Below are 144,179 nucleotides of genomic sequence, written 5' to 3'. Positions count from 1 at the left end.
ACACTGCTTCCTCTGGTCCTCGCTGCAACCCCAAAACATGTTATTACAAACTTCTTCTGAAATCTCTTTGGAGAGGTGGCTGTTATTTTTAAAATTCACACGCAGTTATAGTTTTAAGAGCTTCTATTTTGTTTCCCTCTCTGTTCAAAGCCTAAGGATAGCATCTGCTAAATAACACAGTATATACAAAGACTTGGAGACAAGTGATTTAATGAAAACTTCCAAAGGAAAATTTCTTTAGTGAAAGAGCTGATTTTCAACTACGTTGGGAGTTTCTCCACATTCAGAATCTCAGATCCATGCATGGATCCTCCATCTGAGAGTCCCGACCTGCAGCCCTAGTGATCACGAGCACAGACGTCTGACAGACCCTGCTACAGCCTACCAATATTTCTGGGGAAATTTAGTCTTGAATGTGAGGACGGCCATGAAAGAGTAAAAATGTGAAAATAAAAGTAAAATAGAAGTTACGTCCTAGGAGATAAGATTGCACTATGGTTTAATGATACGTACACATTCATTTTTCCCAAAGCACGCTCTCTGAAGTGGTGGTATGCATGTGTTGGGGGTGGTAAAATTATTTGGCTATGTGTGTGGAGGATAATGCAGCCTCTTCTGGGTGGTCACAGGCACATTTACACATCCTAATACGGAGCATTCTCAGGGCAGCAAGGAAGCCCTTTAATCTTGGTTGACACTCTACCATGGAACCCTTTTTTAAGTAACAGGTACTTAACATCTCGGGTGAGTGTCGTAAAAATCATCCTTTGGGATCCACGGTCGTAGAGAGAGCTTCCGGATTGGTCCTTAATTCATTTACACAGAAATTAAACGTTTTGGAAGCAGCTATGTACCGATAGCTGTTGCATCCATTTTCAGAACAGGGCACCTTTCCCCTTCTGTCTCCTTCCGGGGATAAATGATCATGTTAAATAAAAACAGAGACTGTTAAAAAAATCTCAGTTGAAACTCTGTGCCTTCAAGCAAAGCTGGAATTATTTCACACACTTGCAGTGCAGAGGATTCAAGTTCATTATTTGGCCTCTCTCACCTTAAATAAAACTCCTGGAAAAAGAGGGGAAAAGCGTTTTGTTTAAGAATTTCTCACTGACTAAAGAGAAAGAACAATGGGAAATACACCTAGGTTTCATATTTTAACCTTTAAGTGCCAAAAATGTTGGTGATGTTTTTACCTGGTTAATATTTTCCTCAATTTATGTTGAAAGATCATATTACTGTGTTGATTAAATGCACTTTATATAAAAAAAGAAAGGATTGTGTAGGTGGCATCTGGCGTCTAGTCCTCAAGAAGAATACGAAAGGTAGTGATGGTCTGTGGAGTCATAAGCCTCCCAGCATTTCTCGTATTTGAGTTCCTTTTGGTTTTCCCATATTTGACTTACCAAGTCGGCTGTGAACACAAGTCATGTCAGGTGAGCCTCAAACTTCCACGGCTCCAGCATTGAAGCCTCATTTCCTGGCTCATAGTTTTAATCCTCTCTTCAGGATTCTCTTCTTTAATCTTCCAGACAAACTGAAGAAAATGAAGAGGTCCAGAGCATGAATTTCACTATGACTAAAAATCAAGCAAGCTTTATTGAAAGAGGGCAATATTTCAGAAATCTCACACTCAGAACTTTGTCTTTCCAGTTATTGAAGTGATGGTTCCTTTTTACCATTGAGCAAAACCTACTCCCGGCCTTTCGTTGAATGCTCTACCCTAAGAGTAATAATGTACATAAAATCACAGTGTTTATGGAGAGTTGAAAACAAATGTTTTAGAAAGGGAAAATATTCAAGTGTAAAAGGTCACGAGAGAAACGAAATAACCAGGTGAATTGCCAAAACCTTCATGATGTCAAAACATTTTGCCAAGGCTTCATTTTTCTCTCCAAGCAGCATCTAGTCATCCCCAACATTGGGGGTGATCCAAGCAAACAGCCCCACCAGGAGTGACAGGTGGCAGGGCCCAACTGGCCTTTCTGCAGCGTGTGTATTCACATCCCAGCCCCTGCCAAACACGCCCGCACTTTGTTTGATTGTCCCATGCCAGCCCTGATTCCAGCATGCACAGCTATAGGACAACAAATAATTATGATGGGGATTTGTGGGGAGAAGAGATGGGCACACGTTGGCTGGCCTTACCAAGGATGCTTCCTTAAAGAGGACCAGAACTAACACAGAAAACCCAGCTCCAAACGTTAATTTCATTTTATTTTTCTGCTACATCTTCATACATTTATATATAAATGCATAGGAGGAAAGAACATCTCCTAGGTGAGTAAGCGAGAAAATCCCAGAGCAGTCTCCCGCCACTGCCAGGTTACCGCTGGGTCCCAGTCAGTCAGCATTTCTTCAGGTCATCACATGACGCTGTTTCCTTATTTTCTTTCACCTGATAATAAGATTGGAATGAATGGTCAACTTATCATTTTAATCACCCAGACAACAAGTTTAATTCAACAAGTGTCATTCACTAAACTATACAACAGAGGATGAAGAAATAATTTCTCATGCCCATGAAAAAAAACCCTAAATTAACCATGTTTAGCCAAACTGACTCTTAAATTACAGCCTACTAACTATAAGCTCATCAATCCTAGAAATCCTAGAAATCAAAAGATAGATAGACGTTAGATATAAAAGATATATATATATATATATATATATACACACACATGTTACATAAAATAACCATATAGATATAAGGGTGTATGTGTGTGTATCTCATTGGTAGCTTTTTTTTAAACAACTTTATCAGAGTATAATTGCTTTACAATAATGTGTTAGTTCCTGCTGTATAACAAAGTGAATCAGCTATATGTATACATATATCCCCATATCTCCTCCCTCTTGTGTCTCCCTCCTACCCTCCCTATCCCACCCCTCTAGGTGGACACAAAGCACCGAGCTGATCTTCCTGTGCTATGCAGCTGCTTCGCACTAGCTATCTATTTTACATTTGGTAGTGTATATATGTCATTGGTAGCTTTTTATCCTAGAGGGAACTCAAAATAGTCCGTGAAGGAGAAGAAAATATTTCCTGTCTAGCACCATTAACAACTGCATTAGCATAAAAATGCCTGGGGTGACACATTTTATAGATGCATAAGAAGTGGGAAACGATGGTGTTTAGAAGGTCAAGAGACAGAGAAATGTTACGGGTTCTGAAAATGAAATAACTAGGGATCGCGTGCATCCCCTCGGGGCACTCTTAGATGCCTCATGAACTGAAACAGTCTGGAGGGACCAGGAGAGACAAGCTAGTGTGGCCACGCCACCATGTACAGGACAACCACACGAGCATCACTCCTTCCTGCCACTCTCTGGACAGAGGGACAGACAGCCCTGTCCCTCTCTGTGACTAATAATTGCAAATCTGTTGCATACCCATTCCAACGTTCCATTCTCTGACAAAAGGAAGGTTTTATCCCCATCAAAAGCTCTTTAGCTCTAATTAAATCCCACTTCTCTGGGCTCATTTTCCTTTGGAAACACCCTCGAAGTCTGTCTCCTCCTCAGAGCATCCCAGTGCTGTCAAATGCAGCACAGGCCCAAAGGACCAGTTCCTCCTTGGCTCTCCTTGTCCAGCCCCTGGAGAGACAGTGACACACAGGACACAACTGCTGACCACAGGGACATCACCATCCACAAGGAGGTGGCAAATTTCTCCCTTGTCCAGAATTCCCTGGTTTCTTGAACAACTAGAGGGTGGCTTCTAAACGTTTAAGGGAAAACCTGCCTCAATAAAATAAAAAGAGTATTTATAAGAATTCATGTCTTCTCTATTCCTACCCCTCCCTTTGTTTTTCTCCAGCAAACCCAATTAAAGGAGAATTATTTGGACTGGTATAACTCTATTAAACTATAAAATAGCTGAGAGAGTTTATTTTTCTCCAAATTATTTTTTTCAAGTGGAGTCCCTATCACTTGATAGGATAGAAATACAGAAGTTGAGGGCACGGTTCTGATTTTGGCAGGCCAAATGGGTTTGGGGTGACACAAATGTCCCAGGCCCATCTCCCTCAATTTTTGAGGGGCCATTTAAATGTGTGAACCACACACTGCACTTATGCTTTATCCAGATCATTAAATCCTCTGAAAATATTTTTCATGAATTAAGAATCTAATTAGCAAAGATTCAGCTACAGAGTTCTTCAAGTAGCTGAGTAAATATTACCCAGTGTCATTGTGATAATTCCCTATTATGCCTTTTCATACATGGTTAGTGCTATGGAGTTACTTCACAGACCAGAGCACATTCTGTTCAAAACAAAGAGCATCTTTTCTTTAAATACTGTTTCTGGATGCTAGGCTGTTGGGAGGTGTGTCCGCCTCTTCCTACACAAATCTCCACTTGAACTGTTCCTATTATTACATACACTTGTTGAAAATCTAAGATTCTAAGTCACTATGCATCTTTTTGAAGGTGTATGTCCTTCCAAACAGGATTGGTGGTCAAATGTCCATTGCTTTCCTATATCCCAGTAAATCCACTCTTCGTTAAATGCCTTGGAGAAATTCATATAAGAATGTTTGCCATGGCATTAATAATAATAGTGAAAAAATATGGAAACCCAAATGTCCATGGAACAGAGAATGGATAATAAATTGAGGTAAATTCATACAATGTAATAGTATACAGCAGTGAAAATAAACCACAGAGAGATGCATCAGTGTGGGTGAATTTGAGAAACACCACTTTGTGTTAAAGAATCACTTATAGAAGAATATATATGCATGGGTCCATTTAGATAAAGTTAAAAACAGCACAGAAGTAAGCAATAGATGAGCTGCATTTCCTGTACGCTCCGCATGGAGCAGGTGGGGACGGTGGCAGATCAGGGTCTCTAAAGCATGGTTGATATTCTGTTTCCTTTCCTGTGTGCTAGATGCATAGGACTCAGTTTTATTATTACACTTTCCATTATACATATCCATCACATTCATTCTTTTATATATATGGCATCTTTGGAAACAAACCAAAAAGGATAAAAGGAAGCCCTTCTATTTTCCTGCTGGATTAGATCCAAAGAGGAGCCTAGCTGATAACATCTTACTATCTTAGCCAGGCTGGAAGGGGACAGACACGGAGGAGAGACAGCTAGGAAGGACAGAAGGATTGGGGACATGGGGGAGGAGGGCCCCCAGTGTTCTGGTGACTTTATTTCTGTTTCTGAATCAAGTCCTTCCCAGAGCCAGATCCACCTTCATGGCCATTTCACCTGAGCTATTAGCCAAAATTTGAGGAGAAAGTTGCTTACACACACACACACACACACGCACGCACACGCCTAATTGATCCAGAACCTCATTTTTCCTGCTAAACTAGCTGCTATTAACCTTGGTGATACCAAAAATGATTTGGGAAGATTTAAAAATCCCGGTGTTCGGGCCAGGAACCAGACCAATAAAATCAGAAGCTCCAGCGTGGGGCTAAGCAAGAGCAAGTTCAAAGTTGAGCCGTTGGTACCAGGACGCAGCCAAGGTGAACAAGCAGGGTCCAGGCACTGCTGTATCACAGTGACCTGCGGGAAGCACACAGTCTGTGAGATGGAAATCCCTGAGGGATCTGTTCACAACGCCCGCACAGGCTGCCGTGACCCACTGGCACCACGACCGCTACTGTCCACAGTGCCGTTTGCCCTTCCTCCACAGTGGTGGAACTGTGACAGTTCTTTTTTTTTTTTTTAATGCCAGCTACTTTATTCTTTTTTTTTTAAGATTTTTTTGAATATTTTTTTATGTGGACAATTTTTTAATTCTTTATTGAATTTGTTACAATACTGCTTCTGTTTTACGTTTTGGTTTTTTGGCCACAAGGCATGTGGGATCTTAGCTTCCCGACCAGGGATTGAACCCACACCCCCTGCATTGGAAGGTGAAGTCTTAACCACTGGACCGCCAGGGAAGTCCTTTTTTTTTTTCCTAGCGAAGCAAACTTTATTGTGGGTCTGAGGTCGGGGCTCTTCCCTCCAGGTCCTGCTGCAACCAAGAGTTGGGGTGAGGGGCTCTTGTGTTGCCCCTAACATGTCCATTGCATTGAGACTTAGCACGGTGGTCTCACGGGCCCTCCCTCGGTCACTGCAGCCAGGCCACTCCTGGCTCCCCATTTCCTGAATCACAGCAGCTACAGGTGGCCACGTGACTCAGTGCCCGAGCGAAGGGGATGGGGGAGTGATGAGCATGGCGCTGGGTCTGAGCCTCAGGCTGCACCCTCTGCACTCCACTTCCCCACTGTTGAAAGCTGACCAGAGCAGTTGTGGAGCTTTGACCGTGCAGCTGTCAACAATGACCTTGGGATGACACAGGAACAAGACAGAGAGAACCCGGGCCCTACCACATAGGCTAATCCCATAAGGACAGTTATATGAAAGAGAAATGCACTTCTGGTCAGCTCTTACGGTTCACTAAGCTACCCTAACAAATACAGCAAGGGGACCCTGCAGGGAGCTGCCCAGTCCAAGGGCATGGTCATTCCCAGGGAGACCCAGTGACTGATGGTCATAGGGGTACAAAGGCGCAGCCATCTTGATCCTGACCACCTTGAAGGGCCACTCTGGCCCCTCGGTCTTCCTGGGGTTGGCCGAGCCTGCATCGACCTCAGCACCTCCCTCTGCCTGCCCCAGCCTCCTCCTTCCATAGGTGGTCCATCCTGAGGCTTCTCCTTCATAAGCATCATATATGATAAACTCTGTCTTGGATCTGTTTCCTGAGAAAACCAATCTACGACCCATAGCAGGTTCTCAAAAAATACCCGTCCAGTGAAAAAACATATAAATAAGTACATGAGGCAGGCCTGGCATTTACACTGTGCCAAAGAGAAAGCTGAATATACAGGAGTGAAAATGCTGATTACTTATTTCTAACAACAGGAACTACCCTAAGGAAATGTTAGGGCTTTAGATCTCTTTACAGTTTGGTGTATGCCAAATGAAATTCCAACTTATTAATGCTCCAAATTAAGTCTTAAATATCCCACTCTGGGAAAGCTAAATTAATGCTAATACACATCAAAGACTATTTGTATGTTCCTTTTATTTTGGCAAAACGATTTCCAAGAACTTTTTTTTTTCTTGCCATTCTGAGGGGACAAAGAGAAAGGGGAGCTCATCACTGTCCAAGTTCTCATACACCCGACTTGGCCCTCACGTCTCCAGCCTAGAGCTCCTGGCACTCTCTCCACTCCCTAGGGGGCCTCTCATGCTGTGAGTATTAAAATACTGAGACATGGAGCTGGAGCACCCACACCCCTGACTGTTCTGTTAGTGGAGAATAGAAAAATAAATGCAGACTGATTAGAATGAAGTCTTGGAATTTTCTAACAATTTCAATCAGTAATGATTTTTAAATCTGATTTTCTGGCAGGGACCAGATTGTCCTTCCTCCTTCTCCTGCATTCCTGCTGCCGAGAATGACAAAGGGGTGCCATCCTGGGTCTTGCAGACAGAGAAACTTGGGTCCTGGAAGACTTTACAAAGTTTCCACTCCAGCCCTGAACTGTCTGGATCCAGGTGGTGTTTTACATGAGAAACTCACGACATTGACATCTAGGCCACTCTTTTAGGAATCTTGGCTAGTCAGAGTTCATGGCAATTACTAACCTCAGAACACCAGGAAAACAATATTCTTTTTGTGAAAACGAATGACAACTTACTTGTTTTTGGGTGTGTGTTACTTAGAAAAGTAACACAAAAAGAAACAAAAGTAATGTACGCATCTCATGAAATGAAATCAACTTCTATTTTGGCATTTCATAATTTGTCATAAAACTGAATTCTTTTTCAACATGGCACTTGAATATTGTTCAGTTAATGCCAGTGTTTCTTGGAGCCCAGCATTAGAAATGTAATGCATATTCTATCCACATTATATGTGGGTAAACAGAGAAGTTCAAAGGGCTGTCAGAAATTTGACCATTTACTTCATGTTACAACATGTACATAAAATAGTTTTATTTTGGATAATACAGTTTTAGTTACACCAAGAAACACACACAGAGAAAGAATGAATGTAGTGGAAATTCATCAAAATGAAAATGGATGTCATCCTTGGGCTACATGATCATTGGAGACACATTTTTTTTCTTTTTGCCTGGTTCAATTGTCTAATTTGGGGGTAATCGTATTTCCTGTGTCATTTGAAAAGTGTCCCAACATATATTCCTTCCCCCAGAGCCCGGCCCTTTCCTGTTATCCCGTGAAAGATGCAGGGCTTTGAGGATTTGGGCCAAAGTCCATCGTCCACTCATGGGGCGGGTGGACAGGCCCTCAGAAAGCCGCCTCCTTTTCTTGGGTTAAACCGTCAAATTAACTTACTTGCCAGTTTGCTCCTTTTCATTTCTGTGCATCCTGTGCTTCCTGCTTTTAACTACGTGGGCAGCTTAGGCAGCTGGAACCCCAGAGAGGATATTTGTGACTTGTCAGACAGACAGAGACAGAATGTGCAGGGGAGAAATCTCCAAGTGTGTATGGAGACAGGTCTGCTACAACCCTAAGTAAACATGAGCCAATAAAAGCCGATGAATGAGAACGAGGCGGGGGGTGCAGCCCGGGGAGGGGGGCGGAGGGAACAGGCGGCTGTGTGTGCTCTGGGCCCGCAGCCCCAGAGGTGATTCTGGTGTGTGGTGAGGACGGGCCTGGCGGGGGCTTGACAGTGATTTAATACACAGCTCTACACACTAAGAGACTTCAATAAATGTTGTTGACTGACTTCCGAACTGGCTTTGACCTCGCCTGAAAGGGCGCAGGGTGCTAAATAAACTCAAGGTATTATCATAATAATACCTGCTGACCAAGAATGCTGTCAAGATGACTGAACACCTTTGGAAGGGCAGGATGGGCTTCTCTGAAGAGTGACACTGGGCAGATGCTAAACCCAACCTCCTTCAAGAGGACTTTCTGTTGCTTCAGCTCTGCCCCGATTACAACACCAGCTAGACGCCTCCTGGAAATGCAAACACTGCCTTGTTGAGAGGACCCACCAAAATGTCACTTATCTGGGCACCAGAAGTTTGCTCTGTCTTTGTGAGGTTGTAACCCTAGGATGGAGTGGATCTTGGAAGATGGAATGCTTTGTCATCCACTCAAGGCCAAGACTGCAACAAAATAATCATCTAGAGGCAAGTCCTCCTCTCTCGACGCCCTCCCCCGCCCCCAGGCTTGGCCCCAGGAAGAGAAATTCCCCAACTCTCCTGGGTAACCATCCCTAGTGTTTGTACCATATCCACCGTCAGGATGACCCTTTGCCATGAACCCTAATCCTTTGAGAAATGATTTGTCAGTTCCTTACTGTTTTGTCTTTAGTGGAAATAAAGAAAACCTGATATCCCGCTTCTGTTGAGATCCAGGAAGACTTACACACACACACACACACACACACACACACACACACACACACACACAGAGACACTCCTTAATTCAGCAATTAGGGACTTTAAAAGCTTGATTTTGTCATTAATTCAGGATCAACTCCAGCTCCTCCGTGTGCCTTTGTCTTTTTCCTCATCTCCCTTGTGCCCCGGCTACCTACTTACACATTTTCAACCCAAGCCAGAACTTGGCATATATTGCAAAAATCTAACACATAAAAAGTTACACATACCCAAGAACTAATGCCTTTGATGCAGCACTTGGGTCTCTTTCCATTTATGTTTGGGAGGCAGGGCAGCCCTGGGGGTGGCGGCCGAGAGGGTCACTCTCCTGCCCTGTGATAGGGTTATTTGCCCAGTGAGTAATGGCTCCATGTGTCACCTTTGGTGCAAAGCCCGTGACTTCATGGCTCAGCTCCAGGAAAACAGCTGAAAAGTGAAATTGATGTTTGTCCATGACTTGGTGTAACTGGGGAGCCTAATATTGGTCGCTGAATAAAAATGTGTTTTCTTTCAAAATCATTCAGCCTGAATGGACGTTGGTCATCCACCCAAACACCAGTGATTTTCTGTTGGTTTATCGAGGCTATACCTACCCAATCTGTCCTGTGTGTCACTGGTATGTTATATATGTGACAGAATTGACCAGCTGACACTATCTCTTTTTTTTTTAAGTTATTTATTTTTTATTTATTTTTATTTTGGGCTGCGTTGGATCTTCGTTGCTGCGCGCGGGCTTTCTCTAGTTGCGGCGAGCAAAGGCTACTCTTCTTTGCAGTGCACAGGCTTCTCATTGCGGTGGCTTCTCTTGTTTTGGAGCATGGGCTCTAGGCATGCGGGCTCAGTAGTTGTGGCGCACGGGCTTAGTTGCTCCGCGGCATGTGGGATCTTCCCAGACCAGGGCTCAAACCTGTGTCCCCTGCATTGGCAGGCAGATTCTTAACCACTGTGCCACCAGGGAAGCCCCGACACTATCTCTTTTAAGGCCTTAAAATCTAAGCTGGAAAGAATGATTGAACATCTGGTCCACAGACAAAGACTGTGATGATTTAAAGAGATTTAGATGAAACAGAGTGCGCCCCTCTATTTTGGGGGAGAGGGGACTGGCTTCCTGGAAAAAGCTTGCCTTGAGCAATGTGGGCAAGATTATGCTACATTACAGGAAGCTGATTCCATCTGTATGATGGATACATTTGGAATTATGTCAAGGAAAGAGACATTTTTTGAACATCCTGATTTATAGCTGCCAAACACTGACGTGTGTGGGTGACGGACAAGAGGGCCTTTTCTTCTCTCAGCCTCTGTGCCACCGAGCAGAGGTCCCCTGGGAAATTTTAATGACTAGGTTACAGGAGTAAAAACAAAAACATAGGAACAACTCAATGGCTTCCTTACTTGCGAGGGACTCCATGGAGAGTCAAAAGTAGTCATTTATGTGATATTTTCTATGTTGTGCTCTTAAGCCTTTCTGGAACTTTTCTATTAGTGTCCCCTGCTTTCTGTGCTTTTAATAGTCTTTACAGAGGAAGCAGTTGACATGTTTCTTTTACAGTCTAGCTGGTACATTCAGGTTCTTCACTGAAATGCATCTTCTCAAATGGGGATTGAGAGACGGCTGCCAATCTCAGCTCCTATAGCATCTCTCTGGAAACCAGCAATTCAGATCATTTGTGCTCCCCCAAATGCATTCTAAACTAAAAAAGAAAAAGAAGGATAAAATATGTCAGTAACTTTACTACATTCTCTGAAAATAATAAGCATTATTTTTTATCATATATTATATAAACTGTCTCTAGCAAACTATAACGGTAAAGACAGGGTAGATTACAATAGTTACTTAAAACATCCTCAGGTATTTTTTCACTTGGGGAAAGTATAACGATGTTAAATAATTTAGACTTAATTTGAAAAAATACTGAAATAGTTACATCTTGGAAGAAAGGTGGAGATGAAAATTGAGATATCATATTATTTTATTTAATCTATAGATACATACTAAGATGATCTGGATAGTGAGCACATGATTTCATTTAATTGATGTCTGTACTTTTTCTGTAAACTTGATAAACTGCAGTTATGAAACATTTTAAAAATAAAGAAGATAAAGTAACAAACCCAGTAAATTAAAAAAATTTTTAAATAATAAAAAAAGCAAAAAAGGGGAGGACAAAGAAAAGACCTACATGAACAATGAAAATGTGAGTTATTGCCACATAACCATAATGTGTGTTTTTTGGAGACAGTGCAGCCACCCTGGTCATGAGTGAAGTCTCGCAGAAGAGACTGCCTGGAGTCAAATCCCAGCCAACCAGCCACTAACTGTGTGGCCTTGGGTAAGTGATCCACCCTCTCTGAGTCTCATCTGTCAAATGAGGGTAATAATAGCAGTGAAGAGAATGAAATGAGTTACTGAATGCAGTGCCCCAAGAACAATGCCTGGACCAGCGAATGAGCCATCAGGGGTTCATGGCCTGTAGAGAATTTAAAAGCAACAGTACCTAAAATTATTGTATGCATTGGTAATTCTAAACATTATTTCGGATAAAATATTCCTCTCTGAAAAAATATTGCTGGTCTAAAAAAGTTTTTAACAACTGCTGTGGGGCTTCCCTGGTGGTGCAGTGGTTAAGAATCTACCTGCCAATGCAGGGGACATGGGTTCAATCCCTGGTCCTGGAAGATGCCACATGCCGTGCAGCAACTAAGCCCTTGCGCCACAACTACTGAGGCTGCGCTCTAGAGCCTGTGAGCCACAACTACTGAGCCCACTCACCACAACTACTGAAGCCTGCGCGAGCCTAGAGCCCATGGTCCACAACAAGAGAAGCCACCACAATGAGAAGCCTGTGCACCGAAACGAAGAGTAGCCCCACTCACCGCAGCTAGAGAAAGCTCACGCGCAGCAACGAAGGCGCAGTGCAGCCAAAAATAGATAAATAAAAATAAATAAATTTATTTTAAAAAATTGCTGTGGTTACTGTTGAGTTTTAACAGTATCATATGTATGTATTTTTTATTTTATTATTATTTTTTAATTAATTAATTTATTTATTTTTGGCTGTGTTGGGTCTTCGTTTCTGTGCGAGGGCTTTCTCTAGTTGCGGCAAGCGGGGGCCACTCTTCATCGCGGCGCACAGGCCTCTCACTATCGCGGCCTTTCTTGTTGCGGAGCACAGGCTCCAGACGTGCAGGCTCAGTAGTTGTGGCTCACGGGCCTAGTTGCTCCGCAGCATGTGGGATCCTCCCAGACCAGGGCTTGAACCCCTGTCCCCTGAATTGGCAGGCAGATTCTCAACAACTGCGCCACCAGGGAAGCCCACATCATATGTATGTAAGCTTCAATTTAGAACATTTTAATTATCCATTCTTTAGTAAACGTTTGATTTTACATGGCAGTTATATAGTCAGCCAGTTGTACAGCTGACCTTGTACATACATGGACTCAGCTACACACACAGGTTTCTGGAGTAGGATTGTTTGTGTTCAGAAATGTTTGAGGTCCCTTCGAGCAGAACTGGAATCTCCGCCCCTTGCATTTAAAGAGTGGATTGAGGGGAAGGGAACTGATAGGAAAGAGATTCTAAAGCTAAAAAAACAGAACTAGACTTACTTCAATTTATGCACAAATCATTCTGTGAAGTTTGCAGAATTTATTTTTTTTCTTTTTCCCCACAATACATTCATGTAACTAAAACTATTAATCCATTCCTTATTTCCTTTATTGCATTGTATTGTTGTTACTTTGGCTGGCATGATTATATATACAAAGTTCAATCAAAAGTTTTCAATGAGGGACTTCCCTGGTGGTGCAGTGGTTAAAAATCTGCCTGCCAATGCAGGGGTCACGGGTTCAAGCCCTGGTCCAGGAAGATCCCACATACGGCGGAGCAACTAAGCCCGTGAGCCACATATGGCTCTACTGAGCCCGTATTCCACAACTACTGAAGTCTGCATGCCTAGAGCCGAGCTCCAAAACAAGAGAAGCCACCACAATGAGAAGCCCGTGCACCACAACGAAGAGCAGCCCCCACTCGCCGCAACCAGAGAAAGCCCGCACACAGCAATGAAGACCCAACAAAGAAGACCCCATGCAGACAAAAAAATAAATAAATAAATTTATTAAAAATATATTAAAAAAAGTTTTCAATGAAATAATCTGAAAAAGAAAAAATATATGTATATATATATAGTTGAATCACTTTGCTGTATACCTGAAACTAACATAATATTGTAAATCAACTCTACTTCAATAAAAGAAAAGTTTTCAAGGTTCATGTTTATTTTATGACCACTAATATTCCTTGTTTTATTTCAAGATTATACTGAAAATAATTGCGTCAGAAGGTGGGTTGTTAAAAATGACCTGCCTGTGGTGTCAAATCCACCAGGCATCCCACTGTCTGGAGCAGAATAAGCTCTCAATAAATGCTGGTTATTACTGTGATTAATCTTGCTGGTGCTTGGCACTGCATGATATCCAGGAAAGACTGTGTTCGTAAGAGCCCAAGTTGGGTATCAGAAACGTGTCGCCATCCTCCTCCTTATCAACACCTCACCTCTGACTCAAACAAGATACCATTCAGCACGCCATGTTTGTCAAGTACTTTATCATCAGCTATGAGCTCCACCAAGAAGCAGCCCTGGGAAGGAAGGCCAACTCCTTGGTGCTTGCTGTAGAGATCAGGAAGCAGGACTCCGTGGGGAATAGGGGCAGCCACCCAACCAGGCATCAGCCCGGCAGCCCAGGAGCCAACTTCAGCTTCCTGGTACAAATTGTTTGTGCGCACTTAGCACCTGATACCTACAGAAGAGGTCATTCCCAAGTTCACCCCTAGGGAAACAGAGACACCAAAGGATTCATGAATTTAACCTAAAGCCAAAGGAACAGTGCAACAACGAAGAACCAGTCAACAATAGTAATTATTGGGCTGAAGTTTTCCTTAACCAGCTGTTACTTAGTGCAGACTTGGAGTAACTGCCTTTCAGCTATTATCTCGTTTTTGTCCTCACAACAAGCCTACAAGGTGAATCCTAAGAGGGCTGGGCCCATGGGACATGGGGAGGATAGCCTGCTGGGAAGCGAGGGAACTGGGGTTTACCCTGGTTTGTCCAGCTGCAGCCTGCTCCTTCAGTGCCATTTGCTAATGCCAGAGAGCCTTTGGCGTGTGAAGGCTGGCCTGTTGAACATGGATTCCCATGATGTTGATGGACCAGCACACTGTGCCTCTAAGCAAGGCTTTTCCACAAGACTTGGAGGAAATAAGCCAATTTTGATGCCCTCCCGCTGTTCCAGGGACTGTGTGCACCCCCTTCAGTTCTGGGTGTGTCTGTCTGTGGACTTCTTTTGTCTAATCCATCCTCCAGGTGAGTGCATGTGAGGAACCTCTGTCACCAGTATTCCATAAACTCCAAATGTTTATAATTACCGGTGTTTCAGTTCAAACTCGTTTTGCGTCTTCTTTTCTCCTTGGTGACATTCCCCTGCCTTCAGATCACCTGTTCAAATCCAGGACGATCAATTATGGAGCTTATAATATGCACAAAGCATCGTGATGGGCATGGGAATTACAAAAGATGAGCATGGCCCCTGCCCTAACAGTTCGCAAATGGGAAGATGGGTCATCAACACAGGTTCCACTCCAACCACATAACAGAGAAAATAATATGAAATGTCACAGAAATTGAGGGAGAGACAGAGAAAAAGAGATCCTTGTTTGAACTGGGTCTAAAAAGAAGGGAAGCTAAACAGAGAAAAGAATGAAGCAGGACAATAAGAAAGGCAATAAGGAGGCATTCTAGGTGGCGGACAGTGGGAACAATCACAGTTTCAAATCCTAGTGTTTTATTCCTGTTGGAACATGCAACACATAACAATGTTACTTATCACATCTCGAACTATGTAACTTGTTTTGTTTTTTTAAATCATCTATTCTTTTAAGTTTTTTTAGAAACAAAACACATGATCACTTTAAAAATTCTGAATTTTTAAAATTCAGAGCAGCACAAAGAAGGTAAGAGAAATCCACCAAACTCAAACAAGCAGGGCTATAGATTGGTAAACACTACCCAAAACATCCATCTCTGCATATAGACAGACAGACAGAAAGATTGACAGCAAGATCGATAGATAGACAAATAGGCAGATAGACAAATAGATAGGTAGACAGAAAAAAAGATAGATAGCCAGACAAAGAGAAACAGATGACTTTAGAAACACTGCCCCATAGTATTTATGACATTTTAATTGGATTAAAGTGTTTTCACTTTAACCAGAGAAAAAGAGGGTGAAGTAAAATTTGAGGAATTGCTAAAATTCACATAGTATTTTCCCACTGGAAGAACTGATCATTTCTATACGATTCTTCTAAAGGTAAAATAAAATGAATACAAAAATCTTTATGAGTTATGGGTATTATTTTTATAATCATATTTCAACTTTGTACAATATCTGACTCCTGCTTTAAAAGATGAGGAAATTAGCAAAGTCTTTATATGTAAATTTTGTCCTCTATATCTAAAATATTTCCACTAATTTTTAATTATAGTTTATTGTGATTATAGCCAACTTTTTTCTATTACCACTTAGATAGTTTAGAGTCCTGTCAGTTCCATTTTTTGTCATTCCTCTTTTGTTTATAAGTTACAAATAAGAGTATTTTATCAATTTATGTTCTTAGCTAAAACCAGCAAACACCCCTCCATCTCATACTATTCTTTTCATTTTCTTGGTTTTGAAAAGTTTTATTTTTCAATTTTCAGTTTGAAAAATTTTAGACTTACTGAAAAGTGACAAAAATAGTACAAAGAATTTCACTAGACCTCACACCCTGCTTCCCCAAATGTTAATGTCTTACATAATCACAGTACAATGATCAAAATCAGGAAATTAATATTAACACAATATTATTACCATTTTTTCTAACAAATACCCTTTATCTAGATTAGGAGCCAACCTAGGACTTAACACTGCATTTGGTTATTGCGTGTTTCTTTCTCTTTGTCGTAATTCATGTTCTGAATAAGTCCTTCTATAACATGAAGCATTCCCTTGTGGGGAATTTTCTTCTTTTAGAATTATGCCTTCTTCCAAACTGGATTCTTCATCTCCCTTTTTGGCATGTTATGCAGACGTGGTGGCTGCCCACCCGTTTGGGCAGTACCCTCTTTTTTCTTGGATTTCTTACAAAACCTCAACCTTATTCATCTCCTGAGCAGAGATTCTTAATCTTGGACATGATGTGACAAACCAGTGGGTTGGAGTGGTTTTATGAGACCGTCCCGACCAAAGAGACTTAGGGTAAAATCTGGACTGTGCTGGGGAAATTCTAGGAAGGAATGATTCTCTGTAACAGGAGGATGGTCATTGAGGAGAAGAGTCTGTCCTGCATTGCCCTGTGTCCCCTGACTGTACTGGGAGGTCAAGAAGCTTGAGCTCCTGTTGTTGTTTTTCTGTCACAAGGGAAAGGCTGAGAGAATCACGGAGCCCTGAAGTCAATGAGCCCAAAACCAAGCCAAGCAAACCCCCACCTCCTGACTTGTGACTTGAGGGAGGAATTCCCTATTTGTCTAAGGCATCACTAGCCAAACGTCCTGAGAGTTGCAGCTAGATATTCTCTAATAGACAGAACATGCTGTATCTCTTTATTTTTTCTTCTTTGTTCAAGTTCATTGAATAGTTGCTTTGCCACTGTTCATCTTGTTCGTTCAAGTGAGCTGTTCTGTCCAGAATTTCTACTTCCTCTGATGGCATGTGACTATATTGTCCTTGATGTCTTCCCCACTTTTATTTAAATCCTGACTGTCCTCCCCTTTGAGATATAATTTAGGGGCTGAGGACTGCAGTCTATCTCCATTTCTTCAGAGATTTTATTCTAAAGTCAATGAAGAGTTATTGGAGGGCTTCAAGGAGGGAAGATAGAGGATCAGATTTACACATTTAAAGAACTGCCCTGTTTGCTGCAGGTTGGGGGCAAGCACAGAAGGAGAAAGCCCACCTAGCAGGTCCTGAAGTGGTTCAGGGAAATCGTGGTGGTTTGGGTGATGAAGGCAACAGTGGAGATGATGGGAAGTGCTTGGAGGTTAGGCCAACAGGTCTTGCTTGTAGATCAGACACAGAGTGTGTGGGAAAGTGAGAGAGGTTGAGAGTCTGAGCATCTGCAAGAATGGAGGTGACATTTAGTAAAAAAGAAACTTGAGGAAGAAGGGAGATTGTATATATAAAACAGATAACTAATAAGGACCTACTGTATAGCGCAGGGAACTCTACTCAATACTCTGTAATGACCTAAACGGGAAAAGAATCTAAAAAAGAGTGGACATATGTATATGTATAACTGAGTCACTTTGCTGTACTGCAGAAACTAACACAACATTGTAAAGCAACTACACTCTGATAATTTTTTTAAAAATCGGAAGATTGGACATGGGATGGACAGAATAAGAAAGCAAGAGTCCTCTTAAGCCCAAATGAGAAGGAAGCATGACATCAAGGATTCACTTTGGGGAATTCTCTTCTCTTCCTTGGATGACGCTTTCTCCCAAGATGATCATCATCTTCCTTTTGTTCACATGTTGGGGAGGTGCTGGGGTTGCCTACACAATGGGCAACAGCCACAGCCCCTTCCCTCACCACCAGAACCCCACCTTTACTCGAGTCATAGGAAGGCGCACTGGTCTATGTTAGAAATCGGTGGCAGGACAGGAAGGACTACAACTTCACTGCTTACTTTGCGCCAATGAACGGTATTACATATGAATTTTTTCTTCAAACACTAAGCCTCCAAAAACCTCGAGAAGATGCCATCTCACTTTACTTTTAATTCATAGACAATGACACTGGCATTCAAAGAAGCTAAGAAAGCAGCCCTTCGTTACATGGCCCAGAAGGACAAGCCCATCTCATCTCACTCCAGCGTCCTGGCACATCACTCACTGCCTCTAAGACCCCACCAAGCCCTTGGGAACGCCTCAGTTAAGTCACCTAAGACAGAGCTTAATTACCACTCTACAGAATCATGGAGGATGTCCCTGTCCAGTGGCAAAAATTTCCCGGCTGTGTACTCTCTGTGCCTGTCGCCTGGCGCTTTGGGTCACGTCTCTTTGGGAATGGCGTTGGGCAGGGACATTCTCCCCTTCATTAGAAGGGCTTCTAAGCCTGCCCCCACCCCTAAACTTTCTCTGTTTTCACCTCCCTGCCTATAGTCCAGAGCAGGGACACACATACTGAAAGATAGCATTGGTTTTCAGAGATAGACTCTTGAGAGGAGGCCAAGGAAGAGATATAATAGAAAAACAGGCCTTAAAAGTGGATGTAGGACTTCCCTGGTGGTGCAGTGGTTAAGAATCTGCCTGCCAATGCAGGGCACATGGGTTTGAGCCCTGGTCCAGGAAGATCCCACGTGCCGCAGAGCAACTAAGCCCGTGTGCCACAACTACTGAGCCCACGTGCCATAACTACTGAGCCCACGTGCCACAACTACTGAAGCCCATGTGCCTAGAGCCTGTGCTCTGCAACAAGAGAAGCTACCACAATGAGAAGCCCATGCACTGCAACGAAGAGTAGCCCCCGCTCGCTGCAACTAGAGAAAGCCCACGCACAGCAACGAAGACCCAATGCAGCCAAATAAATACATAAATAAATGAAACCTTACTTTACAAAAAAAAAAAAAGTGAATGTAAAATGTCATTTCCTACCAATGGGAAAGAGGCTGCCCCTGACCAACAGCAGAAAGCACTGACCAACTCAAAGACAGCCTGTAGGTGTGGACCTTTAGTCAGCCCGAGCACTCTGAGATGCCTTTGTTTGAACGTGTCTTCCTGTTACAGTAATAAGAAAAGTGTAGCCTTAATGACTCATATAATGCAAATTTTAATGGTAAAATTAAACTTTGAATAAACACTATGAAAAGTCAAATATTAGAAATCCATTTCTTAAAAGCTTACTGTAGTGACTTGTCAATGTACTAGCTGAGCTTAAGTAAGATCAGTTCAGATTATGTATACAGTGCTGAACTATTTCAGTCTAATTATGGAAAAAGTGTGTTTCCATTAAGGCTCCTTCCTAATGCAAGAACGCCATTAAAATTATTTTCATTGACATTTTCCTAATAAGCTGGCTCAGAAACTGTACTTACATTGGATCAGGTAGTTGTCTTTAGAAGTGGGGATGGCTCAGAGGCAAGGAATCTCATTTCCCATTCTTGATGGGGCTGCTGTGAGGGTTGAAGGAGACACTACTACAGATAAAGCCCACGGCTGAGAGCCTGACACATCAAGCACTTTAAAGACAATAATAACTCTTTTTTTCCCATTTTTAAAAAAATTTATGGAGGTATAGTTGATTTACAATGTTGTGTTAATTTCTTCTGTATAGCAAGGTGACTTAGTTATACATACTTTTTTTTCTTTTTTCTTTACTTATTTTTAACATCTTTATTGGAGTATAATTGCTTTACAACGGTGTGTTAGTTTCTGCTTTATAACAAAGTGAATCAGCTATACATAGACATATATCCCCATATCCCCTCCCTCCTGTGCCTCCCTCCAACGCTCCCTATCCCACCACTCTAGGTGATCACAAAGCACCGAGCTGATCTCCCTGTGCTTTGCAGCTGCTTCGCACTAGCTCTCTATTTTACATTTGGTAGTATATATATATGTCCATGCCACTCTCTCACTTCGTCCCAGCTTACCCTTCCCCCTCCTCATGTCCTCAAGTCCATTCTCTACGTCTGCATCTTTATTCCTGTCCTGCCCCTAGGTTCTTCATAACCTTTTTTTTTTTTTTTAGATTCCATATATATGTGTTAGCATACAGTATTTGCTTTTCTCTTTCTGACTTACTTCACTCTGTATGACAGTCTCTAGGTCCATCCACCTCACTACAAATAACTCAATTTCATTTCTTTTTATGGCTGAGTAATATTCCATTGTATATATGTGCCACATTTTCTTTACCCATTCATCTGTAGATGGACACTTAGGTTGCTTTCATGTCCTGGCTATTGTAAATACTGTTGCATTGAGCATTGTGGTACATGACTCTTTTTGAATTATGGTTTTCTCATGGTGTATGCCCAGTAGTAGGATTGTTTTCATATTCTTTCCCATTATGGTTTGTCAGAGGATATTGAATATAGTTCCCTGTGCTATACAGTAGGACCTTGTTCTTTATCCATTCTATATATAATAGTTTGCCTCTGCTAATCCCAAACTCCCGTTCTTTCCCTCCCCTACCCCCCACCCCCCTTGGCAACCACAAGTCTGTTCTCTATAACTGTGAATCTGTTTTTGTTTTGTAGATATGTTGATTCGTATTATATTTTAGATTGCACATATAAGTGATATAATATGGTATTTGTCTTTCTCTTTCTGACTTACTTCGCTTAGTATGATCATTCTAGGTCCATCCATGTTGCTGCAAATGGCATTATTTCATTCTTTTTGATGGTTGAATAATATTCCATTGTAATAACTCATTATTATTGCCACTACCTTCTATAATTAGGTCATCTATGCCAACAAATATTCAGGTAAAGGGGGGCGGTTGTCAGGCTCCAAATGTTGCAGCTATTTCATTGCTATAGACTGTTTTGGGGCAGCCAATGACCAACACAGAGACTGGAAGCAACTTCTAGATGCCATGGGTTGAGTCACTGGAGCATGTTGTAATATGGGGAGACAGTGAAGGGTGGGGGATGCTTAGATGTCACCAAGGCCAAAGTCAGTAACACTGGGATGGGGAGGTTTAGGTTCACAGACATCAGACACCTAGGAAATCACTGTGAGAAATGACCATCAGAGCCAAGGCAGCAATGGTGCTTCCTCCACATAAAGGATTCACAGGGCACATTGGTTATGCACTGATGAATCCAATTATTATTTCCAAACATACCTGTTAAATGTTTAGCACATGCCAGGTCCCGGAGATACCACAGTGAACAAGACAAAACAAGACCCCTGCACCCCTGCTTCTTACCCTCTAGGAGGGAAGCAGATACTAGGCAAGGAAACAGACAATCAACCAGAGAGCTTCGGGTGGTGGTCTCTCTTATGAAGAAAACCAAGGAGAAACGTGACATAGAGTGAGCAGCACAGCAGGGGTGCAGCAGGCTCACCGTGACTGGGTGGCCGGAACCAGAGCCCAGAGGAGCCAGGATCACTCACAAGTTGCTACATATCCGGGTCCCCATAGATCCCAAGTCACTTTCCTCCAACCCTCGGGACTAGAGATGGGGACACAAATGAGGAAAGAGGGGAATTAATCTTTCAGTACAGTCTGACATCATTGGATAAAGCCAGACAAAAAGGAAATATGGGGATGAGCACGAGCACAGGAGGGGTGGAAAGTGGTCTAGAAAGACCCTGGGAAGTTGTAAGTAACTGGAAAGGTTAGGAGACTGTAAGGAAAAACTCATCTGTGGTTATAAGACATTTCTGATGGAGTGCCTTCTGGCTACCTGAATGTCACTCATACAAGTTCACAACGGGAGGGGACTTTAAGGTGGTCCCCAATGGCCCCACCTCCTGGTATTCATGCCCTTGCCTAATTGCTCTCCCCCTGAGTGTGGGCAGGACCTGTGACTTGCTTCTGACCAACAGATGAGCAGTGAGTCATCGTGGCCATGACTTCCTAACGAGAGTGGCATGGGAAACCTTATCTCCCTCACTGGCTTTAGTGAAGCAAGGGACCCAAGACAGCCTCCAGCCAACCACCAGCCAGAAACCGAGGCCCCCAGCCCAACAGGTGGCAAAGAACCAAGTCCTGTCAACAACCTCATGAGCTTAGAAGGGGAGTCTTCCCAGGTTGAGCCTTGAGATAAGATCACAGCCTCGGTCAACGCCTTGAACTCAGCCTTGTGGGAACTCAGCCAAAGTACGGGCTCAGCTGAGCTGTGCTGGAATCCTGACCACAGAAACAGTGAGATAATAAGTGGGCATCATGTTGGGCTACTATGTTTGTGGTAATTTACTATGAAAATGAATACCATGGCATTCATGGAGGTTGTCAGGACCTGGGTTGAGAGAACCCAGGGGAACATCACTTGGGAATAAAGAAGTCAGGGGCTCAACCAGCCCCTAGGCATTTCCCGGACCATTTACTGTACTCCTATATTCGGACAGGGAAGAGCTGAGCACAGACGTGGCCACAAAGAGGCTGGCAGAGAAACTGGGATGAGGGTGGGAGCATCAGTGGTGGTAAACAGAAAATGGTCTGGATTCATGCAGGAGATGTAGACTCATGGCCACAGCTGGATTTATGTGCTTATTTAAAAAAACTAAACAAGCTTAATTAAAACAATGCAGACATCATGATTTTTTAAAGTAATACGAAAGGATATAAAACAAAAGGTAAATTCTCCCTCTTCTCCTCTCAGGCCCCCAGTTCCATACCTAAGAGAATATCAGTCATTACAATTATTTTCTGTCCCTTCAGAAATTTTCTGCACATGTATAATGCACATGTACACTTTTCTTATTCAAAAGGGATTAAACTATACATACTGTTCTGCCCCTTGCTTTTATTCAAGCACTATGTCTTGGAGAGGTCTCAATGACTCCATGATCCAATTAACTTATACTTTTACACAGCTGCATAATATTCCTTGGTGTGACTACACCTTAGTTTATGTGATGGGTCCCCTGTTGATTAGCACAGAAGTTGTTGCTATCAAAACAAATGCAATCTGTAAACCTCTGCTCATTTCTATTGCTGGAGTATAAAGAACTAGAAGACAAATTGTGGGGTAGAAAGTGATGCCAATCCATCCTCAAAGGCTGCACCCATTTTACTCTCATACCCAATCTAAAAATACCCATCTTTAGCTACACCTTTGCCAGCGCTACACGTTAACAAATTAAAAACCTTTGCCAATTTAATAGTAAAAATGGTATCTAGGTTTTTTGTCTTTTGGGTTTTTTTTTTTTGTATTGCATAGATCTGAACATTTACAAACTCCTCACAGGTTGAATCTACTTAAATGATCCAGGATCCTGGATCCAGAATAGAGGTTAGACATTAGGAATGAAACCCTTAGGGAGGGAGGGAAAGAAGAGAGAAGTGTGGCCATTTAAGAAGATTGACTAAAGAGCAGCATACCGAACACCCACAAGGGGTCATGATCTTGGCATCCACCCCATCGAAGTTTAGAAATGTTTTTTTTTTTCCTCTAAATTGCCACATACTTTGTTTAGGGTAAGACTGGGATGTGATCAGAGAAGCACTGTGCATCAGGCACAATGAAAACTCATTTTGAGCCCTTGAAGAGTGTCAGACAACTATCCTTCTTCAGAAGTCTCAGAAAGGAGACTGACGTTTGTTGGGTAATCACTGTCCTCAGTGTGGTCATGTTTGAAGGTTAAAAGAGCCCAAACACTTTCTCTCTACTCCCTAGTTCTTTAAATCTAAAGAAAATCACTTAACAGGACCCTCCCTGTAAACCAAGAGACGTTATTAAGAGAATCAACCTCACAGGCTCAGTTAACATGTATTAATATTCTCTTTCAACTGTGTTCAACAGCTTTGAAGCGGCTCATGAGCTCACAAAGCTGCGGTCTCAAGGCAGCAGCAACAGCCAACACACAGGGGCTGTCAGGTCTCCCCGTCTTGGAAGAGACCTGACCAAAGACTGGATTATTTTGTAAATCTATTTTTGCAGCAAAAGGAAGCCACAAACATCTGAATACTGGCTCTCCTGCCTGACACCTAGTTTCTGCCAGGGCATGAAGAAGACCTTCTGGAAAGGCACCTTGGGAATCTGGGTGGGTTCAAGACAAGATTGGAGTGTGTGGGTGGCTTTTGTGTTTGTTTCCTACCCAGCTCTCCTTCATCCTGGGATTTCTATCCTCCAAAGGACACTATGTACTCACCACACTTACTCCCTGATCATCCATAAACACAGATCCAGATTCATTTTTTAAAGACTAATGACTGAGGACTTGTCCTGTATTTTTGTTTTCCCCCAGCTATAGTCTACCTGTGCCAACAAAAATGAGTGTATTCATTTATTTTTTTAAAAAACCTCCTACAAATTTTCAGTGACTCTTTGAGTATAAAATATTCATACATTGACTCCAAATTACAGTTGGGAGCATAACCACTCAACAAGTACTTTTAGTTCAGATTCATTTTAGATTCATGCAAGCAGAGGAAGCAGACATGGAAAACACAAGCATCCTTTGAAGAAAAGAAATCCTGAATGAAGAAATGGGTGGGAAAGTACTGCCATTTCAAACCAGCCCAGATCCAATGCCACAGGTTCGGAGTTATTTAGGGTGGAGGAGCCAACTTTGCCAACTACAGAAGGTGGCCGCAGGACAGGACAACTGAATTAAGGAGCTTCTGGGGAAAAACAAAAACAAAAACAAAAAAACTGATTGATTTAGAGAATTCAGTTAATTCAGTAGGACTGCATCCCAGCTGCATATACTTTTATCACAATTACTCAGCTGCATCTGATGTTAATCACAATTACTTAGCACTTGAAGGAGAGCTAACCTGATAATTTAGTCCCATTGAGTCTAGACAGCTAGAAAGTTGATTTTACTTTGGATTTGGATGCTGGGAAGAAAATGACCTAGATATTCAAAACCTAACTTCTTGATTTTCATGAAGTGCTACCTGGCTGGTCTGGCCGCAAATCATTTTGCAAATGCAAAAACCAATCCCCAAAGTTTCGGGACTTTTTCTTATTAGTAATCTTTACAATTGTTGTAATCCTGGTGTAGTTATAGGAGAAAAAAAATGCTTCTTTGCTGTAAGCCTCCCAGACTGTTAGAATAGAGACATTTTGCAAACTGGAAACAAACATTTTTATTTGACAATAGTTTGAGGGAAATTTACCAGCATTGGTGAGTCTGCTGGGCTACGAGGTCTTTGAATGGTGCAAACAGGGCAAAAAGCCATTCATTCTACCAGTAAGGTTCTACTTTGCTAGCAGTTTAGCAAACCTAACTAAGCCCTTACTGGGAAAGGCCACCTCCAAGCAGAACCCCTCTGGCTCACCCCGGAATGGGCTGCAGGGATCACATCCCTCGAGGTCCAGAGGGAGAAAAGCTTCCAGTTTGTGTGATTCAGGGGTACAGTAAGCACGAAAAGACCATGGGTTCGTTCTGCTTTTCTTGTCTTACACTGAGTGGGCAGTTGCATGCAGGGCTGCCAACAGCTCCCAGAAATTCTCACAACGACAATTCTTCCCTTGCATCCACGAGAGAGGGCGGGGATCGCTTCTCAGAAGAGCAAAGCATCGCTTTTTCCAGATGCTCTCAGCGCGTGTCTCCTGAGGTTCACATGGGGTGCAGAGCCCACCCCTGGACTGGTATCTGTGTCTGGGGGGTAAAGTGGAGCTGATTAGCTCGGGCCTGAACCCAAAGACACTCCCCAGAGCCTAAGGCAGGCATTAGCAGCCCCAAATGTAAGGACCACATGGAAAAGGTGTGGACATCCAACTACAGAGTTACCAAGAATTGACCAGGAAGTGGATGCTGTGGGCCCTGCTTACCTAGAAAGAATAGGCCTGAGGAGTCCCCGGTGGGTCCGGACTTCTAATACCCCACAAACCTCCCCAAACCGGGCAGGTCCCGGCCTCACCGGCTGACCTCTGGGGCTGCTGCGAAGGTTCAGAAGGAGGCCTCCCCAAAGTCTCCCACTCACCCCGTCCACCCTGGACCAACTCTAGAACTGTCCCAGCCACCCCACCTACAGCTTAGACCACAGCTGCCCCCAGGAACCACAGGCCCTTGGCACGTGGCCCTCTCCATAGGCGGGCTCAGAAATGGCAACTTACTTCCCCAAAGTAGCAAGGGAGAGCCTCTGCCCCCAGGATTAAGTGCTCCTCCAGGGACTTCCCTGGTGGCACACTGGTTAAGAATCCGCCTGCCAATGCAGGTGGCAAGGGTTCGAGCCCTGGTCCGGGAAGATCCCACATGCCGCAGAGCAACTAAGCCCATGCGCCACAACTACTGAAGACTGTGTGCCACAGCCACTGAAGCCCTCACGCCTAGAGCCCGTGCTCCGCAACAAGAGAAGCCACTGCAATGAGAAGCCCTGCGCACCACAACGAAGAGTAGCCCCCGCTCGCCGCAACTAGAGAAAGCCCGCGCGCAGCAACGAAGACCTAACACAGCCAAAAACAAACAAACAAATAAATAAAGAGCGAGCTCCCCTCTCGGTCTGACTGATCCCAGGTGAAAGATACTCTGCTTCTTTGGTGCCATTGCCCAGCGCTGGCCTTGCCTGGTTCTTGGGGGAACTGTGCTGGGGGGCCTGCACAGCACTCACCTGGTCCACACACAGCGGACTCTCACCTTTGGGAGTCTGCAGAGCCTCTGAGTCCCGGCCACGCTCACCTTCAGCATCAGCTTGACCTTCCCCACCAAACACTTTGCGGTCACCTGGCAGCCCGGCAGGCGCGATGGATCCGTCCCTGGGTGACTCTGGGCCCCCGCACCTCCACAGCCTGCAGGAGGGCCTGGCTCCCCTCCCCCGACAGAGGGAGGGGAGGAGGACTCAGTACACCGCGTCAGGCCTCTCCACCCCTAACCCACTTCCTTCTTTCCAGCTCTACTGCTGCCCTCCCAGGCTGGAAAAGGGTACACGATCCCACATGCCTTCAGAGTCTCAGAGAAACCCCTTCCAGCTGTTTCCATACCCCTCCCTCATCCAGGGACTGCCTCAGGAGGAACAGCTGGGCCCTGCCCAGCACTCCTCTCCCTCTGAGCCTCTTGGGGATGGGGCGGGCGGGCGAGGGGCTCGCTCTTTGCTGGGCAGAGGTTTTACACTGTATCCTGCAACTTCCCTTGGCCACGGCTCACGATAGAGCTTTAGGGTCTGAATCTGTCCAGCCTCACTCCTGACATGTAAAGGAAGATTCTAGGGTTTCAAATATCTTTTTGTCTTTCCCTCAGACTTGGTTTTCAAAATTATTTCCTTGCTATGGACTCAAGGAAGAGAACTTTGAGCCTTAGAGCAGGTCAATGACCATTTTATTCTCAATGACCAGTTCTGGGATGGTGGATTGGCTTTGCCTGGGAGCTTGTCAGAAGCACAGAACTTCAGGACCCCGGGGACCTTCTGAAGCAGAATCCGCCTCTCCCCCACCCCACCATGCTCACCCCGTAACTCGTGTGCACAGTAAAGTTTAAGCAGTAGGGGTCTACAAAACACTCCTAACCCTTCTCTCATGGGTTCACTTTCATAGCGGATGGAACAAAAGGAGCATGACTGGCAAGGGGCCAAAGAAGGCATTGGTTCCGTATTTTCAATAAGGAGGGTTTGTCCTGGACGTCATGAGTAGATGTGAACACTTGTAAAGAAGAAACAAGCCCTTAGGAGGAGCCAAACCCACTCCATGTGCCCCAAAACCAGTAACTGGTTTATGAGAGGAGTCCTCTGACCCTTTCAGCTCGCACCTCCCCGTATCCCTGGGCACCAGGTCATGGGGCAGAGCCTTCACCCCTCTCCCGCCCCCAACGATCTCGTGTCACCTTCATAGTCTCTGATCACATGCATGTTCTCACCCCGTTTTAAAGGTTAACCTCCTGGGGCTTAACCAGTTCACTCAGGGTCACCCAGCTTCCAAGAGACAGAGCTGTGGGCAAAGCTAGGTCATTTGAGTCTATGCCCACTGTCTTCCCCAAGCTGTTGGGAAGGACAGTGTTGGTAAACGTTTATTTCCCTGGTTTTAGAAATAACCAGGAAAAAAATTAGAAATTCTTGCCTTGGGTTAGACCAGTTCCGTCTTCTATGTCACCTTCTGTGGGAGAATAGGATGCCCTCCAAGATATCAACCTCAAACATGAGAATTTCCTCCTATAATGATGAAGAGGAGGAGGAGGAGGATGAAGAGGATCAGGGCATCATAACAACTGGTTGGGAGTTCAGTTTTCCTGCAGGAAGCATTAACCTTGTCTCTCTTTGCTCCACCTGGAACAGACACCTGGATGAACAGGTGGGCAGTGTGGGAGATGCAAGGCAGGGCTGCAGCTGCCCTGGGTAACATCACCTCCCAGAGCTCTCCAAAGGGAGGTCCTCAGGCACCATGCAGTGCTGGAAGTCAGACTTCCAAATTCAGTGAAAATCCATTTAGCTGTTCCCACAGCAAGCACTAGCTACCATGGAGAGGAGTAGTACTGTATTTTCCTAGGTCATGAATAATCCCTCCCTGTGAGTCACCATTGGGTGACAGGCATGGTCCCCACCATGCTGAGAGGAAGAAGCACCCATTACCTTCTTTCAGAGATGAAGAAACAGACTTACAGAGGTTCAGTATCCTCACCAAGGTTACCCAGCTCCCAGGGGGCTGAATCAGAGACTCAAGTCAAGGTCTTGATTCTAAAGGTCATGCTCTTATCAAATACTATCCTCCATTTCTGTCTCATCCCATGAAAACCTTTGGTCTAGACCACCTGTTAGCCTGGATGATAAGTCCCAGGGAAGGAGCAGCCCCTGGCAAAGCCCGGGGTGGGGGGGTAATGCGGACAGAGAGGAGGGATCTCCAGACTTCAAAGGTGGTGACTGACAGAAGGTCCTGCCCCCATGGTAACCCAGTTGCAGAGAAAAGGTGATGAGTAAGACTGAGCTAAAGCAAAACTGAGGTTTTTCCCGGCCACCATTCCGGCTCCTTCTCACACAACCCTTTCAGAAACAGTGGTTTCAATGTGCCCTGGTGGTGTGCCTTCGCCTTTTCTTGTAAAAATTTAAATAACCTCAACCATAGCTATTCCAGGTACTGAGGATCCACTGCAGTTTTGGCACAGACTGTGGAACATTTTAATGTCGAAGTTCCTAACAATCTGACAGCCAAAGGTACCTTCTCAGCCCATTTTCCAGCACATTCTCCCACCAGAAAAAGAGATGAACCGTGCAACTGCCTACATCAACTCAAGAAAGGATGCCTCTAGGTTTTCCAACCCTAGGAAAGAGGGGGCTCCCTGATCAAGAGATTGTTTAGGAGAAGGAACCAACCCCACACACATGCCTCGACTCCTGCGCGCACAAACCCTGCCCACGGTCGTGGACCCTCTGGCCATTGAACTCATCCCTCTCAGCCCTCCCAAGTCCAAGTCCTGCCGAGATGTAGGCCTCCCTCCGACGCCTTATGATGGGCTGCTGCTGGGCACTGGTGCCCAATCAGCGCGCGCAGAGGACACAGACCCCGCGGCAGACAAGGCAGACACTGAGGCGATGGGGCTGAATACCAATTCCTCCGCCAGGACCCGCGGAGAATTCATTATGTGGGTTGTTCTTCTGCACACTGCTTTAAACATGCAAATCCCTCCAGCAGTGGTGTACCCGTGGTTGAATAGAATATGAATCAAAGGCTCAGCCCTTTCTTTTTATGCTCAGATCATAAAGTCTGAAACATCTCAAGCTTGTCTATATGTGTCGATTTTTTTTTTTTTTAAATCAGAGGCAGTGAAGGCTCTATTCGGTTCTGCCTAAAACAAGATTAGGAAATGGGGAGTTGTCCCATTGCTATCTAGATTTAAAAATTAAAATGATTAATGTCTAGAACATAAAACTCAATTATAGGAAGGACCATTGGGACAGTGATAAAAACAAAGAGAGGTGGAATTTCCAGATAAATTTGGAAGGGTCTTGTCATTGATTTAAGGTCCCATTAACTTCATGGGGATCTAATCAAAGGCTTTCTGTTAAAAGTAAATCTGAGGCTCAGGGAGTGAGAGTTCTTACAAGGATGGGAGAAATTCCATCAGTACTCTGTAGAATTAACCCCCAAAATGGGATGTCCCTTCTCACACATGGTGGGAATCATCACCATCCTGGGTTTTTTGCACAGAAGTGCTTAGGGTCGAATCATAAGGGCTTTCCTTTGTGACCTCTGCTCTGTTTGGGCCCAGGGTATTGTACTTTCTGGTCTCTGGGGCTTAAGGAGCAGCTAGAGATCCAGCCTTTACGGTGAGGATTTTCCATGATGATATAATGTTATCATGAGTTCCCATTCACTGCAAGTGAATCATCTCACCAGGAGACTAGGAGCAAGGCAACAGTTTACCTTCTACTTAATAGGGAACAAAGTTCACCTTTACTCAATACTTTAGCTGACTCTTTCACCACTGAACATTGGAAAGGCACAGGTTCTGCTCAAACTGGGCATTTCTATCTGCCTTCCTTGTGGTGCAGCAAGCACTGCCGTGGACGCAGGAGGATCCTCAACCCCCTTCACCCCGTCCTCAGATGTTGGCCCTAAAAAGTGTGGAAATAGCATGCCTGGATTCTGAAACACTTTTCTGAGTGGCCCCTTTGATAGATCTAGAGGGAGTTGGCAGAGCATAACTTTCAGTGGGCGAATGTAGGGGGCTAACTGCACGTGACTCTGAAAATTCACATTTGGAAGGTGGATTCCATCTTGAACACCTTGGAGGGGACTTGTGGCCTCCCCACTCTTGGGAAGGCAGTGCTGGGCCCAGAACATGTGATGACAACTATTAATATCATTATATGTCCATCTCCCCGCCGTGTAATGTCACTCATTCTTAACGATATCATTTGAGAACTAAGGCAAAGTCACACTTAAAGTTCACATGATTGTGAAGCCTTTATCATCATTATTGTAGTTTGATGACTGAGAGGCTGAGGCTCAGGGGGACTGAGCCATTAGGAAAAGGAGACGCTGGAACTTACAGGGATGATGTCAGGACACTGAATATTCCCCCTAAACCCTCCTTGCATTTGCCAGGATCGGCACACAGCTTTCTGGCAGCAGGATTCCACCTTCCCCGTGCAGGACAGGAAGTGCCTGGAGGGTTAAGACCCCAGCAGCTGCAGGAGTTGGGGCACAGACCTCTCTGCTCCCTCCCACTCCCAGGGAGGCGTCTGAGGTGCAGGTTCTCCTCTGGCTTTGGAGGCCACTGCAGGTGAAGCCCCAGTTGCCCACAGTAGGAACTGGTTTCACCACAGGCCCCTTATCGGCTGCCTTCCCTTCCTGGTCTCATGACCCCAATCCTTTTCCAGTATTTCCTGAACCAAGGGCCAGCTTGCACTTGAATCCTTGGCTCTACTTCTGGGGGGAATGGAGACTAAGACAGAGATATTTTGACCCCCAGTTCTGTAGTTTCATGTCACCTGACACTTTCCTGTCTGTGTCAGTTAGGAGTTTTCTAGAGACACCATCAGAGGCCAGAGGGAGCACTAGGCCATCTCCATCACTGGGCAGTGTCCCCACCCGGATGGGTGCTGCCAGCTCCTAAGTGGTTGTTCATCCGGGCTCCCCGAGGCAGCCTCTAGGTCGAGTTTACCCTGTGCCACGTTCATGGGGAATTGGTGGGCTCAATGCCTGGCAGAGCCGGCAGGGTGGGAGGAGGTGGATATGGGCTGGGGGGCAAGTTAAGCTTCCACGTGGCCCCAGAGCAGACTTGCTGGACCCCATAGGGAGCCCAGGAGCTAGTGCGGCCCTCAGGACTGTCTGGAGTGGGGCTGAGAACTCATCCACCAGGATGGAATGTTGGTCATCCCAGAAAGGGTCATGAGCTCTGAAGCCCAGGAAACCCGAGCGACTGAAGTGGCCTGTGGTTGTCACTCCCAGCAGCCAACCAGCCCTCCCTGGAACAGGGACAGCTGAGTGGTGGTCCTGGGTCCAGCCTCACTTCCCTCCACACTGCCAGGAGAACTGCCACTCCAAGCCCTCGGTAACACCCATCCTCTGTCCCCCTGCAGCTCACGGCCTCCCCCAGTCTGTGGCTTCCCCAGCCTGGCAGCTGTATCAGGTCCACGCCATCGCACTGGCATTTCCCTCCACTAGGGGAGCCCTGGGTCCCTTTCAGCCTGGAGAGTTTGTCATCTTCCTTCAGGTAGGACCTAATATCACCCTCTGGGCAGGAGGCAGGGACCTTCCCACCCCAGGAAAAGCGGATTGCTGCTCTCTGGGGTGCACTAACACACTGCATTGTGTTGATTTCTGGTCCACTCCCGACCCTGGGAACTCCTTGAAGATATCCGTGATGCCCTGGGAGCCCTGAACCCATGGGGCAGGTGGGGGATTCATAAATGTTTATCGGATGCATATTGGCTGAGCTGCTCCAGGAACAGGGACAAATGTGCCTTTAAATGAGAGCTAAGACCAAGTTTGATTTACACATCCTGTCACAAGTGTAGTAGGAATTGAGAAGAATGAAGGTCACATCGGGAGCTTCGGGAACACAGAATTCCTAATCCTTGAGGTCACTTGCAGGGAGGATCAGTTCCATCACTGTGACCATTGGCTGCACCCCAGGGGGAAGAGGCTCAGAGCAAGGAGGTGCTTGACTAACCTCGTGATGACAACTGCTAGTGTTGGAATTTGTTGGTGCTCTTGGAAATATTTTAGCGTAACTTAAATATAAAAATAACACATGGATGCATTCTCTTTGCAAAAAAATTTAAACAAGACAGATAATGACAAAGTCCCCTTTAACATGCCATCACCCCAGCACACCCCCTTTCCTCTCCAGAGATGACCTCTGTAGGGTATGGTGTGGATCTCTCCAGACCCCCCAGGCACTAAAGAAACATGGGCACTCTCATGCGCAGACATGAACAAGAAGATTCACTGCAGTACTCATTATAATAACACAGTTTGCAAACTCACCATGTCCCACGGAAAAGGGGGGAATTTCCCATCACTAAGAGCAAGGTTTCCATTTTCTTATGGAACAGGTGGCTACATTGGTCCACTTAAGAGAATTAAACTTTCCAAGTTACCTGAAATAAGTCCAAATGGAGGAAGGGTTTTGTTTTGTTTTTTTAATCTAATGGGTGAAACTCAGCAAACATTCCACTCCAGAGCAGGTACCCCAGGTTGGTCAGAAGCACCCAGCGGGAGAAGGTTGGCAGGCAGGTTCTGGAAGCTGAGGGACCTTCTGGAAAGATGAAGGAGGCTTCTGCCGGCTTTGGGTCACCAGGAGAACATCACTGGGTGTAAGACGGCTTTGTGGGTGCGAAAGAAGGGGAGTAAGGAGAATGTTAAGGGAACAGAAAGGGAATCAGAAAGAGGAGTGGTGAGCTGGGAAGGGTGAAGAAGGGAGTTGCAAAACATTTGGATGCTGGGGTTTTCTGGAAGAGGATGGGGTGGGGAAGGAGAAGGGGGATGGTTTTAGCACGTGGTTGAAGGTTTAGAAAGAATTGGAAATAGGGAGGGGCTGGGGGTTACTGTCAGCCCAAAAATAAAATGCTGAGTTTAACCTTCAAAGGGAGGGAAAGCCACGGAATTGAAGCTAAGGCCCAGCTCTTTCCCAAGAAGGGTAGCAAGTGGGTAGAACAGTTTTGCTAATCCTGGAGCGGTCCTTGACCCAGAGCTCAGCACAGCTCTGACCTCATCCGGAGAGATGAGAATGACCTTTTCAAATATGTGGTGTCATTTTGAGCAGGTTTAGCTGTCTTTTAAGAGGGTTGATTTGCTTAGAGTTGAGAGGACAAACTGTAAAGCGTAGCATCACGTAGTTCTCTGGGTAGTGTTGGGATTTCCTCTGGTGTGATGCTGAGGGTGCGGGGAGGGAGAGTAACACTGACCAGACATTCTCAGTACACCAGGCGCCCAGCTAAGCCACCTTCAAGTGCCTCAACACGTTTCATCCTCACCCGGTCCGTGGCGTTTGCTGTTGTCTCCATTTCAGTTGGGAAATCTGAAGCTTTTTTGCTAAGGGGTCCTCAGTCCCAGTGTACCCAGTCTTTCAGGCTTTTTGGAGAGAACCCACAGTAGGGAATACACTTTCCATCCTGCTGCAGAGACACACACGTTTATAACAAAAACAGAGGTTTTTCAGAACTACACAAGACTTTTCTATGTGAGATGCACAGAGAGACTCTGTTCTATTCCTTTCCTTTATTTAATGATAATTTCAATGAAATAAATTGCTGCCACAACACATTGAAGAGCCATCAACTGGAGTTTGAAAAGCACTCACCCAGAATTTGTCTTAGTCTGATTTTATCCCTCCAAAACCAGTCTTCAAGGGTAAACTATGAGTTTTTCAATCAGAGTTGCATAGCATCTGTCTTTTGTTCTTCCTCCCATCCAAGTGTCCATCCATCCATCCAGTAAACATTTGTCAGTATGTAGAAGTTGAACCAACTTTCGGATTCCCCATGAGGGGAAACCGTGCTACTTCATCAACTCTCAGCTCCCAAGATAGAAAAACTCAAATCATCAAACCATGGAAAGAATCAATAAGTGGCAGATACACACCCCAGAAATGCCCAGAGGGGACACTGTAGATGGTTCCAGAGCTAACATCCTTGGATATAATCCCCACCCCTCCAAGAAAGAAAATATTCCTTCAGATATTCAGTCACAACGACAAAACATGCAAAAAAGATAAGTGAACCAGGTAGTAGCATTCCAAGATGTCAGTACTGGAGGTCTCTTCAGCATAAAAAAATGGGTCAGGTTGCAGGGGGACATGGAGTGGAAGAAAACTGAAATCACGCACCATTCCTACAGCACTCTCTCTTCCTGCATCCGAATCTGTTGTGAGTCCTGCTAACCGTGACCACAGGCTGTTTAAAATTACACCGTTTGCCTTATTTAATTTTCTTCTGCAGTCATAAATATTAATTAAGCTAAACCACAGAGAGTTCCAGTTCAATCCTTTCCCTTCCTGAGGACCATAAGCAATTAAGACCCATAGCTTTAAGTACTAACCGGTTCTTTAAGTCTGCCTGGGGACATCCACTTTTTTTATTTTTTAAATTAGGACAGATTTATTAAATCTTAGTGGTTTATTTTTCCTACCTAACTCTGCTGGGCTGTGGGTGTTCTCAGTTTGATTCTCTTCTTGCAAATACAATCTTTGCTTCTCAGCGGACTGGTTCATCGTCTCCAAACCAAGATGCAGAAAAGTGCATGTTCAGTTCACGAGGAGCAGAAATATGGTGTGCAGCCTGTCAGCTCTCCAGTGGCAAAGACCACACTTTTCAATGTTGGGTAATTTAATATTATTGAATGACAAAAACAGAAGAAATAATTGTAAAAAAAAGGAGGAAAAGATAAAGTGGAAAGTGCAAGTCTTCTCCCAAGCCTTCCAAGTCCCAATTTCTGGGGGTGTAATTGTTAACAGCCTTGTGTGCAACCTTCAAAACTTTTCTGCACATACAGTCAGGATTACCTTTACAAAAATTAAATCCAATTATCCATATCCAGCGACTGTTTAGCCCTTCATCATAAAGTAGATATACTTTCTATATGATTTCAGAGAGACTTATATCAGCTTTATAACAGCTCCATAATATTCCACAATTAAGTTGGGTTATTGTTTACTTAACCTTATTCTTTAAGAGTTACGATCTTGGGCATATTGTAGATAAACCACACACACACACACACACACACACACACACACACACACTTGGTACCAGTAACTGAAAACTCTACCTGTGAGCATTTTCCTGTTTCCCATGCTTCTCATGACTTCTCCATCAGAGAACATTATAATGTGGAAACAGGTCAAGGTTTGGGTCAGAGGGCCTGGACTGGGATGGAAGGGCTGGGTGGTCTGAGGCAAGCCCTCAACATCTCACTCCCATTCCCCAGGGACAAAGGGAACTCCCACCTGAGAGAGGTTTTGGAGAACCATGAAGTCTGATGCAAATATTACCCCTCCCACCATGAAGATCCTGGTCACTTGGGGGGCAGTAAACCCAAGGAATTAACATAAAAAAAAATTCTGTACCTGTATTTCTAAATTCAACATAAAAAGGAGAAAAGAAACAGGGAAGGAGAAAAAAGCCTTCTTTCAATTGCTATGTAACTACAAAGACTGGGGAGCAGGGCTCAGGTCTGAGACATAGAACTCCCACTAGGACCAGATGGTCCTCTTCGTTAGCATCTACTTAGCACTTTATTCTGAAGACTTACAGGAATGAATTTACCAGGTTTCCTCTTAAAGGGAAAAACTAAACTCTCAGGACTTTGCAAGGTATACATCTATTTATGTAGACTCCTCTGGAGAATATTAAACAGTACTGATCATTTGTTATATGATGTAAAACAATACATCCAAAATCAGCATCGCGTATTTCCATGCCTTAGTCCGACAGAGGCAAACTATGGGGTGATGTAGCCGCTGGCATGAAAGAAACTACAAAATAAGTTTGTATTATATATCCAGTTCCATCCAGGGATCTCAAAGCAGCTGAATACAATGTCCTCCCCAGCTTTTTCACCCCCCAGTCCTCATTGCTTTAAAATCAAACATAGATTAAGGACTTGGTCTAAAATTCTTACTGTGTTTACATTGATTTTTTCCATGTGCTTTTATAAATGTGGTAGAAATAAGAAGAACTTGCCCTGTTTACTCCTGTTTAGCAGTTCTTACCTGGAAAGAAGGAGCCCTTTTCAGAACGAATGACATTTAAATTCCCACAAGGGAAAAATGATCTGAGCGCTAATTACGGGTGCATATTGCAAATAGAATAAGCATTAAGGAAACATCTTGAGTTTTTAAATTCTTCACATCTTTGAGACTCAAATTTTAGTTTCCAAACGTTTCCTATTATATATGTTGGAAAATATTTGAGTGGCAAAGCAAGAGAAACAGTGTGTTTCCTAGTGTGGGAGTGGGGGTAATTTTGGTGTGGCTGCGGGTTCAGCTTGCATTTCTCCTGGTCTTGTTCTTTTTCTTGGGCATCAGCAGGCAGTGCCAGTTCAGCATCGGGTCAGCGTCTTGTGGAAGAAAATTCCCAGTCCCAGTCACATTCCCAGGAGGCCCAGGTCTTTTCCAGGAGGAGGACATGCAAACCCCATTTGAAACTCAATAAACAGGAATCTCCTTTTCACTTTCTCTTCTCTTGGATATATTTTGTTCCTTAAAAATGCACATTGGGATCAGTGAAGAGGTAGGGGATGTTTAGGAAAGGTTGGCAAGTCCAGCGCACCAGATTCATCGGGAAGCAGGATCAGCCCGGGTCCTCCGGGCTCTCTCCCTTAAGGAGGAGAGTTAAGGTGCCCTGGAGGGCGTTTGTGATGCAGTGTGATTGCAGCTGAAACTTTGCTTAGGCCGTTTTTCCTTGCTTGGAAAATGACAGCTTCCAAGTCACCAACTGATCATTGCTGTAGGTTCCCTGTCCTGCCCGGTCAACCAGGGAGGTCCCAGGAGAGGCGCTGTGGGAGGTGCGGGAAGGTGACAATGCCAGGTGGGGGCTGGGAGGGGGGCGCTGCTGAGAGCACGTTCTCCACGCCCTAAGCTGCGGACACGTTCTGAACCCTGGGAAGATGCATTCTGGCTGTGGGGAGGGTCGGTGTGGCCGGGAGCGAGTGGGCGGGGAGAACCCACAGGAGGTGAAGGTGGACTTGCTTTACATTTCATCAAGGCCTGTCTCACCACTGAGCTCAGGACAGACTGCAAGATGAGTTAGGGAAGCGGGGCTATTTCACCTGTGGTCAGCGGACCAGCAGCCTCACCATCACCTGGAAGCCTGTTAGAATGCCAACTCTCAAGCCCCTCTCCCGCCCAGAATCTGCATTTTAACAAGATCCCCAGGGGCGGTTTTATGCACATAAAAATTTGCTGGGCGGGTCCCGGGCCCATTAACTACCCCAGCCCCAGTGGGCCACTGTTGCTGTAATATGCTAACCCTCCCTGTCAAACGAAGTTCCCACTTTTCAGGAAGCTCCACAATCCTTCCTCTGGAAAGACTTTTGGAAGCAAAGCAAGCAAAGAGTGAATACAGACATGTGTATTACACACACTTGCCGCGGTTCTCACACACACGGGGCACACTCTCAAGCCAACAGGAGCACCTCGCTGCCGACTTCTGTCTCCTTCCCAGAGCCGGAAGCCCCCCTAGTACCTGTAGGATGGAAAACTGATACTCTAGAGAGTTTACAAATGGTAGTGGGACTGGAGTGGCCTGCCATTCTGCTGGCATCCTGCCCACTGCTTCAGAGGACCCAACCCTTGGCTCTCCCATCAATTCTGGGTCAACACAGGCAGCGCACTTCACCTTGGGTTTGCGTCCATCCCTGCCAGCAGCTTGGTTAATTCTGAATGGTGAGATGTAGACTGCCCTTTGGAATGGGGTTTTTGGCCCTTGGAAATTCCTGGGTCATCGTTGAAAGGAGACTTGAAGACATAGGCAAAATAAGTTCTGCTGGAACACGTAGCAGAAGAGGCAGGAAGAGGAGCAAGTAAAAGGAAACCCTGCAAAGAAACCTCTGCAAGCACATGGCTTTGCCTACTATGGTCAGGGCGGTATCTCCGCCATCTGGAATATAGTAAGTACTCATTAAAATAGTTGTTAAATGGACCAAAAATCTATAAGCTACTCTTCACTGTCACTGCTTAATATGACAGCAAGTTATGTCTAATTCTTTTCTGCTTACGTAGAGCCCCTGTATCACTTTGAGATGGAAGCAAGAAGAAAACATCCGCTTCACAAGCCTAAGACTCAAACTCCAGGCCTTGCTAACCTCCTCTGATCTCCACATCTGTCTGTGCTTCATCCTTTCATACTTATTGAAAGTATATTTGTTCATCCAAATCACTAATCAGTAACTTGTAGATCTAATGGGGCCGCTTCTTAATTATCTCCCTGAGTTCCTAAGAATGAATGTCCGGGTCCGATTCTTCAGGTCTGTGACAGACTCCCCATGACTCCTGTCCTCAGTGAGGTTTACTGCTGGCCCTTTGGGCACGAATAACAGCTCCCCTCCAAGAATAACATCCAAATGTATGAAATAGCTCGCAGAGCCACCAATGCAGATACATCTAATTTAGGCAGCCCTCAAAGAGGAGTTTATTCTCACTCACGTTGACATGTTATTATTCCCACTCAAAGTCGTCATTTCTTTATTTTTATCTCTTCCACTTAATTTAATTACCTGCTCTAAGAGTCTCACTTACCAGAAGCGTGCTAAAAACTCAAGAATGGTGGACAGGATGCCAAGTATATGCCAGAAATATTTGTCAGACCCTGGACCCGAATGGGCAGATCATCGACCTTCTCCACAGACCCACACAGATGGGAGTGGAGTCGACAACTGCTCAGCCTGACCACCGAGGAAGCCTACGAAGGATGCACAATCCATTACCACAACCAACCTTCCAAACAGCCATCAAATTCTACGTGCACAGAAAAAGACAGTTGAGTGCAAATTCATCCAACAGGACCTGAGGACAGAGCCTCACCTGCTACCTACACAGGGCTATCCTAGCCACCACCTGGGGTTGACGTGCATATCACTTCTCTTCCTCCCTTAACTCAAGGGAGGGCACAGTCGTCTTTCTTACGCGGGTCAGAGAACATAGTACTGGTTTGTTTTCAGAACTCAAACCCTTGCTCCCTTGAAGTGGTGGCTTCCCTGATCGCCTTGCATGTGTGAGAACTGAATGAACATGGTATGAGTTATTTTGCTAAAGTTTCCATGACATCAGATCTAATATTCTTATTCTATAGTTCACCCTAAAGTAATAAAAATAATGTAATCATAAAATAATAATCATATAAAATGACACATATATACTGCAGGAAAAAAAGGTAGACTGAAGAGATCATTCTACCACCAAACACAGCCAGGGTTACTAACATCGTATTTATCTCATTTTATCACTATTTATTATGACTTATTTCCCATCTTTTCCTGTGAATCTTGCCCAGGAGTGGTAGATTGTATGCATGTGTATAAACGAACTGTGTATAAACCTACAATGCCCTATATAGCTTTCCTCTCAATTTTAACATCACATTCAACATCACTTTCTTCTGGGTTTTTAAATTTTTTTCACATAAATCTCTTTTGAAAGATATTCTTCACTAATTATCTTTTCAATTGCCCTCCCGATAAACAACTAGGGTTTTGGCCATCAAAGAACTATGCAAGCCAGCAAAAAAAAGTATCTGAGTGCTCAGTGCCAAGTAGCTCGATTTTTTTTAAAACATAATTTCAGAAATAACAACCCATGGAAAGTGAAATGTTGATTGCAACCTTGGATACAACTGTATGCCTCTTCTTTAGTAAGCCTTGGGATGCACCCTGAAAATTCCACCTTGTGAATAATGGAGGTGTGGGTGTCTGATTTCTGCCAACCCAAAGGTTATTTGAAGGTAAAATGTGTATTTTCACAAGACTTTGCTAAATCACCTTTCTCTGTCTCCTGTGTTTTAACCTCACCTGCAGACCTGCCTAGTAATGCCCTAAAGCAAGGCCTGTCCTGGGTATTTATTCTCGAAAGGGCTTCGGGCACTGGAGGGAACTGGAGTATTGATCAGCCCAAAGCGCACCCACCCTTTGGTATTTTGTGGGTCATCGGTTAGGGAAGTTGAGTACTGTTTATTGATGTCCCCTTCCTGACGGGCTAGCTTTACATGACGGAGAGCCCCCCCGGGGAAGGAGTTTTGCTGGAGATCGCAGGGAGACCGAAGGAGGCCCAGATTTGAGCCGAGTCAGTCCGCTGGGCCAGCGACCGGAATAAAACCAAGGCGCTAAATCCAAGCCCAGTCATCGGTCATAAGGCGGCTTTAAACGCAAACCCGGCAGCACCGAACGACAAGGCCGGGAAAGAGAGGGGGCACGGGCAAAGGAAATCTTTGTAAGTCTCAGCCCTAGGTGGGGCTTCAAATAAGGGGGGATCAGGGGAAACATCTGTTTTCAGCCCGAGTTACCCGCGAACTTTTTCCTGGAGAGAAGCTCCCGGAGCAATTTACAGCATTCCAGCCTGAGGCTCTCGTGCCAGACGCTCTGAATCAACCTTTAGAAACCAGAGCTGCCGGGAAGGGAAGGAGAGCCGTGTGCAGGGGCGGGAGCGCCTCGGCGGGCCTCCGCGCAGGGAAGGGCGGCGGGCCGGGGGTGTGGGCTCGCGCTCCCCGCAGCATCCGCCGGCCGCGCTCCCCTTCCCGGGGAGGGTCCCGGCGGCCGCTCCGCCCGAGCCCGCGGCGCCTCCGCAGGCGGCGGAGGCCAACCTGGGTTTGCTCCGAACGTCGGGGACCACGAAGAAGCGCCAGCCCCCGGGAGGCGTTTTCGGAGAGACTCGGAGAGGCCGGCGGACGGCGCGGGAGTCCAGAGAGCGGGGTTAGGGGCTCGGGGGTCCGCGAGGGCTCCGGTCTGTCCCGGGCCCGCGCGGCCGACAGGGGGCGCCCTGTCACTGCGGAAGCCGGTGACCAGGGGCCGGGCCACCGAGGGACACGCCCTCCTACCCCGGGCCGCTCTCTCTCCTGCTTGTGGCAAGATTTCTAAAACCACATTTTCCACCAGGAGCAAAAAGGGGGGAGTGGACACTCACGTAGACGCACAGACTAGGTTAACCTGGACACTCTTGAGCTTTCAGTCCCACGCACACCAGCAAGCTGTCTGTCGTTGTTTCTCGGGTTTGTCTGACCTACTGAATGTGAGAAGCGCCCCGCGGGGGGAGGAAGGGTGTGTCTGTGTGTATGTCTGTGCGTGCGCGCGCGCGTGCGCGTGTGTGTGTTTCTGCCCTCGGCCTGCGCAGAAAGCTTTGGAAAATAGGTCAGGGCGGACCCTCTCTCCCCAGCCCTCGGGAGAGCGATCAAGTAGTTTCCACCCACGCTCGGGGACCCGGCGAGAGATGCCCGGGCATCTGGTCCCTCGGCCCCCCTGCGCACACCGACACTACGTGTGCATACACCCAGCGCACTTCCCGGCTGCACCGGGCCGGCCTGCCCCTCCTGGGAGCATTCTGCGCTGCGCACGGCTTTCGGGGAGAAGCAGACCTTGGCTGTGGGGGACCCTGCCCCGGCCCTCGCTCAGCGGGTTCATTAACGCTCTCACTAAGAATTGGTCAAGCCAGCCGCGCCTGCATCTTTAGTTCAAAGCGTTGCAGGCCCGAGAGCCCTGGAGTAGAGGGAAGGGGTGGGAGTACCCCTGCACCTACTACTCCGCCCCCTGCCCTCTGGCCTGACCCTCACCCGGCCTTCCGTTCCCCTTGCTCTGCTTCGTGCCTGCCACCTCGTTTCTGTCTTCTGCCGCCATTACCCATAACTCTGGACAGGTGGGCCACATACCCACTATTTCCTATTTTATTCTCTCTTTGGGGATGAGGGCGCAGGGCCGCATCCTCAGGGCCCAGCCGGGGGTTAGAACCAAGAAAGGGCGGCCACCTCCAAACACCTGTAGTATTCCGCCTCCCCGCCCCCTCCCCCATCTGGCTCACTGAGGTCTTGGTACCTGGCCCAGGACAGGTGATCATTTGAACTCAGAAGCTGGATCGAAAATAAAAAGGACGAACATGGTTGCTAGGGTTTCTAATTCTTATAAAACAGGAAAGCAGAGAGGACAGAGACATCCCCGCCCACAGCCGGGCGGACTCCATACGCCCCATTATTGATCCCTTAATTCCCCGCTCTCCTCCCGCCTCGTCCCCCACCTCCTGCCCTGTTTGTTTTAGTTACGAAATGTTGTGGGCACCTCAGTTGTGACTGAAAAGTAACCTTGAAACACGCCGTCCTGACTGTCAGAGACAAATAGTCTCCCAACCGTCGCAGCAGCTGGCGGGGCCGCGCGCGCCCTGCGCCCGGCACCCGGACCGTGGGACGGGGCTCCTCCCCTCCAGCCGCCCCGTCGGGCGCTGGAGGCCTGGCTCCCGCTGGGGAGGCGGGACCCGGCGCCCCGCACGCCTCCCGAAGCCGCTCTGGGTCTTAACTGTAACGGGAGGGGCCTCCCAGCAGCCGCAACAGGCGAGTTAAAGGTGTGTACACAGTTTTTCTAAATACGACAGCGCTTTGCAGAGTGGCTCTGCCACCGGTTGGTTGTTTTGACAGGGAATGAGCCCTGAGAACTAAGAAATCCGGGATAAATAATTGCGGCTTTGATAAGGCTCTGCAGAGGCGAGAGCGGGCGCGGAAGCCGGACGCGCCCTCGGACAGGCGCGCCAGGCGCCCGGCTCTATGGGACGGGGACGGGGCCAGAGCCCTGGGCCGCTCCACTGGGTGGCCTCCTCCCGGGTCCCTCCTCCCGTGGGGACTCCCCGCAGACGACAGGGGGCTGGACCCGGGGGCCCACGCGCCCACCCGCCCCGCTCGTCAGTCCGGGCTCCGCGTGCGCGGCGCAGGGCAGCTGCGCGGGCGCCGAGGGCAGGTGCTGGGCGCCGGCCGGGGCTCCCTCTCACCCAGGTGTGAGCTGATTATTCAAATGGGCTGCCCCGGGTCTGGGGATTGGAGGCCCGCGGCCGCACGCCGCGCTATATCACCAGCAGCCCACGTCACTGCGGCACTTGTCCGCTGCGCGGTCCACACCTCCTCCTCCTCCCTTCCCCCCCTCCTCCACCACCTCCACCTCCTCCTCTTCCTCCTCCTCCTCCTCTTCTCCACCCCCCCCACCCGCCCCCGCGCCGCGCGCTTCCCGCCGCCTCCCGGCAGCTCGGCACTGCCAGCCTCGGCCTCCACCCGGCAGCCGGCGAGCGCGGCGGCGGCGGCGGCAGCGGTTGGCCGGCGCTCCGGCAGCGGCGATCGGCTCCGGGCCTCCTCCCACCCTCGGCCCCCTCCTCCCGCGACTCACCCCTCCCGCCCACTTCCAGCCACTGCCTCCGGCCAGCCGAGGGAGAGAGGGAGTGGAGCCGAGAGAGAGGGAGCGCAAGAGGGAGGGAGGGGACGGTGCCTTGGCTGACTTTTTCTAGAAAGGAGGGTGGGGGTGGGGTGGGGGGGTGATTGCCGGTCGTTTGCTGGGGCTGTTAAATTTTAAACTGCCATGCACTCGGCTTCCAGTATGCTGGGAGCGGTGAAGATGGAAGGGCACGAGCCGTCCGACTGGAGCAGCTACTATGCCGAGCCCGAGGTAGGCACTCGCCTTTGCCGGGGGAAGCGGGGTGGCGGCGTCCGCTCTCGGCCCCAACCTCTGGACCGCTTCCCCGGCCGGCCCCCGGCCCCCACCCCAGCCGCTCCGGGAAGCCGCCTTTTCCACCCTCCTTCGACTCAGATGGGTCTCTTTTTTATACGACACACTGTTAGCCTTGAGATAATATTAACTTTGTGATCAAATATTGACTTGCGGCGCCTCCAAATCCTCTTCGTGGCCGAGCCACGCACTATCCTAACAGAGTTGTGTTTGGCAGCGCGCGGCTGGGAGGGGTGGGAGGTCGGCCGGCGAGGGGGTGGGGAGCTGGAGTGGAGAAGGTGGGTAGGAGTCGGGGGCTGAGGTGGAGAAAAACGGTCCAGGACTAGGCGACAAAGAGAAAGAAAGTTTGTGGCTGCAGAGCCCAGCCGCGTGTAGTTCTGTCCGCGGTCCCCTCCCTGTCCCTCCACTCAATGCCTCCGGCTGGCCCCAGACTGCGCGCAGGTACCGCGTTTCGCTTCCCCTGGGGCCCAGAATGGGGTCCCGGGAGGAAGGCTGAATGGCGAGGACCCTGGGATCGTCTCCGCGGGAGGCCGCCGGGCGCCCTGCGCCTTGTCCCACAGGTCGCTGGCCAGGGTCGGAGGTGGCGTCCGGGGCCGCGGCGCCTGCTCGGTATGCTGGCGTGAGAGTCGGGGAGACTCTCCGGGGGGGAGATACATTTGGGATGCCTGGCTTGGGGCGCTCCCCGGGACCTCTGTTTTAGAGTCTGAGCGCGGCGCAGGAGGGCGAGGAGGCGGCCACGGGCGCAGAGCGGCGGCCCCCGCGCCACCTCCCCGAGGGCGATCGCGGCGCGCTCCGGGTGGAACGGACGCGGGGCCGGGGCCGGGCGAGGGCAGGACTCCCCGGAGGCCTCCCTGGAGGCGGAGGCCTGGGCTGGCCCGGTGGGCGGGGGGTCAGTCCGGGCCGCTTCAGCCGCGGTGCTAACGCTGTGCGCCTCCCTCCGGGCTCTGTCCTCAGGGCTACTCCTCGGTGAGCAACATGAACGCCGGCCTGGGGATGAACGGCATGAACACGTACATGAGCATGTCGGCGGCCGCCATGGGCAGCGGCTCGGGCAACATGAGCGCCGGCTCCATGAACATGTCGTCGTACGTGGGCGCGGGCATGAGCCCGTCCCTGGCCGGCATGTCCCCCGGGGCGGGCGCCATGGCCGGCATGGGCGGCTCGGCCGGGTCGGCCGGCGTGGCTGGCATGGGGCCGCACCTGAGCCCGAGCCTGAGCCCGCTCGGGGGGCAGGCGGCCGGGGCCATGGGCGGCCTGGCACCCTACGCGAACATGAACTCCATGAGCCCCATGTACGGGCAGGCGGGCCTGAGCCGCGCGCGCGACCCCAAGACGTACCGGCGCAGCTACACGCACGCCAAGCCGCCCTACTCGTACATTTCGCTCATCACCATGGCCATTCAGCAGAGCCCCAACAAGATGCTGACACTCAGCGAGATCTACCAGTGGATCATGGACCTCTTCCCCTTCTACCGGCAGAACCAGCAGCGCTGGCAGAACTCCATCCGCCACTCGCTGTCCTTCAACGACTGCTTCCTCAAGGTGCCCCGCTCGCCCGACAAGCCCGGCAAGGGCTCCTTCTGGACCCTGCACCCCGACTCGGGCAACATGTTCGAGAATGGCTGCTACCTGCGCCGTCAGAAGCGCTTCAAGTGCGAGAAGCAGCTGGCCCTGAAGGAGGCCGCGGCCGCGGGCGGCGGTAAGAAGGCGGCCGCCGGGGCCCAGGCCTCGCAGGGTCAGCTCGGGGAGGCCGCCGGGCCGGTCTCCGAGACTCCGGCGGGCACCGAATCGCCCCACTCGAGCGCCTCCCCGTGCCAGGAGCACAAGCGAGGAGGCCTCGGGGAGCTGAAGGGGACGCCGGCCGCGGCGTTGAGCCCCGCGGAGCCGGCGCCCTCGCCAGGGCAGCAGCAGCAGGCCGCGGCCCACCTGCTGGGCCCGCCGCATCACCCGGGCCTGCCGCCAGAGGCCCACCTGAAGCCGGAGCACCACTACGCCTTCAACCACCCCTTCTCCATCAACAACCTCATGTCCTCGGAGCAGCAGCACCACCACAGCCATCACCACCACCAGCCCCACAAAATGGACCTCAAGGCCTACGAACAGGTGATGCACTACCCCGGCTACGGGTCCCCCATGCCGGGAAGCCTGGCCATGGGCCCGGTCACGAACAAAGCGGGCCTGGACGCCTCGACCCTGGCCCCAGACACCTCCTACTACCAGGGAGTGTACTCCAGGCCCATTATGAACTCCTCTTAAGAAGACGGCGTGACCTGGCTAGCCTGGACCCAGACGGGAGAGACAGGAAATGGGGTAGAGACTCTGAGAAAGGGGTGCTGGAAAGATGCGAGGGAGAAGGACCCATCACACCCCCGCCCCCGGAACAGAGGTCTCCCCCACCCTCTGCAGCCCTTCCCTCCCTCACATGGGCCACACTGATGTCTATCATGATATATAAGGAAGGAAAGGGAAAAAAAGATAAACAGTCAAAAAAAGAGAAAAAGGAAAGCCTCGGTTTCCACTACTGTGTAGACGCCTGCTTCTTTAAGCACCTGCGAATTCTGACTTTTTGTTGTTGTGGTTTCTCTCCGTTGCTGTTATTGCAGGGAAGTCTTACTTTATTTAAAAAAAACAAAAAAACAACAAAAAACAAAACAAAAAAGAAAAAAACACAAACTTTTGTGAGTGACTCAGTGTAAAACTGTAGTTTTAACAGAAAACAGAGTTGTACTATTGTTTAAAAAAGAGAAAAAATGATGTAAGGGTCTGTTGTAAATGATCAAGAAAAAGAAAAAAAAAAGCATTCCCATTCTTGATACGGTGAAATTCAGGTCTCGAGTCTGATTAATTTATGGTTTCCGTGTGCTTTATTTATGGCTTATAAATGTGTGTTCTGACTACAAGGACCAGAGTTCCACAAATCTATATTAAAGTGTTATTGCCAGTTTTTTGCTTTGAATCCTCAAGATTTTTTTTCCTTTGCCTGATTTAAAAAATAAACAGACCTGGGAATTATTTTAAAATTGAGGGAGGGAGATCCTGGCTGGTTGCAGGTTTTACTTTATTCTGGGGGAGGTAGTTGCTGTTTTATCAACTATTTATTACTAAAATTTTCAGACAAAGTAAATTTGAATGAATTTTACAGTAAACAGACACATACCCATTGCCCAGATCTTACAGTTCTCATTTCACTATACTTGTTATACAGCATATCTGTCCATCTATCCACACCCCCATGGGTCCACTTACCTCATTTCCTAGATGCATTTCAAAGTAAATTTCAGACTTCCTAAACACTTCAGCAAGGACATCGTTAATGGAACTCAACATTGTTCAAGGTTACTTCTTTGAATTTTGGGTTTAACTTTACACACAGTGAAACTCACAGATCCCAGGTGAACCATTCTGGGGATCGTGGGGATGATGCAGGTTTATCTCCAGAGCCTGGAGAAAACCACACATCCTATCTGTATTTTCCAGCTGGGCCATGTGAAGGTGCAATGTTGTTGACATCTCTGGGACCCTGGGGCTGGCTTCTCTGGAAAGAAGCCTGGATTTTCCATGTTTTTTCCTGTATGTCCAATCCTAGGCCTCCCTTCAAGGCAGGGAGCCCCGATTGGACTTGCAAATTCCTGGTGCAGCTCTTTTCATTTTCATCACTGCCTCTCTGCACCCATTCACCCTTCCGTGGAATTGGAACTCCGCCTGGATTGACAGCCTCAGGCCTCTGTCTACACTCCACCCTCCATCCCACCCTCCACCTTCACTTAGATTTTCTGCACAACCTTGGTAGAACTTGCTGCAGCCCAGGAGCAGTGAGGCTTCTGGAACCATGCATTTGAGCATCTGGTCTGGAGAAACAAAAAGACTTTCTCCTAGAAGTGATTTTAAAGGGAACTCAGGGTCCTGATGGAAATCTTTTAACATATGTATATTGGGGGATGAGGCAGAGGTAAGGGGGTGTCCTGCACGGCTGGCCAGGTGCCCCTTGTCAGGGGTGGGATACCAGGGTCTGCAGGTTTTCTCCCTCCCCCCTCCACCCAAACTCCGAGGCCTTGGCCAAGCGGCCTCTTAGCCCGGGTTGGCAACCTAGGATTACAGCACCAAGGAGGTGAGTGGGTATGTTGTGATTCTTCAAGGAAAACCAAGTATAAAGAAAGACTCAGAATAAATTCTTACAAATCGTACTGCGTCTCTCCACAGACAGCCTAGTGGCCCTAAATCCTCGGCCAACCGAAGTGGAAACCTTGGAGGCCAAGCGGGGCCCGGCTTCGCAAAGTGGGCTCCGCTTTGGCTTTGCCCTGGGCATCTGCTGGCAGGCAAGCTGGCCGAGTGAGGGCAGGAGCCATCCAGGGCACAGCTAGCTTGCGGTGGGTGAGAATCTCCACAGAGTCGGAGGCCAAAACTTTCGGACTCAGGTTTCTAAGCTCAGGCTCCCGTGTCCCGGACTAGATCTTTGGGCTTCTCGACCATCTAAACCTGGAGTGTCCCAGCTTCGCCCCAAGCCTGAATACCACCTCTGCGAGAGCCCTCCCCACCTTGCGGGGTCTCTCTGCCCCTCAAACCCTGGCCTTCCCACGCGCCTGAGGGGGGCTGGTCCTCGCCTCCGCCTCCCGCCTCCAAATCCCTTTTTAACATGTCACATTGTCCCGAAGAACACAAGGAAGAGAAGTTGGGGAGGGGGGTGGTGGGAGGGATCCGGAGGTCGCAGCCAGCAATCAGGGCCGTCTCTCCCCCTGGCAAGGACACACACGTCGTGAGCCCAGCCTGAAATGTGTTTCATTATCACATAAAAGGCTCCCGTGGCGAAGGAGCCGAGAGGCAGGGCCGGGGGCCGAGTGCGGGACAATGAAGGCTGAAAGCGTTGCCCTAACCTGCTATGTTTCCTATCGCACTCCCATTGTGCGAGGGTCGTTTTAAACTACTTAGCGCGCCCCCCTCCACTGATCCCGGCCAGATAAGATATAGTTCTGTCCGAATACATAAAAAGGATGTCGGGGAGCCGGCCGCTCCCGAGGCTTTTCTGCGCGTCCTGCGTCTTTCACACCCCCATCCTCCCGCCCCAGCCCCTCCCCCCGCAGGGCCCCCAGCTTACTGGCGCTCAGACCGCCCTCCGCCCGCGTTCCCCAACTCTGCGTGGTAGGGTGCAGCGTTTGTTTTTCCCTCTCTCTCCCTCTTTTCCCCGCGCCATCCGCGCGCGGGTTTAAGCATCCGTGATCTGTGAATAAACAGTCAGTAAACAACCGAAAAAAACATTCTAGATCCGAATTCCAGGAGGGTAAACTTTCCATGCCACGTCACACTTCAGCAAATTTGCACAGATATTATATTGCCTCTCCCTCCTTTATTATTTTTTTTCTTTTTTGCCAGGATCCCATTGTACTTAACTGAATTTTATAACGCTGATCGATATCTTGGTAAAATATTCATTTTTAAACTAGCGGGCAGTGAAATCTTTGCTTTGTGTGCTAAAGTCAACAGTCGCTCGGTTTGAGCTCAAATAAATGCGGGGATGCCTCGGCTCGGAGCAGTCGGCCGCCTCCCTCCGAGCGCTGGACGCTCCGCTGCCGCCGCCGCCCGCCTGCCCGCCGCACCGCAGGTAGGGAGCGCGCCCACTCAGGGGCCGCGCCCGGGTCCCCACCGAGCGTGCGCCCCCCACTCCCGTCCGCGCGCCTCCCCTCCCCCAGCCAGCCCCTGGCCCTTCCCGGGGCTTCGACGCCTGGGAGACAGGGAGTGAGAAGCTAGGTCGCGCAGACCCCGGGGCTGGGGAGGTGGCCTTTCTGCGGGGGATTCTGAGGATGCTTTGCGTGGGAGGATGAGGGGTCGAGGAGCTACACACTCAGACTGAATCTGGGCCCTGAGCACAACTGGAAAGTTTCGTGGGACCCCGAAGCGACGGGAAGCCACCACAGGCCCCTGCAGCCGCTCCGGGCTTCTGATTCGATACGAGGGCCGCCTGTCGCCCTAGGACAGTGGGAAGATGGAGGTGGGGGCCGGCCTTGGCCTCAGAGCCTGGGATGGGGACGGTGGAAGGCGGCGCACTGGTACTGGGAGGCTGCAGAGGGAGGCCCGAGCGTGGACGCGCATGGGTTCCAGTCCCGTCTCGGGGGTTCCAGGAAGCCCCGAGGCCCAGGCGGTGGTGGGGTTCCCGCCGTCCGGGAGCCGAGGAGGGGCAGCGCCTTTCCGAGTGTCCGGGGAACCCTGCGTTCTCGCCGCGAGCGCGCACGGCCGCAGGCAGGTCAGGGAGCCTCCGGGCCACTAGCCCGGTCCAGGAGGGAAAGGCCGAACCCGGCCGCGGGGCCGTTCCTCACCCACTTCCCCCGCGCTGTCCCGGGGCACCGGGTTTGGAGGATCGGACAGACCGATCGCATCTGTCTGCAGTCTGCGGGAAAGCGACGGCTCGGAAAACTAGTGATTCCGAGGCTGCCGGTTGACACCGCAGGACCCTCGGCTGGCGAGGGCAGGGTAGGAAAAGGTGTCTTTCCTCTGGGGTCTACCAGGTGCCCCCCATCAATCTGCATTACCCCTGACGATTTGCTTTCTACGGCTGGGTGTCTGGCTCGTGATAGGCCCACGCCGGCTCGGTCAGTTTGGTATTTCGCCAGGACGTATGTAGGTCGCGCTAGGTCCCGGGTCACCGCAATTGCCTGCCACCCCAACTGGAAAGTTCTTCCAGTCCGCGCCGCAGTCACCCAGATCTCGGACCCAAAAGGGCAGAAATCGGTCCCGGTGATTGGCAGGGTCAGTTTTGTGGACACCTCCATGCGTGGGGACCCTGGGCGCCCGGTCCCCTCCTTCCCCGGCGCCCGGGGCCGCGCGCGCCTTTGTCCACCGCGCCCGAGGCCGACCAGGGAGCGCACCCGCCTCCCTCCAAGGCCGGCTCCGGCTCGCGTGGCTGGTTATCTTCCCTGAACGAGATGGCCCGCCTGCGGGACACACGCGAGGCTAATCGTTTTTTAATAATTAATGCCTCCCCGTTCCGCTGGTAATGCGCGGCCTCGAATCCGTCAATTACTTGTCATTAGACGGTGTCGCCCCACGGCCTTTCCTCGGGCCTTTGATGGCGCCGGGTCACCGCGCCCGGCCCACTCCACGGCCGAATGAAAAGGTGCCCGGCCTTTGAGAGCCGGTGCGGAGTAGCCGCGGCCCTTAATGCAGTGCGAGTTTTGAAAGAAAGACCCTCGCTGAAGAGATGTAATCTTCCAAATGGCCAATTTAAACGCCTGATGTTTATCGCCCGCCTCTCCTGGCTTTATACAGAGAAGCAGGTCTTCAGGGCTTTGGGGGAATTTTAATGTGCGGGTGACGCAGGGAGAAGCGAGAGATACCGCTTAATAGGGTGCGGGGAAGGGGGGTGTTTGCTCAAGAAGGCACCTGGAGGTACCTCGGGGTAACTGGTTTTCTCTGGGGCAGCGCACTGTTCTGAGTATCGGGGGTCTGGAGGTCCTCCCGGCTTGGGGCTGGAGTCGCCGAGACAGAATCTGCTGAATTGCGTAGACCAGAACTATCCGAAGAAAGCAGCAGGGCCAGGGGCCGGGAATCTTCACCCTGTGCCAGGGGGTAGGAAGGAAACGTTCTCTGAGTCCCCCATCCCCACCGTGGACCTAACCTCGCGGGCTAGCATCCACAGACTTACGGGCACCCGGCCCAGCCACAGAGGAGACCCCCCCCTCACACGCACCCCTTCGCGCCACCATCCCCAATGTGCTGTCACCACTGCAGCAGAAGAGCAAGATTTCAGACCCTAAATGTCTCTGCTGGGTCAGCGACATAGTGGACACCAGCCCAGGCCACAGCACCGTGGCAACCCAGGCCGCCCAACAGTTGGTGGCGTGAAATTATAAAAGCAAAAACAAAAATGCAAGAAAAAACTCTCCAAGAGTTTGCTGCTCGATTTAATTATCTGCTGCTCTCTTCTCCCGTCAACTGATATCTGAGGGTCTCAGAGCCTTATATGCCCCTTTTGGAGTGAAAACAATACACTGCATCTACAGCCCCCCTTGACTGCAAAGCCAGCTCATGCTAAGCTTTACAGACGTCCGACTACACGTTTCTTATAGCTTCTAACCCCAGGACTGGTTTTCCTCTGAGAAGAGGAAAAAAGAGAATGTAGGGTGGAGGAAAAGATCATGAGGAATGTGGGAGAAACTATTGTAAAATGGATGGGGAAAGGCCAGCTGGCACAGGCCCGTGTGCCCGGCCACCCATCCCACTCCCCGCCTCGGGGGTGGGGGGGATCCTGGGCTGCTCCTGAGGCTACATCCTTTCTCAGGCAGCCACAATAATTGGGATTTTTTGAGAAATTCCTTTTTGATGAGATGCACCGGATATGGGCAGGATGTTACAGGGACCTCCAGAGACAAGCAAACAAAAATTGCATGGTATAGACGGTGTCCCCAGTGGCGCTCAGCGGGGTCCCCAGCTGCTGGCAGGCTGCTTCTCCCTTAGACAAAACTCCCAGGGAGCGCACTACCCCCAGCCCTCCAGGGGTTGCCTCGGAAGCCTAAATCCTGGGGCATCTTCCCCATTCTGTTCACAGCCTTCCTGCCCACTCTCTCATCCTTTCTCTCCTTTCTTCTTTAAAACAATCGTGTGTGTCCCCCCTTCACCCCCTCCCGCCATTGTACTTGTTGATGACCTAACACGCTCACACCAAAAGCCACACACAGAAAACCAACAACGTGGGTTGGGAGGGGAGACCAATTATGAGTGAGGCTAACAAGCGGGGGAACACCCAAGTTGAGGCCGGCTGTCTCCTGGGAGACTGATGGAGGCTTATTTTACAAGCTGTCATTCCGCCCTGGTCCCTATTGCCAGACTGCAGGTGATTCCTACTCTCCCCTCCCCCAACCCCTGCACCCTTGGGGCTTGTTCCAGATTCTTTGTATATCCTCTGCATAAGGTACAGAGGACGGGGTGGTTGCACAAGCACATCTTCACAACAGTGGCCTTAGTTTTTACATTAGTGGCTGTTCCTCAGAGCTCCAACCTCACTACCAACAAAACATGGACTGGTCAGATGTCCCTGTCATACGTCCCCCCTCTCCGCCAGGTTCCCATGAGAAGTCATTGGCTTACCCTTCACACACACCTCTCTCTCTCTTTCTGAAAAGAAGGTGGGGAATTTTACTGGCAGATAATACAACCGATAGCCGAGACACTGAAAAGAGCCACACAAATGAAGTTGCATTCATTCATGCAAAACTAGAGGTTCTCAGGTCTCATTAGGGCAAGTGCCTGGGGTTGAACTCTCTCAAAGCTAATTGGAGGCACTGATATTCCTGCAATGCCAGGATACCATGCCAGCAAGGCCACATTGATTTAACTTAAACACATCAAATGAACTGAGAGGGAAATTTTCCACATCACAAATGTAGATGCGTGAGGGAAAAATACTGGGGTGTGATGCAGATGAAAGCTTTGGAATCAGAATAGTTTGCCGGTTTTTAGTTCTACTTGCTTAAGTGGCTCCACTTCTGCTCACTTAAATGGTTGGGGACTAGACTTTCTTCCTAGGTAAAGCAGCTTTCCCATGGTTTCACTTTTTTTGAAAAAAAAAAAAGTAAAACACAGGTTTCAAGAATAAGCAGGAACGTTTTTGGACCAAGGTTGGTCACGACCCCAGCAAATCAAAATAAGGTTGCATGCATGTGCATTTTGACTTATTTCATTAGAAATAGGACCTCAATTCATTATTTTTTCTCTCTTCACAAAGTAGATGTATTTATATAATGGATTTTGTTGAACTTTTTGCTCACATAAAGAAAAGCATACGGTTCTTAATTTGAAGACTTGGGTGTTCAAAGTGCATTACTTAAAAATAGAAAACAATCTTAGGAAGTGTTTGGCGGAGAGCGCTTGGGAGGAGCTAAGGCGTGAAGTGGGAGCTGGGGGACTGGGGAGGGCAAATGACGATGAAATGACATTTTCTGTGAAGATCAGGGTGGAATGTCAGCCAGGACAGGACCTGGGTCACAGAGGGCTCTGTATAGGGGCCAGAGGCATCTTTAGCAGAGAAATCAGGAGGCCAGCATGTGTACACTCTGCTCTAAAAGATACAGCCCTCTGCTCGAGCTTCCTGCTTGCCTTACCTTCTAAAACCCAATCTAAGAAATTTAAAATAAACGAGACCAATTCAACTATATACCTTCTAGTCAGTCTGCAATTCGGAGCTACATTAAACTGAGCTGTTTACACACAGAAAGAAGTTGCAACTTCAACAACTCTCTGGCGGAGAACATTTACCCTTTACCCAGAAAAATGAGTCCATTTTGGGGCAAAACTTTTGCCCTTCTTTCTACAATCTTACTGTTTCTCCCACCCCCGCCCCAGCCCCCTCCCACCTCTTTTATTGATCACAACTGTATTCCATCCACCACCACTCAGTGGGGTCCCCTCTGTGCCAGACACCACGCCAGGTGTCTTCATGAACATGACCTCTTTTAAGACCGCCCCCCTCCCCAGTAGCTGTCAGAATTTATGGGCCTGGGCAGAGAGAAGTTAGAGAAAAAGCTTCAATTTCAGAGCTCAGCGTTGAATTCAAATCTTTCACCTCTGTGTTCTTTCAACTTTTCCTGGTTTCATATGGTCTGGGCACAGACCTCTCTGATTCCAATGCAGTAGGGAGCCTGCCTTCGCCAGAACCCCCAAGTTTTCAAAGTGAGTTGCTGATGGTAAGCGGAGGGGACCGCAGTGTTAGAAGAAGGCTAGAAAGAAACAAAAAGGTCTCAAGAAGAACAGGCTTGGGCATTTCTTGGAAGGATGGCAGAGACCCTGCCCACTGTCCTAGAAGAGGTCAGGGTGGGTTATGTCTGGGGACAGGCTGGCTTCTCTTTTTCCCTCTTGGAGTTAGAATTCCCACGCAACCATGGTCCCAAAGCCAGCCAGAGGATCAGTCAGGCCTGGACCATGACTTCTCCCCATTCAAGCTTCCAGGACCAGCTGGCTAAGGCTGGAAGGGAGGAGAGCGGCAGAGAAGCGGCAGCTAGATGGCTCTTGCATTGTGATTAGAAAGAGAAAATGCCAGAGAGGAGGAAAATGTCAGGGGCAGAAACAATAGCCTGACATATGGGCTTAAAATAACCCACGTCCGAGGTGCCGCCTGTCAGCTTTACTCCTTACGGGGGGTTTTGGATCAGGGGCCAGGAATTCCTGAGAGCCTCTCGCCTCTGACCTCCCCCCTAACCCACACCTGGTGGCCCGACAGCCCAGGTGACAGCACAGCTGGAGCGCACACACCGGTCACAGCTGGGCCCCTGCACGCCCCTCTCTTCAACACAGCTGCAAGAGCACCAAGGCCCCCGTCCCCACAGCCGCCTCCCCCACGCACATACAGATGCAGATCGGGATAAACACCTGCCTCCAGGTTGGGCCCTGAAAGGGATGCCGGCCCAGGTGGACGGGCCTGCTTCCATCACAGAGGGTGGCTGGGACCCGGCACTCAGTAGGCCTGCAATCTGGGGGAAGGGCACCACCCCAGCCGAACTGCACACGGGCACAGGGGTGTGCCAGGGAAGGATGGTTCACGCCTGCTTATGCCACATGGAAGTCTCCTTTTCTTTTTGACTTACTGCAATTTAAGTTCCCTGGACTGTCTGTTTTTAGAGGGGTGGGGATTTCCTGCAGACTGAACCCCTCCCCTTTTGGGATTTCAGGGGAGGCTCTGGACAACTGGGTCCTAAGGCCAGCTCTGCACACAATGCTGTCTCAGGCATGGGGGAGCAACTCTTGGAAGTGAATGGAGTTCTGGATTAAACCAGACTCCCCACTCCAAACTGATAATGGAGACGTTAGACTGAGGTGGGGAGAAAGACACAGTTACCACAGTCAGACTAGGTGCGGAGCCTTCTAGAGACCGTAAGAGGTGGGGGGGAGAATGCGATCTTGGGACCTGTCTGGGGGCGAGCTGGGGACAGGAACCCGATCTGCATCTTATCCTCTCTCCACTTTAATTGCCACTCCCCTCCAACCAGCAGATTTGCCAATTAAAGGCCAATCTCTCTTGATTTCTTTGCTTTCGGAGGACATTTCGATTCACCCAGGCAGACAATTAAATCTCCTTGTCGCCTCTCCCTTCCCAGAGCCCAGAACACGATGCCTCCGTATCTCTTGCCAGCATCCAGCAGTGGGAAGGAGTTGATCTCAGGTGCTAACCTGCAGTTATCAGGATGCCAGACTCATTTAGGGGGCTCAGCTCTGGAACCCGAGGCCATCCCTTCATTGATCCTGGAAAGTGCTGTTTAGATTTTACCCTTGCTCAGTAAACAACTAAAAGTAACTGTGGGATTTCTCCCTTGTATTTAGCAGAATCTCTCTCTCTCTCTCTCTCTCTCTCTCTCTCTCTCTCTCACACACACACACACACACACACACACACACACACACACACACACACCTCCCCTCCCTCAGGCTCCGATTAGTCATGAAGGGACAGTGACCACAGTCGTTTCATAGCATCCTCAGCTGACCCCCCCGCCAGCAGCTGTGTCTTCTGGGGGTGCTACTCTTTCCTCTGAGCACTAACATCTCTCCCAAAGGACATGGCCTCCCAAGTTCCTAAGTCTGTAGGGAAAGTTTCCTACTGGGACTTGGGCCCCCTGTTCTGCTAGCCCCCACCTGCTGAGACACACTCCAGGGACCTCCCTGGCCCATTCCTCCCTCCCTCCCCTCCCCCACCCGAGGCCTGCCAAGCCCTCTCTATCTTTGGTCAGCCAGTGGCCTCTTGGACCCAGCTGAGCACAGTTGGGGGTTGGGAGAGCAATCGCTGTCTGCATCGCCTGAGCACTGCTTCTAGATCGGCTGCCACAGTCTTGGACACAGACCTCTTTGGGATAAAAGCGAAAGAAACTGGCAAACTTACTCTGATGATCAGTGCTTTTAGGTTCTTAACAAGAGCCCCATTTACTCCTCCATTAGAATAGAGCAAGAGAAAGAGGTTCCTATTGTCCGAAGTTTGCCACCCTCTGAGTAGACCTGTGTTTTAGTCGAGTCCCTGGCATGAGCTCTTCTCCAGGAGGAGGTTTGCTCCGCTGTCACCTGTGGACATCACATTCTGCCACCTATTTGTGTAAGATAAACAGAAAGGCATAATTGCCAGTCATCCACAGTAAGAAAGATTAGGACAAGTCCTAAACAATGATCCTTTTAAATTCAATAATTGCAAAAAAAATTAAAAGTCAAATGATAAAGGTCAGTTTTCCTGAAGGTGTTCGGTGCAGTCAGCCTGCTACGATGGTGTTTTCAAAAAATTAAGGAACCTGCTTTTTCAAAATTGGTACTGCTTCAAAAGAAATTCCTTTCTTGTTTGCTTAAACCCCTTTCGTACGATAAAAAAATATTTTGCAAATGAGATCGGCTCAATACCGTTTTCCCAAATCAGCCAGCCTCAAGCAAAAAGGTTTTTGAAAGGCTCACCCATGTAATTTCTGCATCTATTCTTTCCAAAATGCCAAAACTCTAATATCTTTTAATTTCTAAAAGTCACTAACATTGTCCGTGAGCTCTCCAATTAAAAAAAAATCCTACAAAATGAGAGAAACATTCAAATCTGTAAATTTTTAGGATTTAAAAAAGAAATAGCTTTCACGGTATTGAGTGTTTCACAGTAATGGACATTAAGCAGATATATATATATATATATATATATATATATATTCTTTAAATGAGGTATCGTTCCTGAGAGTGCTATTTTATTATATGAGCACCTCTGGACAGGCCAATTAAGTATGTCATTTCTTTGCTCCTTACCTCTTGTAGCACAATTTTGTGAAGGAATATAAAATGCATTTGGGGTTTTGATAGATTTATTATGTGCCAATCTATCTGTATATTTGATGAGGTTCAACTATCTCTTTGCGAGATGTAGCATCCTGGCTCCAGGGTTAGGGACAGTGGCATTTTGTTAAATATCAGCTTTGATATGACTAAAGCTAATTACCCAATTTCACTTCGTATTTTTCTCTAAATTTTTTTTTTATAAAATAGCTCAAGGGTGCTAATGAAACTTCTCCCTACAAAGCCTACCGCTTTTCTCAATGTTTGTCTTTCTAGCGATGAAATTTACACTGAAAGCATTTCTGGGGGAAGTGAGTATATTGATCATTTTTGGATTGCTTAAAACTACTAATAAAATATTTTTCAATTTTCTGGGTAAAACTAGAATAGATTCTATGTAGAATAGGAATTTGTTTGCTTTGCCTCCTTCCTTTGGGTCATGTTTGTGGGGGTCCCCCCACCCGTGCGGAGCAGTTCAGCTATTTTTAATAGGCCACCCTTCTGGCACCCAGGTGAAACCGCGCTACGTTTAGGAAAATAATTCAGGAGAAACCCGCAGACATTACTGGGACGGGGTGTAACCTCCCCTGGCACTCTAAGGCAAGCGACATTCTGTTTGGTGCAGGGGGCGAAAAACACGACCTAACAGTGTTTACCTGTGTATTCAGCCATGAAATTGAATATTATAGAAGTTGAAAAAATGCAAATTAAATTAAAACCACGGAAAATTGTCTTTGGAATTACAGCGGCCCGGAGCCCCCAAGTGTTTGCTTAAAATTGAAGCGTTTCGAAAATGAAAAGCCTCTAAATTGCCCCCCTCTGCTCCCCCGCTCCCCCCAGGAAGGAAACGTACTCCTTAGTTCTACTTTTAATTCTACTACAAAGATACTGAGGCGGCTTAGATACCCATCATCTGCCCGAGGCAGCAATCACGCAGTAATATGACTTTTTCTTAAAAATGAAGTATCTCGCTTTACCTAAGCTTTACTAACGTCAGGCCCGCTTCAGAAACCGAGCGGCCCCAAGGTCTTCATTCTGAAAGGAGCCCCCAGCCGCTGGACCGGCTTCTTCTCCCCGCGAGGGTCCGGGACCCTCTGCCAAGGCCCCGCCGCCAGCCCCTGCCCGGGTCCGCGCCTCCTGAGGCGTGTGTCGGGCCGCGGTGTCACCAGATCCGGAGCCTGGCCTCCCCGCGCGGCCGAGCGCCGGCGGCGGTGATGCGCGCAGCGCCGAGAAGATGCGCGCACCCCGCCCTGAGCTCACTTGGCCAACACAGGACTTGGCAGGGTCTTGGTGGAGGAGCCCGAAAAAGGGAAGCGCCAAATGGATATTATTTCTAAATAATAATAATAATAATAATAATAATAAGCAACAGGCAGACGGGCGGTCATTCTTGCCTTTTCCAAGTCCTACAGCGCAGGGGACCGACCCCAGGCGGCCCACCCAACGGACGGGCTAACCCCACCCGTAGGCGCCCGGCGCCGCAGGCTTTACTCCTCCCCGCCCAACCAGCTCTCTCCAGCCTCGGGGAGACGCAGGAAGTACAGCCGGGGCCCCGCAGGTGCCGAGGGCGCCGCGATGGGCGGGAGACCTCCGGGAGCGCGGCGGCGGCGGCGGGAAGCGCGGGTGGAGCGGCCCAGCGCTCGGCGCGACACGCGGGCGGTCAAGGGTGGGAGCGGGTCCCGGGCAGCCACGCCCACTGGCCTGAACTGGGACTTTGGGGGTCGTAGGGGACGTGAGTGGCGAGGATGTGCTGGCGCGGCCCGGGAACAGCTTTCCTCTCCGTCGGTGACCTCTGAGGATGCGCTGCCTCTGCTTCTACGCTATCCACCCGACCCCAGCCCGGGAGCCTGGTGCCAAGCCCCGTCGAGGGCCGTGTGGCTTTCTCTCCCCTGGGGAGGGAGGAGAGTTGGTGGACCCCGCGACGCTCGGTCCTCCCTCCTGGCCTCCTCCTCACACCTCACAGATTGAGGGGCAGCTCCTGTTCCAGAAACGCAGTAACTCCCGTGCAGACCACCCCCCAGCCGGGGCGGGGTGGGGAGCCGCCGACGCCGATTCTCACGTGAAACCTTCCCCTATATTTCCTTTCCAGGGAACCCCTGGATCAAGACCCGCTCAACGACGGCTGAGAAAACAGACCCGTGTCCCCCCGGAACTCTTAACCCGTCCTTAAGTTGTGGTCGTCTCTTGGAGACTCGGGACCCTATTTCCAAGGACAGTTGTGGGGGACAGGCTTATGTTTGTTATTTTCAAAACCAAGCGGAGGAAACAGCAGCCAATTAAAATGACATATTTTTATTTGCCTCGCACGTTGTCAGTGATTTGCCCCCGGGGATCCACAATTTTCCCAAGCCTGTTAACGGGTGACGATGAATGAGTGTCTCGTGTAATTTAATTTTCCTGTCACACTAAATAGAGCTACATTGTAAACCTTAGATCTACTCTTACTGATAGGATCGCCTTGTTTTTCCATTTGCACCATAAAGACCCCCAAAAGGGACACTGTATTGTGACCTCTACTCTTGAATTATTCAAGAACTTAATGACATTTTCCATTTTAAAAAGGGAACTAATTGCCATTGATGTAAAGCATGTGACCTTCTCTGGGTGCCCAGTATGAGAATGTAACCATCTGTATGCGGACCCCGGAGCTGTGGAACTGCAGGACGCTGGCAAAAATAGGAGAGAGATGTGAACACAAATGAACTCCAAATGGACACTGGAATCAAGCATATTGTTTAATTTCACCCCAAGCCATGACATATAGTTCCACAAAGTCCTTTAACCTGACCTAAAATCTGTATAAAAAATCCTATCAACTCAGGCCTGTTTTTTGGGGGTGTGACATGACTTTTTAGCTAGGACAGGAACATTGAAAATTGTGAAATCCAGTATCCCTTCATTAATGTGAAATTACTTTGTGTGATATCAAGCAAAATGCGTAATAATCTACACCCGTCCCTTTTAAATTATTATTATTATTATTGCTTTTCATCATGTATTACTACTTTCTTACTCAAAAGAAAAAAGAAACTCACAACTGTAAAGAAATTGCACCGTAGTATTTGCTCTTTGAATCAGTCTCGAGTTTCCAGGAAAGCCGCATTGAAATTCTTCAGTATCAGAATTCTCACTCTTCAAATTACTTGAAAATGGAGGCTTATCTTTCTTCAAAATAAAAAGAGTTCTGGTGTATTCCCTACTGGTCTTTCACTCTTTTCCCGGCCCCTAGAGGAAAGCAAAATGAGAAAAAATGCACTTCTACCAATGTTCTTTGACTTCATAAATTCACAGATCAGTGTACGAAGATGATCTGGTGCTTTTCCTGATTTATCGGAGGAAGTCCACTGCTAGCATTAACCATTTTAAAAGTCTGAGTGAACTGGGAAGTAAAACACTTTCCCATGCTGGGCTTCAGCTATTTCTTTTGAACTTTTAAGTGATGCTTGAGACAAGGAACTGTCATTTTTGCATCGAGTGGGCAGTTCCTTTAAAAATGACACTGAATAAACACACCCCGGCTTCACTGAGACTAAACATCCTCTGTGTTAGGCTGCAAATCCACATCTTTCTCTTTTAGAATCTCTGGAAAAGAATATAAAGTGCATTTGAATATCCAACTTGGTTCTAATGGAGCCCACGTTATGTCAACAAACTGGACAGAATCACTGCTGGGGCAGCCGGGAGAGTCAGAACAGAATACCCGGCCCTCCATCTGTGCAGGGGGAGTAAGTGCTGCTTCGAAGGCGTTTGTCATAAAGCTGTTGTCGCCCAAATCATGTAATGGAGCTACTGTTTTCCTATTTCTTTAAAAGAAACCTGTTTTCCTCAGTGGTGTCATGCCCTCTTTGTGTACAACATGGCAGAAAAAATTGAATAAGGATACATATCTCTTATTGTCAGATAATAAGGACATACTTAAGAAATACATTTGAAAACATTTTCAAGTCAAGAAAAGTTGGAACACGTATGGCATGAGTGGCGATCCATCTTCTTGCATGGTTCCTGTGATAAAGGCAACACTTTCCGTGTCAAATGTTAATTTAATCATAGATATTTTTCATTTGGTTCTCCACACTGAGAAACGTTTTGAACAACTTGATGTAGACTATGAGACACAGAAGAAATGATATGTGTCTCTCTAACATTGTGTAGTGTTAGAATCCAGTAATTTTTCCATGGTGACACATTGGCACTCAAAATGAAAGTTTCACCTTTCAAACTGTCACCATGGATAAGTTACAGTTATTTTTCTTTTCCTTTTAAAAAGCAACTCTCTTGCTCTAGGACCACTTGAAGTACATTTTAAGTGCCGTGGAAAGTTTGTGGCATCTTTAGGGCTGGCAGAGCCCTCTCTTGGCCTCATTCCTGGGTCTCACCGTCTTCTGAATGGATTTCTGTGTTGATAATTCAGAGAGCCAGGAGAAGGGGTTTTATCTTTACTGCGGTAGAGTGGAAGGTGCTAGAGCAGTGTGCAAGAGATTCTGATTTAGGGCCATGTTTCATCCAGTTCCATTGCCAGCTCCTGCCGTCCTCCAGAAAAAAAAAAAAAAGAAAGGAAGGAAGGAAGGAAGGGAGGAAGGAAGGGGAGAAAAGAGAAGAGAAAAACAAAAAACAACGTTGAAAAAATTCTCATTTGGCCTTTCTGAAAGGGTAAGTACCTCACCCACAGGGCAGGATGACACTGTAGTTCTTCATCTGGAAAATGGGTTCCTTATTTCTCTCTCAAGCCTGGTATGAAGGGAAGCACTGGGGCTTTGCAGTTGTGTCTCTTGGTTTTGGTGGCGATCAAGACAGCTTTGCACTTTGGTTATGTGTAAAGATGTTGTACACTCACTGGAAGGGAAGAATGAGGCAGTTACTGAGAGGGAAAGTGAGTTAGCTTAGGGTACCTGGCAGTTAACTATGATCAGGCCAGCTTGTGCTTATTCCTATATAATATAATGTCTTCAGTTTCCCAGGTTCCAGCGGGGGTTGAGCAGCAACTGGGGGGCGGGGGCTTGTCCTCATCTGTTAATTGACTCCCAACCAGAAAGACCAAGAGGGGCATGTGTTCACCCTCAGCCTAAATTGGGTTACATCTTTCATCTCCTTTACATATTTTAACTGCTGATATATATATATATATATATATATATATATATATTAATGTCAGAGCTAGCAACAGTTGACACCAACTTTCCATCTGGTTCTGTTTATCTGAATGTGTACACCTTCATACATTTACTGGACTTCTGACTCTCCGTTTTTCTTCCCTGGGAACTGACATCAAGACAGGACATCTCTGACATGATTACTAAGAATACCTTTGGAAAAACTCAGTTTCTTCTGTTTAGCAAATTCTTATTTTATAAACAGGGACTGCAGCCTGACTCTGGGTCAGGACCTTGCCTATGGATGGAGACGGTTATGGAGGATCAGTAAATGTGTCTGTGGATATAGAAACACCTTGTTCTGGCATGTTCTCTTTCTTCAGGGAGCTCGGGGGTACAAAATTCCTACAGGATTTTCCACCTGGTGGGTGAAGCTCGTGTGCTACCTACCATACTGGGTTCTCCAGGACGTGGGTTAGGTGTTTGGATCATGGAGTAATTAAACCTTGGACAAAATATGCCTTGAGTTCATGGAGGCTGAATGCTCTAGGCATAAAAGACATCAATTTTGTAATGAAAATATAGGGACTTTTCAAAGTGTGCTGTCAGGATGTAGTTCAATTTTCAAACGAAATTCTAACGACTGCCTAACTCTCTTTGACTGCATTCTTACTTTTTCTCTAGCTTTGCTTATTCACAGATACTGGAACAAAAAGATGGGATGAAGGGGGGATGCTTGTTTTCCTAAGAGGCGCACGTGACTGAAAGCACACAAGCTTCTCCCCATACTGAACTTTGACCATCACAGGAGTGTCCCTAAAAGTCTATAACTCTGCTTTCAGACTGCTCCTGGGGGATTTCCCCATAGTTTTCCATGAGTGTCTGAGGAATGAGGTGGGTGCTGGGCATGAATATGAGCTCTCAGCACAAGGGAAGAGGGTGCATGAAAATCGCGATTTGCAGACTTGAAACAAACCATCCAGCCAACAACCACCAAAACTAGTCAACACAAAGATATTAAACCATAAAAGAGTTGATTTGTCCTGCTGTACAAATTAAAGTTGCCCAAGTAGACATTTAACCTCCCCTGAAGTTACTAAATCTTCTAATGCATGAGTAATGACGAGCAGGCACGTTTTCTGTCCTTGGCCTAAGACATCATTACTTTTCAGTGACTGGAAAAAGTCCATAAACTCAGAGTGATTGTTTGGGGCAAAAGGTGGTCCAGGACCCATCCCTCGTGGGCTTTTTTTTGCTGGCCAATAAGGCATGGGCAATTAGTCCCTGCCTCACAGAAGGGACAAGAGTAGCCAGCCTGGAAGCAGGCCCAATAAGCCCCCCGGGAAGGTGCACATTCCCCAAGGGGTTCAGAACCCAATGGGCACACCCGTGGATGCCTCTGCCGTCTGCCCAGCATGGCACACACACACAGTGCTGACGGGGACGCATCCCCAAAGAAAGGGAGTGGCCAGGACCTGGGCGTGGCCTGTGTGGACAGAGCTGTACTGTCCTTAGTATCGTTTCTAGGTACTGGGGTGAAGAAGGGCACCCAAAAAAGGGATGGAACTCAACTTGTTTAAAGGAGAAAAGTCACCTCCAAGGGGCGCAGGACGCCTCTCCTTTTTTGAAGACTGAGGGTCCCTCACAGCTGGCCCTTTGCTGCAGGGGGGGTTTCTAACATAATGTGATTTTTCAGTGTGCTTTGTCTCCGTGGAGAGGCTTCAGAAGGCCCTTGAAGTCCTCAGCCTTAAATCCATGTTAATAGGGCAAGTGTCTTTTTTTTTTTTTTTGGTGGTGGGGAGGTTTGGCTGGGAGAAGCGTTGACCCAGACTGCGCTCTGGGTAGACCCGATATCGTCGGCAGGGCACTTATTAACCAGTGTTCATTTGCAGGATCAATGTTTCCAGCAAAGGAGTCCACACTCCAGATACACAACTATGTCTCGTTTTTTTCCCTTGACACACCATTTATTTTATAAATACATCTGCTGGAGAAGAAAAGGCTGTCCGAAGGACTGTGTCTTTTATCTCCGGGATATGCAAAGCACATTTATTTTCAGCTTTTATCTCCGGAATTGTATGTTGATCCCATACATATAGATTGATTTTGTTCAGGTAGATAATGAAAAGTCAAGTGGAAAATTACACAATGGCACTCACGATCCTGGTCTTATATCGGTATATAAATTGGTTTATTATTTCATTCTATTAAAGAGGCTTTTTTTTGGTACCAGGAAAACTTCAAAATACATCACGTTGTCAGCCTCACTGAATTTTCTTTTGGGGGAGGAAGTGGGGAGGGAGAGCAGGAGAAGGGAATTTCTCCGGCTGCCTCTGCTAATTGCACGGGCTAAATGAGCTTGCACAGGGCAGGGTCTGCAGCGACCTCCCCGGCCCACGTCGAGGTTACTCACACAGGTTCTGTGACTCTGGGGCCTTTCTGGGGACAGGACAAAGATGCCCATCACACAGGTCCTGATACACAGGTGGCTATTTTCTCACTCCAGGCAATTCGAAATTTTGTCACGATGACTGTGGAAAGGCAAGCCCTCCCACCCCCAGCACCAAGGGGCCAGGGGTGAGAAGGTGGCAGCCAGATAAAGGCCACCAGCAAGGGACAGCCTGGAGCCAGAATCCTGGAGGAATCGTTATTAATAAACATCTTCTGGACATTTGGTAGCCCGTGGAGCCTGCTTCAGCTTAAAGCAATTAATTCAGGACACTGACATAAACTCTCCAGGTCTTTGACAGCTTGGAGCCGAAATAAAAATGCTAGTTCTCCGGGGAAGGGAAGAGGATGGTTAGCTCTTTTCTGGACTGTTTGCTTATAGGCCCAGAGAGCAGCCTTCCTTGCAGAATGAAATGCAAGGGCACAAACAATGTACCAGGGAGAGAATAGGAGACGGGAATGAGCAGTTTGAACTATTTGCTCAGCAGAAGGGCACCACAATGCTGGGCTGCTGGCTTTCCCATGCAGCCATCGGCCCTTCTTTGGGGTCTTTTGTTGTCCCCTGGTTCCTTTGGCCAGATAAGAGCACAGCTGCAGCGTTGCTGCTAAGTAAGGCCGCACTTATCCCCCTAAATATCGGGGTGTCTTTACTGTAAGGGTGAGGCTTGGCTCTCTGTTTTTTCCTAGGGGACAGTGAGGGAGAGAATGGCAGAATGGGGGGTGGGGGACTGTGACATCTCCTGTGTCCAAATTCCTGATTTTTCTTTCTTTCTTTCTCTTTCTGAAATCCAAGCTGTGATCAAACAGGATCTTTGTGGAGCATTTAAATGGAAGGGTTCAGAGATTTGTACTGGTTGCCAAGCCAAAATATTGCCTTTAGGGGGATGGAAGGGAAGGAGGTGAGTGTGTAATGCAGGGAAGGGGAGGGTGAAGCAGAATTTTTGGTTTAAACACTCAGATTTTTATGGCTGTTAAAAAGAAGAAGTTTCAAATTGGCCATTTTGAAACTGTTCAGTGATGATTTTGTCACTTCTGAAAATCATCGTGGATTCCTCTTTTCCACACTGATGTTGTTCAGAGTCCAAATGAATAGAGGTTGCCGGAATCAGAGTAAAAACAGGATGAGCTGGCGATGGGACATAAAAGGTACTTTTGTAATTGCTGTAAATTACACCTTTAATCAGAGTAAATGTCACCGAAAATATAATCAAAATGTTCTTTCACATTTGCTCTTTTAAAGTCAAAGCCTATTTTAAATGCCATAAGAGAAAGTAGACGTGATAATAATATAAAAATAAGCACAAAGTATAGTTTACATTAGGTCGATTTTAAAGTCAAAATCTTACACAGATTTGTACCGTCTGTATGTTCGGACTCAGTGGGTTTTACCACGGATGTTGGATTGAGAGCCAGGCAACAAGGCTGCATTCTATTCTAATAAGGTTTATTTAGCCTGAATGGTTTTATAAGGTGAAAAGGCAAAAAGTTTACCACCAAAGAAAATTAATGGTTTATTAAGATTGCACGGAACGTTCGCAGGCCAGAAGCCCACCTGCAGGAAATTTGAAGTTTCAATGCTGTTTGTGTGTTTTTTTCACACTGACAAAACTCACAGAAAAAAACCCTTCCGTAGGTTTTTCCTGCTGGGTGGTCAGAAGGGAAGGCCATGAAGCCAAAGGCCTCCCATTGAGATGCGGCTCCTGAAGAGCTAACCTCACGGGGCGGCACGGCGGGAGACAGAGCACCTGTGTCTGCTCTGGGTGGCCTCGTGCCTGCCCACGGCCACGGCCATGCGGGACAGGGCAGCCCTGCCTGCCCACATGCCTACTGACTGCCCACCTCACTCAGGACGTCCTGTGAGATGCCCCTGTCCAGGAGAGCTGCTAAGTAGTTTTAACGTCAGGGAGATCAAATTTGGTTAAAAGGGTTTGTGTGTGTGTGAGTGTGTGTGTTCTGGCCTGTGTGCGATGCAGGGAAAGGGGCTGGAACATAGGGAGGGTTTCTTTTAGACATTTGCACATGTTTGATGGACCCATAAAAGACCGGAAAAAGGATCTTGTAACATTTTCGTTGTGTCATTTTTGTTACGATTTGTATAAACACGTATGGAAGAATGATAACATTTTTTTTTTCTGTAGGGACTATAATAAAAATATCAAGTTTGGGTTGTTCTGCATTTCCTTTGCAAGTACAAATTTTAAAATTTTGTATTTAGGACAGAAATCATATCCCATAATAAAGGAACAAACATATTGTCCTCTCCTGGTTAAGTGCTCAGGCTTAATGTATACCATCCTTCTGAAAATTGAGGCCAGTGTAGAAACTTTAGTCTCCATGGGAGAATGTGTTTCTTTTCTCTAACTCTTGCCATAAGGAAAAACTAGCCCAGGGAAAATTTTCCAGCGTGGCATTTTAAGAGTGATCTGAAAATCATGTTGAATGTTGGTAAATAACTCAGGGAAACGACTTTTCTCCTTTTGAGATCATGAGTTTCCACGAGAGGGAAAATGGTTTTTTTTTGTTTTTTGTTTTGTTTCCGCAGTACACGGGCCTCTCACTATTGTGGCCTCTCCCGCTGCGGAGCACAGGCTCCGGATGCACAGGCTCAGTGGCCATGGCTCACGGGCCTAACCGCTCCGCGGCATGTGGGATCTTCCCAGACTGGGGCATGAACCCGTGTCCCCTGCATCGGCAGGTGGATTCTCAACCACTGCGCCACCAGGGAAGCCTGGAAATGGTTTTTTGACTTTTTTTTTTAAGATTTTATTTATTTATTTATTTATTTATTTTATTGGCTGCGTTGGGTCTTCCGTTGCTGTGCGCTGGCTTTCTCTAGTTGCAGCGAGCGGGGCCTACTCTTCGTTGTGGTGGGAAGGCTTTTCATTGCAATGGCTTCTCTTATTGTGGAGCACAGGCTCTAGGCACGCACTCTTCAGTAGTTGTGGCACACGGGCTTCAGTAGTTGTGGCTCATGGGCTCATGAGCGCAGGCTCAGCAACTGTGGCACACGGGCTTAGTTACTCCGCGGCATGTGGGATCTTCCCGGACCAGGGCTCGAACCTGAGTCCCCTGCATTGGCAGGCGGATTCTTAACCACTGCACCACCAGGAAAGCCCTCGGAAATGGTTTTTTAATTGCCAATTTTTGCAAAGAATGCTCGGGAACTGGTCCATGGTGCAAAGCTACACGTGTTGGGAGGCCTCTGAGGGCAGAGGATAACAGAGGGAGGGTGGACGGACAAATCATTAGAATCAGGTTTAAAAGACTGTGATCAGAAGCAAGGAGCAAGTGATACCAATCTTGTATGAGATGGGCTTGGACATCACACCAACTGCCACGGGGTTTGATTAATGAGGCATTAAGGAGATCGAGTGACACTTACAGCTAGTTACTTATGGTGCTAATTTCAAAACACTTTGCAGTAGACAAAGAGTGTCTGCTCATAATGCAAAGTAATTTGTGGTGTGTTCCTGGTGAATGCATTTAGTGAAGCAAATATAGTTATGCAGAATTTAAATTAAGGTTGACACTAATGTAAACAAAGCCCAAGAACCACTGTCCAATAATTTGATGAGGACACAGGTTTTAATCAAGCCTCTTCCACTAAAATAGCAACTTAAATCCCCATCGTTTAAACTGGATAAATGCTTAAGCTGTGAATGTTGGGGGGGGGGGAAATAAAAATTTACTAGAAAAGAAACAAGACATACAGTATCTCTGGGGAAACTGTGATTATACTTTGACACAAAAGAGGGATAGCCATGCCGATCTAAATATCAGGTTGATTTCAAGGCCAGATTCTGGGAATTTGTAGGCATTTGCCTTGTATCTTTTGTGTTGGGAAGTGATGGTTTACGGGTAGTACCGATCTCAGCACAAAGGTGATCCTGGTATGAGAAAATGGAGACTCTAAGCTGATTCAGAGGAAGTATTTATTTATTAAAAGGAGAAATATTGCCCCCCCCCAACTGATTTCTATTTGAAGTGGAAACTTCCAAATTGACTGGGGGTGCTGGGAAGGGGGCAGGCCGGTTAGGGAGCTGGGAGCACCATCCTGAGGGTTGGCGTTTCCAAGAGGTAACACACTGACCATAGACTTGCCGGGGTTTGCTGGTTTATTTCCCTTCCTGAAAATCACTGGGGAAGGGGTGGGGGTCCGCAAAGCGTTCACGTTAGTTAAAATACCTGCAGCCCAAGTTCCAAGACTTGGATAGCCTGTATATGGGAAATAAAACAGAACAAAATAAAACAGCAACTTATTCTGTTACTGCTCTTGGAAGGAAAAATGGGGGAAGGTCTGTCCACATCTCCTAGGGTCTCCTGACATGACGCTTAGCAAAGGAGTCAGAAGGTGAGGGAGCCCTAAATCCTCTGAACTGTGATCTGACTGCTCCAAGTCACGTTAATGACGCATCCTCTGGGGAAAGAACTTTGTACAAAGAGGTGTGTTTTAATACCTATCCTGAAGAAAGGGCCAAAAACTATTTGAAGAAGAAATTCTTTAAACGTAAAGGGCTGTGGAGATGCTCCCGGCGATGACATTCACGCTCACCCACCCTGGGGAGCTGAGAGGAAAGCTGGAGACTGTCACCCTTGGGGGACGGACGACCAAGAGTTTACCTCGATCCCGGGCCCACCTTCACAGTCACAGGCTCGTAAACGAAAAAACTGAACCCACCCGGCTCCATCACATTCCCAAGGCCTCGTGGGCAGCAAGGGCAGGACCCACATCCTCCTCCCTCTGCCCAGAGGAAAGCCCTGCTCCTCTCTTCACACCCTTCCTGTGTGGTGCTCAGGGGCTCTCGGCGCTGATCTGGGCAGACCCCCCTTTGGGGGGTATTTCCCGAGGGGAGCCGACAGCTCAGACTCCCTTCCAAGGAACCTGTGTGAGAGGGGAGGGGAGAGGTGATGACGCCCACCCCACCCCCCGGAGTCAGAGAAAATGACCTGAAAATGCGTCTCTGTGAATCAACTCTGAAAACACTGAGCCTGCACTGCGCTCTGTGTCCACGAAGAACAGACTCTCGGCGTCCTCACGTCAGCGTCCTCATGTCAGCGTCCTCACGGCAGGGTCCTCACGACAGCGTCCTCACGTCAGCGTCCTCACGTCAGCGTCCTCACGTCGGGGCCCGTCACGTCGGGAATGGCGGCTGGGGAGGTGCCACGGGCACCTTCCTTCCTGCTGGGTGAGGTGCAGCACAGGGCTCAGTGGCCAGCAGGACACGGAGGGCTGGGGTAGGAGACAGGGCACGGGCCACTATGGACCATCAGTGGCTTCCAGAATCACGTAAGAAAGGAGAGCATTTTGTCAGGTTCAGGAGGCCTGGGGATTCTCTGGGGCTAACCTCTTCTCCTTCTCTCTGACCCCTGCTGTGGCCGTGGAGGACAGTCCCCTAGGGCCGTGCTGCACCTGCCATTGACACAGGATTTCTGCCCTTGGGAGGGCCGCCCACCCAACCCGGCCAGCGTGCACAGGTTGGAGGGTGACCACGTCTCTGCTCATGGCTGTTCCCCAGTCCCAGGGGTCGGGGGATCATGGTGCTGCTCCAGCACAGTCCCCCAGGCCCCCACTCAGCTCTGTGCGGCATCCTGGTGGGCCGGAGCCCCTGCTGCCCATGGCCGTGACCAGCCCGGGGCCATTCCTCCTCCTGCCTCATTTGCCCCGCCCTCACTCTGCTCCCTTCCCGGGATCTACACACACACGCTTCCCACTTGCAGTGGAGAGAGTGGTCCTCACGCCCCTCCCTGGATTCATCTGCACCCTCCAGTCGGTCCGGCTTCACGGGATAACACAGACCACTCACCACTGCCTTCATTTCACCCTTTAATCATAATCCCAGAGTCCTCATCCCTCGGAGGTGGACTGTCATGTGCTCTCTAAACAGCAAGACTGACCCCAGCAGCTTCCATTGCCACCCTCGCTGCCCCAACGTCAGCCTGGAAATGCCAACTCCTGTCTTTGGGCATCAGTCTCTCTCTCTCTGTCAGAGGATAAAACAAAAATGATTTTACAGACAATTGTTTAAAAGACAAGTTTCCTGGAAATGAGTGATGCCGGTGATGTGTTTTGGATCCGTTTCTTGTTCTAGAAACGGGCAGAATAGGGTGGGCGCAGGTAGCTCTCGAGATCCACTGGGCAGCCCTCACGTCCTTTCGCCTGCTCTGTGAAAGAGATTGGAAGCTGTTTCTCTGCCCCACCTCTCGATTTGGGACCTCAGCGCAAATCCCAACATCAACAAGGTTGCTATGGTTTTTACGATTATCTTAAGAATTTGTCTCGAATGAGGCTCAAGGACCAGCAGGGACAGGTGCTGGGATCCCTGTCGGCCAGCCGGTCACCCGGCATCACCGGCACCGTAGTCCGCCCTGCACAGCTGCTTTCCCACAAGGACCTTCTGTCACCCGCTCTGGGCCCAGAGGCCTCCACCGCTTCCTCCCAAACAGAAGAATGTCTGTGTTTTTCCCATCACCTTTGCAGCATCCTCTGGACCGAGCCTGGGCTCTCAACAGCAGGCTGGCCACTGAGAGGGCCAGGTCGTCTGGGGCAGGCTCTTCCCAGGGGTCAGCTCTCCCTCACAGCTGTCCCAGTGGACACCTGCTTCTGCCTGCCTGTGAAGGATGTCCTTTGTCAGTGCCGGTGTCTGTGGTTGGGTCTTATCTTAGGGAGGTGTCTGGGAGTGGGGAGACCCTTGACCTGCTTCAAGGGCAATTTTGCACCTTGATGGGTAGAAATGGTTGGCCAATAGGTTTTTTTTTGTGTGTGGTCTGGGAATGTCCACTGATAAATAGTTTTAGTGACAGGCTGGGGGGATTCTTCTTTGCAATCCTAAACGAATCTGCTGACATCTGCATGCTTTATTCTGATGTGCTGCTTCTAATAAGCATTTTGGGGGCCAGTTCCAGGACTGAGTGGTTTCTCTCGGACCTTCATTTTCTACGTTTCACCATCTCCTCTCCCTCCCTTCTTCCTCACCTCCGGGGCACAGATGTGGACTCCTGGGTGACCCCCCCCCCCAACCTTTTGTCAGTCCTCATGCCTCAGCCCTGCAGGCTCTGCCATTGCTAAATCATTAATAGCATTGATTACAGAGAAGAGCCCACATTTTTTATTATTCTACAGAACTCTTTATATGTGCAGGCGTGTCAGCAGCTCCTCCACCCCCCGTGTATTTCCTTAACCACTCATTACTCAGGATCTGAAGCATTTGGGTATTTTTCAGATAAAAAGGTTAATACTTTATTCCCTTAAAATGCTGTCTGGCACATGGCTCAGCATTTTAGAATATCCCCTAGCTGATGGATCTCCTTGTTATGATCAGTTTTCTAAGAAGTATCTAGAGATGAAAGGGTGGATTCTGATGGCCTGGGGACACTTCTGGGGTTATCTGAGCACCTGTTATCTGCAAAGTCAGAGCCATACCAGCTGAGACATCCATTGGCTTAAACCAGAGGACAGTTTTCCTGTTCTTGTGAAATTTCCAATTCACATTCTTTTGTTACTTAAGATTCCATTGGGCAAGGTATTAGCAATACCTCAACTCTCTCTTTCTTCAATTATTTACCAAATCCTGTTAGTTCTTCTTTCTTAAGGTCACATTTATCACAACTTTTCCATTCTCTCTGCCAGCACCCTAGTCTAGGTCCTGTATGACAAGGAAAATCTTTTTTTTTTTTAAATTGGGGTAGAGTTGTTTTATGATGTTGTGTTAGTTTCTACTGTACAGAGAAGTGGAGTTCCCTGTGCTATACAGCAGGTTCTTATTAGTTATCTATTTTATACATATTAGTGTATATATGTCAATCCCAATCTCCCAGTTCATCCCACCCCCCCGCTCCCCGCTTTCCCCCCTTGGTGTCCATACGTTTGTTCTCTACATCTGTGTCTCTATCTCTGCCTTGCAAACTGGTTCATCTGCCCCAGATGAGGAAAACCTTGATGAAGAGGAAAACCGGCTTCCAGTACCACCTGGGTGGTTTCTAGAATTTGTGTAACTGTCCACGGGATGAGGGGGGTGGTTTGCACAAGATTCCTCCTCCACCGGTTATCACTGTATTTTTTTTTTGGCCATGTTGTGCGGCATGTGGGATCCCAGTTCCTCGACCAGGGATCAAAATTGTGCCCCCTGCAGTGGAAGCACAGAGTCTTAACCACTGGACCACAAGGAAGTCCCGTCATTGTACTTTTTATGAGGCATTTCATACTTATTATTTCAATGTCAGTGACAGACCACATTCCAAACATTGCTTTCATTTTAGAAAAATCTGTAATTTGTCATGGACATGAACATAATTTTTATATTTAAGAGATATTGATGTTTTATATGTATTGATCTGCTGTATCTAGTCTTTAATTTTTCTGCTGATCAAAATAGATTAGATCTTCTCTAGGAAAGTAAGAACTTGTATTTTCCTGCTAACGTGGTGAAAAGTACCAAGAATTTATAAGGGGTGGATGAGGTGGACTGCCTTTGAGCCCACACAGCAATCAGAGCATCACAAAGAGAGAGGCCACAAGACATTGGACACTGATGTCATGCAAGAGGAAACAAATCTAACATGAGCCACATCGAGCCTCTGGGTCTACCTTCTAGCTGACAGGAAACACAGTGGACAGAGGAACTTCTTACATGGCACCAAGTGGTTGCTGCCAGTGAAACCCAGATGGTGGAAAACAGGACGCATTACCTCATTTCTTCAAAAAGTAATAATCAAGAAGAAAAAAAGAGGGAGAACTTACCATTTAAAAGAGACTGAAAACATAGGTTAGTGAAATGCCAAATGTGGATCTTGATTTCAATAAAGCAACTCCTCCCCCACCAAATCCTATGAGATAACTGGGGAAATTTAAACACTTCTGGGCTATTCAGGAAATACTGTTAACTGTTTAGATGTAGCAATGGTACATGGTTATACTTTTTAAAGTCTTTATCCTTTAGAGTGGCATTCAAGGAATTAATGAAGGTAGGAGTGATTTAATACCCAGACTTACCTTCCGAATGAACCAGCTGGTCAAGAAAGTGGGTGGAGAAAGGATGGATCAGGATTGGTTATGGGTCAGTGATTGTAGGAGCAGAGTGATGGGATATACTGTTCCTTCTAATGTGTTTGAAAATTTCCAAAATAAAAAGTGAAAAAATTGGGGCTCACTTTCATTAAGCTATTCACCCCAAATCTCTCAGCAGTTTAATGTCAGAGGTGGACTGGGTCTGGGGCGCTATATTCCCATCCACTGTGGCCCCATGGTCTCCTGGATTTTTATCCACCTCCCTCCTTGTGGTGACTGCTGACCTAGCTGATGTTCTTGGTAGGCGATGCAGCGACCGCCTTGCTTCTCATGCTTCTCCCAACTTCCCACTGTTCTGTTTGCTAACAGAGCACCCTCAAGGGATGACCCCTGAACACAAGCCCAATGACCACCCCCTGTGACTGTGACAGAGGCGGACACCACTCACCAGCTCTCCCTTCCTAAGACTGTCTTTCCCCGACTTCCATGATGATGCAAATACTGAATTTCTTCTGGTTTTGTAACCACGTCCTTAACTAATGGCTCATCCTCCTCCTCTTCATCCAAGCCATCACCTCCCATTCAAGGACCCTCCTCTCAGCATCCAGCTGGCCTCCCTCCTGAGCTCTGTAGTCTCAGCTCTTCAGCTGCCAGCCGGACAGCCCTAAGCAGAGGTTCCGTCATCACCTCCCACCCACTGTTCCCATATTTCCTGAGGCACCGTATTTCCTAACTGCTCTCCTTTCTTGAAACCTCATCTCTCATTGATACGCTTTTCCATCACCAACACGTAAACCCAGGACCTCCTGTCTCACCTTCGGGCTGGCATTCCCAGCATCTTCTAACTTGTGCAAAGTACCACTGAGCCTCCCCACTGCGGTGCTCAGCCCTCCTGCTTCTTACAAGATGAAATTCTACACTACTTCTCCGCCAGCTCCATCTGACCTCAGATGACTATTTCAGCCTCATTTCCCCCCATGCAAACTCCACACTAACCTGCTTACAGGCAGCATCCTCCCCCTGAGTTCTGAATCTTCCCAGTTCTTCCTCCAGGGGGTAAGGCGGGTCCTTCCTGATGGAAGCCAGGATCCAGCTGCTGGAAGCCACAGATGGGGACTGCATTGTCTGGCATCGTCAGTGTGCCCCAGTGAAGGGCACGTGGTGGGAAACTGCCTCTGGGCTGGGCATTCCTCCAGGTGTGAGGGTTCACCTCTCCTGCCCATTTTTAATTAATTAATTTATTTATGGAAGTGTAGTTGATCTACAATATTGTGTTAATTTCTGCTATACAGCAAAGTGATTCAGTTATACATACATATACACATTCTTTCTAAACTATTATTTTCCGGGCTTCCCTGGTGGCACAGTGTTTGAGAGTCCGCCTGCCAATGCAGGGCACACGGGTTCGTGCCCCGGTCCGGGAAGATCCCACATGCCGCGGAGCAACTAGGCCCATGAGCCATGGCCATTGAGCCTGTGTGTCTGGAGCCTGTGCTCCACAACGGGAGAGGCCACAACAGTGAGAGGCCTGCGTACCGCAAAAACAAACAAACAAACAAACAAAACCTATTATTTTCCATTATGGTTTATCACAGGATACTGTATATAGTCCTCTGTGCTATACAGCAGGACCTTGTTGTTTATCCTGCCCATTGTAGAATGGAGAAAAACCCAACTCAGATGCCCACCCTGGCTGGGTAAACCTGGGGGCACTGTGCTGGGTGGTTGGAGCTTGTAATAACTACTGTGTTAACTGCATGTATAGGTATTTTTCTCTCTTGCATGAGAATGTGAGCATTTTAAGGTTGAGGCTGTCTTCTTTCCTCACGGCTCGCAGTGCTCAGCATATAGCTGTGAACAGAAAGTGTCCACTAAGGATTGTTGAGTAAAGTAATCACCTGTGACCTCCTCCCCCCCAACCAGCCTTAAGCCCAGCCCAGTCCTGTCAGTCATGGGCTGTGTGCCCATCGGCAGATTTCTGAGAACTGCCCACTTTCATATGCTCTCCCATTTTTCCCCAGTAAGTGTACTTGTATTTCTTGGTTTTGAAAATACTGCTGACTGCGGCATACCTTTGGTTTACATAGACTGGAACTTTCTAGGTGGTGTCCCTCGCTGGCCTAAGTAACTTGGGGTGGGTATGGGGTTCACAGGGTGGGTGGGGTGGGTGGTGCAGGAAGATGTGTGGGTCACCACACACAATCAACCCCCATTCCCCCAACACAGCTCACTTAAGCTGCCTTTTCCCTTTGCAAATATGCTCTGAAAGGTAATTGCTAAACTTGCTTGGTATGCGTTTTACACATTAAAATTCAAAGCAAAATTTCACTACTCAAAAGATTTTTTTCACTTATAAAACATATTTGTACATTTGCCTTGTGTCACCCTCTGTTCTATGAGCAGGGAGCACAAGGGTAAACGTGATATATACATTTTTAAAAAATTTTATTAACGTATAGTTGAGTTACAATGTTGTGTTAGTTTCAGGTGTACAGCAAAGTGATTCAGTTAGATATATACGTGTGTGTATATACTCTTTTTCAGATTCTTTTCCCATATAGGCTATTACAAGATATTGCATATAGTTCCCTGTGCTGTACAGTAGGTCCTTGTTGGTTATCTAAGTTATAGTTAGTAGTGTGTATCTGTTAATCCCAAACTCCTAATGTATCCCTCCTCCTGGTAAACATGATGTTATTCCCTGGGAATAACTCGGTCAAGAGACAGACACGCCCATGGGATATGAATTCAGCCCCACATGTCACCACATTGTGTTGGGCCAGGTGTAATAGATGGATAAGAACAATGTCTTTGGAAGCAGAGTGGACTAATTTCCTAGGGCTGCTGAGACAATGTACTATGTACCAGATGGCTTAAAGGAGCATCTGTTTATCATGTCACAGTCTGGAGGCTGGAAGTCTGAGATCAAGGCTCCTTCCGAGGCTGTGGGTGAGAATCTGCTCCGTGCCTCCCTCCTGGCTTCCCATGGTTTGCCCGCAGTCTCTGGCTTGTAGACCCATCGCTCCAGTCTTCGTGGGGTTCTCTCCTTGTGTCTCCATCCCTTTCCACTGTGCCCCCTCTGTGCATGTCTGTCTCTGTGTCCTAATTCCCCCTTTCCAGAAGGACACCAATCTTATGGATCAGGGCACACCCTAATGACCTCATTTTAACTTATCTTTGTAAAGACCCAATTTCCAAGTAAAGCCACATTCTGCGGTTCTGGTGCTTAGGATTTCAGCATATCATTTTCCGGGGAACACAGTTCAACCCATAACATGGAGGAAAGAAAAAAAAAAACCCAACTAATTTCAAGTTCTGTACCATGCTGTGTGACCTTGAGCATTTCCTTAACATCTCTGAATCTATTTCATATAGTATACAATCAGGATATCAACATCTCCCTTGTAAGGGTGCTGGGATGACTCACTTAGTCTCACTTAGCTAAAAAGATGGTGCCCTTAGCATCTTGTCTGGCACACAGTTGAGGTTCAGTAAAAATTAATACTCTTGCTATAAAAGCTACATAATATATATACATATTCACACATTATGTCAGTTCAATTATCTGCCTTAATTTATCTTTATTCCAATTCATAGCTAAGGTGGCAGTATGATTTATTTGAAACAAATTAAATGTGTACATTTTATTTATCTGTATATCTATGTATCTATATATTTTACTTATCTATATATCTATGTATCTATATATTGCGGTTTAAGTGGAAAAGCCTCAATTCCATCTTGAGTCAGCTTGACTTCAAAGGCCAGGCCCTGGACCCACCTGGACCCATCTGCTGCCTTAGGAGGACTGGAGGCTGAGCCTGGCCCTGGCAGCCCAGGGACTGCATGCGGGTCATTTAGCAGCGTCACACACCCCCTGGATGCGTGGGGTGGGGTGGGGTAAGGATGCAGGGGGTGGGCAGGGCACGTGTGCAGAGTCCTCTTTGTTTCCAAACTCTCAGGACCAATAATAACTTGCTGCTATTTTATTGATTTTGACTTACTGATGCGGCATTGCTAATGGTTTGACCAAATAGTTTTAACACAACTTCCAAGAGACCTTTCACAAACTGTTGTAATTATAAATGCTTTTCTTAAACCCTTGAAATCCTAGTTGTCTGTGAAGGGAGATTTCAAAGGACCGAGAAAAGTACAGTGAAAGAATCAGAGACAGGTGTTTAAATTGTTGGAGAGTTCGAGGTGGTTTTGAAGGATGTATAGGAGTTTTCTAGGTAAAGGAGAGGAGAGGAAGGCTACTCTAGGCAGAGGAGAATCCGTACACCATCTCTTAGTCCTGAATTTCCTGCTTGTGCCGATGGCACCACCTTCTCTTACTGAATCCAGGTGAGAAGTGAGATGCCTTATCCATCTGGCTTCCTGCTGTGTCCACAGTCAGGAACAGTGCCTAGACAGAGCAGTCACTCAATAAAAACGTGTGCTCTTGAACCAGTGGCGTTCCCCGTGCCAGCAGTGGAAGAACCACTGCTTACCCGCTCAGTTCTCACCCTGTCAGTGTGTTGCCACACCCTTTTCTTCCATTTCTGCTCCCGTTCCCACAGCAAGAGTCTCATTTCTGAAACAAGGGCAGCCCTGCAGGTAATCTCCGCACCTCGTGTATGTACCCACTCCATATATCCCCCCACTGCTGTAAACCAGGTTCTCCGGAAGGGTGGTTAGAATGTTTCTTCCTCTGTTCAAAAACCATCACTGACTCCCCAGTACCTTATGTGCTCAGTACAAGTGCTTCTTGGCTTTTAAGACTTATCCCAATATGACCACTTCACTTTTTCAGTTTTATAACTTACATCTTATCTCTGTAAGTTCTGTGCTCCAGCAAAACGGAAGTATTTTCTGCTCACAGAACGCGCTGTCTATTTCCTCACCTTTAAATCTTTCCTTCATGTGGTTCCCAGGACATGGAAGCACTCTCCATTCCAAGTACACCTGATGAAATCTACTCCCTACTGAGGCCCAGCCTTGGGCACCACCACCCTCATGAGTCTTCTCTGATCAGTCCTTCTTAACACTTTGTGTCTCTCTCATGATACTTAACATATTCATCTTGGAACATAACTCTCTGTACCTGTGATTCTAGCTGAGATCCTTCAGTAGAGTGGACATGCTAGGTATTTGTGGGATTGAACTAAGCACCAGTTAGGTATTTGTGGGATTGAACTAAGCACCAGTTATATACAATGCCCTCTGCTAGATGCAGGGGATACTGCAAGGATGACCTTCTGAAGATGATACAAGAGAAAGTATTGGGACTTATTTTGTAAATCCAGAAGTAGTATGCACATTTGAGGTACTATAAAGATGATGATGAAGATGGTGGTGATGCTAATGTTGGTGGTGGTGATGATGATGATAGTGGTGGTGAGGATGGTGGTGATGGTGGTGCTGATGGGGGTGATGATGGTGGTGGTGAAGATTGTGGTAATGGTGGTGATGATGGGGGTGATGATGGTGTATGCACAGGACATTTGCATTTCCCCCTCCAGATCTACTCTAACTTTATCATCCTGTTCTGTCCCATGGGAAGCTGCTATAGACTGTTCAGCCAGCCTCCTTGTCCTTTGGTTTTCTGTTGGTTTCACCCAGTAGAAATATCAATGAAAAATCAAACTGAGAGGAGAGAGAGCTTGGGTGTTTGTTCCCCCAGCTCTCTCTCTTTGCTGGGCCTCCATTGACAGTAGCTGCATTCTGAAAGTCTCAACCTCTCCCAGCTGATCTGCTCTATAGTTAGATGTCCTACCAGATTCCAATAACTGGTCCCCATGTTGTCCCTTCAGGACTAGGATGGTAATACTACCCCCACCACGTGGTTGTCAGTCTTAGGGTGTGTCACTAATAAGTTCCCTCATCTTTGTCATAACCGCCTTTTCAAAACTCTCCACAATTTCCTTTTTTCAGTGCGACATCTGCATTTCTTACCAAGACCCTGACGGGCACAATAGTGATGGTGGTTGTGGTGACAGTGCCTGTGGTGATTTTTCTCTCATCTGGTAGTCAGGGGATCCATATGTGTAACCATGCAGAGAAGCCAGAGAATCATGGTAGAGGCTAGCAAGATGCTCACTGTGTTAGTTACCTACAGCTGTGTGACAAGTCACCCCCAAACTTAGTAGCTTTAAACAATAATGAAAAGGTACTATTTCTTATTGTTTTTGCAGGTCAATAATTCAGCAAGGGAGAGTGGATGGCTCGTTCACTGACAGGTCTAGCAGTTGATCCCAGCTGGTGGCTGGGGAACTGTTCAGCTGGAACGTACACATGGGGCCTCTCCATGTGACCTGGGTTTCCTCCCAACATGGCGACTAGAGTCCAAGGTGAGCCCCAGAGACACAGAGAGTGAATCAAGCCAAAGCTGTGTTGCCTTTATCACCTGGTTTTGGAAATCACTCACGGTCACTTGTCACTAGCATGTCCACCATGTTAGTTATAAAGGTCCACCCAGGTTCTAGGGGAGGGAAAGAGGCCTCACCTCTCAGTGGAGGAGTGTGGACATCTATGATTGATTGTCGATTGTGTGAAGTGGACTAAAGTGATGTAAGTTACTGGACTCACTCATAAATCTCCCCGCACCCCTCCCTCCCTCCTCCTTCCCCAGCAGGGCACCTGTGTGTGATACATGGTGGAGATGACAATGACACCAACGTCAGGGAGCCTGGATCCCTGAGTCACCACCTGGAGGAGAACCATCCAATCCATAATGACTTTGTAAGCATGAGAATTACACTTTTAGTGTGTTAATCCTCTCAGAGTTGGCAGTTGCTGTAAGGGTTTTATCCATATCCCCAAACTTGGAGCCAATGTCCCTCTCTTCTCCTATTAATAGTACATGTATCAGGACCACAAATGTATGATGAAAATGAAAGCAAAGGACTAGGGTTCATTTATTTTTCCTCCTTATAACCTAGGTGCCTCCCTGCCCCAAGGAGCAGCAATACAATGACTGAGAGAAGGAGAAGGAGGACCTCGTGGGACTGCCTGGGTCACTGACAAGCAGGACCACTGATGCAGCCAAAAATGTCTCGGCCAAGCCAAACAGTGGAAAAGGGAAAATGTTAACACGAAGGCTGTAAATATTCAGTCCTTCTTTGAAGAATTTAGAGGAAAATGGAGATTGTTGTGTTGGAAATGATTGGCAGGCGTGTATCTGCAGAGGCCTCCCCACACCACCCAAGACATTGTCTGAAGGAGACAGCATGCCTGATGTCTGTCCCAATAAAAAGCCTGGGAAAAGCATCTGTCAAGTGATATTTAGAACTGACATTTTCATAAGGATTCGGTCTATGGAGGGTTTTTGCAGGGCTTGGAAAATCACATTTCTCATCCTTCCTCCCCCCATCTTCTGCAATTAACCAAGCTCACTGTGTTAAACGTACATTCAAAACGACTTGCGTTAGGGACTACATTTTAATTAATTAATTAATTAATTAATTAATTAATTTTATTTTAGCTGCATTGGGTCCTTGTTGCTGTGTGCGGGCTTTCTCTAGTTGCGGCGAGTGGGGGCTACTCTTCGTTGTGGTGCATAGGCTTCTCATTGCAGTGGCTTCTCTTGTTATGGAGCATGGGCTTCAGTAGTTGTGGCACATGGGCTCAGTAGTTGTAGCTCGAGGGCTCTAGAGCACAGGCTCAGTAGTTGTGGCGCATGGGCTTAATGGCTCCAAGGCATGTGGGATTTTCTCGGACCAGGGCTCAAATCCATGTCCCCTGCATTGGAAGGCAGATTCTTAACCACTGTACCACCAGGGAAGTCCCGGGACTACATTTTTAAAAGCTTTTTCTTTGGCCTGGCCCACCCTGCCCCTAAAAGCTTTTTATTAATAATTTTGACAGTAATAATCATTCCAGTTGTAATAATAATAATAATACTCATGAAAATAATTTCAAGAATTGTTTCTTTCTTAAACCATTTAAGTTGCACACATCATGATTCTTCACTCCTAAATATTTCAGTATTTCAGTGTATTTTCTATGAAATGGGAATTTTTTTGCATAACCATAGCACAGTTGTCGACCTCAGTAAATTTAACATTGACAATATTTTTTTCTAATCTGCCAATAGTGTTCTGATTTTATCAGTAATTTGACTCAAGGCTGTAGAGTTTGCCTTTTTTTCCCCTTAGCACATGATGTCATGTGTCTGTGATCTCCTTTTTCTGAAATATTTCTTCAACCTTTTTTTATACTTTATGATATTGACAGCTTTGAATAATACAGTTCCTTATTTTCATTTTCCCTTGTTTCCTCATAATTAGATTCAGGTTGTGCTCAGCTGCTGGGTACCCACAGGTGATGCCATATTCTGCCCAGGGCATCCCTTCAGGCACACAGTGATCCATCTCCCCTTGTTGGTATTGATTTTAATCACAAAGGGTAATGACTTCCATGAAACTCTTCAAAAGGAAGAGCCCTCTGAAGGTATAATTTCCTGGAATCTATTTTCTAAGTATAAGTCTGTGGACCTTCTAAGAATGAAACATGGGGTGTGAATGTTTTCTTGGTGGAGGGAAGCCAGGCAGATACATCCTAGCGCAGCAACTGTGCTTTTGTGCAGCTGGATTATGGGGCGAGGCTGGGTCTCCATGCCCGCAGGGAGAGAACGGGGCCAGGACATGTGCACAGGCAATGTCCACTGAAGCTGGGTTCTCAGATGTCGAGGGAGGCCCTCCATCTGGCACTAAGCTTTGGGAAATGGAAACCCAGACCCTACGTTTATTCTCCATCAATTTGGAAATTCCTGAAGGAGGATGCTGGCCGGTAGCCATCCACGTAGATGGACGTCCCTGCTCTCTCACCAGGCGCACTGTCCTTCTGATATTTCCACATTCTGCTCAGGGGAGAAATAGGAGGGATGCTCACCTCACTTCCAGGGCCACTGATTGGAGAGGGGTGACTAACATAGTCTCAAGTCAGAAAAGGTCTGGATAAACTGGCCTTCACAAGGTTAAATATAAAGCATACATTATATAATCACAAAATGACCTACTGTATTTCCTTGGTTCTAAGAGGCTGGCCTCTACCTTCTATTGTTTGTGAACCTTAGATGCCTCCTAAAATCTGTGACAAAGGCAACAAATTATTTAACAGGTAAAGTAGTTGCCGATATAAGATCTACCTGGGTGCAGATAAAGGTTCAACTCATTGTCACCTGGCTTCTCCTCCACCACTGGTTACACTGAACAAGAATGCATTTTTTTAAATCAAGGTACCATTTACATACACTAAAGTGCATCCTTCTTATTGTACAGTTCCCGGAGTTTTGACAAATGCATACTGTCATGTAACCAACACCAAAATCAAGATACAGGGCAGTTCCACAAAAAAAGTCCCCTTGTGCCTCTTTGTAGTCAAACCCTTCCCTCCTGGTCCCTGGCATCACTGATGTGTTCTCTATCCTTAGAGTTTTGCCTTTTCCAGAATATCATAGAGACGGAATTAGATCTGTGTAGCCTTTCTGTGTCTGGCTTCTTCTGCTCCTTGAATGCCTTTGAAATGAATCCTCTTTGTCACAAGTGTTAGTCATCAGTTCCTTTCTCCAGCTGAGTGGTACCCATGGCAGGGATGCCCCAGAGCATGTTTACCTAGTCATCATTTAAAGGACATTCGTGTTGTTTTCAGTTGAGGCTATTATGAATAAAGCCATTATAATCATTCATGTCCAGGATTTTATGTGGACATAAGTGTTCATTTCTCGTGGGTAAATAGTTAGGAGTAAGATTTCTGGGTCATATGGTAAGTGTATGTTTAACATTTTAGGAAGCTGCCCAACTGTTTTCCAAAGTTGTTTTATCAGTTCACACAGCAATGCATGCGTGTCCCACATCCTGGTATTGTCAGCATTTTGTAGAAATTCTAATATAGGCATATTGGTATCTTATGGTGGTTTAAATGTGCATTTCCCTAATGACAAACGATGATGAATATCTTTCGATATGATGATTTGACCATATAACTTCCTTGGCAAAGTATTTGGTCAGATTTTTTAAATTGCACTATTTTCTTTTTCTTGAATTTTTTTTTTTTTTTTTACATATTCTGGGCAAGTCCTTTATCTGATATGTGTTTTGCAAACATTGTCCCCTAGTCTGGGGCTTGTCTTTCTGTTTTCTTAACAGAGCCTTTTTAAGAATAGTTTTTTTTATTTTGGTGAAGTCCAATTTATCATTTTTTCTTTCATGTGTTGTGTTTTTGATGTTGTATATAAGAAATATTTGTCTAATTCAAGATCCCAAAGATTTTCTGACCTGTTTTCTTCTGGAAGCATTATAATCTTACACTTAGGTCTATCATCCACTTTGAGTTTATTTTTCTATATGGCATGAAGTAGGGATTAACGCTGTGTACATTTACAATGTGAGTTTTTTATTTGTCTTCCTGCAAAGATGATACTAAGTCAAGGATATATCTCACAAATGATAAAGTCTTCAGCTGAGAGAAGTAGAAGAGATGCCAGACTTGTGCAGCCTGGCTTAGTTTTTGTGAGAAAGATCTAGAAGCTAAGGTGGGCGACATGTTCACTGAATCTGACAGTGTGCCTCAGCTGTTGAATAGGTTTGTGGCATCCATATCAAAGGAGGTACTAATCCTACTGTTTTCCATAATAGACAAGCAATGCTTGAATTGCTGTTAAATTTTTATGTGATTTTTTTAAAAAAGAGATACTGACAAAAGAAAGCCGAATGACAATAATCTTGGTGTGTCTGGCCGGGGGTTGGGGTAGGAAGGAGGGAGGTGGGGGACTGAACAGCATTTCTGAGGAGCAGAAAAGAGTCTTCATTCTCTGGAAATGCAACCCAAGGTTAAGACCCCAAACTGACATCAGCCAAACTAGTTTAAAATCTCAGTCCTTTATCACTGTGGCTGTGGGTCTTTAAGTGACTAGCTTAACCTCTCTGATTTTTTGTTTCCACATCAATAAACGGTAGATAAGAAAACTACCTATCTCATAGTTTCTATTGTGAGCAATTAAAATAAGATAATCCGTGCCAAATACCTAGCTCGAAGGCTGGTGTTTTGTAGGTTCTCAAAAAAGGTTAGCTGTTTTTCTTGCTATTCATTATTTACCCCCTCAAGTTTCATTCATGTATCAGGCATTGGGGGTATCCAAATGGGATAAAATTCCTGCAGAGGCTTGGCCTAGTAACATTGGGAATTGGACCAAGGAAGATAGGCTCCCAGAGGTTGACTTAGTTGTTTGCATGGGAGTTTTTGGGGTGTGTGTATATGTGTGTGTGTGTGTACAGTGTGAGATAGGCTTGAGGAGGTGTACATTTCCCATGGTGCGAGTTTTGTCTTCCTGAAGAGATAATATTAAGCCCAGGGTGCATCATACAAATGATGGGATATTCACTTCAAAAGAGTATGATAAATAAAAGTCTTCTGAGACACCCAAGCCAGCCTGGGGGCCAGAGTTCCACCTTGGCTTTCCAGAGGGCCGAGCCTTACACTCAGACTGGAAGGAATCAGCCTGAGGAGGGCTGGGGGTGGACACAGAAGGTGGTCCACACCGGGCAGTTAGCCAGTTTCCTAGAGCCTGGTGGCAAAGAGCATGGGTCTTGGAGCTACCGACACCTGGTTTTGGACAAATCAGTTTCTGGGCAAGTGACGTAACTTCTTTGAACCCCGGTTGCCTTGCTTGGGAGGCATGAATAATTTCTCCATCTCAGGTGGACGTAAGGAGGAAGAGAGGCACTTGTGCAGCCCCTGGTGAGCACCCAACGGTTTATGCTGGTTTTTGTAATTATTTTGTAATTATCCTGATAACTCAAGCAATCCAGTTAGTCTGGGGCAGAGGGTGGAGGAGGAGGCTTGAGAGGCAGGGGGACGGGTGAGAAAGGGGCTGGGATCGTGTGATGAGGAATGTGGATGTTATCTTGAAGGTAATGGTTAACCAGGGAAGGGGCTTAAGCAAAGAGTGCAGAATTTTAGAAAAAGCATCTGGACACCTGGCAGGACGACAAATCGCAGGAGGTCTGACAGGGGCAGGAAGAGTAGTTAGGCAATGTGGAGAAATCCAGGCAAGAAACAAAGGCCGCAGAACCTCGGCGATGGCATAGGGGATGGAGGGGAGGGGCACACATGGGGAGCACTCAGGAGGCAGCACAGAGGCTGGACTGGTGTGAGATGGGAGTGGCAGGTGGAGATGCAGGCGTTGGGGGCTGTCCCACTTGGGCGACATGGGAGAAGACGCGGTGGGCGGGTTTGGAGGGAGAGAAAATGAGTTCACATTCATCCTAACGTGGCCACGGACCATGGAGGGCAGATGTCCTGCGCGCAGTTCACATGTAGACCTAGAGCTGCGAGGAAGGGTCCTCCCTGGAGATGCCCATCAGGCAGATGTCAACAAATAGCTCGACGAAACTTCAGTGGGGACAGAATTGCTCAGAGACAGACTGGCTAGGAGACGCCAGATAACCTGCGTGTCCAGGCCTATTCTGCTGGTTGACCTTGGGCACGTTACTCAACCACTCTGAGCACCACCCATTTTCGTCATCCGTAGAGGGAGAGTCAGAGTCCTTGTGGCCTTATTCAGGAATGAAATGGGTACAGACATGCCAAGGGCTCAGAGCAGGCAGGGCAAGCACTCCAGAACCTTCCTTGCTGCCAAGAAACGCAGAGGGCTGAGGGGAGGGGCTGGGAGCAGCCCCAGGTGAGGAAAGAAGAGCTGAGGAAGGGTCTTCAGAAGGGAGGGCATCTTCAGAACACAGGGTTGGAGGACCCAAGTGAGGGGCCTCTGAAGGAGGACCCTGGACCATTTCACGAGATCCGGGGAGGAACCGAGGAGGGTCTCCCAGATGAGACAACCAGGAGGTTGTCGGCATCGTTGGGGGGTGGGAGGCTGCAGTGGGAAGGAAAGCAGAAGGAGCAGAGTGAAATGAACGCTTAGCTAGAAGAGAAACAGAAGAAGCTCTCTGTCCTGAGAACAGTTAAAGCAGTTGTACAGGGAGAAACCCTTCAGCTCATGTGACACAATACATCCCGGGGAGTCGTGTGCTCATTGTACAGCTGGGCAAAACAAACTGAGTCTCAGAGAGGTTGGAAGACTTGCTCAAGGTCACACAGCTGGTGAGAATGGAGTCTGATTTCAGATGGACTTGGCCTTAAATTCTAAAGCCAAGAGGTGAAGGTAGACAGGAGACATGGACTCAAAATTAGAAAGAATGTTTTAGCAATCACGAATACCTGATGATGGACTAAACAAAAGTAAGGAGGCCCCTGTCCTGGGAATGTGCCCTCGTAGCCAAACAAGCAGTCTCCAGGAGGAACCATCATTTCATCTTGTGTACACAAGTTTACATAGTGGATAGTGAGTTTCTTGAAGTTTTATTTATTTTTGAATCTCCTGATTTACTACAGTGCCTGTGATATCGTGGGAATTTAAGAAGGTGTGCTGACTGGCTGGCCTTCGAGGGGATCTTTGTACTAAGGAATTAGACACGTTATCTGTGCTCTAAGGCCTTTCCCTGGTCTGAGTCTGGAATCTCTGAGCCACAGCTCTGAAATCTCCAATGCGAGTGAGCTCTGAGCATCAGGGGCTGAAAACAAGCCGAGCAGATACCAGCATGCCAAGAAGGAGCAGGGTGGGGACCCAGTCCAGGAGTCAGTTCATCAGGGACCAGAACCAGGCCTGGACCCAGGAAACAGAGATCCGGCACACAAAGGGCTTCTAGAAACATTAACCTCTAACAGCAGGTGCCAAGAGAGAACTGAGGTCCAGGACATGGGGTGGTGGACACGAGCCAGTCAAGTTCTCAGGCCCTGCTTTGTGGGGCAAGCTGGCCAGGATCTTGTGCTCCAAGAGGCTGGGCCATGTGGGTAGTTCCCCCATGAATCCTGAGTGAGCCGGAAAGTTGGTCTCCTGGGGACGCTGGGAAGGAAGTGAAAAGGGCAGTCTCGGTAGTCCTGAGCCCTTCCTTCTCTGACTGGGTGACGTAAGACAGGAATGACTTTGAGAATCCTCGCAGAGATGCTTTGGAAATGAAGGGCCAACCACAAGGCACTTCATATACTTTACAGGACTCAGTGCTCAAAGCAAAGCAGCTGTGTTTGTGATACTGAAGCCCAGAGAGGGCAAGCACCTAGTCTAGGCCACACAGCTAGGAAACAGGGAACTTGGAGGGAAGCCCAGACTCCCAGGGTTAGGAAAAGAGGAGCGAGCTTCTCAGGTCAAAAAACTTCTCAGTCATTCTTTTCTTCTCGAAGATACCAAGACCAGAGAGAAGACATTGATGTACAATCAAGGCAGGCTTTTTAGAGCTGGGGAACTTATTGGGAGGGGAAGAAAGATTTTGTCTGTTGGATCGTGTTCCTTGATTCCGGATGCAGGGCTCACCCCGCCGTGCCTCTGGGTGCGTGGAGACCTTGAGGGGCACAGGCTTGAGCACAGCGCGGTGTGAGGACAGGATGCGTGCGGTGCACACGGGCATGCACTTGTCGTGTTCTTCTTAGAGAATGCTGCGGGGAACCCATCACGTGAGGGTACAGCAGGCACCTGGGAGCTGGACCCCAATTCTGCAGGCTGCACGCCCCTCTGGTTCGCTTTCCCAGCATCAGGCCTGGAGCGTGACCTCCAGTCCCTGGGGAGTGCTTTGTTCTTCACTCCCTGCCCCACCGTCTTTGTTTCTGGTGGAGCTAATTTGGCCCAGTGGTGGCTAATTAGCCCCAAAGGTGAGGAGAACAATTGCAGAAGTCCTGGACTTCTCCTTAGCTGGTGTCTCAGTTTTTTTATGAGGTGGGGTAGGGGGACAGGGAATCCTGACTTCTTAGCCCCCCTTCCAAGCTCTTTCCTTGGTCATGTGAGATGCTGAGTTTTGTCTCTTTTTAAACTCACCTGCCAGCACTATGACAGCCTTACAATATCCACGGTTGGCCCTGTCACCACTGGGACCCATTGTGAGAAAGCTGGAGTTTTTTCTTTTCTCTTGGGAGGTAAACTACTGCTTTGCTCTGTAAGGGAGGAAAAAGCAAGGGGACCACTCGAGTATACCAGATGCCCCGAGGTAACATTCTCCCAGAATGGCCCCCAAAGCTGGCATGCTATGGCCCTGGCTTGCCCAAGCTCAGAACATGCACTCATGTTGTCATGTTTCCAAGCTTTGTGCTGCACTTACACAGACCATCCATCTGTGAAGAGGGCCATTGTGGTCTCTACAGACTGGGGCCCAAATCTACCTCTGAAGGTCATCCAGGCCCGCTTGTTTGTGGGCTCTTGATCATAGGAAAGGCAATTTTTAGACTTCTCTTTTTTTAGTGTAAGTATCTTATTTTTACCTCGGGGTTCAGAAAGGGGAAGAAATTCATCTGAGTTCCCAGGGGGTAACTAGGACCCTGATGCCTTACAACTTTCAGCAGGAACCCAGATAGTCTTGGTCAACAGGCATCCACAGATATACAGAATGGGGGGCAGCGACCTTGGCAAAATGACACAGGAGTAAATCTGTCTGGTGTCCTCCCCCCGCCCCTCCATTCTCCCTGCCTCAAATCTCTAGAATCTTTCTGGAACCTGGTTTCTGGTTTCTCCTTATTAACTGAGCGACCAGAGACCATACACCACTACTCTTAAAAGGTTACACACTGTAGTGGTTGAGATGGAGGTGTGCGTTCACACCGAGGGTCGGAATCCGCTTACCACTAACTAGTGACAAGATGCTCAGCCCCATCCTGTGATTTTTTTTGTGTGTGCTTCATTTTTCTCATCTGTAAATGGGGATAAAAGAACCTAATTCACAAGGTTGTTCTGAGAATTAAATGAGCTCCCATGTGTAAAATCCTAAAAACAATGAATTATCATTATTTTTGCTTTCCAAAAATAGATGGCTAGTGTAATTCCAAGACCTTTGGTCCCTGAGAGTGAAAAATATGGACAGTGGCTTTCTGGAGCCTTCCTAGTCTAGGATCATTTCAAGGTGTTAAGCACGACAGTCAGCCACTGATAAATCTTCTGTTTTTGTGTTTCTCTCTTTTTCTTTTTTTCCTTTTCCCACTGGCATGCTTTCTAGATATTTTGTTTCTCTCTAAGACGATAATCACCTGATATTACTGACTAATCAATTTTAACAGGAATTTTTTATACAGAATAAGCATAACCAATGCTTAACCAACAGGAACGATATAAATATAAATAAATAGGAACAATAAAACAATGCATCCCTCTATGTGGCATGAAGTCTCTAAGACCCAGTGCCTCCACTTCCTGGATCCACGGCCTCGTGTCATCCCCTCCCCTTGAGTAACTTGCTTCTGAGAAATAGAATATGAGCACAGTGAGGGGGCATCTTTTCCATGATTAAGTTATGAAAGATTGTGACCCCATCTCGCTGGCAGTCTTGCCGCTTTAATGGAGCCAGCTGCCAGCTGTGTTGGGGAGGCCCCAGGGTGAAGAAACAAGGGTGACCCAGTCAACAGCCAGAGAGGAACTGAGCCCTCAGGAAACCCAGTCCTACAGACAACCACTCTGAGCGTGGAAGGCATCTTTTTCCAGTTGAACTGCTGGATGAGACCCCATCCTGGTCACATCTCAACTGAAGCCCAGACTCCAGCTAAACCTTCCTGGTTTCCTACCAACAGAAACTGTGCGATAATAAATGTGTTGATTAAGCCACTGAGCTTGGGGTACACTGAACAGCAGGAGGAAACTAATAGCACACACTGGGTTATCAGCAGGAGGAAACTAGTAGCACACACTGGGTTATCTGAATTCTTGCCTTGCATTGTCTCTCAGAGTGGTTATGTAACTCCTGCCAGATCACCCAGCCAGGAAGTTGTAAACCTGGCCCTTGAACCCACATCCTAGCTGTTTCTCAGTAGAGCCTGCAGGATGTAGTGTCCTGGACTACCTCCTGAGATTTCCTTTATGCATTTTAGCTTCAGTTTTTACAATGATTCCCTTGCTTTCATCATCTGATGTGGGGAAAGAATCAATGCTCACTGGCCCCCAGCTCTGCCAGGGACTCTTGCACACATAGTCACACTTGGTCCCCCTAGCTTGGTTACGTGGGCACCGTTGTACTCAATGCACTGGCTTCCCCAAAGTGGGTTTTGAAGACACTGAACCCTCAAAGTGCTCTGTGGAAAGTGTCCCATGGCCACAATATTTGGGCAACACCAAGTCCCTCTCTTGGTGACTCACTATGCATGTGAGTCCAGTAAAGTCCGGAAGAGTCACAGCGAGGACCGCTGCCTAATGTTTTGTACCATGTATCCTAATCCTAAAGACTCTCATCCAGCTCACATCCCAAGGAACATTCCACAAGATACGCTTTCGGGAATGCTGGCTTACAGGCAATTTTCACACTTGTATTTTGTTTTTGGCTATGTCTCACAAAAAACTTTGTAATGACAGCATAACATTTTCCATTTTACATATGAGAAAACCGAGAATCAGGGAGTAGTCAAATCCTCACAGATCATGTCTGTCATCAGGCTGGTGGCCTGTCTGCGATATTTGCTGTGGTTACCCTACCCTCCCTCCCTCCCTCCCTCCCTCCTTCCTTTCTTTTCTAAATTTCTCCTATGGCTCCACCATGTCATGTTCTCTTCCCATTTTCACACTATTCCTCATCCTTCCCCACGTTTCCAAATCCTCAGCCCCTGTCTTGTCCCCGAATGTTCGGATTTGGAATAGCAGACTTCCAGAACATCTGAAAAGGTGTCCTTGCCTCCCTGCCCACCCCCAACAAGCTGAGGCCTCCTGACAATTGTCACTGCATGGGGTGGGAGGGCGTGGGAGAGGTCAGGACCCCAGGCTCTGGAGCCAGAGTGCCTTTGCTTGCTTCTCTGTGCCTCAGTTTCCTTCTCTATAAAATGCATATAAAAATAGTATCCATGTCATAGAGCTGTGGTGGGCTTAAAGGAGCTTCTCCAGGGAAAGCCCATAGCATAGAGCTTGGCAAGTAGTGAGGCCCGCCAGGTATTAGTTATTATTACTGCACAACCTATGCCTCTGTGAAGGCATAGGGGTCAGAGCATATTTATATTTATCACCTTAGTTCTTTTTTTTTATTTTTTTTATTCAAGGAGTATTTATTAAGCACCTAATATGTGCCAGACATTGTATTAGGTTCTGGGCATACAACAGTGAACAGTCACTATCTCTTCTGAAAGAAGAATGAAATAAACAGGTAAAAATAAATAAATGAGCAGGACAATTAAGGACTGATAAATAAAACCAGTTATTACAGACAGAAAGTGGGCTGGGTGGTGGTGGCTACTTTAGATTGGGTGATCAAAGATGCTACTGATTTTTCACTGTTAAGCAAAATGTTTGTTATGGTTTATGATAAACAACCACTACTAAAATATGAAATTTCCAATTACTAACTTATTAAAAAAGAAGAGCATTGGGCTTCCCTGGTGGCGCAGTGGTTGAGAGTCCGCCTGCCGATGCAGGGGACACGGGTTCGTGCCCCGGTCTGGGAAGATCCCACATGCCGCGGAGCGGTTGGGCCCGTGAGCCATGGCCGTTGGGCCTGTGCGTCCGGAGCCTGTGCTCCGCAACGGGAGAGGCCACAACAGTGAGAGGCCCGCATACAGCAAAAAAAAAAAAAAAAAAAAAGAGCATTAAAATTTTATTAAATGCTTTTTAGACATCTATTTAAATGTTTGTGCTTTATTTTGATTTGTTTTTGTTACATTAATTCATAATGAATTACATTAATAGTATTCTAATTTTGAAACATTATAACAACTCCATTATAAAAATTCTAATAATCGAATTATGTATTATTACTTTAATCCATGGATGAATTAAGTGTCCTAATATTTGGCTGAATCTGGTCCACCACTTGTTTTTGTACAGCCAGCAAGCTAAGAATGATTTTAACATTTTTAAATGAAAAAATCAAAAGAATAATAATGATGATGATGATGACATGTGAAACTTATCTGAAATTGAACTTTTGGTGTCCACAAATAACGTTCTGATACTTTCTTATTGCTGCTGTGACAAAGTACCACAAATTTAGTGGTTTAAAACAACACAAATTTATTCTCTTATAGTTCTGGATTTTAGAGTCTGAAATCAGTGTTTCTGGGACAATGTCAAGGTGCTCATGGGGCTGGGTCCCTCCTGAGGCTGAGGTCAGAATGCCTTTTCTAACTTCTAGGGGTGCAATTCTTTCTTTTTAAAAAAATTTAATTTAATTAATTTATTTTTTTATCCAGCAAGTTCTTATTAGTTATTTATTTTATACATATTACTGTATACATGTCAATCCCAATCTCCCAATTCATCCCACCACCACCAACCGCCCCCCACCCCGCTTTCCTTCCTTGGTGTCCATACATTTGTTCTCTACATCTGTGTATTTCTGCCTTGCAAACGGGTTCATCTGTACCATTTTTCTAGATTCCACATATATGTGTTAATATACGATATTTGTTTTTCTCTTTAGGACTTACGTCACTCTGTATGGCAGTCTCTAGGTCCATCCACGTCTCTACAAATGACCCAATTTCATTCCTTTTTATGGCTGAATAATATTCTATTGTATATATGTACCACATCTTCTTTATCCATTCATCTGCTGATGGACACTTAGGTTGCTTCCATGATCTGGCTATTGTAAAAAGTGCTGCAACGAACATTGGGGTGCATGTGTCTTTTTGAATTATGGTTTTCTCTGGGTCTGTGCCCGGTAATGGGATTGCTGGGTCATATGGTAGTTCTATTTTTAGTTTTTTAAGGAACCTCCATACTGTTCTTCATAGTGGCTGTATCAATTTACATTCCCACCAACAGTGCAAGAGGGTTCCCTTTTCTCCACACCCTTTCCAGCCTTTGTTGTTTGTAGATTTTCTGATGATGCCCATTCGAACCGGTGTGAGGTGATACCTCATTGTAGTTTTGATTTGCATTCCTCTAATAATTAGTGTTGTTGAGTAGCTTTTCATGAGCTTCTTGGCCATCTCTATGTCTTCTTTGGAGAAATGTCTATTTAGGTCTTCTGCCCAGTTTTGGATTGGGTTGTTTTTTTTTTTTAGTATGGAGCTGCATGAGCTGTTTATATATTTTGGAGATTAATCCTTTGTCCGTTGATTCATTTGCAAATATTTTCTCCCATTCTGAGGGTTGTCTTTTCATCTTGTTTATAGTTTCCTTTGCTGTGCAAAAGCTTTTAAGTTTCATTAGGTCCCATTTGTTTATTTTTGTTTTTATTTCCTTTACTCTAGGAGGTGGGTCAAAAAAGATCTTGCTGTGATTTATGTCAAAGAGTGTTCTTCCTATGTTTTCGTCTAAGAGTTTTTTAGTGTCTGGTCTTACATTTAGGTCATTAATCCATTTTGAGTTTCATTTTGTGTATGGTGTTAGGGAGTGTTCTAATTTCATTCTTTTACATGTAGCTGTCCAGTTTTCCCAGCACCACTTATTGAAGAGACTGTCTTTTCTCCATTGTATATCCTTGCCTCCTTTGTCATAGATTAGTTGACCATAGCTGGGTGGGCTTATCTCTGAGTTTTATATCCTGTTCTGTTGATCTATATTTCTGTTTTTGTGCCAGTAGCATATTGTCTTGATTTTTGTAGCTTTGCAATATAGTCTGAAGTCAGGGAGTCTGATTCTTCCAGCTCTGTTTTTTTCCCTCAAGATTGCTTTGGTCACTTGGGGTCTTTTGTGCCTCCATACATATTTTAATATTGCTTTTTCTAGTTCTGTAAAAAAATGCCATTGGTAATTTGATAGGGATTGTGTTGAGTCTATAGATTGCTTTGGGTAGAATAGTCATTTTCATCATATTGATTCTTGCAATCCAAGAACATGGTATATCTCTGCATCTGTTTGTGTCATCTTTGATTTCTTTCATCAAGGTCTTATAGTTTTCTGAGTACAGGTCTTTTACCTCCTTAGGTAGGTTTATTCCTAGGTATTTTATTCTTTTTGTTGCAGTGATGAATGGGATTGTTTCCTTAACTTCCCTTTCTGATCTTTCATTCTTAGTGTATAGGAATGCAAGAGATTTCTGTGCAGTAATTTTGTATCCTGAAACATTATCAAATTCATTGATTAGCTCTAGTAGTTTTCTGGTGCATCTTTAGGATTGTCTATGTATAGTATCATATCATCTGCAAACAGTGACAGTTTTACTTCTTTTCCAATTTGGGTTCCTTTTATTTCTTTTTCTTCTCTGATTGCCATGGCTAGGACTCCCAAAACTATGTTGAATAATAATGGCGAGAGTGGGCATCCTTGTCTTGTTCCTGATCTTATAGGAAATGCTTTCCGTTTTTCACCATTGAGAATGATATTTGCGGTGGGTTTGTCATATATGGCCTTTATCATGTTGAGGTAGGTTCCCTCTATGCCCACTTTCTGGAGAGTTTTTATCATAAATGGGTGTTGAATTTTGTCAAAAGCTTTTTCTGCATCTTTTGAGATGATCATATGGTTTTTATTTTTCAGTTTGTTAATATGGTGTATCACATTGATTGATTTGCATATATTGAAGAATCCTTGCATCCCTGGGGTAAATCCCATTTGATCATGATGTATGATCCTTTTAATGTGTTGTTGGATTCTGTTTGCTAGTATTTTGTTGAGGATTTTTGCATCTATATTCATCAGTGATATTGGTCTGTAATTTTCTTTTTTTGTAGTATCTTTGTCCTGTTTTGGTATCAGGGTGATGGTGGCCTCGTAGAATGAGTTTGGATGTGTTCCTTCCTCTGCAAATTTTTGGAAGAGTTTGAGTAGGATGTGTGTTAGCTCTTTCTAAGTGTTTGATAGAATTCATCTGTGAAGCCATCTGGTCCTGGACTTTTGTTTGTTGGAAGATTTTTAGTCACAGTTTCAATTTCATTACTTGATTGGTCTGTTCATATTTTCTATTTCTTCCTGCTTCAGTCTCGGAAGGTTGTGCTTTTCTAAGAATTTTTCCATTTCTTCCAGGTTGTCCATTTTATTGGCATAGAGTTGCTTGTAGTAGTCTCTTAGGATGATTTGTATTTCTGCAGTGTCTGTTGTAACTTCTCCTTTTTCATTTCTAATTTTATCGATTTGAGTCCTCTCCCTCTTTTTCTTGATGAGTGTGACTAAAGGTTTATTGATTTTGTTTATCTTCTAAAAGAACCAGCCTTTAGTTTTATTCATCTTTGCTATTGTTTTCTTTGTTTCTATAACATTTATTTCTCCTCTGATCTTTATGATTTCTTTCCTTCTACTAACTTTGGGTTTTATTTGTTCTTTCTCTAGTTCCTTTACGTGTAAGGTTAGATTCTTTATTTGAGATTTTTCTTGTTTCTTGAGGTAGGATTGTATTGCTATAAACTTCCCACTTACAACTGCATTTGCTGCATCCTATATGTTTTGGAACATCGTGTTTTCACTGTCATTTGTCTCTAAGGTATTTTTTTTTATTTCCTCTTTGATTTCTTCAGTGATCTCTTGGTTATTTAATAATGTATTGTTTAGCCTCCATGTGTTTGTGTTTTTCACATTTTTTTCTCTGTAATTGATTTCTAGTCTTATAGAATTGTGGTCAGGAATGATGCTTGATATAATTTCAATTTTCTTAAATTTACCAAGGCTTGACCTGTGACCCAAGATGTGATCTATCCTGGAGAATGTTCCATGTGCACTTGAGAAGAAAGTATAATCTGCTGTTTTTGGATGGAATGTCCTATAAATATCAATTAACTCTATCTGGTCTATTGTGTCATTTAAGTCTTTTGTTTCCTTATTAATTTTCTGTCTGGGTGATCTGTCCATTGGTGTAAGTGAGGTGTTATAAAGTTCCCCACTATTATTGTCTTACTGTCGATTTCCTCTTTTATAGCTGTTAGCAGTTGCCTTATGTATTGAAATGTTCTTATGTTGGGCGCATATATATTTATAATTGTTATATCTTCTTGGATTGATCCCTTGATCATTATGTAGTATCCGTCTTTGTCTCTTTTAACATTATTTTAAAGGCTATTTTATCTGATATGAGTATTGCTATTCCAGCTTTCACTTGATTTCCATTTTCATGGAATATCTTTTTCCATCCCCACACTTTCAGTCTGTATGTGTCCCTAGGTCTGAAGTGGGTCTCTTGTAGACAGCATATATATGGGTCTTGTTTTTGTATCCATTCAGCAACCCTGTGTCTTTTGGTTGGAGCATTTAATCCATTCACGTTTAAGGTAATTAACAATATGTATGTTCCTATTACCATTTTCTTAATTGTTTTGGGTTTGTTTTTGTAGGTCCTTTTCTTCTCTTGTGTTTCCCACTTAGAATAGTTCCTTTAGCATTTGTTGTAAAGCTGGTTTGGTGGTGCTGAATTCTCTTAGTTTTTGCTGGTCTGTAAAGCTTTTGATTTCTCCATCGAATCTGAATGAGATCCTTGCCAGGTAGAGTAATCTTGGTTGTAGTTTCTTCCTTTTCATCACTTTAAATATATCATGCCACTCTGTTCTGGCTTGTAGAGTTTCTGCTGAGAAACCAGCTGTTAACGTTATGTGAGTTCCTTTGTATGTACTTGTCTTTTATTTCCTTGTTGATTTCAATAATTTCTCTTTTCTTTAATTTTTGTTATTTGATTACTATGTGTCTCAGTGTGTTTCTCCTTCAGTTTATCCTGCCTTGGACTCTCTGCACTTCCTGAATTTGGGTGGCATTTCCTTTCCCATGTTAGGGAATTTTTTGACAATAATTTCTTCAAATATTTTCTCAGTTCCTTTCTATCTCTCTTCTCCTTCTGGGACCCCTATATCGTGAATGTTGGTGTGTTTAATGTTGTCCCAGAGGTCTCTTAGGCTGTCTTCATTTCTTTTCATTCTTTTTTTTTTATTCTGTTCCATGGCAGTGAATTCCACCATTCTGTCTTCCAGGTCACTTATCCTTTCTTCTGCCTCAGTTATTCTCCTATTGATTCCTTCTAGTGTAATTTTCATTTCAGTTATTGTATTGTTAATCCCTGTTTGTTTGTTCTTTAATCCTTCTAGGTGTTTATTCTTTAATTCTTCTAGGTGTTTGTTAAACATTTCTTGCATTTTCTTGATCTTTGGCTCCATTCTTTTTCCGAGGTCCTGGATCATCTTCACTATCATAATTTTGAATTCTTTTTCTGGAAGGTTGCCTAGCTCCACTTCATTTAGTTTTTTTTTTTTCTGGGATTTTATCTTGTTCCTTCATCTGATACATAGTCCTCTGTCTTTTCATTTTGTCTATCTTTCTGTGAATGTGGTTTTCTTTCCACAGGCTGCAGGATTGGAGTTTTCTTGCTTCTGCTGTCTGCCCTCTGGTGCATGAGGCTATCTAAGAGGCTTGTGCAAGCTTCCTGATGGGAGGGACTGGTGGTGGGTAGAGCTGGATGTTGCTCTGGTGGGCAGAACTCAGCCAAACTTTAATATGCTTGTCTGCTGATTGGTGGGGCTGAGTTCCCTCCCTGTTGGTTGTTTGACCTGAGGCGACCCAGCACTGGAGGCTACAGGCTCTTTGGTGGTTCGAATGGTAGACTCTGGGAGGGCTCACACCAAGGACCACTTCCCAGAACTTCTGCTGCAAGTCTCCCTGTCCCTGTGGTGAGCCACAGCCACTCCCGCCTCCACAGGAGACCCTCCAACACTAGCTGGTAGGTCTGGTTCAGTCTCCTATGGGGTCACTGCTCCTTTCCCCTGGGTCCTGATGTGCACACTACTTTGTGGGTGTCCTCCAAGAGTGGAGTCTCTGTTTCCTCCAGTCCTGTCAACGTTCTGCAACCAAATCCCGCTGGTCTTCAAAGTCTGATTCTCTGTGAATTCCTCCTTCTATTGCCGGATCCCCAGGTTGGGAAGCCTGATGTGGGGTTCAGAACCTTCATTCCAGTGGGTGGACTTCTGTGGCATAATTGTTCTCCAGTTTGTGAGTCACCCACCCATCAATTATGGGATTTGATTTTACTGTGAATGCACCCCTCCTGCCATCTCACTGTGGCTTCTCCTTTGTCTTTGGATGTGGGGTATCCTTTCTGTTGAGTTCCAATGTCTTCCTGTCGATGATTGTTCAGCAGTTAGTTGTGATTCTGGTGCTCTCGCAAGAGGGAGTGAGCACATGCCCTTCTACTCCACCATCTTGAACCAATCTAACCTTAGCTCTTTACACATAGAAGTCCTTCAAAAAATACTGCTGCTGACTCACTGAACTTACTGTCCTGGAAAGAAGCTCAGGTTCTCCAAAGCAAAAGGGGCAATGAGGACCTCTCCCCAGGGTGGCAGGAACTGGAGTGGAAACTCTGGGGACTGAGGTCACTGGCAACCCAGGAGGAGGGCAGAGGCAGGAGCCCAAGCCTGCTGCCTTGACCCAGTGCCCAGCACCCTGCTGCCCTTGAATTAGACCCTCTCGGCCTTGCCCAGCCCTGGTTGGAAAACCAGGAGCTTTAGATGTGACCTTCTGAGGTGTGACCCTGACTCTTGCTGCCTGAGAACAAAGGCCGATTAGTGCTCTTTTGTGAGAGGCAGCTGAGTGGAAGCTGAGGGCTGCTTCCCCAAAGGGTGGCCTGATCACTGGCTGGATTTCTAAAATAAATGCCCCACCTGTGCCCATTTTTCTAATCGGTAACATCCCAGCTTTTAACAGGGGTTCTTCAGCTCTCCCTGTGGAGACTGTCTTGATCTTTGGGATCCTTTTGGAACATCTCCCCCGGTGACACCTCCAAGTGCTCTCTGACATAAACTTCACCCTCTGAGGAAACAGGCTCTGGGAACCTGACTTCAAAGCCTGGCTATGTGGGCTCCTCGCAGAAGTACTTGAAGCAACAATGAGCTTGAGCCAGGTCTGGGTCGGGCTCCGAGTGGGCACGCCTGGACCTGGCAACTATTGTGTCCAAAGTCACGGGGCAGCCACAGATGAACAATGCACCTGGCAGCCCACAAGGGTCTCTTTCAAAGCTAAGTTGCTCTTGCCAGCTGCGCCAAGCAGAGGGCCTGCGTATACAAACTGCCATTTATTTTTTTCAATATCAAAGAATTACACTAAATGAAAATCATAATATTTTTTTTCTTTTTTATAATAAATGGAGTATAACCACATCAAAGGAAAAATTTCCATAAAAGAAAGAACAAGTCCTCTTGTGATCCTAGGCTTCTCAACCACCATGATCTTTTGGATGCCTCTATCTCTAATGTTTCTGTTTTCTTTTTTATTTAATGCCATTGTCGTAAGTATATAAAAATTTGCCTCTCTGTTGCTTGTTTAACTGAGAATCATTACAGGCACAGAGGTGCTGTATCATCTTTTTATGTATTGTTTTCATGGGTATAGAGCTTTCCCTCAAAGTGATGTGCTGTGACAAACTCAAACATTTTCCTTTTTTGGAGAATGATGTGCTATTATAAATAAGACTGGTGAATATCCCTGGACTATAACATGCCAGAATTTATGACTTGTTTTGTTTTGCATTTTGATAATGCTGCCATTTTTCTTTTTCTCTTTGTCCAAAATGGAGACTCCAAATTAATTGCCACTAGACATGTGTGAGACTGCAGTGTTCAGGTAAGGTGATTTTTTTTTCATATCCCAACATTTTACTAGGAAAATTTTCAAATTTTAGAAGAATTTTGTAATAGACACCCATAGACTGATTCAGGTTGACCTTTGAGCACAAACATAATCTTTGAAGATGCTGAGCAGCAATTAACCAGTAGATACAGAAATGTATGTTGTTTTCCACATGGTGCTCCTTGAATGTAATAACCATGGCAATTCATTGTTATAAGATTTTATAGCCTTTACTGTTTTTCAAAATGCCTTCAGGCCTATTTTCTTACTGTATCCTCAACATCCTCAAGGTTTAGCCAAGGCAGGTGTTACCGGGTGTTCTCTGTACGTTTACAGATGAGGAAATGCATGATCCAAGGGGTTAAGGGGACTGCCTAGGGCCACACAGTAAGACAGGTGCCATTGCAATACCGGGGCTGAGCTCTCAGCTGAGCCACGCTCCTACAGAAATGTCTCCCCTTAATTTATTATCTTATTAATTAATGACAGGTTTTCTACAGCCCTTTCAGCTCCCTGATTCTGCTTGTCTGTGACTTTGGATCTTTTCAGGATACAAAGGCAGGGGCATGTGTCACTGTAGTCCAGCCACCATAAATGCCAATGTGAGGATTAAAGACCAGCTTCAAGGGGATTTCAAAAGCTCCATCGTATCCCAACACTTTTCTCAAGACACAATTTATCTTTGTCTGTGAAAGTGGGCTAATTTAGACAGCAATTAGACCCCAAAAGTAATTGTGCACATGGGCTGGGTTGTCTCCCTTGGAGAAGAATCCGGGAAGATTCTGGATGCTTCTGGAGGCAGGGGGTTCACTCTGGAATAGTAACCACCAACACCACCCTCTCCACGTCTCCTGCCTGAAACTACCAAAAAGAGTCCCTGCCCACGTCTCGAATGTGGATTGTCACCAGGAACGGTGGCTTTTCCAGAATGGCCCAGGCTCCAGCGTCCATGTCCCACCCGGGGAAGCAGCCTTTGATGCTCAAGAAGGCACCATGGTGGGATCTGGGGCCACATCCACCATGCAAAGTGCCCCTGGGATCTGGAGCATGAGGAATCTTCACTGGATCTCACAGGCTGTCCTTCCCCAACTTCCTTTTTTTTATTCCTCCATTAGATCAAGTCAACTGTCTCCAAACTTTCTCTAAAAACATGTTTAACGTGCACTGACAGCCCACTCTGACATGGGCATCGTTATTCCATTTTACAGATGAAGAAACTGAGCCTGGGAAGTTATTGAGAACCATGACCATCTCGGAAGAGACCAGCTCATCTCAGAGGTGATCTCGCTGGGAAAGGCCTTTATTTTCCACCAGGCCACGGGGCCCACTTTGCATCCACAAGGAGAAGCTTGTGCAATTGGGTTCCCCTCCTGCCTTGTGTTGTCTGGACCCTGGGGCCAGTCTTATTTTGCATGAACAGAGTTGTCCTGGTCCCAGCGATTCTTTGCTGGAGTGGAGACTGGAAATCAGAGCCCAAGGTCCACCAGGCACGGGAGCTCATGGAGATGGTTGTGCTCAGGGCATGGGGTCTGGGGACGGCGAAGCTTTTTCTGCAGAAAAATGCCCTCTGTCCTCTGCATAGTCCATGGTAGCCAACCTTAGTTTTGTCTTGCTTTGTTTTTTTCTCTTCAGCCTCCAGAATAGTGTCTGTTCAGTATAAAGAATAAAGCACGAGTGAGTTCTGAAAGCCACTGGGGAGACCTCCTTTAACTGGGGACATCTGCTTGTCCTTGCCCTTTGGAGAAATCAATGAATTTGATTTTTGGACAGGTGAAAATATTCATTGGAACACCATGGGTGAACAAAGTCCACCCTCCCAGCCCTCATTGATTTCTCTGAAGTTGGCCAGATGTTGTCACAATTTCCCTGTAACAGGTCCTGGGGAAATTCTGTGCTGAAAATAGCACCTGGGAGCTTGTGGCTGCAAATGGGACAGTTATTCCAGGACTCTTCTCAGAAACAAATACAAACCTTATAACAAAACCCGTTGCACCAGTAGAAATCCCATGGAGATGCCTTCATAATTTGGAACTTCATGATTCGCAACTTCATGCCTTCAGATAAATGATGGAAATGTTCCCACATGGGATCAGTTATGAAATCCACAGCCAAGTCAGCCTCCTCCTGGGGCTGGTGGGCTGGGAACTGCAGTCAGTTTTGATGGAATAGAGGACCCCCAGGAAATGAACCTGGAACACTGGAGACTGGGGAGAGTTTTGTCCAAAGCACGTATCTCTCTCTCTCTCTCTCTCTCTCTCTCTCTCTCTCTCTGTCTCTCTGCCTCTCTCTCTGCACACTGTGACTTGCTAACCTCTTTCCATTAGCCAATAGCCTCAACTTTATTTTCACCGCATCATTATTTCTGTGGCCCGGACATGCCAATGGGATGTCAACATTATTCTGATGAAAATTTTATTTTATCACGAGGATTACAGGCAAATGACATAACAGCTTTCTGTTCACCAAGGAATCTCTGACAAAGGGGGAAAAAGCAGATAATCCAGAGGAGGGGGAAGGGCACTCACTTTTATTGCACTCCTCCTAAATCCAGGTGCTTTACATAGATTATCTCAGATCTGTTCATCCTAGGCAACAGCCTTGTGAGGATCGTCATTCAACAGACAAAGAAAGGGAGACTTAGGGGGGTTGAACCAGTTACCCAAGACCTCAAGACCTGAGCTTAAAAGCAGGCAGACGCAGGGGCCAAAGTCTAGAATCTTTCCACTGACAAAGCACCATCTCTATATGCAGAATACCTTGAACTCTTAGACTAACTCCCAAGGCTGCAGACCAGCAGGAGAGAAGTGAGGGCAGCTACCTGGTGTCTTGGGGCTGAGAAGAGGTCCACTGGGGAGCCTTGGACAAACCAGAACCACAGCAGCTCGGGGCCCCTCTTCCTTCTCCAGACGCAGCTCTCCCCTTGCTCGGTGAGAAAGGACAGATGGACAGCCTGAGCCTTGCCTTCGTTAGGCCACAGCCTTCCCACTTTGAATGATCCAGGCCCTCCCCTAGCTATCAAGGTATGTAGGGCTGCCCTGTCACCTTCAGCCTGCACCAGGGTACAGCAGATGGCGTTCAGGCTGATTCTGCTCCTCTGGTTGACTAATCTCCCAGGCACAAGAGTAAACAGAGAGCTCGGGACACCATATGTCCCTGACTCACCATGCTGGCCGGAATCACCGCTGTTCTCCATGGCATATGACTTCCTGGGCCCAGGTGGAAGGTGGGTCAGAGAAAACCTGCCTGAAAGTTACAGGCGGAAAGATTATAGACGTAAAGACACACATAGGGAGTGGGCATCGGTTAGTCATATCCTAAATGACGTTTATTTTTAAAACCTGCTTTGTTTTCCTAGACAGCGTTCGACTTCGGCCATTCCTTCCAGAGGCCAGCACAGCACTGGCCACTGCAGGCCCTCAGGGGATGTGACTGGAATCAAAGGATTGCCTGCCTAATCCATTTTCTTTTTTTACCACTCTGGAATTTCACCCACAAGTTGAAAATGAAGCTGACTGTAGTTCAGTTGAAAGATGTCCTCTTGAGATGGGGAAGTGACATCCTGGTAGGATATCTGTTTCTTCTGACCTCTTCAGAGCCTCCTAAGCAGGAGAACCAAAAGGGCAAGGTTGGAGTGAGGGTCTTAGAGTGGGCTGCTCAGGGTCTGAGATAAGTGGAGTTCTTCTGGGGACGCGCACTTAGCACTCATTAGGAAGATAATGGCTCATGAAACTTCTATCACTCTTTTCTTGGTCAACCAGAATACTGGGAGTATAGGTCAGTCAGGGCCAGAATTCTCAGGTGTACGATCTCAGGAGTATTGAGCTGGAGCGGTTGGACCTCTCTAATTCATTCCTTTCCCGCATACAGAGGGTGGGGTGCAGTAACCCACCTAGGTTCATACGGTTGGGAGACGTCAACACGGATCTAGAGGTCTCTCAGTGGTCCAGTGCTTTTTTCGAAAGAAGGAATCCAGTGGAACCTCTAGCATTTGAGTCATTCTGAGCCCCTGCCCTGGGACCCCAGGGGTGGATGTCTGCCTTTCACACTGCAGGCTTTCGGGCCATAGCCTATACTTGGTAACTGGAGTCACAGGAAGGTTAAGAATGATCCAGAGCAGCAATAACAGTCAAAGCCATTCTAGACCAAATCGTTAATACTATCAAGAGCTGTTCATGGCAGTTTCTCAGTCCCTATCCCTTCCAACCCTGAAAAATTTGCGAGGTGGTTCTTTTTTTTTTTTTTGCTGTACGCGGGCCTCTCACTGTTGTGGCCTCTCCCGTTGCGGAGCACAGGCTCTGGACGCGCAGGCTCACCGGCCATGGCTCACGGGCCCAGCCGCTCTGCGGCATGTGGGATCTTCCCAGACCAGGGCACAAACCCGTGTCCCCTGCATTGGCAGGCGGACTCTCAACCACTGCGCCACCAGGGAAGCCCGGGGGATCAGTTTTTATTCTTTTTCTTTCATGTTAGAAAGCCCATCTTTCAACTGGTCACTGATTCCTAAGAATAAACCTCTAAAAAAATCTCTCCAATAAGTCTCTCCTTTACTTCCAGTCCTCTCTAGATACAACCCTCCACAAAACTTTGGGCAACTTTAATAGCTTTCTAAGTCCTCTATGTATCTTTAAGTTATCCTCTCTTCAATATTGTCTTCATAGAGTCACATGACTTATCTTACGAAAACACAACTTTGACCACATACTGTCCTGCCCGGAAGCTTCTGGTCACTGCCTGTGTGACGTCCAAGCCCCTAGCCCTGCACACACCGTTGTGAGTAGGCCCGGATGCAGCCCTCACTTCTCAAGCTGAGCCTCCTCCCACAGGCAGCCCACCAGACACCCTCGACTTGCAGGTCTCCAAATCATCCACCTTCTTTGTCAACACTGGGCTCTGCACATGCTATTTCTTGACCTTGGAATGTCCTTTCTCGTCTTTTTTTGGTCTGATGAATTTTTACACATCCCCAAATAGCCTAACTGAAACCTGGCTTTCTGGCCCTAGCAGCGAGGCCGAACTCATCTCCCTTCCCTTTCCTCTTGTACATCACGTTGGGTGCAGTACAGTCTCACATGCTCGCGTCTTTCTCGCCTCTTTGCTGTGGGCTCCTCAGGGCAGGGAGCTTCGAGGTTTCTATATTTCCTGCTCGAGGCAGTTTAAGCCCCACCCCACCTCATGCCCACCAATGTCATCCCCGCTTCCCTGCACGCCCCGCCCACCCCGACATCATCGCTTCCTCTTCTCCGCTCATCTGCTTCAGTCCCTCTGGCCTCTGACCTCCAGCCCACCTGGAGAGCCCCCTCCTCTGTGGCTATCACTTCCAATATCCCTCTCTTTAGGAAAACACCAAATTTTTGGAATTTGGTGGGAATCTATGCGCCCACACCTCCCTCATACGCTCTCCTTCTCTTTATTTTTTCCATAGCACCCACTGGCTTAGAGCATGCACTAAAATTCAGTTATTTCCTATTTTTATTGCTTACCGGCTGCCTCGGCTTCTGAGATGATAACCTCACAGTGGCAGGGAACCGGTGAGTGCCAGTCCCAGTGCCCAGGTGCAGAATTCCCAAGTGAATAAATCAATGAAAAGACACATGCACCTCAATGGTTATAGGGCACTCTTCACAATAGGCAAGACATGGAAGCAACCTAAGTGTCCACCAACAGGTGAATTGATAAAGAAGATGTGGTACAGGTATACAATGGAATATTACTCAGCCATAGAAAAGAATGAAATAATGCCATTTGCAGCAACATGCATGGACCTAGAGATTATCATATTAAGTGCAGTAAGTCAGAGAAGGACAAATATCATATGATATCACTTATACGTGGAATCTAAACACATGACACAAATGAACTTATTTACAAAACAGAAATAGACTCACAGACATAGAAAACAAACTTATGATTACCAAAGGGGAAAGGTGTGTGTGTGGGGGGATAAATTAGGAGTTTAGAATTAACAGATACACAAGACTTTATATAAAATAGATAACCAACAAGGACCTACTGTATAGTACAGGGAACTACATTCAATGTCTTGTAATAACCTATAAAGGAAAAGACTCTTAAAAAGAATATATATATATATCTGAATCACTTCGCTGTATACCTGAAACTAACACAGCATTGTAAATCAACTATATTTCAATAAAAACTAAAGTAAATAAATAGATGGGTACAATTTCTTAATTGTATAACTTGTGTATCACCTTAGGTGTCTAAGAACGCTTTGCAAATTACTTGCCTCAAATACACAGTCCCTTGTTAAAATCCTGGTTAAAATGGCCTTTTAGGTGAATAAGTAATATCTATTACTAATATTATTAACAAGTAATATTTGATAAGTATAAAATAAATTACACAATTCTAGAAATATCATTAACCTTAAAAAATAAAAAGAAACAGGAAAAAATTAATGTGAATATTTTGTTTAATCTAATATATTCAAACATTATGTCAGCATATAATCAATATAAAAATATTAATGAGATTTTTAAACTTTTTTTTGCATATTAAGTCATCAAAATCTAACGTGTATTTTACACTCATAGCACATTTCAATTTGGACCAGCCACCTTTCCAGAGCTTAGTGGCCCCATGTGGCTCACAGCTACCATACTGGACATGGCACGTCTAAACAATTCCCAATTTAGGAAATGGGCTCTTCTGAAAGATTGATTTTGTTTTCTTGTCTTTGTAATAAATACATGACTGGAAATGTACCCTAAATTCTAGTACTGCAAACAAGTTAATTTTTAGGGCAGCCCACCTAAATCCTATCAATGACTCACAGATCTGACTGTTACTTTTCAATCACACCTAAGCCCTGATGTAAACTTGATGCCTATGGGATCTCTCACTAGAGTCTGGGCCTGCAGCAGGCCCACGGCAGCACGTTGAGGCTCCTTCATTATTTTTGCATAAGACCTTGTGTGTCGAGGTCAGAGACCCCACTCCCTGGGCACCATGATTTTATGAAGGTATGTGTGAGGAGAAGGGTTTCCCCCCAGCTCCCCTCCCACCGACTTGTAGGTGTGCATAGCTCATCCATTAAGGACGGCTGGTGTGAACATGGAGAAAATTGCTTGAAGGCCTTGGGCCAGACAGTTACACCGCTTTGCCCTGTTTGCTCCTTGTTGCCAAACTGTGACCAACAGAGCGTGGCCGTGAGAAGTCATGTGTTAGCCTGGCTTTAAGAACTGGATACATTGATTACCTGGGATTTTTTTCTGGGACTGTTTGATCTGGACCTGATGCTAGGCATCTAATCCTCTCAACAAGTGTGGCCCCAGGAGGCTGAGGCCCAGAGAGCTGGGGGTGGACCCATTTTCCCTATTTAATGAGAACTTGCTGTGTGCTGGGCTCGATAGCTCGTTATTCTATTGACTGTCCCCAAACCCAAAGAGCAAGATTCCATTATTTTCCCTATTTCTCTGATGAGGCTTGGGAAGGTTAAAAAAGTTAGTAAGATCTCTGATTCTGGCTTAAGTTTCCAGAATTTGTTGAAATTCATGGTGAAAGAAAATACAGTGAAATGATACAGTAATACAAAGTTGGGCATTCTGGCCAACTCTTTATGCGCAGGCTCAGCGGCCATGGCTCATGGGCCCAGCCGCTCGGTGGCAAGTGGGATCTTCCTGGACCGGGGCATGAACCCGTGTCCCCTGCATCGGCAGGTGGACTCTCAACCACTGCGCCACCAGGGAAGCCCTATATATATATTTAAAAGTCACTTTCTGAGATTCGCTTCTTCTGGTCAGATGGAGAACTAATGAAATGGAGATGGATCATTTTATTAAACCCAAACATGGTGACCCACGGGAGGTAGATGGTTGCTGGTTCTCTCGAGTCAGGGAAATGCAACCTAGGGGTCAGAGGGTCAGGTACCAGAGAAAGGTTGGCTGGGGGTTCCCCTTACGTGCTTTTCTATCCCCACATTTCCCTGGAGAGATCACTGCTTGCCCCATCACCGAGGCAGGGAATAATCCCACCAGCCTGGTGATAGCACAGGACCAGCCGGGGTGCAGAGGTGATGAGCACACCCTGCTTTGCTGCATCACCTGCGTCAGGTGGGTGATGATGTCAAAGGAGGTGGCTCTCCAGAGTGGCTCAGTCACCTGGCCTGGGGGCAGGTCACTTCAGGAGTGGTCCAGCCCACTGAAAGCATGGAAATCCTCCACCCTGATACCCACCCCCCTCCATTCGTGTCCTCACCAAGAACAACGGAAGTCCTGGGCCTGGGCCTTTGCTTCTCCTTCCAGGGACACCTGCCCTGCCAGGGCAGCTGATGCTCCCAAGTGCGTGTGAGCTCACGAGGAAAAGAAAAAGATTTTTCAGGAGCAATTTGATGATGGAACCATCTACACTGGCTGCCACAGCAGTGAGACGTTGAGACAGCACTGGTAGGTCAGGCAGGGCAAGAATTAAAGGAAGCTGAATAAATATCCTCAAGGAGACCAGGAAACACAAAACAGGAACACACAGCCACAGACAGACTCCAGTGGTTGAAATCAAGCACTCAGTAGCGGGACAAAATAGCGGGAAGGATACAGTGCGAGGGCAAATGAGCTAGCCAAGGTCAGGTTAAGAACCTCTGAGCACCTCAGGAAGATAAAGATGGAAAATGCAAAAGAAAAGTAAGACTATGCAGGGTAGAAGTGTCATTATCCATATAACAGGAGCCCCAGAAAGAGAAAAATTCGATAAGGGTGAAAACACACACAACTTCTGAAAGCAGGGTCTCATAGATAAGACAACTGAAGCAGGAGATATCAATGAATCTTTAAAATAAAAGTTGTCTGATCAAGGACACAAAAGTGAGCAAGGGTTTAGAATATTTGAGAAACAATTACAAGCATGATGGGATGCTGTGTTGTTGGTGGCCTGAACCTTCACATGGTCTTCACCACTTGGAATGTGTCCAAGGCAAGCGAGGAGCTGAATTTTAATTTTCTTTAATTTTAAGAAATTTAAGTTTAAAAAACTAATACTTGATTTAGGTAATGGAAAACTTTTAAATATGCTTGGAACAAATTGAGTTTGTGAATCCCCTCTTGCAGCTGTAAATTGAAACCTAAACCCAGATCAACAATATCTGCTGTGAATTTAGTAATTATACTGAGATGCACTCAAAGTGTAAAATTTCTAACGTTAAATACAGAAAAGAGAGAGTAAAATGTCTCATTAATATTTTTATATTGATTATATGCTGAAATTATCCTATTTTGGATATATTGGGTTAAATTATGTAATTAAAATTAATTTCACCTGTGTGTTTTTACCTTGTTACTATGGCTGCTAGAAAAAATATAAAATTATATATGTGACTTGCATTATATTTCTATTGGATAGTGCTGATCTAATAGATGTACATAAACATACCAATAGAGAATATTTATTTCAAGTTCTCACAGAACAAAAGAAGCTTTAACAAATACCAAACCATCAGTATATACAGATTGTGCTCTCTGATCATAATGAAATAAAATAAAAAGTCAGTAACAACAAGAAAGCTTCAAACATCTCTTGAGCCCATAAAAACTATAATAAATACTACCTAGTCACTGGTATTCAGAGAAATTTTTTTTAAGATATTAACAAAATACTATAAATGAACAAGAATGAAAGTGTCATATATCAGACTCTGTGGCTGATACCTAAGTTGCACTTAAATTTTGCATCATTTTGAGTACATTATGGTAAACAAGACACATTGAAAACCAGAGACTAAGGGCATAATGAAACACCCTAGGAAAAAAAAAAAAGAGAAGAATAGAATAAAACTAAAGCAACAAGAAAGAAGAACGTAAAAATGTTAAGAAGAAAAATCAAAAGAAATAGCCCCAAATCCCCACTACAATCTGATTCTTCACAAAGTGAGTGAACAAAGGTGGATATGAAAGTCTGTACATCGAAATATTTTTAAACCAGGTTAAATGGACAATGTCACTAGGGAAACTAGTGATTCTGACTAGAGGAATCAAAGAAAGTTGACCTAGAATCAAAGAAGACACCCCTTCCCAAATGGATGCCTGCAGCCCAGGAGGCCCCTCCGGTCTGGAGGATGTGCCCACGCCCCACAGTGCAGGGGGAACACGAGTGTGTTGTTTGGGAGCCAGAACACAGACAGGAGATGGAGGGGAAGTAATAAAACAGAATAAATCTATTCTATTCATTAAGAGAGGAGCCCTGGGCAGATGTGACATTCTATGGCTGAGGCATTATTATTATTTCAATTCTCTGCACTTGAGGAGATGTATTGATAGAAAGCTCTTTTAAATGTTATAAAGAATTTGGGGTTGACCTTCCCAGCCCATGCTTTTCTCCTTTCTTGAAATCCAAACATACAGTAACACAAAATTTAACATGTCACTTCCCACCGGTTTCTCCTGTTCTGCAGTTTCTAAATGGAAAATTCTTTAGAAGTGAGATGACTTTCATTTCCTCAGGTACATCCTGAGAGCTTAGCTGTTCACCAGAGGCTATTGATTAACTCTACTGGACAACACCTGATGCTACAGAGAGACACCGAGACCTAAGGGTGTGTGTGTGTGTGTGTGTGTGTGTGTGTGTGTGTGAGAGAGAGAGAGAGAGAGAGAGAGAGAGAGAGAGAGAGAGAATGAGAGGGAGCAAGGAGAAAATCAACTTTTTTGGTTCCTTCTTTGCTTCTGTAGATGTAGTCCAAAAGACTAATTTTAAAGCTTATCTGTTGGGCACAATTTCTTAACTTTATAGCTGGAAATGATCAATTTAGACAGAGGAGGCTGCCTAAAGACAGCTCTTACTCAATGAGGTGGGGTAGTCACGCACTGCCTATAGAAGATGACATCTGAGCTACCAAAAATACCTAATCGATCAAGGCATCACTTTTCCTAACATACCCAGATGATGCCCATAACTGGCTCTGCTCTGGGCCTGTGGGCACAGTCCCCTCTGCATCAGCCCCATACCCTCTGCCTTTGTTTGCAAACTGGGGAGAGGAGCAGCAGGTTGGGGGCCCCGCACCAGCTGAGCGGGCCAGGTGTGCTTCCATTGGCTGCAGAGCCAGGCTGAGTCCTATTTTATTCTGTACATAAAGATAAGAAGCCAAGGGCCCCCTTCCGAAAGCAAACACGTTTAATTTGAACCACCGCCTCCCTGTGATTCACTGGATGGAATTTACGGTGGTGTTTACCCTTTTACACAAAAGTAGCAAATGAATCAGTCCTAATAGGAAATATAAATCCACAACAGATGGATTTTGGAGCCCACAGGGGAGATTTCCCTGCAAAGACCACAGTGACTCCAGACCATTTGGCCCAGAAGTCAGAAGAAAGAGTGGCCCAGATCTTCTAGGGAGAAGCAACTCCAAGGACGAGTTAAACAAGTCTTTGCATGTGCCAAGTTCTGCGGGGGGCCCCTCTTAGCAGCGGGAATTCAGATGAAACTTCAGGAATGCTTTGCTGGGCAGCTGTGGTGCATTCAAAGTAGAGAAAGGGCCTTAATCTTTGCAAAACCAACAAAGATAAGCAAGAGCTTTAGCAGGGTTGGAATTAGCCAACTCGCTGCTACACAATGTCCCTGCGACCATTATCCAGGCTCTGACCGCGGAATGGCACTGCTCAAGTATGCTGGCAATGTTTAACCAGCCATCTGTCTTGTACCTGTTCCACTGAACAGCAGCCTTTGTTGGAACCCTGGCTCCATCCAGCACGTCTGCTACTTGCTCACCGGCCAGGGGCCCGTGGCTCTTCCCTGCCTTGTATGAATTTCACACCTCTCTCAATGATGCGTTGTAGATGTTGCCTGAGAACTTTTGAAAGGGGCATATGGCTTCTGTATCTGTACGTCTATCATTTTGCGTATCTCCATGTGTGTAAAAGCCTTGCTTGCTTATTTGATTTTTTCCAATTTTTCTTCCTTTCAGGGGAATTTCAATATTCACTCAAATATTACTAATTGCTGATTTTCTTTTCTTTCTTGGTGAATCAACCTTGAAATTAGAACCCCCTCCCCTCAGGTATATTTTTTATACCCCAGGAAAAGATTTTCTGCTTAAATATCACATTTTCAGGAGCTTACGGGTTATGTTACAGAAGAGTTGGGTTGAACCATGTGAACATAATGTTTTCCTAGGTCTAAAACAGTCAGATCTTAGCATCTTCATATGGCTCAACAGATCTATTTCCTTGTCAAACTGCCCACGTTAAGAGTAGAGATGTGAGACAATAATGAAATCAATTCATGGATTTCATTTTGGTAAAAAAAATTTTCTTTGTCATGCAAACTTCTCTTTTCAAATTTATTTCTCCTGCTCTGCCTGGCCCTGCTCAGAAGTAAGATGTCCCCATCTTTGTTTTCCAGACATCACGATGTCGCTAGAATGATGATTATCTCAGGCATGTCTTCACATCAACAGCCTCAAGAATCAGCTCCCTCGAAGCCACTCTGGAAGCTTGCTCTTCCAGCCCGGAGACCCGAGGTCGGGACGCCCGGCTGTGTTATCTTTGGGTCTCACTTGGACTTTTATCTAGCCAAGGGACTGGATTTGATTAGAGGCAAACAGCAGGTTAGATGCATGTTGCAGGGGCGTGTCCCAAGAGCATCGAGCATAAAGTGGAAACAACTCTGTGTTTGGAGGCCCTCAAATATATGTGCCCACGCTGATGTCCTGATACCAGAGCATCTGGGTGATGGTCCAGCCTTGTGGCATCATCCTCACGGGCTTGTCCCAAACACACTTCTGTCTTCAGGGCAGACAGACCCACTAGAAGGAATTCACATACATACCCATGCTGTCTTTCCAGAGGAAATTTGGAAAACAAAGCAGACTCTTTAAAAACAGCAGCACAATGACTTTTATCCTTAAATCTAAATGTTCCTGGAAGCCAGGAAGGAGAGCAGAGTTGGAGGTGGGGGAACCATTTCAGATTTGAACTCTTGGTATATCAAAGGCAAGGGAAACAATTTTGGGTGCTTTCCAGCAATGGGTGGTCACCGCTGGGAGCTCGAGGAAAGAGGAATTCCTTCATAGTTTTAACCTCATCCTTCAGTTTCAATTTTGATTACATCACATGTTTTGTAACATCAGTTACCATTAAATGCCTGTTGTATTAATACATTTTGTTATGTGTATTGTTCGTTGAATGATATATATTTATACAATACATAATTATTTGTACAAGTATACTCATACGTTTGTGTGTGTGTGTGTGTGTAATTTATTCATGAAGGTATCCATTTATCTGACGTCCGGGCTGTTCCAACCTTTAGGTTGTGGTGAATAGCGCTGCTGTGGACACATGTGTACGTGTATCTGAGCCCCTGCTTTCAGTTCCTTGGGTATGTGCCTTGCAGTGAAATTGCTGAGTTATGGGACAATTCTCTGTAAGTTTTTTGAGGAACTGGCCTCCAAAGTGGCTATATACCATTTTACTTTCCCACCAGCTACGTACAGGAGTCCCCATTTCTCCACATCCTTGGCAATACTTATGTTCCTTTTTCTAAATGAAGCTCACCCTCCCGAGTGGGTAGGAAGTAGGACCTCCTCATGGTTTTGATTTGCATATTCCTGCAGTCGTCTTTGTCTGCATGACCTTGGGAATGAACTTCAAGGACATGGGTGTGGGCGTGCATCTCTGCTGTTTGTCAGGAAGGCTCTGGGACCCCTTCACAAGCCCTCCTGGCATCTCCTGAAGCCCCCGTATGGCCATGAGTGCTGATGCCGCCACAGGGTCCCCCTTCCTGAAGGACATGCTGCCAGCAGGAAGGGGAGTGGCGTGTACCCGACAGTGAGGGGACTAGTAAAGGGGGCGGTGAGGTCCTGGAGTCCAGAGTGTGGAAAAGAAGTCATGCTCCTTCTTTTTTTAAAGAAGGAGCATGATTTTATTGAAACGTTTTTAGTACAGTGTTGGAAGATCTTCGAATCCTATATTCTAAACCAATACAAGCACTGCAAATGATGTAGTTCCTCAATCTATCTGACATCATATCTACCAAAGGAAACTTAAAATACGAATCTCTTTAAGTTGGTTAATGTCATTTAAGTTGGAAACTGAGCAACTTTGGTATGTTCGTATTTCTCTGGCTCCCCTTTTTGGCTAGATGTACGCCAAGTCAACCGCCATGCAGCAGAGTCAGACAGGACCAATATATTTGGTGGTTTCACTGAAATGTTTCCACATAAGCAGCAAGGGACGCACAAGTTCTGGGATTAAGCTGCTCTCAAGGCTGTCTTCATCATCTTTTTTGAACCGGACCATCAAATAGTTAAGGGCTACATTGCCGCTGCGCAGGGCTACGTCTAGTCTATTTACTTGAAAGATGTACCAGAAGTACTTTAAAATACAAAAGTGGAGATAAATAACCATAGAACCAATCAGTTCTTAATTCAGAGAATGACAATACCGATTTTTATGTCTTTATCTGAAGATCATTATTTTAAAACTAGCTCTATGTGTTAGCCTCTTAAACCTTAGATGAAATGACTACCTTTAAATCAACTGGTTTTAGTCATTGTCAACATGTCTACACTGGGATGCGAAGCTGTCTACCTGCGTGCGTTCATAACTACATTTTCATTTCTCTATGCATAGAAATTTCAAGAAATACAGATATCACTCATTTGTCAAAAATAAAAATTACATACATCTAAATAGGCTCTTCACATTATCCAGGGTGTGGAAAGAGAAAGAGGCACCACGCTGGGCCAGAGTCCTGAGCCTTCCCTGGCCTGCAGGTGATAGTACGGTATTAGGAGGCGTCCTGACACGAGAGTGGGTGGAAAGGCTCAGTGACCTCGGGTCCAGGGAGCTGGTGGGAAGCATGGGCTCAGGACAGAGAGAGTCAGGACTGGGGGGCCCCATACACGGGCAGGTGCACAGGGAGATCCAAGACCAGACCCCGCTCACGAGCCTGAGGCTTTCGTCCCTCTGTTCTGTCTTTGAATGGTGCTTCTCACCTTGGCCACGCGGTCAAGTCATCTGGGGGCTCTGAAGACTCCCAGTGCCCCGGCCAGCGAGGTCGCGCTCACTGTGCATGGGACCCCGCATCCATATTTGAGCATCCCCAAGGTGATTCAAGTGGCCAGCTACGGATTAGGAAAGTAGAAAGGTGGGTTTAAAATCGTGGGTTTGAAAACTCAACTTCATCAGATTGTTGTTTTCATTATGAAAGAAATACGGGCCCGCTGTAGAGGTTCAGATGGAGTGAAGATGTGGATAGAAGAAGATGTACCCGTGGCCGCATTGCCTCACGGCGGCTGTAGACAGCAGAGCCTGTGCCCTATTTGGTGCTCCTTTCCTGGAAGGGTGGACGGGAGGAGGGCGGGCAGCCAGGGCAGGGTTGTGCCGCTGAGGACACCCAGGATGCAATGTATTCTCTGTGTCCCCAGGACGGTGGCAGGCCCAGTGAGGGCTGCACTCAATAAACGTTTGTAGGATCAGTGAATGGAAGCAGGAAGGCATGAATTCATGAAAGCAGCCCAAGACACGGTCCCTGCCCTCTAGGAACTTACAAAGGGGCCGTTGAATAGGCATTACAATGACAATAATCGGACGGTGATAATAGCTCCTGCATCAGTGGCTCTGTATGTCTGCGCACGCAGCCCGGCAGCCAGGGAAACCGGGGAGGGTTTTTGAAAACTCTGTTTGGTAGCTACGGCCTCTCTTATCTTTATTAATGTCCAGCAAGGCACAGACACACTGCCCCCTTCTTGATGAAACAGGTAAACAGGAGGCAGGTTGCCAGTGGTACCCGGAGCCACCTGGGTGGTCACAGAAAGTCCAGTGAGAGTGGAGAAAACCCTGCCTCTCAGAGGTCTCCACCTTATTCTGCTGATTGTTTGCATCTTTGCTTGTTTGATGTAAGTTTCCCAAGCTCTCCAGCCTACAGATAAATTAACTTGATCAGCCGCGAGCTCCTTGTCAATTAGAGCGTCCTCCTCTGGTAGCTGTGATGGAAGGAGCAGGACAGGGGAGAGCTGGGGGCTTGTCGTGTTTTATTGCCAACTACCCGTCCAACCTTAGGAAAGTTCCATAACTTTGACCTGCAAAGCAGGCAGCAGTTTCTGTTCTGCTTGCCTTGTCTGGTGGTTGTACAAATTCAGGAACACAGAATTACTGATCTAAAGGCACCTTAGGTTTTCAGCCTCTGTCACTTATAGGGCTGCGGGGGGGGGGGTGTCACAGGACCCTCAGTCACAGAGCAGCCCATGGGCCAGGTGTACTGACCTCGGCTGGGCTGTGGTCACAGCCCACTTCTGCCTCTCACAAGCTGTGGAGGCAGGCAGCCGCCAGTAGACAATAGGTGTTAGAGGCGTACAAGGATCTCAAACAGCCTTTTATACCTGCAGCTTTATCACTGTGCCATTTTAATTCCTCCTCTTATTTCCCTCTGCCACTCCCAGGCACCTTCCTTGCCTGTTCAGAGAGAAAATGGCCTTTTCCCTCGTGGCCATTTCTCTCTTCCTTCTTTCCTTCCTTCCTTCCTCCCCTTTCTTTTATTTTTTTATCCAGATCAAATGTGTTTGGGTGGCCTTAGGTAGTTAACGAGTAGGTGATGAAGCTGGGGTGAAGACACTGACCCCCTGCCTACTGGCCTAGATTCCTGCCATCAAGAACACAGCTGAATTGTGTGCTCTGAGCCTGCAGGGTGTCTGTGCCCCTGGTGGCTCGTGTTTGCTGTAGAGGCCTGGGGCTGGCTGCTTGCCTACATGGTATTTGAAGAATTGTATGTCAATTAGCCTTTACAACTTTTAAAAATTATTTTATTTTATTTTATGTTAAGATTTTGTTTATTCGTGGTTAGGCATACCACAGAGCTTCTCTGTGTACTTTTATTTCAGAAGTGAATTGGAAATCCCAGCTCATTTCTGAGCTCCTAGGGGAGAGAAGCAGTTGGTTAAAACAGAAGAAGTCTTATTGGATGCAGAGAGAGAAGACACCACACTTGTCTTAACTCTGTGATAAGTTGGTCTACAACTCACTAATTCTCTTTGGTCCTCATTTTTCTCATCTGTAAAATGGGGAGACTGGACTATTCCTCTGGTTCTCAAGTTTTCTTTTTGTTTTAAGTAACTGGTGCTATTTTCAAATAAATTCTTATACAGAGACCTCAATCTATAAAACTGGAAAAGGAGATATTTTATGACTTTAATAACTAGCTGGTATACTAGTTTAAATTGATAACACTTATCCTAAAGTCAATATGATGATTTTATGATTAACATATAAACATATTGCTTTTATTATATAAAAAGTTACATCATATTAAATTCAGCATACTATTTTTTAAAAAGTTTTATTGGTTGCACAGTCTGTATAAAATTTTGATTTGCAGCCCTGAGCAGTTTCAAGTGATACTTTTTAAAGAACAACCCATCTGAAATCTCCAAGTCTTCCTCGGTGACAAGTAAGGGCAGGTATGGCTGTATTCTGAGGCTGATGCCAACACATCTTCACGTGGTGGGGTTGACAGTGTGCTCCAGCTCAGTGGGGTGTGCGTGCTACTTGCAATACCAATCTCAAAATCATTTCTAGACTATAAATATAAGAATATAAAAAAATACTCTAAGCACATGTTTTCTGGGCTCCAAAACACATAGTACGAAAGCAAGGCAAACAGAAAAATATTAAGCCCCTAGCTGTCCTTAATCACTGATCGGGACAGAAAACATCTGGATGGAAATATAGAAGTGTTTTCATATTGGCACTTAATCTTCATATGAAGTATGAAGTGTTAAGGCAGTGAACAGTTATTTTTTTTTTAATCCTACAGTGATTAGGATCATGTAATGTGGCTCCGTGGATCCACTTCTGATGAGAGACCCCCAGTGTCTGCCACAAATCAGTGCAGAAACAATCCCGTTCTCCATCACCTTCCTGTGGACACTCACTCTCCCCCCTCATGCTACGGGGACAAAACAAAACAAAATAAAACTTTGAATCACATAGCTTGGCAGGGCATTCTCACCCAGAACCCTGGGCCTGGCCCCTGAACACCCGGCTTGGTGCCCTTGCCCTTTTACTTACTCCCTGCAATGTCGACTTGGTACCACTTCTATATTCAGGAACTTGGAACAAAGGACTCATCTCCTCTTGAGACTGAGAGTGGCATCGCCTGCTTTGTCACAGGGAGATACTCTCTCCACCTGGTGAGGGGCGGGGCCGGCACAGGAAGGACATTGGGGCAGGCTCTACCTCTGTGGTGCCAACATTGCTCACGTGGATGCCCGGCAGCCGGGACTCTGGAGACCCAGCCCAGCAGCCTGGCAGGAGTTTGGCTCTGGGAGGCAGGGGGGTGTGATGTGAGGTGTGGGCAGTTGGCACAGCAGCAGCACTGTGGTGGCACGTCATGTGTGTCCTTGGCATCTCTGAGTCCTGCGCCCTAGGTTGAGGTCCCTGCCTTGCCTTGACTGCTGTCCTGCTGGGTGAGCGGGTCCTCCTGCAGCCTTGCTGCTCCCTTGGTTGGGGTCCCCACCTGTTTCTCCAGGAAGGAGCTGCTTCACCAACTATTAGGATTCTTGTGTTTTGGACAAATGGATCCCGGACCTCCAGCCCATCCTTCCCCAGCTGCTGGGTGAAGAGGTGACCATTTTCTAGTGCTGGAGGAGGAACAGGTGGAGGTGTACATAGCGAGACTCAATGTAGCATCACCTTCCAGGGTCATTTCAGAGATTTTCCAGGGGTTACTTTGAGCCATACTTGTACCCTGCACCCCTGCTTTAGAATCCCCAAGCTGCAACTCTACTGTGTTCAGAACAGAAACGAGACAAGGTCCAGAGAGGCCCTAGGAGGACTGCCAGCATATTCAACACTACGCGCTGCCTGGGCAGTGAGCTAGTTCAGCCTCCTCACTGGAAACTATGAGAAATTTTTCAACTTGTTTAAAGGAAATGGTTTAGTTCGGCCTCGGGTGAAGCATGAAAGAGAACCCTGCTTTATTGTGTGAGTACACACACATGTAGATACACACACACGTAAGACATGTATGGAACATGAACACACCTATATGAACAAGGTAAGAAAAGGAGATTGGGCTCCTGGACATCAAATAACCCAATTAAAAGAGGGTCCCCAGATACCAGAATTTTTCCAGAATTCCCTGTTTGTTGAAAAACAACAGGCGACGTGGGGTGTGGCGAGATGATTTCAAACATGTGTGTGTTTTGTATCGCTTGTGATGTGAGAGGTCAGTGTCCAGGGTGGCTCCGTCCTGTAGGACTTCCTGTGATGACAGAGATGATCTGCATCTGCCCTGTGCAGATGAAGGGCCTCGGCTCCAGGAGACCCTGCAAGTGGGCTTTTATGTCTTCGATTACTGAGAATTCCTCCCTCTTCACCCAAGCTGAGTTCTAGACAAGCTCTGGCTCCCCTGGGGCTCTGACTCAGGCCAGCGGTCCTGTGTTGCTTCACCTTTGGAACCTCCCTCTATAGCTTGGGTCGGGGAGCCCAGCCCCTCTGTTCTGCCAGACCTCTCAGGGAGAGATGTTCCATAAATCTGGACTGGGCCAGAGGACTGGACCTCTGCTAACAAGCTAATTCCAAAGAGGAATGACACTTGGAGCCTAAAGACTTTGGGGTACAATTTAAAAACTCAGGGATGAAATAGTAGTGGTATTATTTCTGAGCAAATCTGGCCTCCAAAAACAGGCCCAATCACGTAAAGGATGCCAACGGTCGGTGGATGAAGCCCAGAGCCCTCAGGACCAAGTCTGCCCTCCTTACAGGACCTGTGAGTCCCTCACCATGTGACCCTTCCTTCTAAATCCGTCTCCTCTCCCTCCACTCTCCTGGATGCGCTGGGCAACCCAAACTCCTGTTGCCTCAAAATGTCCCTCTTTACATATTTGCCTCTGCCGGTGTCATCCCCGGGGCTGGGGCTCCCCACCTGGCATCTGCTCTCGGCATCACTCATCTGCGCCATGTGGGGTGGCTTGTGGCTCCGTCCCATCAGCCATTTTGGGGTTTCTGGGTGTCCCCGGCGTCACCGAGCACATACAAATGTTGGTGGTTAAATTCCAAATGGGAATTTCAAAGGCTGCCTTAGTTTCCTGAAAGCTCTGAGTAGAAGTTTCCTCCCTCTGCCTCCACCGCCACCCCACCATGTAATAGAGGAATAGAATGACTTCTTTGTTCTTCTGGGACAAACTTTAAAAAAAAAAATCTTGCTCAGCCTGCCCCTATAAAAGGTTTATCTCCAGGGCTGGTAGGAGACATTTTAATTCCTTCCTGTTTGCTGATCTTTCTCCTCAAGGCCCCTCCCCGTGCACCAGGTAAGGTCACCCAGGAGTGTGGGAGCCCATCTGTCACCTGACACACTCTCTTTACAGCCACTGCAGGTTGGGTGCTGGCCACCTAGACCCTGGGCGTTGCTTCTAGAACACTTCAAAAGGGTCCCCCGTCTCCTCTCATAACCCACCTCCTTGCCTTTCGGGGGAGGTGTCTTCTGGCTCACTTGATTTTGTAACTCCTCTTTCTTCATTTCCCATCGGTCCTTTCTTTTGCCAGCCCTTGATGTTGAGAGTGAATTTAGGAAATTATCATTTTAGAATTTTGTGACATCGTTTGACATTTATGGAGAGCCGCACGTGTCAGGAATCATTAACCTCTGCAGGGAAAGTTCCTGATTTAGGCTTTAGCCCTCAGGTCTATTTTGTCCTGACGGATCACCCGGAAGGTTTCAGAAAGTAAGGCACTGAGAAATGTTTCTGCTGGTCTCATGAAGGGATTTCTGCGTTTTGAAGAATGCAGTGACAAGAATAACCCAAGATGGAGCTTTCTGTTATAAAAACAGTTCAGTAAAATAAATTCTCTTTTGTACCCAGGGTATCTCGTGATGTTCTTTACTCTTCCTGTTTGGTGGTTCTGGGAAGCCTTGGGGGTATTGCATGGACAGCAAACAGGGTTATAGTGGATGTTAACGGGAGAGGATTGGACTTACCATGCCTCTGGGAGCAGCTGGGGGAGTGAAGATTTGGAAGGGGGATGGGAAGATCAGAGAAGCATCACCAGCCAGTCCATCAGAAAAGACAAGCATGACCAGCCACAGAAGAGGGATTGTGGTGGAGGAGTTTGGGGAAAGATCTAGGGGAAGCTGTTTCTCTGTGTAGCTACCACTCTAGGCACCCAAGCTGGTTCTTGGTCAGCAGAGTTGAGAGTCTGGAAGCTGAGCTGGACACAGAGCAGAACCAGGACAAGCGGAGCCCCGCCAGGCAGTTCTGTCCATCGTCGTGTCTGTTTTATCCAACCCCTTGGTAACGGTCAGTGCTTTGCTTCTGCAGCTCAGACCTTGTGCCAATTTCTCGTTGGGCTAATTCTACCCCAGAGCAATACCGGGGAGGGGATTCTGTAAATAATTCCCAGGTAAATTGAACTGACACAGCACAAACCACCACAGATGTGTTGAACCAGGAGAAGCACTTACTTGACATAGCAGAGCCTGGGTGGAGAACAGGGCCTTTGTTGAGATGAGCCTTCAGAAAAGACAAGAATGTGGAGCAGAGAACCAGCTGGACATGCAGCAAAGCAGGATGGAGATGGGGGGGAGGCTGGGTCTGCGGCAGCAACGCAAATCCAAAGACATGGGTGTGTGTCTCCCCCTTTGCTGAGTGGAGCCCATTGAGGGCTGCCGTAGAGGCTGACAGCCTCTTGTTGACCGCTGGTGGTTTCTACTGTGAGACTGATCGGTGATTTCCTGGGGTGTGGTTACAGAAGGACCCCTGGGAATGGCAGATCCTTAAGTATCCTGTCCCCTACTGCCCCACTGTGTGCCCTTGGTTTTTCACACCTGAACCCTAGACACCTACCTCCCAACGTGTGAAGATTAACTGAGACGCACGTTAGTGGTGGCTATTATGATTATGTCTATTATTTTTGAGGTACTTAAAGAGAAAGGTCGGTGACTTCCCCAAAACACTGGCCACTGGCAAAGCTGGAACTCAAACCCACATGTCCTTATTCAAAGCCCAGTGCTTTGTCCATTTCACCAGGTCCAAGACTGACGGATATTGTCATGTTCTGTCTGTTGTATCCCAAAGCAAAAATAGAGTCACTCCATTTATAGAACAGGGTTTAAAGCTGGTTTTCCAGTGTTGAGAATGGATGACTCTGATCTTATCCATATTTTTCTTTTTATGCCCTTTGCAAATAGGCCAATGACAGCATCCATGAGAGAAAAAGAAAGCTTCCTTGGACTGAATAAGATGTCAAGCCCAAGCCTATAGCTCAGCCTCCAGGGCCGATTGACCCTAAGAGGGGAGGGTCAAGGCCCAGGGTCAGAGTGTGATGGATAGTGATGGAGAGAAGGAATGAGAGCTCCAAAGCAGGAGTAGATGGGAAGGCTTGTCCACGGCACAGGGGAAGATGGTGGCCATTTCAAGGTTGGCATAAGAATTATGGCTTTGGGCCTCTCAACATCATCTCCACACACCTTCCTGGCCTCTTTACAGTCCTCCTTCTCTGAAATATTCCCTGTCTGGGCATTCTGGGCTTTACTGACATCTCTGATCACAGAGGAAACACTTTCACACCCAGGTCTTAGAGTCAGGAAGCAAAGACAACTATAGGTATAGGACAGAGAGGTTACACTCAGGTGATTCAAGTTTCCTAGAATTTCTCTTGGGTTTTTTCAATGGCAAGAATGACCCTTTTAGGCACCAGGGCCACCACGTGGTGGGGAAATCAGAGACCCCCCCATGTTGGGTGAGCCAGAGCTTCACAAAGGTCCCTGTTGAGTTTCAAGAGGCTGCAGAACTTGGTAAAAAAATGCATCTTCAGCTTCAGTTTCTCTGGCATTCTCCTGAGGACATTTTTGGCAAGAGGCCGGGGGTTGGGGCACCGAGGAGGGGATCAGGTCTGAGGACAGCTGAAGATGAAACTGTTGTTTGCAGAGAGAATGTGTTCTTAGCAGCATGCAGCCAATTGGACAGCTGTTTGAGGGTTCTTGGTATCAAAAAAGGGAAAGAAAAAAGCTTTGCCTGTGAACCTGTGAAGACAGCATGGGCAAAACATCTGCTGAGCACGCAGAAGGCTCCTGGTGCCCAGCACAGCAGGGGGTGCAGGAGAGGTGTGGGGACAAGGAGATCTGTAAACAAGGATGGAGCAGGTGGCCCCAAGCAGCCTGGGGGTCTCTTGCCCCTCCTCACCACCCAAGTTCTAAGTGAGGACAGGGGGCCACGTTGCAAAGGCAGCTGCCACGGTCAAGAGGGCGAGGCACCCAGCAAAGAGCCAGCACAGCACCGCGCCCTCGCACTGAAGATGGATGAGGTTGTCAAGCCTCATCTGGGCGCTTCCGGCCGCTGAGGGGCCAACTGTGGAAGATGAGCGGCTGGGGCCTCCCTGGCAGGCAGGTGTTCTTGTAGATCCTCTCAACATTTCACTGCCAGTGTCACCTGCCTGAAAAACCATGACTCATGCCAGTGAGCATCTGAGGCTTCAACTCCACTTGTGTGACCAGCGGCCACTAGTTCCCTTTGGTTTAGAGAAGCTTCCACGGCGCCATGCCTGGGATGCTCTACCAGCTGATCAAAGAGTAACCTCTCTTCCATAGAAGAGATGAGAACAACTATCACAGTTTCTGATGTTTGGAGAGATCTTCATTTTCCAAAACACCTTCACGCTCTTCACCCCATCCCGTTGAATCCCCCAGCCCCATCTTGGGCAGCCATCATGAGCGCCACTGACCACAGGGGAAGCCGAGGGTCAGGGCTGTATGGTGGGCTCACATGGGGGGCCGGGAGGCCAGGGTCCCCTCCACCCACGTGGCAGCTGCGTAACACTGAGCCCTGATCATCTCTGTGAGTCTCTGTTTCCTGGTCTGTTAGATGGAGGTGATACTCACCTATTTCATAGAATTTTTTGTGAGCTCTAAGAATTAAGTGTGAAGTTTGTAGAGTCATTCTGGGCACCAATAAAAGCTCAGGAAATATTAGTAGTTTTTACTGTCAGTATCCCCTTCACCCTTCCCTGTCGAGCTTTCCAAGGGTACAGGTTCACCACCATGTGCCCTCCTCCTCTTCTGACCTCTGTAAACCTGTGTCTAAGGCAGTAGCAGCTCTGGCTTCCTCCTCACTCACATGCTGCATCCTTTGGAAGTGCCTCCAACCAACCAGCATCCCCTCCAGAACATTAGACCTGGGTCCTTTTGCCCATCCCACCCCTTTTCTCCTGGACACTCCCCTGTCCGTGGTGGATGTGCCTTGGGACACGTGTCCTCACCACTACCTTGTAGAAACAGGAATGAAGATGTCGTGTAACATACCAATGGGTAAAACAATGAAACATCTTAAGGCCATTTAGTGAAGCCTGGTCTTTAGAATGAGCCTGAATCTAGCAGTTGGTTCAGAACAATGATGTATTAGTCTGCTTGGGCTGCTATAACAAAATGCCATAGACTCGGTTGTTTAAACAATAGACATATATTTCTCACAGTTCCAGAGGCTTGAAAGTCCAAGATCAAGGTGTTGGCAGAGTCTGTGCCTGTGAAAGCTCTCTTCCTGGCTTTCAGTATCATCACGTGAGAGGGACACAGAGAGAGAGAAAGTAAGGTCTCTGATCTCTTCTTACAGGGACACTAATCCCGTCATGGAGACCCCACCCTCATGACCTCATCTAAACCTAATTATCCCCCCAAAACCTTCCCTCTAAATATCATCACCTTGGGGGTTAGGGCTCCAACAGGTGAATTTTAGGGGAACATGAATATTCAGTCCATAACAAGCGAGAATTATTTTACTTCAAGACACGGAACATAACCCATGAGTTTGCTCCACTAGGCTTTCTCATCACTGGATGCAGAGATGCACACTCTGTACATGTCCAGAGATGATGGAAGAACCTCCCTGTTTGTGCTGGTCTCAAGATGATCCAGCTGTAGGGAGTGACCCAACACCTTCTAAACAGATGCACAGCTTGGTTCCGGTCCACACCAAGCAGTGCCTTTAATGACGTACTTCCAAAGTGTTCATGAAATTCTCCCACCACCAGTGTAAAAGCCTCCCAAGAGTCTTGTGCAGAAGAAAAGGGTTTTGCCAACATGGCTCAGGGATTGCGATGACCAGTAGGATGGGTAAGTTCAGGAATGGGAGAGAGGTAAACTTATGTTTAATGATTTTCCCCCCAGGATTATATAATGAACATTTTCCAATGCAAGGAAGAGTGGGATGAGCTTTTCCATGAACACCCATGCGCCCACCACCCAGATCCCGTGACTACTGCTGTTCTCCTTTAATTTCTCACACACCGTCTCCCTGTCCACCACCGTACTTGATGCATTTTGAAATAAGTTTTACATACCCGTGCATGTCACCCCTGAACATGTTAACATGCATTTTATTATGACTAGAGTTCAATATTTGTTTGCAATTTTTTAAGGTAAAGATTTACCTGTGGTGGGAGGCACTAACCTTGCATTTACCATTCACTGAATTTGGATAAATGCAGGCATTGTGTAAGCCAAGTCCCTGTCAAGGTGAACATTTCTAGCAACCCAGAGAGTTCTTTCCTGCCCCCTCCCAGTCTATCTTGTTGTGAGTCATTTCCCAAGGCTACTACTATTTTTACCAGAGGTAAGGTTTTTTCTGCTTTAGAACTTCATATAATTGGAATCACACTGTATGTAGTCTTTTGAGCCAGATTTCTTTCATTCTGTGTAATGTTTGTGAGTCATTCACGTTGCTACGTGTATCAACAGTCCCTTCTTTCTCTTGCTGTGTAGCATTCCAAGGCTTGGACGTACCATGTTTATCCCTTCACCACTGATGGGCACTTGAGCTATCCCAGTCTGCTGTTATGAATGGGTTAATGGTTCTAGGTTTATCTTAAGGATCTTAAATGGTTGACAAACAACTCTTAAACCCATTGCAGGTAAACTTTCAAATCTGGATGTGGCACGAAAATATCCAGAATGTATGTTTATCTTTGAAATGTTTCTCTGGGGACTAATAGAGACAGAGAACAAGAAATTATCCTCCACTTGACTTTTTTTTTTTTTTTTGGCCATGCCATGTGGTTTGTAGGATCCTAATTCCCTGACCAGGGATTGAACCCAGGACCCCTGCAGAGGAAGCACAGAGTCCTAACCACTGGACCACCAGGGCATTCCTTCCACTTGACTATTGAGGGAGAAAATTAAGAAATAAGTCCTGGGCTTCCCTGGTGGCGCAGTGGTTGAGAGTCCGCCTGCCGATGCAGGGGACACGGGTTCATGCCCCGGTCTGGGAAGATCCCACATGCTGCGGAGTGGCTGGGCCTGTGAGCCATGGCTGCTGGGCCTGCGTGTCTGGAGCCTGTGCTCCGCAATGGGAGAGGCCACAACAGTGAGAGGCCCGCATACCGCAAAAAAAAAAAAAAAAAAAAAAAAAAAGAAATAAGTCCTAAGAAATAAGCATAAGGACTTATTTCCTAAGAAATAAGTCCTTCTGTGGGGAAGGTAATTGCTGCAACAAAAGGCACAAGAGTATACTTTCTTTGTGCTTTTTTTAAAACTAGGGAAAATGAAGTCTTACTTTTTAGCTGATTTTTTTTTTTTTGCAATAAGAAAAAAACATTAGATGATTTTCCAAAAGCTTGTCCAAAATTGTGACTGGAGATCAGAATGATGCAGGGTTCCTCTGCTGTGAGGGTCCATCCTTAAGTCAACAGACTAGGCAGACTCCACCGTGCTGCTGAACCTGGGATGCATCCCAGAGGGTTCCTTCCAGGGCAGACCTTATCTACGGCCCCTGCCCCTTCCCAAGGGCATCCCCCACCCAGAGTCTAATCAACACTGAGGTGCAGGCCGGCCTCCTTGTCCTCATGGGAACCACTTGGAAGGCCAACCCATGGGGACAGCTAAGGCTTTGGGGGGCTCCCTCTGCCCAGGTGTAGAGCTCACTCCCTAATAAACATCCTGCTAGTTTCCATCTCAGTGTCTGCTTCTCAGGGAACCCAACCTGTAATGTCTGTATAGCCAAACGTATCGTTAAAAATCCCATCAGAAGAGGCCCCCCTTGAGACTGACATTGTTCCTTTCAGTGGCTGCAAGGGGCCAGTCTTCCTGCCATTGGGATAGATAATGGGTCTTAAGCTGACCTGGAGTACTGGGAGATGCATCGGTTTGCATTTCAGAGCCATTGTGTATTCAGGGCGTCTTTCCAAAACCCAGGGTGAGACACGTACATCCTGAGAGGCACACAGACCTCAGGGGAGCGGGACTGAGAAAACGCAGGTTTCTCCCCCCACACCATTCACAGAGGGTATGGTCTGGGGGGTAGAAGGGGGGTCCGTGCTGCAGTTTTGACCTCGTCTCCCTCCTCACTGCCCTGAACACATCCCTGAATCTGCTTGAATTCCACTCTGCTCCATGTGGAGAAGGACTTTTTTGACCCTTCTTGTGCTCAAGATTGGTCCAGAGAGGACATGGGGAAAAAAATACTCTCCCAGGACAAACAGACCACCTTCGAGCTGTTAGAGTCAGATGCGAGGGCGGTGGGCATCCCAAACGACTGTGTCTCCCAGGATTTCATGTTTCCAAGTGGTTTCTGGGTTTGGTTTGCTTAGTTTTTAATGGGGGATGTGTACAGTACCATCAGGGTGATCTCTCCTTTTGGAAAGCTGTTAGTAACTTGATATTGTAACTTTGAACATACTTGAACACTGAGGAATATGCAGGAAAAAATATATAAAACTGAGAATAGTTGGGGACGGGAGTGGGGGCAGAGGTCATCAAAGCAGAGCCCCTGGAACCGCACCACTGGTGGTGCTCTTGCCAGCCGCCTTAGGGTCTCCCGGTAGGCTGGTTAAGACACAGATGCCTGGGCCCCCAACAAGAGTTTCTGAAGGAGTAGGTCTTGGGTGGAGTCTTGGAATTTGCATTTCTGAGAGTTTCTAGGTGATGCTCATGCTGCTGGTCCAGGGACCACACTCAGACTCACTGCCTTAAGTCTTGAGTTGCTGCAAGGGTCTTGGCTGTGTTGAACAGAACGCAGAAGAGTGACCATGAAAAGAGAGGCATCAGGACTCTAGACACACTATGAACACAAATAAATAAATGCATTTACTCTACTTCTGGGCTCTTCATTCCAAAACGACCACAGCGAAGCCAAGCGAGCTCCCCAAGCTCTGGGCGAATGAGCTCCAATGGGGAAGCATACGGCCCAAGTAGGCACAAGCAAACCCTTTACAGGGGACCCTCCCAGAGCTGACCATGGCTTTCTTGCAGTTTTAAAGTAAACTCCTTGGACATCTTGGTCTTTTGGAGCCTGACTCTCCATGTTCGAATGTGCCTGCATTGCAAACAGAAGGCGCCAAAGAGAACTGCGTCTCCTCTGAGAAGCAGCATTTGATTATCCTGTGTTTAATGGTGTCCATGACTAGGGCTCTGCTGATAAGCTGTGTTGACCTCAGTCGGCCTCAAGTGCCAGCCTCCCTTCTCTCCCTCCACTTCTGCTTCAGTGAAGTCTGTCCTGGCTGCACACCCCTTCCCATCGCCCTTTGGCTCCGCAGAGGTCACTTGCAGACAGCTCTCCTACACAGCGAATGCTTCCTCTGGGGGGTGGGGGTTGTCTCTGAACAGAGGGATGTGTACCCCTGTTTGTGGGGTGCTCACACTGCCAGACAGTTTGTACCCCCAGGATCCCATGGAGGGCAGAAGTTCATGGGCAAATAATCCAGGTGCCCTCCCAGGTTAAGCGCCAGGCTTCACAGCTGTAACCTGCTCATCAACACAACCTCCCTTCCCTTTTTCACTTCTCTTCCCCTCACCCTGCTTCCTGGAATCACATTCCAAATAAACCACCTGTACTTAAATTCTTTTTTTTTAACTTATTTTTTAATTTAATTTTTTTAAAATTTAATTTAATTTTTATGTATTTATTTTTGGTTGCATTGGGTATTTGCTGCTGTGCACAGGCTTTCTCTAGTTGCATCGAATGGGGGCTACTCTTCATTGCGGTGCGTGCCTTCTCATTGCAGTGGCTTCTCTTGTGGGGCACGGGCTCTAGGGGTGCAGGTTTCAGTAGTTGTGTCATGAGGGCTCAGTAGTTGTGGCACATGTGCTTAGTTGCTCAGCGGCATGTGGGATCTTCCCGGGCCAGGGATCAAACCCGTGTCCCCTGCATCAGCAGGAGGATTCTTAACCACTGTGCCACCAGGGAAGTCCCTGTACTCAAGTTCTTGATTTAATCATTGCCTTTGGGGTGAACTAAGACTTCTGACTTCCCCCCAGGAGATGGGATGAAGCACACCACAGATCCATCTTTCTCTATGGATTGAATCCACTTCAACAATGACAGGAGAATGTCAATATCAGTTAATATCAATACATCATCATCAGTGCATCATTCGACCTCCACCATCTTCCCCAAATGACCATTTAATTTCTGGTTAAATCTTAAGTCAGATAATTCTGCCTCCAAAATAACAGAATATTTTTCTCTTATGCTCCCTGCATACGTTGAAGTATATTTGGTTGAATGCATGATTAGCCAACAGCTTTGTCCCTTGCAAAGACAAAGACCATGTTCTACACCAAATGCACACAGTCGAGGAAGAAAGATGGATTTTTATAGTAGCGTCGACTCTAACTTTACCCACAAATCGGTGGTTGATGAGACTGTGATGAAATGGACAATGTAGGGTGTAAAATTTGGTCATGCTCCCTGGACAGAAAGCATTTTAAAAAGCGAAGGCTGGGCCTCCCTGGTGGCGCGGTGGTTGAGAGTCCGCCTGCCGATGCAGGGGATACGGGTTCGTGCCCTGGTCCGGGAGGATCCCATATGCCGCGGAGCGGCTGGGCCCGTGAGCCATGGCCGCTGGGCCTGCGCGTCCGGAGCCTGTGCTCCGCAACGGGAGGGGCCACAAGAGTGAGAGGCCCGCATACCGCAAAAAGAAAAAAAAAAAAAAAAAAAAAAAGCGAAGGCTAATTATACCACAGCCCCTGCTGATTATGTTAAAACTGATAACACTATTTGAATTGGATGCTCTCCACATTCTAACGTCCAGGCGTTCTGAAATCACCCACTTTTCCTCTCTGTGGAGGGTTCTCAGATCTGGGGCAAAGCTCTACCAGGATGCCAGGACTTGGGCATTTCATCCTGTGTCAGTTAAGTGCTGCCTTCACTTTCCTCTGGTGCTGGATTTATTTGTGCTGTGTGCCTTTTCTCCTGAGCTGGTTCTTGGTGGCTGGAACCATGTTGTCTCTACTTACATTCCCTCCAGAGCTAACTGCTCTGTAGTACATAGTAGGTGACCAAGAAACTTAAGAGGGATTTAAACAATTTCCTTAAGAGTAAAGCCAGGCAGCAAGACGCAGGGTGCAAAGTGGAAAAGAAACAAAACAAAACAAAAAAACCAGCAGTGAGCCTGCCTAAGACATGGGTCACACAGTCTAATCCTTCTGGGATTCTAATCATCCCAATCATCCATCTATAGTTACAGTTCCAAGATGAGGAAGCAAAAGCCGGTCAACTTTCACTTCCTCATCTGTTAAAACAAAAAGGAAGGCAATAAAATTTGTCATTCTCCAGTAGGTCCTAGATGTTGTAAAGACCAATTGGATAAAATCTTCAAAGGTATTTTGAGTCTGCCCAGGGAAGACATGGGCACACATGGTAGGACCATGTTTTGAGGCTAGTATTTTTATTGACAATGTCTTCATATTCGATCAATTGCCATCAGCAAGATCGTCATGTGCTCAACTCCTAGAAAAAAGCTCTGCTTTTTAATGACCCCAAACTTAAAAATCTCTTTTCCTTTGTAAGCTGGGCTTCAAAGATGGACTTTTGATTTGCTTATTTTCAATTGTTCTTGAAGGACAATGGGACATTCATGGTTTATATCATGTTTTCAAGGGGGCTGGCAGTGATTTGAGTGCACGAATCCAAAAGACGTTTTCAGCAGGTTGGAGGCAAAAGCAGGGATTTGGGGGGCTTGATATCTTGTCCCTGGGAAGGAGCAGCTTCACAGAGTCAGAAGCCAGGGGGTGTGAACCTGGTTTGCATTTACCCTAACTCCAGTCTTTCGACATCTGAGCTACTTACTTTAAAGGCTGTTAAGATGGGATTTTCCGTTAAAAAAAAAAAATGAAAAAAGCTGTCGGGGACACTTGTATTTTAGTTGCTGAGATGGAAATATCAGAATGTACCCATGGGTGAATCTCTACGCTAAGTTTTGGGAATATCATGCTGCTTGCTGTTATACCAAAGTAGTCCATCCTTGGCCCACGTTAAAAGAAAACAAAAACATACTCAGTTTAGCTTTTTTGTTTTGTTTTGTTTTTCTGGTTGGGGGAAAGATAACACATGGGGCCGGGAGGGTGACAGGCTTTCCTTACCACACCTCTCCCAGCCCGGCTAGCGGGGCTCCCACGGGCCTTACGGTGGGAGTACAGGAACAAGCCCAAGGGGTGTGCTGGGAGCTTGGGGTGGAGGGCAACGTGCAAGTCGGGCTCAGGCCCGTGGGCCCGATGAGGGGAGCTGGGCTCTTTAGTACCTGGCTGCGCCCAGCACCCCCCATGGCAAACACGGCTATCAAAGCGCTGTCAGCACTCCGGGCCAGACAAAGAGAGGCGCATTAATGATTAACTCTGCTAAAAGCTCCGCTTTTGTATTCCCATGGTGCCGGGCCGATCTGGCTGCCATGTGACCGGCCGGGCCATTTTCTCGCAGATCGGGGAAAGCTGGTGTGCAAACACAGGTGGTGGCGTGTCGCCCGGCTGTCAGGGACAACGGCGGCCAGCAGCAGCTATGCTGCCCAACGCGCTGCTCTGTTTGCCTCCACGTTTGCTTCGTTGGTGCCCTTCCTCTCTAAGTCGAATGCCATTTTGCACTTATTTTCAGCTCTTCACCAGAAGCGTGAAAAAGGGGCCAGGCCCCCACGCAAAAATGGGCAAGGCAGCCACACAGCCACATGGCTCTGGATCCCCCAAGAAGGTTTGGTGACCAGATGCACGGCCCAGGAAACTCATTAAAACCTCCCAGGTCTTTAATTCCCGGCAAGAACAAATCTATTTCACGCAGAGGGGATGACTTGAGTGATCCTGAGCGAAGAGATGCCACCACGATGATGTCCCAGGGCTGCCAGTGTGGCCCCTGGCTGGCCACCCTGTGTCGTCTGGGCTGGAGTGACCCGGCTCTTTGGAATCGGCCGTGGCACTTGTACCCACCGGACAGATGGTACAAGGACAGGGTGACCTTGCTTGGTCCTGGTTTAGAGTCAAGGTCCCTCTAGCGGCACTATTTGTCGAAATGCATTTCTTTCTTGGCCCACATCAGGCTTTCTTTTTCCTGTTCAAATATTTATGTGTGTATTTTTGCACGCAGCTTCAACTGCTCCCAATCACACCAGCAGCCATAAAGCACAGATTATCAGCGCGAGGTGATAAAGGCCCTTTGAGTCAACATCAGAAATGAACAGAAAATGAAATAAAGTTATAAAAAGAGGACAGCATAAATGTCTACAAAGAGGATATCAGTTTGCAGATATTCAAGCAATTAACTACCATAGGAAAGACATTTTATCCAAACTAACAGTACCGCTAAAACGATTACCAATGTTTGATATTTCAATATAGCATTCTGCGGATTCCCAGTTAAAGGAAAAAAAAAAAAAAAAAAAGTCCTGTGAGGTCTTTCTACTTGAATGCTGTTCCGAGGTGGTGAATGCCAGTTCAAACACAGCTGCCGCGCTGGGGTGTGAAGTGGCGTGTGTGGTGGGAGTGTGGTGCTGCTTTCCACAGAATGAATGGGAGCAGCCTCTGGCCCCAGATGGCTCCACCAGGCTACTGTAATCTGTTGGTGGTGTTTTTGGGGGAGGCCGGGGGCAGGGTGGTTTATTCCACATACTTCCCCATTGCTCCTAAGCTTTGATTTGTTTTTCAGAACATGATATGGTTACGGGCCCCCACTCGGTACAAGCACCCAGTGTGGAGTTCAATGTCAGCAAACAATTTTAGGGAATGATTAATTTTTTTTTAGCTGATAAGTAATTGGTTTTCCCTTGCAAAGGCTTGCAGACGGCTGATATCACTGTTTCCTGAATTACTTAGGACACAGAAATCAGAGTCAAACAAAAACCCTCCAGTAGCCAAACAAGAAATAAATGATTATGAAGAGCACATTGTAAAAGTGGCATAGAGGAAGTTTCTCATGGGAGCCGAATGGAAAAATCAGCTATTGGTATGTTCCCAAAAGCTTTTCCTGTCTTTATGTTATTTAACAATCTAAAAAATATCATGGCATTCTTAAATTCTTTATAAAGTTAAGGGTGCAGATAAAGTATCCTATAGCATTCATAGATCAAATGCAAATAATATTTTCTGATAGATTTTTGTCCGAAAACTACCTTGTCACATGTCTACAGAAGTTTTCAAGTTATGCATTTTTTGAAAAATATGTAAATATGGCACAAATTTTCAAAAGACAAAAAGAAATGAAATGCATAGGAACAATGATAATAATGATAACACCTTTAGAAGATGCTTACCCCGTCCCAAACACTGTTCTAAGCACTTGCCATGTGTTTGCTCCCATGACCCTCACAATAAACCCTAAGGTACGTGCTGTCATTATCTTATCCCCACTTTACAGAGATGTTAAGTAACTTGCTTAGGGCCACACAGCTAGCTGCAGAATTAAGTCTAAAATCCAGGTAATCGAGTTACCAAAAAATGATAAAAGTTAGCCTCCCTACCACCTCTGTGCCCCAACCCCTGAGGGCTCACTAGTATAATCTTCTAGCTCATAATATAGGCATGTATAAGTACATAAATATTTTAAAACACAAATGGTGAGCAACTGTGTTTTAAAATATTTACAAATTTAGGGTTCAAACCAATTGGGGAGTTTCTGAATGACTGTGTAAATCACACCTCAGAATCCTCCTTCCAAGGGTGAGAAGCTGGGTATTAACCAACCAAATCCCTGCTCTGTTTGACTAGTGGCAACTTCTGTGGTGTTGGTACCCCTGAGCTTCCAGCTTGCCCCAACTGCACCAGAGAAGCCCTTCAGGTAGAGAGAGGGTGAAGCCTCCTGCATGTTTAGATCCTTTGGCATGTGACCCCTGGGATAGGGCCAAGGTACTGATTGGTGTGCTACAAATTCCTAAACCATCGTAAACAGCAAGAGAGGAAGAGTTTAGCCTTTCCACGAGACGGTTCTAAAGGATTCTACACTCACTCCAATAGATGTGTTCTGGTTAGTTTTTTAAAAAAATAAAAGACTGTCTTTTATTGTTATGCCCCATATTCTAGCAACCTTACGCATACGGGGCCTGTGGCTGAGGAGTAAGTAACGTGTCAAGGGCAGGATGCCTGTACTCCTGTGGCTGGTTCCTGACAAGTGGGACACTTGGAGACAATAAGCTTCTCAAGGTCAAGATTCAGGTTATTTCACATGTCCTCACACACCAAGACCTGATTGTAGAGCCACTTCATAAGTTTGGTTCAGTGAATGAGTGAGTGAACTTATCAATGAATGAATGTTTGTGTGAACAAATAAGCAATGTATGACCAGTAGGCCCTGGGAAGAAAAGGACAAGAGAAACATGGAAGATGTGGATGAGAAAGGAAACCCAAGACTGGGTAGAATGACACCTACATTCAGGAGACTTCACCATTCTTGAGGGAGGCCACATTTATTTTTTATTTTTTTAATATTTTATTTATTTATTTTTGCCTGAGTTGGGTCTTTGTTGTGGTGCGTGGGCTTCTCATTGCAGTAGATTCTCTTGTTGTGGAGCATGGGCTCTAAGCATGCGAGCTTCAGTAGTTGTGGCTCATGGACTCTAGAGCACAGGCTCAGCAGTTGTGGCGCACGGGCCCAGTTGCTCCGGGGCATGTGGGATCTTCCCAGACGAGGGCTCAAACCCATGTCCCCTGCATTGGCAGGTGGACTCCTAACCACTGTGCCACCAGGGAAGCCCTGAGGGAGGCCACATTCAGAAGGCCAACCTCAGGGGCATATAACAGAAATGGAACTTCCCTTCTTGCCACTCTAATTTTATTCAAATTTATAACTAATTTTAAAATGCTTGGACATGATTTATTTCTTGCTTCAGCAGTTAAAATGGATGCTTGACCTGCATATTTAGAGAAACCAGGCTGTAAGGGAGATATGAAATCTCAGGTCACAGGCTGAAACCTGTGTGTATATAGTCTTTTTTTTTCCTTAAAATATTGGCAAATATTGAAAATTGTCAGTGTTTGTCTATATTAAAAAAGGAGAAAGACCTCAAATCAATAACATAAAGGGTAACAAACTAAGTCTAAAGCAATCAGAAGGAAGAAAATAATTAGGATTACAGTGAAGATAAATGAAATAGAGAATAGAGAAACAGTAGAGAAAAGAAACAAAATACAAATTTGGTTCTATGTAAAGATCAACAAAGTCGACAAACCTTCAGCTAGACAGCAAAAAAAAAAAAAAAAAAAAGAGAGAGACTGAACAACACCATCAATTCCTGGGATCTCTGACATTTACAGAATCCTCTACCAAATAACAACAGAATGCACATTCTTTTCAACTGCTCATGAGACATATACTAATTTGGCAATATTCTATGCCATAAAACGATCCTCAAAAATTGTATAAGATTTGATATCATACAGAGTGTGTTCTCTGGACACAGTGGAATAAAAGTAGAAATCAGTAACAGAAAGATAACAGGAAAATCTTCAAACACTTGGAAACTAAACAACACACTCTTAAATAATGGGTCAAAGAGGAATTCTCAAGTCAAAATAAAAATGAACTGAGTAATGAAAATACAACATATCAACATTCATTGTACACAGCTAAAGCAGTCCTAAGAGGGTAATTTATAGCATGAATTGTACACATTAGAGAAGAGTTAGTCTCAAATCAATAATATAAGCTTTTACCTCAAGGACTTAGAGAAAGAATAGAAAATAAATCCAAAGCAAACAAAAGAAAGAAAATAATAAAGATAAAAAATCAATGAAATTGAAAATAGAAAATAGAGAAAAATCAATGAAAAAAGCGTGTGTTCTTTGAAAAGATCAATGAAACTGATTAAACTCTAGCAATGCTGATAAAGAAAAAAAGAGAAGACACAAATTATTAATATCAGGAATGAAACAGTGGTATCACTACAGCTCATGCAGGCAACAAAAGAAGAAGAAGGAAATGCTACAAATAACTCAATGCACATAAATTTGACAAATTAAACAAAATAAGCAAATTTCTTGAAAAACACAAACTACCACAATTCACTCAATATAAAATAAATTATTTGAAAAGCCCTGTAACTATGAAGGAAATTGAATTTGTAATTTAATAACTCCCCCACAAAAGAAATCTCCAGTCCAAGATAGTTTCACTGGAGAAAGCTACCAAATATGTAAAGAAAAATTAATACCAATTCTACTTAATCTCTTCTAGAAAATAGAAGAGAGGAAATACTTTCTAATTCATTTTACAAAGCTGGTACTACCCTGATACCAAAACCAGACAAAGATATTTCAGAAAGAAAACTACAAACCAATGTCCTTCGTGAATATAGACAAAACATTAGCAAATAGAATACAGTGATATATAAAAAGAATTGTTGACCATGACCAAATGGGATTTATTCCAGAAATGCAAGGCTTGTTCAAGATTTGAAAATCAATGTAATTCACCCCAATAACAGGTCAAAGAAGAAAAAAATCACATGATCATATAAATCTACGTAAAAAATGTACCTGACAAAATTCAATATCCATTCATGGTAAAAACTCTCAGAAAAATAGGCATAGACAAGCATATCCTCAACTTCATAAAGACCATTTACAGAAATCTACATCTATCATTATACTTAATGGTAAAAGACTGAAAGCTTTCCCCTAAGATTGAGAAGAAGGTAAGGATGTTCACTTTCACTGTTCTTATTCAACCTAGCGCTGAAACTTCTAGCATGTTCAAAAAGTCAAGAAAAGTAAATAAAAGGCATATGGATCAGAAAGGAAGAAGTAAAACTACCTCTATTTGAGAACAACATGATTATCTACATAGAAAATCCCAAGAAGTCTACAAAAATTCTCCTAGAACTAACAAGTGAATTCAGCAAGTCTGCGGGATGAAGATGAACACACAAAAATTAACTGTATTTTTACATACTAGCAATGAACACCTGGATGACTAAATTAAATTACAATACCACTTACAATTATCCAAAAAAGGAGAAATGCTTAGGTATAAATCTAACAAATCATATACAGGACTTCTATGCTGGCAACTGCATAATACTGATTAAAGAAACCAATAAGATCTAAATAAATGGAGAATACATGCTGTGTTCATGGATTGGAAGACCCAACATGGTAAAGATGTCAATTCTCCCCAAATTCACTTAGAGGTTTAATGAAATTCCTACCAAAATTTCAAGAAGATTTTTTATAGCTATAAGCAAGATTATTCTAAAATGCATATGAAAAAGCAAAGGAATTAAAGTAATTTAAATGACTTTGAAAAAGAAGAATAAAGTGGGAGAGATCAGTTTATCAAATTTCAAGACATATTTGTAGCTACAGTAATCCAGACGCTGAGGAATTAGCAGAGGGATAGACACAAAGATCAAGAGAACAGAATAAAAAAACTGACATAAACCCACATAAATACGCCCCAAAGAGTTTTGACAAAGTCATCCAACAGAGCAAAGAGAACCATTTCAACAAATGGTACTAAAGTAATTGGACATCCATAGGCGATATATGAACCTTGACCTGAGTCTCAAACCTTAGAGAAAAATTAACTCAAAATGGATTATGGGCTTAAATAAACATGTAAAACTATAAAACTTTTAGGAGAAAACATAAAATAAAATCTTAGGGGTTTAGCATGAGGCAACGACTTCTTACACTTGATACCGAAAGCATGATCCATAAAAGGAAAAATTAATAAATTGAACTTTGTCAAAATTAAAAACTTTTGCTCTGTGAAAGGCCCTGTTAAGAGGATGAAACCACAAGCTACAGCCTGGAGAAAGTACTTGCAAACCACTTGTCCAAAGAGGACTAGTATTGTAGAATATGCAAAGAACTCTCAAAACTCAACAGTAAAAAAACAAGCAATCCTATTTTAAAAAATGGGCTTGAAGAGACATTTCATAGAAGATAGAAGTGGATATACAGATTACAAATAAGCATGTGGGAATTAATTGGGATTAGGGAAATCATTAGCCATTAGAGAAATGCAAATTGAAACCACAATGTGAAATAGTGACAATACTAACTACTGGTAAGGATGTGGAGAATATGAATCACGTTTAGATCTCTGGTGGGAACGTCATATGCTGTAGTCACTCTGGAAAACAATTCAGCGGTTTCTTTGAAAACTAAACATGCTACTGTCATGACTCAGCAGTTTTATTCCTGGACGTTTATCTCAGAGGAATGAAGACGTATGTTCACACAAAAATCTCTGCACAAATATTCGTGGCAGTTTTATTTACAACAGCCTAAAACCACAACAACCCAGATGTCCTTCAATAAGTGAATTGTTAAATAAAAAGTGGTACATCTGTTCCATGGAATACTACTCAGCAATAAAAAGGGGCAAAATGTTGATACATGCAATGCTCTGCATGCATTTCAGAGAATTATGCTGAAGGGGAAAAATTCAATTTCCAGAGATTGCATACTATGTGATCCCATTTATATAACATTCTTGACATGATAAAATTATAGAAATGGAGAGCAAATTAGTGGTTCCCAGGGGTGAAGGAGAGGCTAGGATGGGAAAGACATGATTTTGCCTATAAAAGTACAACAGGAGGGGTCCTCGTGGTGATGAAAATGTTTTATATCTTGACTCCATCCATGTAAATATCCTGTTGCAGTTGTTTATGATTTTATAAGACATTACCTTTGGCTAAAAGGTACATGGAATCTCTTCATATTATTTCTTACAACTGCATATGAATCTACAGTTATCTCAAAATCAAAGGTTGGAAAAAAGCACACTTTTGCTCAGTTTTTTAAAAAGGATGACTTTTACATTTTTAAGCCAGAAAATATCTGCAGAAAAACACAAAGAAACAATTGCAGCCAGTGATCTTAATGTCACCCACTGGCTGTCCGTGGACTCACAGGTGTAGCCCCAAAGCCATCCTTCCCCATCAGTTCCCTGAAGGACAGACAGCCAAGGTTCTCTCCAGAACCAAAACAGATGGCAAGTAAGAAAATGGTAAATTTAATTGTCACAACAATTTGTGTGGAAAACAGTAGGTTGGGTTAGTGCTATGTATAAATAACCATGAACTGACCCCTTTAAGCTATGTTTAATTAAAAAAAATACTTTTCGTAAGATGCATGATTTTAAAATATAATTTAATTCACCAGTTGTATAGATTCAAACATCACATTATTAGTTACAGGAATGGTTATCAACCAAACAAAAGATCAGAGAAAGAGTTGGTGGTGAATAAATACCTATTTACCCACTTATTTCTCATTTATACCCCTCCCCCACTTCTAGATTGGAACTGAGGCAACCTCAAATACTAAAACTTTCACAGACCATAGTGACTCTTCAGTATGTCTTTTGTAACTTGCAAATCAAGCCAATATGGTTGGTTTTTTTTCTCTAGACCTGACTTCCCATCACTGGCAAAAAAAAAAAAAGAAAAAACAAAGCAAAACTTCAAAACATGGAAGGTTTGTTTGCAGCCTATTTCCCAGGGCAGGCATACTGTAGGCATCTGGAGTAGAGACCTGCACTTGGGCAAAGCCATTTTCTAGAGCCCTTAGGCAGCTGCGGTGGCCCCCGCATCTCACTTAGCAACCGTCTTGCTCCCTGATTGGTTCCCCTGGGCAGAGCAACTGCTAATCCTCAGATCTGCTCTGGAGAGTAGCGACTGGCCTCTCCTTGGCAGAGGGGGTCCCACACCTCCCTGCATCCCACAGTGCTTCATAACCACGGTAGCACTTGGGGTCTCGAGCCCCATAATGGTTTGAGTTCCCAAGGGGAGCCTGCTCCCTTTGTGAAAGTGTAAGGAGGGAAGTGATATGGTGTTAGTCAATACGCCCAGTGATAAATGTTTATCTTGAGCAGAAAGCAAATAAAGGCAGGTTAGCCAGCCTTTTATTGCCTGCAGTGTGGTCAGATCCACTGTCAGCAGGTGGAGTCTTTTCCAGGTCATGTGGCTTAAAAGTTTAACACCCATTTTTCTTTCTTTCTTTCTTTCTTTCTTTCTTTTTTTTTTTTTTAGCTGAAATGTTAAGGACAGGTAGGAAAAAATGTGTCAAGTCTAGCATTCATTTGCTTTAAAAATTTCATGAACATGTAGTTTTTTTTTTTTTTTTTTTTTCCAAAGCGTACGTAGGACCAATATCGGAAAACCTGTTTGTCTTAAGGTAAGTTCCCAAACTCCCGTTTGCACATGGGGAGAGGGATGTAAGACTAGTGTAGATCTCCCCAAGAAAGCTCTCCTGTCTATATCCTTTGGGGCCCCTCTTCACCATGACTCTCAAACTTTACAGGACTCCTCTGGAGGGCCGGTTATAATACAAATTGTTTAGTCCTGCCCTCAGAGTATCTGATTCAGTAAATCTGTTTGGGGGCTCAAGAATTCACATTTCTGACAAATTTGCAGCTGATGCTGACGCTGGGTCAAGGGACCCTACTTTGAGAACCACTGCTGTGACCTACTGTTCTCATGTTACCCAGCTGAGCAGACTTTGTGGTTGGGTCTCGTATTCTGAGAATGAACACATGAAATCTCCATGTTTTTCTGAGCTGAGAAGAATTTCTGGGACCAGAGGAAAAGATGGGAGGAAGATCCAGAGTGTGGCAGCCTCACAAAGTCAAAAAATAATGATCACAGACAGAAACTGGAGGCAGAGTGGCTGTCAACAGAGGGGAAGGTTGGCACCACCAGACAAATGAGGCCCCAGGGTGGTGAACATCCCTTTTGAGGAGCCCTTAAACTTTTCAAGGTTCAACAAGAAAGCCAACGCATGCCCTTGACCATTAGGGCAAGTAAATTGTATCTTAGCCCAGGGTATACAAGAAGTGAACAGGACGGCATTGAAAAGTCAGGGAATTCCCTGGTGGTCCAGTGGTTAGGACTCGGCGCTTTCACTGCTGCGACCCCAGGTTCAATTCCTGGTCAGGGAGCTAAGATCCCACAAGCCATGTGGTGTGGCCAAAAAAAAAAAAAAAACGAAAACAAACAACTGCTGGTTGAAACCATATTAGCTTATTTAGCCCATAGCCCTCTGAAGCAGGGTTGTTACCCTTATGTTAGAGAGCAGGAAATTGACTCAGCCAGCTTCACCCTGTGTGGATAAGGCAGAGCAGAGGTGGAGTTCAGGTGACCAGATTCCCACTCTCCTCCATACCTTGAGATGGCACATTCTCCCTAAGGAGTATGATCAACCAAAGGGCATCTGCTGCCACAAATAGTGGCTTTGGTGTATCCGGAGGGATTCCTAGGATGGGAGAGGAGAGCTGAGCAGAGCCAGCCTCCATCAGAAGGCAGAGCTGCTCATTGACTTGCCATGGTGGGGGGAGACAGCTGACCCCATACAACTGTATGGAGACAGTTGACAAGTGTACGGGATGTGACAGATGAGTGACCCAGTATATGGTCACTTGGCTGGTCCCTCTCCCCTGGAAGTAGCCTCAGAGTTGGAGACCCATGTGCAGGTTTATTGCAAAACGTTCTCCAAGGGGTAGGAGGGCGAGGAGGGTTCGGCATGGGTCCTGAGCTGAGATGGAGGCCCCAGAGAGCCTCAGTCGACTCCTGGCGAGTTCTGACGGTGGAGGACCCTTCAGCACTGACCCTGGGGAGGTGAGGAGGCAGAGCCTTTTTGTCCCCACATGGATAAGTCACTGGATGTGGGGCTTCCAGGAAGAGAAGGTGTGGCCTTGAGTGAGGATGCTGTCTGATAATTTCTTTAATTAAAAAAAATAAAAAGCTCCATTAGAGAATCTTGTCTTGATAAAGGGAACTGGTGCTGCCAGATTGATTTTTCATGTTACAAAATGCCTTCATGCAACAGTACAATTAGAGTTGACCTCAGATTTTAGTTCACCCTGGAATCAGCCAAGGGCTAGAAGAATTTCCCTCTGACTTAAAGAAACATGAATAGTCCTTACTGAAATTAGCCATATGGACATCTTTAGAAATTACCCTAGATGCTTGTGCCAGGGCTGTTCTTATTCCCTGACATCCATCCACCTCTTGTTCACAGTCATATACCCCAGTTTTTAGCAAGGTGCTGGGCTACTCATGTAAAAGACTACATTTCCCAGCCTCCCCTGGGGCTGGGTGTTGCCATATGACCAAAGTCAGATACAAATAAGATACAAGCAGCCACGTTGTGTGGTCCGTTCCCACCTGAAAATGGATGTAGTTTGCCATCTTGCATCGTGAAGACCAGGGCTAAAGCTTAGACACAGTAGATTCATGCTGCAGCAAAGGACTGCAAGGACTTTATGAGGTAGAATCTGGATTTTACATCTGAGAGATATGAATGTCTTTCTTGTTTCAGTTCCTGTTACTTGTAGTCAAACCTTGACCTAAGTAATACAAATACATAAATGATTTTTGAACAATGATTTTTTTTCGTGTTTGTTTATTTGGGGGACATGAGAATGGCCCCTCCCAAACATACATAGGGCACACATACACACACGAATACAAGAGAGGTTGGTGATTCCTATTTACCATTTGGAAGACCTATTTCTTCTTTCAGACTTTTTAACGTCTATACTAAATACTTTTTTTTTTTTTTGCTATGTCTAGCACACAATTTGGAAACAGCAATCTATCATCATTTATGTGTTAATTTCATTCTACATAAATGACACTTCGAACAAAGTACATCCCTGCAATATGTGGAAAACATATGGGTTTTGTCTGCAAGGGGTTATTAACTTTACACTTTCCATCTGGAGTCCATAAAGGATCTGCTCTCCGAGATAGTAAAGAGCCAAGGTCACACTAAAACATCACATTTGCAGTGAATAAGAAGGCCTTCTAATGTTTGAAATTAGGAGTTACCACTCCTGGGATAATTCTGAAAAGACACAACACTGCCTCCTAGTCTCCCATTTACACAGAGGCATTGGCGTGATTACTATCTGTGTGTGTGTGTGGAAATTCTATGATGGGGTATGACGCCTAAAAGCCATTTGAAAAACCACTGAGATCCAGAAAGTTATACTGAATCTTCATCATCTTATCAGTGACATGCTAATTAGGTCTCTGTTATTAGCAAGTGTCAGAAAGAAACAAGAGCAAATTACCAATGTGCCTCAATGCTCTCCTGCCTGTCCATTCTAATGGCAGCA

General features: G+C 46.2%; 1 protein-coding gene and 1 long non-coding RNA gene across 7 annotated transcripts; both read left to right on the top strand.

The window, feature by feature from the left end:
* Window positions 1-42,831: 42,831 nt before the first annotated feature.
* FOXA2 (forkhead box A2) lies at window positions 42,832-47,092 on the top strand. Of its 5 annotated transcripts, none has more exons than XM_081257999.1 (3): window positions 42,832-43,003; window positions 44,019-44,088; window positions 45,103-47,092. In XM_081257999.1, the coding sequence occupies exons 2-3, from the start codon at window positions 44,020-44,022 to the stop codon at window positions 46,402-46,404; spliced, it is 1,371 nt and encodes a 456-aa protein (XP_081114125.1). In that variant the 5' UTR covers window positions 42,832-43,003; window position 44,019; the 3' UTR covers window positions 46,405-47,092. The 5 variants fall into 5 exon arrangements, with proteins under 5 accessions (XP_081114125.1, XP_081114127.1, XP_081114126.1 ...); XM_081258000.1 differs by lacking the exon at window positions 42,832-43,003 and adding an exon at window positions 43,017-43,427; XM_081258001.1 differs by lacking the exon at window positions 44,019-44,088.
* Window positions 47,093-49,566: 2,474 nt separating this feature from the next.
* LOC308629769 lies at window positions 49,567-85,229 on the top strand. 2 transcript variants are annotated; one of them, XR_014017708.1, is made up of 4 exons: window positions 49,567-49,744; window positions 80,634-80,789; window positions 81,074-81,180; window positions 81,381-85,229. It is a non-coding gene; the product is annotated as an uncharacterized lncRNA (long non-coding RNA). The 2 variants fall into 2 exon arrangements; XR_014017709.1 differs by having other exon boundaries at window positions 81,071-81,180.
* Window positions 85,230-144,179: the final 58,950 nt, after the last annotated feature.

This window comes from Mesoplodon bidens (genome assembly GCF_964165515.1).
Source record: "Mesoplodon bidens genome assembly, chromosome: 15".
Lineage (NCBI taxonomy): Eukaryota > Metazoa > Chordata > Mammalia > Artiodactyla > Ziphiidae > Mesoplodon > Mesoplodon bidens.
Note: the sequence above shows the minus strand (reverse complement) of the source record. Positions and strands in the feature narration are given on the sequence as shown.

What these genes read in the sequence shown, in the direction of transcription:
- FOXA2 (XM_081257998.1), top strand. Translation starts at nt 44,002, where the DNA reads ATGCACTCGGCTTCCAGTATGCTGGGAGCGGTGAAGATGGAAGGGCAC. An exon ending in GCTACTATGCCGAGCCCGAG is followed by an intron (nt 44,089 to 45,102) that starts GTAGGCACTCGC and finishes CTCTGTCCTCAG; the next exon opens with GGCTACTCCTCGGTGAGCAA.